Below are 138,137 nucleotides of genomic sequence, written 5' to 3'. Positions count from 1 at the left end.
AAGCTTGTCATGCTTTACTTAGCAACGAGGCCAAGCCTATGTCAAGGACAATCAGAAGCTTAAAGCACTCATTTCAGTCATGCACAGCCTTGCCCGGGTTCTCACAAGTGCAAAGTGAGCCATCCCGAAAGCTCGATCAGTGCGACAAGCAATCCCACCTGGATCTTTTCCATCCATTTCCAGAACAGTTCAAGCAATTTTATCAGATTTAGATCATTTCAAGTATGAATTACTGAACAAAAAGGCACACTAGCATGAATAAGATAGCAAAGCACATCAACACGCCCTAACATGCTAGTAGCCAAAACAGGGTGATCATGTTTTCAGATTTTCAAATCAAAATAGCTTAACTCAGATGATGTCATATACACAATGGAGCAAGCTATACATGATCAAGTTTATCAACTCACACTAGCAGGCACGAGAAGATCATAGCAATGTATACAAGAATGCTAGTGCAAGTGAGACAATGCAAAATGCAAACATGTACAATGCATATGCACAATGCAACTACCAAACCTAGAAAACAAAGAGAAGCAAAACAAAGACCTACCAAGCTAACCAAAACAAAAGACAGTGATCAAAAGGGGTAACAAACCCCAAGCTCCCCTCGCAAGCGAGCAAAAGTGTCTTGCTCTAGCGGTTTGGTAAGTATATCTGCGGTTTGCCTCTCTGAAGGGACATGGATCAGGTCTATGTGTCCTCTCTCATGATTGTCTCGCAGGAAATGGAATCGGATGTCTATGTGCTTGGTTCTGGAGTGTAGGACATGGTTCTTTGCAATGCTAATGGCTGACATGTTGTCTACAAAGATGGGAACCCTACCGAAACTCAAGCCATAATCCTGCAAGGTTTGTTTCATCCAAAGTATCTGGGAGCAGCAGCTAGTAGCGGCAACATACTCAGCTTCTGTGGAAGAAAGCGCTACAATAGCCTGCTTGCAAGAGGACCAAGACACCAAAGATGTACCGAGAAATTGACAAGTGCCGGTTGTCGACTTGCGATCCAAACGACACCCACCGAAATCGGCATCAGAAAAGCCCACCAAAACCATAGAAGAATCCGCAGAATACCAAAGACCAAATTCAGGGGTGAATTTCAAATACCTCAAGATGCGTTTCACCACCTGCCTGTGGGAGGTGTCCGGCGAAGCCTGATACCGCGCGCAGAGGCAGACGCCGAACTGAATGTCCGGTCGTGTCGCCGTCAGGTACAGGAGCGAGCCGATCATGCTCCTGTACTCCTTCTAGTCCACCTCCTCACCGTCCAAGTCCTCATCAAGCGTCGTAGATGTGCTGATCGGAGTCGGCTGAGGAGACAAGTCACTCATGTCGAACTTCCGCAGCAAGTCTCTAGTGTACTTGGCTTGATGGACAAAAGTGCCCTGAGGAGTTTGCTTGATCTGCAGCCCGAGGAAGAACTGCAACTCACCCATCATGCTCATCTCGAACTCCCTGGACATCTGCTCAGAAAACTTGGAGACAAGAGTGTGAGAAGAGCCACCAAAGATAATATCATCCACGTATATCTGAACCAAAAGGAATTCAGTGCCAGATCGCATGAGGAACAAAGTCTTATCAACACATCCCATTTTAAAGCCCTGAGCCAGCAAAAAGGTTTTCAATCTATCATACCAAGCTCTAGGTGCCTGTTTCAAACCGTAAAGAGCTTTCTGAAGTTTATAAACACGGTTTGGAAACTTGGGATTTTTGAAACCAGGGGGTTGCTTTACATAAACCTCTTCTTCGATAAAACCATTCAAGAAGGCAGATTTAACATCCATTTGGAAAACCTTAAAACCCTTGGAAGTAGCAAATGCAAGAAAGATTCGAATAGCCTCCAAACGAGCAACAGGAGCAAAGGGTTCTTCTTCTTCTTCAGTCTGAGTACCAACATCCCAATGGGTTTCCATGGGTTCTTCTTCCTCAGTGTGGATGCCTACATCCCATTGAGCCTCTTCGGGTTCTTCTTCTTCGTCTTCCTCTATCCATCCACCTATTCCCAAACGAGCCTCGTACCTCAGCATCTGAGCTTGGAGAGCGGCCAGGGAATTCTCGGCGCGTGTGGCTCTTGCCTGTTGCTCTTCCAGTTCTGTCTCTTTTTCTTCCATTTGGACTTGGAGGGCAGCCAAGGAATACTCGGCGTGTACGGTTCTCGTCCGTTGTTCTTCCAGCTCCTGGGTTGCCTTTTCTGCTCTGCGGACTTGTTGCTTTAGTTGTGCTACTTGCTCGCGGTAGAGAGCATCCAGGCCGGTGAGATAGATGGATAGGTGGGATACTGTGTCTTCCAGGTCTTCTTCTTCCCTTCCGAGTCCTCTCATCCGGGCGATCCAGGTGTGTCCTCTTCCTTTAGTTGGCGGAAAGAACCCCATAGGAGTCCGCTGAAGGTGATGCTTGTAGATCATTCGGAGCCGTCGCAGGGCTTTACGGGCGGCTTTCCGATAGGTATCCGGGAAACGGAATCCAGTGGTGGAGATGAACCAAGGGTCCACATCAGGGTAGCGGGTGCTTCTTGCTATGAAGATCATCAGGTCACACCGAAGAGTGCCCTTGGAGTCGTACTCCCGGTAAAGAAACTCTGGCGGATCCACAACTCCAATGCGTTCCAGGCTGAGTATCAACAACTTAGGAAGGCCGGGCTCTGCGAAACAGATTCCGCCGATCCATCCATTGTCAGCCATCTGGAACAGGGCAAGAACCAAAGGTAAGTGTTTGTGTGAGGAAAGGATTAAAGATATAAAAGTCCTAAGGTAAAGGGTCTGAAAACGGGTTTTGCTCCTAGGGTCACGTCATACGGCCAACCTGCGGCTCTGATACCACCTGAAGCGTCCCCTCATAAGAGGGAACTTAAATGTGATACAAAACACCAGTCCCAGGAGGCTGATGCCACATTTATTACATCAGATGGTTCAAAACCGTACAAACCTTGGAGGACACTCGATACAGATAATGATAATAATTAACCAAGCTACGACATAACACCAGACCGCAAACCACATGTGGTCTAGCACGGGCTCAGAGTATTGCGACAGCGGAGGCATCTCGACAGGGCCGGTACCACAGGCAAGGTTGGGTGTAGAACGAAAACCCTACTCGGCGTCGTCTGGTATGAAGTCTGGATCTTCTTCTGTAAAAAGTAAGAATGGGGTGAGTACAAACGTACTCAGCAAGTCCAACCACACCCACGGAGGGGTTATATCAGAATAACATGCATAGATAAATCAAGGATAAGGTTGCGGTTTAATTTGCAGAAAAACAATATTTTATGCAGGGGTCTTTTTAACAGAAAACCTTTTTGAAATCAGTTTTTGTAGTAACACCGAGTTCAAGTTTTAAACTGCTACCGGGCTCCCCGTCCGTCGTAGCACACGGCATAACTGCCGGACACAAATCCAAAACAACTCACACCAGCCCATCCCAAGAAACACTAGTTATGTGACCACACCGTAACTCGCCCAATACCGTGGGCACGGACTATTCGAATAGATTCTTAACTCTGCAGAGGTGTGCAACTTTACCCACAAGTAGGATACCACAACTCGAACACCGTCGTGTCGGTGTAGATTCCAACATAGCCATTACCCACCTTAGCTAAGCCTGACTAGCCATCACGGGAATTACCAAGGGGTCATCGACCTAACTCTGAGGTATAACCGGGGCATAAGTCACACTGAGCATATCTCTTCTCCTTGGTCACCCGTTGCTCTCAGCCCTCCTGATGGCTATCACACCAACTAGTGGGATTTATGCTACGCCGTTGCCCATTCAACGGTCGAGTGGTTTGCACGATAGTGGAGTTAGGTGAGATGACACACCAGCTCGGTCCTTAGACACGACAAGATGGATATCTCCCTTCTTTGCCCTGCCACAATGGCACGAGCACACCAAATGGCAAATCCGCAGAAATGCCATCCTTCCCGTCTAAACTCTCTTTACACAAAAACGGCAATTTTTATCCCATCCCATACGCACACATTTTCTTTATAAAACAAATGGTATTATGAGTAAAATCCTAAGCGTTCTAATATTGATTAATGTCCAAGCAAAATCAGACATTAATCTAGGTGGTCAAGGAATGGTTATCACAAATCAAGGGGTGGCTATCCAACTGTGTTTTCATGCAAGCAAAAACATATGCAGTTTTATAAAGCAGGCCATTGGGTTGTGTTTATAAAGGTTAGGACACAATATGCATCAAAGGATGGGATTGAACTTGTCGTCTTCGTAGCCTTCGGGGAAGTCCTGTCCTTCGGGCTCGGGGTCGTGGAACTGATCCTCGTTCCCTTGCTCGCAGTACTGCTCGTTAGTGGGCTCTCCTTCGCTCACACCGTGATCTACGACGCAAACAAACAAGCACACAATCAAGACATAGAAATAAAAGTTTTATCGTTGAGCTCGAATCGGAGACACATAAAATATGGAGATAGAAGTAACATCTTTGAGTGGTTTGCTAAAGGTACAGTCCAAAATTATATTAGAAATGGTATGGTAAAGTTTGGGGTTGATCGAAGTTGTTTTGGCGCATGAAATGATAGGTTAATGGGTGTTTAGGGCCCAAACGAGAGCCCAAGGACTCGTTGGTAAATAGGAAAAAGGGCATGTTTGGAATTATTAGAAGTATTTGGGTTATTTTATAAAAGGGCAGGGTTCTCTTTAAAAGTGTTTGTATACGGTGGAGGAGTTGTTTGGAAAAATAATAAAAGAGGGGGTTTTATTTGAAAGAAACACACAAATGTGGAGGGTTCTTTACAGAATAGAGGAAAAGGGGGGCCTAATGGCAAAACTGCCATCCCCTTCCTCCCCCTCGCGCTGGGAAACAGGGGAAGGAGGGGGCTCGTCGGCGGCGGCCTTGGGCCGGTGGCTCAGGGCGCTAGGGTGGCCGGGATCGTGGGGTGAAAGAGCGGTGCCGGGGTCGCTTTATAGCGGCGGAAAGGCGGTGGGGAGGTCGAGCACGGTGGTGGCGGATAGGTGCGTCCAGCGAGCGGTGCGGGGCGGAGTTATGGCACCCCGGCCGCTTGCTGGCGTCGGGACGCGGCGGCGCGGCCGGTGAGGTGGCACAGAGGCGATTTGACCGCTTGGGCAGGCGGCGAGCGGGGCTGGCAGCGCTGTGCTGCACAGGGAGGCGGTAGAAAGGTGGCGGGGCGGCGCACGTGGCTCGGCGAAACTCGCGTTGCTGTGGCTCGGCGTGCAGCGTGGCCACGCGGGGGTGGCAGCGGCGGGGATGCGGGCACGCGGTGCACGCGCAAGCGGAGGCAGGCGGTGGGCGGGTCCAGAGCGGGGTGAGCGGGACCGGGCGGCCGGCGAGCGGCGCGCATGCGCGTGCGCGCCCGCACGTCGAGGCGGCGAGCGGCACGGTGGCTCGGCGGGGCGTGCGGCGTGTCGTGGTGCGCACGGTGCAGGGCGAGGGCCGTGCTGACGCCGGGCGGGCGGCCACGGCGTGGCGCGTGCGCCCCTGCTCGGTGCGCCGCGCGCGTGCGCGTGCGCACGGACAGCCCGGGGCGGCGCGCGCGAGCGGGCTGGGAATGAGGGCGCCGTGGGTGACGCGCACGGTGGCGAGCTGCGCTGCAGCATGCGCGGGGAGGCGAGGCAGGGCACGGCGAGCGGGAAGCGGGAGGCGGCTCGGGGCAGGCGCGACGGGGAAGGAGGAGAGAGGAGAAGGAAGAAAGAAAAGAAGGGGGGTGAGGAAAAAAAGAAAATAGGAAAAAGGAATAAAGAAAAAAAGAAAATGGGGAAAAGGGGAAAAAGAGAAAGGAAAGAAGGGGGGCGGTGCGCGCCAGTGGCGACCGCGGCTGCGGTCGGCCACGCGTGGCATGCGGGCCGCAGGAGGTGGCTCACGCGGTCGGAGGGGAGAGAGGAAAAAGGAGAGATGGAAAAAGAGGGGGCGGGATTCGCGGCGGCCGGTCACGACGCGTCGCGTTGGATGGGAAAGAGATGGGACGTGAAATGAATTCGGGTGTCGGGTTGTTCAGGAGAAATTCTAGGGCTAGGGTTCAGGGTTTAGGGGGGGTCGAGCTCAACGGCAAAGAAAACAGTTTTAGCGCACGATTTGACTTAGTGGATTTTCGGGATGTTACAAACCTACCCCACTTAAAACGAATCTCGTCCTCGAGATTCGGCTGGTTCCTAAACAGGTGGGGAAACTCCTTCTTTAGAGCGTCTTCGCGTTCCCAGGTAGCTTCTTCCACTCCGTGTCTGCTCCACTGAACTCTGCATATCCGTACTTCGGAGTTTCTGGTCTTCCTGGTGACAGTATCGAGAATCTTGACCGGTACTTCTTGATATCGTAGGTCTGGCTGTAGATCAATCGTTTCCACTGGCACATGCTCTGCCTCGGGTACTCTCAAACATCTTCTTAGCTGCGAGACGTGGAATACTGGATGTATATCTGACATTTCTTCTGGTAGTTCCAAACGGTATGCTACTGCTCCAACTTTCTTCAGAACTCGGTATGGTCCAATGTACCGAGGGGCCAATTTTCCTTGTACCTGAAATCTTCGGGTTCCTCGAATGGGTGATACCTTGAGATACACAAAACCCCCTGGACTGAAACTTATTTCCCATCTTTTCTTGTCGGCGTAGCTCTTCTGTCGGGACTGGGCTGCTTTCAGCTTTTCTCTAATCTCGGCAACCCTTTCTTCTGCTTCCTTTATGAGGGCGGGCCCGACTAGAGCACGTTCTCCAACTTCTGACCACATCAGAGGGGTTCTGCATTTCCTTCCATAGAGAGCCTCGAACGGCGACATGCCCAAGCTTGCTTGATTCCCGTTGTTGTATGAGAACTCGGCATAGGGTAAACTCTGCTCCCAATCTTTGCCATAAGTGAGGACACATGCTCTCAACATATCTTCCATAATTTGGTTTACCCTTTCTGTCTGGCCATCCGTTTGCGGGTGATAAGCGGAGCTAAAGTCTAGCTTGGTGCCCATGGCTTTATGCAAACTTTTCCAAAATCTAGAGGTGAACTGGGTCCCTCTATCTGAAACAATACGACTGGGCACACCATGCAACTTCACTATATTCTCCACATAGAGCTTGGCTAGCTTCTCTCCGCCATAGTTGGTCCGTACGGGTATGAAATGAGCTGATTTAGTAAGTCGGTCCACTATTACCCATATGGAATCGTGTCCTTTCTGGGTCCTGGGCAAGCCTACTACAAAATCCATCCCTATTTCATCCCATTTTTAAAACCGGAATGGGAAGAGGCTGCAACAATCCTGCCGGCTTCTGGTGTTCAGCTTTGATTCTCTGGCAAGTATCGCAATGGGCGACGAATCATGCAATATCTGCCTTCATCCCATTCCACCAATATTTCTGTTTTAAGTCCATATACATTTTGGTGGATCCCGGGTGAATGGAGTAGGCCGAGTTGTGGGCTTCATCCATGATTATTTGCCTGAAATCTCCTTTCTGGGGCACACAAATTCTATCTTTATACCATAGCGTTCCTTTATTATCCACTCTAAAGTCTGGTGCCTTATTTTCTCCGGTCTGCCTCCGGATTTCCATCAGTCCCTTGTCCGACCTTTGGGCTCTCCTGATTCTTTCTTCTAGAGTGGATTGGACGTTCAGCACTTGACTGGAGCCTCGAGGGACAACGTGCACATTTAATCGTGCCATTTCCTCTCGTAAATGGTCATTCTTGGGTCCGTAGGATTTCCGACTAAGGGCGTCGGCCACTACGTTTGCCTTTCCCGGGTGGTAATGAATTTCCAAATTATAATCCTTGACTAATTCTAGCCATCTTCTCTGCCTCAGGTTTAGGTCTGGTTGGGTGAAGATATACTTCAGACTTTTATGATCGGTAAAGATTTCGCACTTATTTCCAATCAAATAATGCCTCCAAATCTTAAGTGCGTGCACTACGGCTGCAAGTTCCAAGTCATGGGTCGGGTAGTTTTGCTCATGAGTCCTGAGCTGACGGGAAGCATATGCAACGACTTTCCCATCTTGCATCAGTACACAACCCAATCCTTGTCGGGACGCATCACAATAGATGACAAAATCCCGATGAATATCCGGCAGGGTTAGCACTGGGGCTGTCGTCAATCTTCGCTTCAACTCCTGGAAGCTCCTTTCACACGACTACGTCCAGGTGAACTTCTTCTCTTTCTTGAGCAGCTCTGTCATGGGCCGGGCTATCTTAGAAAATCCCTCAATGAATCTCCGATAATACCCAGCTAATCCGAGAAAACTCCTGATCTCACTGACATTAGTTGGTTGCTGCCAGTTGGAGACTGCTTCGACCTTCTCGGGATCCACTGCTACTCCTTCCGCGGTCAAGATATGACCAAGGAAAGCTACTTTCTCCAGCCAGAACTCACACTTGCTGAATTTGGCGTATAGCCTATGCATTCTCAGCTTCTCCAGAACTACCCTCAGGTGTTGCTCGTGCTCCTGAATACTCTTCGAGTAAATAAGTATGTCGTCAATGAAGACTACGACAAACTTATCTAACTCGTCCATAAACACTTTGTTCATGAGGTTCATGAAATAGGCAGGTGCATTTGTCAGTCCAAAAGACATCACCGTAAACTCAAACTGACCATACCGGGTGACAAAAGCTGTTTTCGGGATGTCGCTCTCCCTGATCTTGAGCTGAAAATAACCGGACCTCAGGTCAATCTTGGAAAAGTACCTGGCTCCTTTTAACTGGTCAAAAAGATCATCGATCCTGGGGAGGGGTTACTTGTTTTTGATAGTGACTTCATTTAGTGCCCGGTAGTCTACACATAACCTCATACTTCCGTCCTTCTTCTTGACAAATAAAACCGGGGCTCCCCAAGGCGACGAACTTGGCCTGATGAAGCCAATCCGTTGCAACTCCTCTAGTTGTTTCTTTAACTCCGCCAACTCGGAGGCTGCCATCCTATAAGGTCTCTTGGCTATGGGAGCGGTCCCAGGAACAAGATCAATGACAAATTCTACGTCCCTATCTGGTGGCATACCGGGAAGCTCTTCGGGAAAGACATCGGGATTCTCATTCACTACTGGGACTTCTTCCAAGGTCTTGGTTTCCATACTGAATACCATCGGGTTTGCACCACTTTCCCGGGTATGACAGGTCACTCGGACTCCCTCTGGGTTTGTTAGATGTACTACCTTATCCGTACAACCTATGAGGCCATTGTGTTTGCTCAGCCAGTCCATTCCAAGGATCACATCTATCCCTTCTAACTTAAGTACTACTAGGTCTGCTAGAAACTCTACCCCACTTAAATTGATCCTCACCCGTAGACAACCCAGTTGACACCTGATGTCTCCTCCGGGCGTCCGGGTTAATAGGGGTGTTTTTAGTAGTACTGTAGGTATTTTATGTTTCTCCACAAAACTCGAGGATATGAATGAGTGTGATACTCCAGAATCAAACAGTACTATTGCAAGGGTTGAGCTGACTAGGTACTCACCGAGCACTACGCCCTGAGCTCCTTGGGCTTCCTGCGCGTCGATGTGGTTGACGTGGGCCCGTCCGAAGGACTGCTGGGGTTGCCTCTGCTGGTTGCTGTTGTTGTTGCTGTTGCCACGGAGGGGCACTCGGTTGGCACCGGTCAGCACTGGCTTGGGTCCGTTCACTGTGTTGGAGAAAGCTGAAGTAGCCGGCTTGTTCTTGGCATAAGGGCAATCGGCGATGAAATTCCATGTCTCTCGGCAGTTGAAACAGGCCCTTACATTGCTGTTGTTGGTGGTGACCTGGCTTGCATTACTCAGCGGGGCCCTCATGGTGTTCTGGCTTCTGAGCTGGGCGTTAGGGGCCCGTGGTCCCATCACTTGAGACTGAGTTCTGTACTGCATTGGGGCTTGGGTCCTTGGTGTGTTGTAGCTGAAGCTTCTGGGCTTCTGGAAACGATCCTGCTAGCGTGACTTGCTCTCCAGGAACTTGCGCTTGTTATCCTTCCTTTCATCAATCTTGGCCTTCTCTGTGAGGATTGCCTTGTTCATCAATGTGTTGAAATCAGGATAGATCTGAGGGGTGAGCAGGGTCCTGAGTTCTGGGTTTAGTCCCTTTTTGAACATATCCTGCTTTTTCTCATCGTTGTTCACTTCTTCTGGTGCATAGCGAGCCAGCTCCATAAACTGGTGGGTATACTCTTCCACCGACATACTCCCCTGCTGAAGTGCGGGGAATTCATCTGCCTTGCGCTTCATGGTGGCCGAGGGGATGTGATAACGGCGGAACTCCCTCACGAATTCATTCCAGGTGATGGTGGTGGCATCTCTGGCAGCAGCGCAGTAATTTTCCCACCAGGCTAAGGCAGTCATGGTGAGTTGATGTGCTGCCAGAAGGACTTTATCTCGATCCTGGCACCCAAACGGCTCGAGCTTCCTCTGGATCACGCGGAGCCAATCATCTGCATCCAAGGGGTTGCTGGATCCGGCAAAAGTAGGTGGCTTGGCCCTCAGAAAAGCTGTCAGCTTGTCATTGAAGGTTTGCTCTCGTGGCTGCCTGTTCACTAGAGCATTGGCCAGTGTCTCCAGTATGAGAGTCTGGTTATGGATTATTTGTGCCAGGTCCACGAAGGGTGGTGGTGGTGGTGGTGGCAGCTGTGCATCATGATTTTCTCCTCTGCCCTGACTCACTTCTTGTTCTTCCTGAGGATGGTTTTGTCCGTTAGGACGCACTCCTGCATCAGCAACTGCAGGGTCCCTGACACGGGAGGCCCTCGTGATGCTTCGAGAAACCATCTGCAGATTGGGTAGGGTTTTTGTGAGATTGGGATTAGGTGATGTTTAAGTTGTTTAATTCACATTTTGAAAAAGGCAGAATTAACCTTCTGCCGAAAGGCACACACACAACAAGCACACAACAAGGCAAACAAGCAACCTTCACTAAAGCGAGGCAGGGTACAACACGAGGACACGACTAGAACGCGTGCTACACGTCCGGGTACAGGTTCAAACTAGGGATACAACTTAAACCGAAAGGGCTAGAAGGGTACAACTGTAAGGATCGATGGACCAAGAGGGGGGGTGAATTGGGCCTTTTTCAAATTCTAAAGCAAGGTAAAGCAACCTTAACCTATGCAATACTAGTAGAGCACCAATTCACCAACCGGATAACTAAACTACCTACACAAGCTAAGAGAGAGAAAAACAAAGTAAAGCCTAGCAAGGTAGAGCTAAGTTATGATCTCTAAGTCAAGCTCATGAGTAAATTGCATGAAAGAAAATGCTTGAATAAAGAGAGTGGACAAGAGACGACCGGATTTTTTCCCGTGGTGTCGATGTGTTGGCACACACCCCTAGTCCACGTTGTGACACTCACTAAGAGTCTTGTCACCTCCCATGTCACCGAGACTTGGGCGCTCACTAAGAGTCTCCGTTCACCGTCCCGGCGTGGTGGAGCTCAAGCCACGTACAATCTTCTTCTCCGGGCTCCCACAATCCTTGGCAAGCTCCGCGAGAAACACCCCGATCACCAAGATCGCCTAGGTGATGCCAATCACCAAGAGTAACAAGCTAAGGCCTTCACTTGAGCAAGAACCGATCACCAAGAACGGATGCACACTAGCTTCTCTCTACTCAAGTCCTTAATCTTGCTTCTTGATTGATTGAATGCACAAGTATGTGAATGATGAAGCTCAAGGTGGCTCTTGACTATGGTATGAGTGTTTGGATGTTGCCTGGTGTCAAGAGTGGGCGAAATGACCCATTGGAGGGGTATATATAGGCAGCTCACACAAATAGAGCCGTTGGAGAAAAGCTGCCAGAAAACTGCGTAGCGCCGGTTAATCCGACGTACCCCCCATTGTCATCGTCGGTTTAACCGGTGAATGTAAACTGCCTCTTCTGAAAACTAGCCGTTACAACTGGGGCAGATTAACCGACGTAGCATCGGTTTAACCGGTGAGTGTAGTTGTCCACTGAACCACTGAAAAACCAAGTCTCTGGACAACTGCACCGACGTTAACTCAAACCTATCGTCGGTTTAACCGGTGAGTACAACTTTTGAATTCCTCTGAAAAAACCATCTCACTGGTCAATTGCACCGACGTCTTGATTCAAACAGCGTCGGTTAATCCGGTGAATAGAACTTGAATTGCCCTGGAAAAACCAACTCTGGACTAATGCACCGACGTTAAATTCAAACACGTCGGTTTAACCGGTGTATTGAATTTGTCCAGACTCTGCTGACTTCGTTTAACCGACGTATAGAAAATTGAGAGCGTCGGTTAAACCGGTGTATAGACTTTTTCTGATTTTGTCTTTTCTGATTTGAGTCTTGAATGAAATCCAAATATTCTTGAGATATAGTTTGAGAACCACTTATTTGAACTTCTAGAAACCTGAGTGACCATAGTGTGCATCCATTTTCAAATGATCATGTCCATGCTCAAGTTACTTAGCCTTAACCCCTCTTAATAGTGCGATCACTATAAAACTATAAAACCTATACTAACCTAAGTGTCCTTCTCAACCTTGTGACACTTAGGACTAGAAAGATCCTTAGCCTTGACATATATAAGTTGAAAAACCGAGATCGCCTTTTAGAATAACCGAAATTGAGGGGCCTCTTTTGACATATGACCAAATGAGCGATAAAGATCTTTTAAGCTGCACAAACTCATTAGTCACAATAATGGTTGTCATTAATCACCGAAACATACCTTGAGGGCCTAGATGCTTACAATCTCCCCCTTTTTGGTGATTGATGACAACACAAACATAAGTAACGAGAGAGCGAGAAAGATAAAGCAGGATAAACACAAGCAAACTCGAAAAGAAGGACCAAAGAGCTCAACGGCTCAAACGAAATCCATAGATATGTCTCAAAGAACGGCATACTCAAGCGACAAAAGTCCATATCCATGAATTAACACCAAATGTGATACAAAGAATCAAAGTCCTGATAACTACGAGCTCTCTCTAGCTCTATCCTCCCCCTAACTCTGGTGCTCCCCCTAACACCTCTCCCCCTTTGGCATCAAAGCACCAATAGGCGAGCTACGGGTCGTGCTGTCGTGGTACGGCGACGAAGCGGTCCGGGTCGTCGTCGTCGGACGGAGAACTCTCACCCTCGGTGACAGACGGAAGCTGCTGGTCTGGGTCTGAGCTCACTGGGGGAGTAACTGTCGTGGAGGCTCTCGTGCTGGCACTGCCTGGTAGAGGATCCGTAGAAGTCGTAACCGGGTCAGCAGAAGAAGTATCAATATCTGAAGAGGTGACTGCTGAGGCTGCCGGCTGCGTCGACTGTGGAAGCAGGGACTCCTCTACTGCTCCTCCCCCTGAAGGTGCTGCCTGAAGTGAGGAGGGGAGGGCGACCGACTGAACCGCTGACGGTGAGTCCTGAAAGAGTGTGGTCGCCGGTAGTGGTGAAAAGAGCGGACGACCGGCAGACCCAAAGAGTGCTGACATCGAGAATGTGGTCTCCGGTGTCGCTGAGGTAGCTGGAGCTGCAGTAGGAGCTGGAGGAGGAGGAGCTGGTGTGACGGCAAGCTGAGGTGCTCCAACACCCTGAAGGCCTGGCTGTCCTGGCTGCTGCGGGGCGAGTCCGGTGTGAGAGTAAAGCTGTGAGATCATCCCGAACATCGCCATCATCCCCTGCTGCATCTGCTGAAACTGAGCGTCTGTCCTCTGTGAAACTCTGTCGATAAGCCCGACAAAACGCTCCTCGGTCGCAGCCCGCTCTCGGGCGGCCTCTCTCTGTATAGCAGCAATCTGGGCCTCATGGGCTCTCCTGGCCTCCTCCTGAGCAAGCCTGTCCTCTCTCTGCTGGGTCACGAGCTGCTGTAGCAGTGAAGTGAGCTCGGACGGCTGAGTCACCTGAGACTCAGAGACTGTAGCAGCTGCTGAAGTCGGAGGTGCTGGCTGTCCTGAACCTCCTGCCTCGTGATCGTGACTGGCTGGGGCAGCTGAAGGAAAGTACTCAACGTCGTCGGAGGAGTCTGACTCAAGCTCAGACCAGTGAATCTCATCATCTCCCCCGGGAAGCTGTGCCTCTGCTGCTAGGAGTGCCTCATCCTCCTCTGCCACTCGTGCCTGAACCTCCGGTGACAGTCGAGCCATCGCTGCTCTATCTGCGTGTCTGCCCCTCCTCCTGTCCTGTGGAGCCGTGGGTCGGTAGACAGGGAACCTGGGAGCCTCGTCGTGACGGTAAGGGGCACTGATGGGTGACTCTGCTGGCACTATCATAGAGCATATGTAACTGATCCAGTGCGCATAGGGAAACTGTCGCACCACACCCATCCCGTCTGTGATCACATCCTCTATCTCAGCCAGAATAAAGTCAACTATGTCAAACGGCTCGTGAGTGAGGATGTGTAGAAGCAGGAGCTGCTGCAGTCCCGTAAACCCCTCTGGGTAGCCACTCCTCGGTAGCAAAGTCCTCCGGAGTGCCATGTGAACAGCGTAAGCCTCTGGGGTCAGCAAGCTCGGCACTCTGGCGTAAGAGGCTGGGAACGGCTGGCGGAAACACTGAGTGATCGCCTCGTGAGAAGGAGCAATCCCGCCAACCATCGCCCTGCGGGGTGAATCTGAGTCCCCGTAAACCCTCTCGTGCAGCGAGACGTCGACCAGGTCAACTCCAAAAATACCAGCAATGGTCGCCCTCGACAAACCAAAGTCCTGCCCTCCAAACATGAAGTGTACAGCTCTGCGCTCGGGGGCTATCCAAGCTGTAGCGTAGAACACTCTGACCCAGTCCTCGATATAACGGTTCTGCTCCATCTCTAGCAGTCTAGGCAGACCTCTGAAGTGAGCAAAGTGTGCTCTCACATCTGCTCCCCCTGCGGCTGTCCTCAGTGAGACCCAGTCAAGAACCCTGTGCTGAAAGATCCGGTGGCCCCGCCTCTGGTAGGTCTCGTAGAAACTGGCCTGTAGCAAAGTCCAGAACCTCCTGTCGACTCTGCTATCTCGGGTCACCGGGAACCAGACCTCCTCGTCAACACTCCACCTGAGCCTCTTGACCTTGGCCGCATTGGCTCGGGTCAAGTTCTGGAGCAGCACACCTGGCTCCAGACGCACAACAGTGTCCATACGAAACACTGCGCGCTCGGCTTCTAGGGCCTCGGCTCTACGAGCTGCTGCTGCTGCAGCTGTGGACCTGCGAGGCTCCTGTGGCTGGTGACCTCCTCGCGTCCTCGGTCCAGTGCGACGCTCGGTCGCTGGTGAAGTCTCTGCTGCTGGGGATGTCTGCCGAGTGCGGCCAGACCGTCGTAGAGTCGGTGACTCCTGTGTGCTCTGCCCCTGAGACTGCTCGGACTGCTCTGCCTCTGAATCTGAATCTGCAGCTGTATCTGACTGATCTGACTCTGCTGCTGCTGCTGTCGCGGCTCTGGTGGCCCTGGCACCTCTCACTCTGCCCATGCCCCTGCCTCTGCCTCTGCCTCTGGGGTCCTCCCTGATCTGGAACGGACGAGCGCGGCCTGATGCCTGCTCCTCGGCGGCCTTGGCCACCATCTCGGCCTTCTCGGCCTCCTTCTCTGCACGAGTCCGCTTGCGAGCGGGCTTCTCGACCACGACCTCCTTTCCCTTTCTCTTCTCGCGACCCATCTCGAACAAGCAAATTGTCGAGCACCTGGTGAGCGCTGATCGGGTGCTGCTGCGGCGTGCAACTGCGGCGGCGGCGTGGGGCTGCGGCTGCGGTGTGGTGCTCCGGCTGCAGCGTGGAAGGCGTGGAGCACGGCGACGCTTGGCGATGGAGGCACGAGCGGCGATGAGGGCGTGGTGCGGCGGCGGTGGCGGCTACGCGCACAGGCGGCGGCGCAGGGTGTTTGCGCGGGCGGCGCAGGCGCGCACGGGCGGCGCTGGGCGAGCGCGAGGGCGCGGCGGCGGTGACTCGACGTGCAGGCGAGCGGCGGCGCGAGGTTGAGGGCAAGCGGCGGCGCGGAGGGAAGGCGGCGGCGCGAGGGGAACGAGTCGGGCGGCGGCGGCGTGAAGGAGTCGGGCGAAACAGAGGCGGGTCAGCGCGGGCAAGAGACATATATGACAGGTGGGCCCGCGATTTTTCTTAACGCCGGTCGATCCGACGCCTAGGGTTTGAGCGCCGGTTGATTGCGTCGGTGTAGTTCACCCGAGACTCTAACAGATCTGTTTTTGAACGCCGGTTGAACCGATGCTGTCAAAAGTGACCTCGTCGGTTGATTGATCAAAACACCGGTTGATTGCTAGGTCTGATTTGCATTTATGATCACCGGTTGATCCGATGATGTGACTTTTGTATACGCCGGTTGAACGCCTGAAACTTGACTGAGCTGAGACAAACTTTAGTAACGCCGGTTGAACCGATGATGATGTTCCATTGAACGTCGGTTTAACCGGTGAAGCCAAAAACCCCACACTCAGCTCACTCTTCTATGCTAAGTCCAATAAACTTATAAAATTCAAATAAACTCAAGTTAATGGACTTGCATAGGCGACTTTACCCCTCAAAATAAATAGGATAGCACACTTGCTTAAATAAATTTCTTTTCAAACACAAGGAAAAGCCGCAAGAGAGACAAAACGCCAAATAAAATGTATGAGCCATGTCATAGGAATATTGAAGATAGAAAGCTTCAAACTCATCATGACATTGCTCACTAGGCAATAACGCACCTAACACTTTGCTCTTTTCACTTTTCATGAATTAAGATCTTGTATATGAAAACAAGTCTCATTTTCATCAAGTGATCTCCTTTGTGACCCTTACGCATGCAATGATGATGCAAACTACAACCACATGCGAAAGTATAGTAAACATGAAGTGCACACTTATATGACAAGAAATGCATAATAAGAAATTAAGATCTACTTGTCAAGTTTGAACCCACGGGAAGCTTCTTCATGATGAGCCTTTCTACAAGCCTAGAGGAAAACAAGTGGACCACCACCTCTAGCTAAACCCTTGCTCATCACTATCTTACCATGGTTAGACAAGTGTCCTATATGTATGCATTTTTCTATATGACATGGCAACTTACATGACGTTTGCCGCATCTAACACATTGAGCTCATTTCTTAGCCTAACAAAGGTACTCTCGTCTAAAGGTTTTGTGAATATATCCGCCAATTGCTCATCGGATCTCACACCTTGAAGGGAAATGTCCCCCTTGGCTTCGTGATCACGCAAGAAGTGATGGCGAATATCAATGTGCTTTGTGCGAGAGTGTTGAACTGGATTCTTGGCAATTTTTACGGCACTTTCATTGTCACAAAGGAGTGGGATCCTATCTAGTTTCACACCAAAGTCCAAAAGGGTTTGCTTCATATATAGGATTTGGGCACAACATGCACCGGCCGCTATATATTCCGCTTCCGCGGTGGACAAAGCCACGGAATTCTGCTTCTTACTCGACCAAGAAACTAGAGAATGCCCAAGCAAGTGGCAACCCCCGGAGGTACTCTTGCGATCCACACGGCTTCCGGCAAAATCCGAATCCGAGTATCCCAAGAGATCTAAACTAGCGCCTTTGGGGTACCACAAGCCTATGCTAGGAGTGTGCTTGAGATACCGAAGGATCCTATTCACAGCCGAAAGGTGTGACTCCTTTGGGTTAGCTTGAAAGCGGGCACACAAGCACACACTAAACATTATATCGGGCCTAGATGCGGTAAGGTAAAGCAAAGACCCTATCATAGAACGATAGAGGGATTGATCAATCGGTTTACCGTCCACATCCAAGTCGAGATGCCCATTGGTTGCCATGGGTGTCTTGATTGGCTTGCACTCATCCATCTTGAACTTCTTCAAGATATCTTTGGTATATTTTTCTTGATGGATGAATGTCCCTTCCTTCATTTGTTTGACTTGAAAACCAAGGAAGAAGGTCAATTCGCCAATCATGGACATCTCGAATTCCCTAGACATCATGGTAGCAAACTCATGGCTTAGATAATCATTAGTTGAGCCAAAGATAATATCGTCAACATAAATTTGACAAATGAAAAGATCCCCGTTGACGTCTTTTGTGAACAACGTGGTGTCCACCCTCCCGATCTTGAAGCCTTGCATGATTAGGAAGTCACGAAGCCTCTCATACCAAGCCCTTGGAGCTTGTTTTAGCCCATAGAGTGCCTTGTGCAACCTATAAACATGGTTAGGATTCCTCGGATCTTCAAACCCGGGAGGTTGCTCAACATAAACAAGTTCATTAATAACGCCATTTAAGAATGCAATTTTCACATCCATTTGATACAGCTTAATGTTATGATGTGAAGAGTAAGCAAGAAGGATACGGATAGCTTCAAGTCTTGCGACCGGAGCAAAGGTTTCACCAAAATCCAAACCTTCGACTTGAGAAAACCCTTTTGCCACAAGTCTTGCTTTGTTGCGTATCACCACCCCATGTTCATCTTGCTTGTTCCGAAAGACCCACTTGGTGCCGATGATGTTCTTGTCTTTTGGAGGAGCTTCGAGAACCCAAACTTCATTGCGGGTGAAGTTGTTCAATTCTTCTTGCATAGCCATCACCCAATCCGAGTCCTCAAGCGCTTCCTCTATGCTAGTGGGTTCAATACAAGAAACAAACGAGTGATATTCGCAAAATGAAGCATGTTTAGAGCGAGTTCTTACTCCCTTTGATGGACTACCAATGATTTGACCAATTGGATGATCCTTGGAGATGCGACCATGCTTCACTAGCGGTACTTGCGTGGATGCTTGTTGGAGTGGATCATGGGTGACTTGTGCTTGTGGTGGAACGTTTTGCTCTTCTTGTTCTTGAACTTGGGGTGTTGGCGTAGGCACATCTTCTTGAGGTTGTGTATCATCTTTTTCTTGATCTTTATCCACTTGAGGCGCCGTGGAGGTGCTTGGTGTAGATGAGGAAGGTCCTCCCCCTTGATCATTGTCTTCATGCACCTCTTCCGGCTTGATATCCCCAATGGACATATTCTTCAAAGCTTCATCAATCTCCTCATCACCTACATTCTCATAGCCAACAACCTCCTCTTGGGAGCCATTAGATTCATCAAACTCCACATCACATGTTTCTTCAACTAACCCGGAGGTTTGATTGAATACTCTATATGCTTTGGAGTTTGATGCATAACCAAGAAAGAAACCTTCATCACATCTACTTTCAAACTTACCGAGCCTTTTCTTCTTATAGATGAAGCATTTACAACCAAAGACTCGAAAGTATGATATATTTGGTTTCTTCCCGGTGATGAGCTCATATGGAGTTTTCTTGAGGAGTCGGTGAGGATATACTCGGTTGGATGCATGACACGCCGTGTTGATTGCTTCCGCCCAAAACTTCTCGGACGTGCCATAATCATCCAACATTGCTCTAGCTAGGGTGATGAGAGTCTTGTTCTTTCTTTCCACCACTCCATTTTGTTGAGGCGTGTAGGTGGCGGAAAACTCATGCTTGATGCCCTCTTCATCGCACCATTCTTCAATCTTCATGTTCTTGAATTCGGTGCCGTTGTCACTCCGGATCTTCACAATTGGGGAGTTGTACTCCCTTTGAGCTCTTCTTGCAAATGTCTTGAAGAGTTCCGGAGTTTCACCCTTATCGCCTAGAAACATAACCCAAGTGTAACGTGAAAAATCATCAACAATTACTAGGCAATAGAGGTTACCACCAATGCTCTTGTATGTAGTTGGACCAAAGAGGTCCATGTGTAGTAGCTCGAGCGGCTTGGAGGTAGACAACATCGTCTTGATGGGATGATGTGTTGCAACTTGCTTCCCGGCTTGACATGCTTTACATAGCTTGTTCTTGTCAAAGGTGACGTCCTTCAAGCCGGTGATCATCCCTTTCTTGTGGGCTTTCTTGAGGTTGCTCATGCCAATATGAGCAATTCTTCTATGCCAAAGCCACCCAAGAGAAGACTTGGTGAAGAGGCATGTCATGGTGCTTGTTTGCTTTGAAGAGAAATCCACCAAGTAAATATTGCCATGCCTAAACCCCGTGAATACCAATGACTTGTCTTTTTCATGAGTTACTACAACACCATTCTTGTCAAAGGCACACGTTAGTCCAAGATCACACAATTGAGCAATTGAAATAAGATTAAAACTAAGTGCTTCTACAAACAAAACATTAGAAATAGATAAATCTTTAGAGATTGCTATTCTACCCAAACCTAAAACTTTTCCCCTTGAGTTATCACCATAGGTGACATGTTCATGATCGCCGGGGTCTTCAAGGGAGGTGAACATGCTATCATTGCCGGTCATATGTTGAGAGCAACCGCTATCAAGTACCCAATGTTTTCCACCGGCTTTGTAGTTCACCTACACACATGAGAATTCACTTTTGAGTTTTAGGAACCCAAACAAGCTTTGGGCCTTGCACATGTGTGACAAGAGCTTTTGGGACCCAAAGTTGCTTGGGGAGCTTCTTCTTTGACTCCTTAGTGAGTTTGCCAATGAATTTGGCCTTCACCTTGCCCTTCACTTTACTCAAGAGAAAATGATTATTTTCAAACATTGATGAGTAATTCTTAGGTAAAGTGGGAAGAGGACGTGATGGTAGGGTGCACTCCCTAGTGTGGTGCCCGGTGACTTGGCAATGTTGGCAATATGAACCAACTTCCTTGATGAAGCTTATCTTGATCTCCGGAGAAGGAGTAGTGCCTTGATTTGGCTCCGGAAATGAACCAAGACCTCTCTTGCCATAGTCACGTGCATTGTTGAAGAGAATTTCCTTGTGGATGTATTCTCCTCTTGAGAGCTTCTCCACACTACTCTTGAGGCTTGCAACTTGATCCATCAATTCCTTTTCCCTAGAAGGTGCAAGCTCGGACAAAGCATTAGTAGCATTTGCATTAATGAGTAGGTCATCACATGAAGTAGAAGCATTGACCTTCTCAATAGTTTCATGAGCAAAGTTCTCAAGACTTGGGTCAATTGCTTCATAGGCAAATTCAAGTTCTTGATACTTGTGAGCCAACTCCCTATGCTCTTGTTTAAGCTTTTTGTGGCTCTCTTCAACTTGCTTAGCAAGTACAAGTGACTCATTGTGCTTTTTGAGCAAGTCATTGTACCTGCCAAGCAAATCGGAGTGGGCAAGCTCTAACTTGGCATGAGTGCTCTCAAGAACCTTGACTTTGCCCTTTTCCCTCTTGATGACGGATGTATACTCATTAATGAGATTAGCAAACTCATTAGGGTCAAGCTCATCATCACTATCATTTTCACTTTCACATACCTTAGAGTTACCTTTGGCCATGAGGCACATTGGAGGTGGAGGTAGTGATGGTTCTTCATTTGTGAGAGCGATGGTGACTATGTCTTCTTCATCACTTGATTCTTCGCTTGATGAGACATCGGTCACCCATTCTTGCTTTTCCACCAAGAAGCTTCTCTTGGTGTTGCCCCTTTTCTTTGGGAAGAGCTTGGTCTTTTTGTCATGGCTCTTCTTCTTCTCAAGCTTCTTGTTCTTGTTTTTCTTCTCATCTTCTTCATCATCGCTTGAATCATGGCGATGTTTGCCTTTGTTATCCTTCTTTCTCTTGTCCGGCTTGGGGCAATCGGGAGAGATGTGTCCTTTTTCCCCACAATTGTAGCATGTTTTGTACTTGACATCTTCCCTATACCGGAACATCCTTCTTTTGGGGTCAAAGTTGTAACCCTTCTTTTTTATCTTGTCGCTCAAGCGTGTGAACTTTCTCATCATGAGAGCAAGTTCCCCATCTTCTTCATTATCGGATGAGCTTTCATGATGATCTTCTTCTTCATTGCTTGAGCTTGATTCTTGCTTGATCATCTTGAGCTTGCGGTGCTTGTTGACCTTGGTTTTGAGAGCAATTGATTTGCTTGTTGTTGGCTCTTCTGTCATACCAAGGATACTCATTTCATGAGCGCGAATTTCGCCCACAAGCTCTCCCACTTCCATTGTATCAAGATTCTCCTTTTGAAGCATAGCATTGATAATGTTGTACTTGGGCTTCGGAAGGAGCATGAGAATCTTGCGGTTGATGGAGCCACTGTCAATTTTGGAAACTTCAAGAGCATTAATGTCCTTGACAATGACATTCAAGCGGGAATACATATCATTGCAATTTTCATGAGCAAGCATTTTAAAAGAATCATATTTAGCTCTAAACAAGTGATATTTTTGTTCACGGACTTTTGTGGAGCCTTCATGAATTTCAATTAGCTCTTTCCATATATCACTTGCTAAGTCCATGCCATTTACTCTAGCAAAGACTTCCTCACTAATGGCTTCGAAAATTGCATTTCTAGCCTTTGCATTCCATTTTAATTGCTCGGCGGTGGGAGTTCCGGTGAATCCGGTCTTAGTGGCCAACCACACTTCGGGGGCAATCGCATCAAGGTATGCGGCCATGCGAACTTTCCAATAGGCAAAGTTCTTGCCCTCGAAGTGAGGCGGCGAACCACCCATCTTGGCCATAGCTCTAGGCGGTGAAGCCTAATGATCCAAATGAGCAACGAGGCTCTGATACCAATTGTAAGGATCGATGGACCAAGAGGGGGGGTGAATTGGGCCTTTTTCAAATTCTAAAGCAAGGTAAAGCAACCTTAACCTATGCAATACTAGTAGAGCACCAATTCACCAACCGGATAACTAAACTACCTACACAAGCTAAGAGAGAGAAAAACAAAGTAAAGCCTAGCAAGGTAGAGCTAAGTTATGATCTCTAAGTCAAGCTCATGAGTAAATTGCATGAAAGAAAATGCTTGAATAAAGAGAGTGGACAAGAGACGACCGGATTTTTTCCCGTGGTGTCGATGTGTTGGCACACACCCCTAGTCCACGTTGTGACACTCACTAAGAGTCTTGTCACCTCCCATGTCACCGAGACTTGGGCGCTCACTAAGAGTCTCCGTTCACCGTCCCGGCGTGGTGGAGCTCAAGCCACGTACAATCTTCTTCTCCGGGCTCCCACAATCCTTGGCAAGCTCCGCGAGAAACACCCCGATCACCAAGATCGCCTAGGTGATGCCAATCACCAAGAGTAACAAGCTAAGGCCTTCACTTGAGCAAGAACCGATCACCAAGAACGGATGCACACTAGCTTCTCTCTACTCAAGTCCTTAATCTTGCTTCTTGATTGATTGAATGCACAAGTATGTGAATGATGAAGCTCAAGGTGGCTCTTGACTATGGTATGAGTGTTTGGATGTTGCCTGGTGTCAAGAGTGGGCGAAATGACCCATTGGAGGGGTATATATAGGCAGCTCACACAAATAGAGCCGTTGGAGAAAAGCTGCCAGAAAACTGCGTAGCGCCGGTTAATCCGACGTACCCCCCATTGTCATCGTCGGTTTAACCGGTGAATGTAAACTGCCTCTTCTGAAAACTAGCCGTTACAACTGGGGCAGATTAACCGACGTAGCATCGGTTTAACCGGTGAGTGTAGTTGTCCACTGAACCACTGAAAAACCAAGTCTCTGGACAACTGCACCGACGTTAACTCAAACCTATCGTCGGTTTAACCGGTGAGTACAACTTTTGAATTCCTCTGAAAAAACCATCTCACTGGTCAATTGCACCGACGTCTTGATTCAAACAGCGTCGGTTAATCCGGTGAATAGAACTTGAATTGCCCTGGAAAAACCAACTCTGGACTAATGCACCGACGTTAAATTCAAACACGTCAGTTTAACCGGTGTATTGAATTTGTCCAGACTCTGCTGACTTCGTTTAACCGACGTATAGAAAATTGAGAGCGTCGGTTAAACCGGTGTATAGACTTTTTCTGATTTTGTCTTTTCTGATTTGAGTCTTGAATGAAATCCAAATATTCTTGAGATATAGTTTGAGAACCACTTATTTGAACTTCTAGAAACCTGAGTGACCATAGTGTGCATCCATTTTCAAATGATCATGTCCATGCTCAAGTTACTTAGCCTTAACCCCTCTTAATAGTGCGATCACTATAAAACTATAAAACCTATACTAACCTAAGTGTCCTTCTCAACCTTGTGACACTTAGGACTAGAAAGATCCTTAGCCTTGACATATATAAGTTGAAAAACCGAGATCGCCTTTTAGAATAACCGAAATTGAGGGGCCTCTTTTGACATATGACCAAATGAGCGATAAAGATCTTTTAAGCTGCACAAACTCATTAGTCACAATAATGGTTGTCATTAATCACCGAAACATACCTTGAGGGCCTAGATGCTTACAACAACAACAGGGTAGGGTTGGCATTCTACTCGTGGGGCGAGTCCTCTTCTGGGGCGGTACGTGCTTTCGGGGAAACAAACGGCTCACCGTCCTCCGGGTTCCCGTTCTCTTGGGGTTGCGCAACGGCTTCTCCTTCTCTGACAGCAGTAGACCCTTCGGGGTTCTCGGGTGGGGCTTGAGGGCTTTCAAAGAGCGTTCCCCATCCTATGACGGGCGTCCCGAGTAAAACACGGTCTTCTCCGATGGCCGGAACTGGTGTCCCACTTCTGGTCCATTCTTGCATGCGCTGGTCTCGAGCTTGTCTGAGACTCTCCTGTGCAACTGCTTCACTACTGATCGCGGCTGCGGCTCTTGCCTCGGCTTGGGCTGTTCGGACGTGTTGGAGCCTCGCCGCGAGTTCAGCTTGCTCAGCACGATGGGTCTGCTCCCTCAGCAGGTGGGCCTGCTCATCGAAGAGCTGATCCAAAGCGGCTAGGTAGTTAGCCACTTGGTACAGAGGGTCCTCTTCATGGCGGCGTCGTTCCAGACTTCTCATGCGAGCTTCCCAAACAGGGGTTCTGATGGCCGGCGGAAAGAACCTCATTGGTGTGGGTGCTAGGTGTTCTTCAAAAATCCGGCACAGGTAACGGAGTGTCTTTCTGATGGCCAAGGGATAGGTGTCATGGTGCCTAAACCCTGTAGCGGTCACTCGCCAGGACTGGATGTCGGGGTAGCGATCACTTCTGGCGATGACTAGGATCACCCTGCAGCGGAGAGTGCCATGATGTTCGTACTCTCTGCTGTAGTACCTTGGGCGTTCCGTGATACCAAGGCTCTCCAGGGCGTTGATCAACAGGCTGGGGAAGCCAGGCGCAGCTTGGCAGTCGCCCTGGGTCCATCCTTTCTCAGCCATCTGAAAACAAAGATAAGGTGAAGTTCTTGCACGATTATTTGAGGTACACAAAAGGGGTAGATGATTTTTATTTATGGCAGCATGGTGGGGTACAAACTTCATGGGTACATGATTATTAGAGCAAAGGTTCTAGCTTAGAGACTACTCCTATCATGGGGATCCTCAATCCTAAGGGAGCGCTTCTTCAGTGGAAGATACTGATCCGTCATGTCATCCTCGGTCTGAGTTCCTTTATCCCAGTGAGTTTCTTCGGGTTCTTCTTCTTCAGTCTGAGTACCAACATCCCAATGGGTTTCCATGGGTTCTTCTTCCTCAGTCTGGATGCCTACATCCCATTGAGCCTCTTCGGGTTCTTCTTCTTCGTCTTCCTCTATCCATCCACCTATTCCCAAACGAGCCTCGTACCTCTGCATCCGAGCTTGGAGAGCGGCCAGGGAATTCTCGGCACGTGTGGCTCTTGCCTGTTGCTCTTCCAGTTCTGTCTCTTTTTCTTCCATTTGGACTTGGAGGGCAGCCAAGGAATACTCGGCGTGTACGGTTCTCGTCCGTTGTTCTTCCAGCTCCTGGGTTGCCTTTTCTGCTCTGCGGACTTGTTGCTTTAGTTGTGCTACTTGCTCGCGGTAGAGAGCATCCAGGCCGGTGAGATAGATGGATAGGTGGGATACTGTGTCTTCCAGGTCTTCTTCTTCCCTTCCGAGTCCTCTCATCCGGGCGATCCAGGTGTGTCCTCTTCCTTCAGTTGGCGGAAAGAACCCCATAGGAGTCCGCTGAAGGTGATGCTTGTAGATCATTCGGAGCCGTCGCAGGGCTTTACGGGCGGCTTTCCGATAGGTATCCGGGAAACGGAATCCAGTGGTGGAGATGAACCAAGGGTCCACATCAAGGTAGCGGGTGCTTCTTGCTATGAAGATCATCAGGTCACACCGAAGAGTGCCCTTGGAGTCGTACTCCCGGTAAAGAAACTCTGGCGGATCCACAACTCCAATGCGTTCCAGGCTGAGTATCAACAACTTAGGAAGGCCGGGCTCTGCGAAACAGATTCCGCCGATCCATCCATTGTCAGCCATCTGGAACAGGGCAAGAACCAAAGGTAAGTGTTTGTGTGAGGAAAGGATTAAAGATATAAAAGTCCTAAGGTAAAGGGTCTGAAAACGGGTTTTGCTCCTAGGGTCACGTCATACGGCCAACCTGCGGCTCTGATACCACCTGAAGCGTCCCCTCATAAGAGGGAACTTAAATGTGATACAAAACACCAGTCCCAGGAGGCTGATGCCACATTTATTACATCAGATGGTTCAAAACCGTACAAACCTTGGAGGACACTCGATACAGATAATGATAATAATTAACCAAGCTATGACATAACACCAGACCGCAAACCACATGTGGTCTAGCACGGGCTCAGAGTATTGCGACAGCGGAGGCATCTCGACAGGGCCGGTACCACAGGCAAGGTTGGGTGTAGAACGAAAACCATACTCGGCGTCGTCTGGTATGAAGTCTGGATCTTCTTCTGTAAAAAGTAAGAATGGGGTGAGTACAAACGTACTCAGCAAGTCCAACCACACCCACGGAGGGGTTATATCAGAATAACATGCATAGATAAATCAAGGATAAGGTTGCGGTTTAATTTGCAGAAAAGTCTTACTTTTCTGTTTTGTAAAAGTCTTAATATAATTTGCTATTTTTGTAAGATTATATCGTGCTGGTACCTTCTGCGCTCACCTTCCTGCGAGACTTCTGGTGTGTTTCGGTCGGCCTGTGGGTTGGAAACAGCCTGTCAAGTTACACTTAATTAAGCTAATGCGCCAGATGATGGCGGTTACGCTTAATTAAGCGTTTTAACTCGGCGGGTCTGTCACAGCTGGTATCAGAGCTGAAATGCACCAGGGGTACCAGCAATATTATTTTGGTGTTTTCAAGACTAAAAATAAATTTCAGCAATCTACATTTCTTTGCGATTAAGGGATTAGAAGAGATTAGATCATAAGCCCTATATAGTGTAGGTTATTTCAAGTGGCAATGTGTATAATATAAACTAACTTCTAACCATTTTTTAGTTGTGTATATATGTATTGTGATTCTTCTGCAGGTACACTAACCCCGCTTACGTAGGGAAAGTTCATAGTAGACTGCTAGTGTATATAGTGAGAGTACGTATTGTGCCACCGAATGGTCTTCGTATATTGCCCTGGATTGATTGGCAAAAATTTATTTTTGTGAGGACGTATAGGTCATGCGTGCATCATATCATACATGTTATTTTGTTTTGGATGTTTATTAGTATCTCCGCATGAGTTTCTGTGCGCTGTGCACGTTTCACTTTTGATGATGTCGGACCTAATGCGGTTAGAAAAATAGGAAGATTAGTGCGCTGTAATTGAGCAAAACCTATCTTCGCGTTTAAACAACTAAAATTCAAAGATATGAGTTTGGTGTTGGTTAGTGTTTCTTGTCTCTGAGGATGAAGTCTTCTGGTCGATGCTATTATCCTTGAGGGTCGAAATAAGGATGTGATCTTTCGGCGATATCCTTGGTTGACTATCTTAGTTTGACCTCCAATTCATAACCAGCTATCGATAACTCATTAGTGACTCAATGACCATTTCCTTTTCTCCGGACGATAATGTTTCCTACTCTTGGTCAACAGTAATTTGAAACCGTATATCCTCATCGTTGGGCCATACCTTCAAATGCTCCAAGATAATTCATCCCGATCATCCTTGATGACTAAGAACATCCGGTTGTTCTTCTAGCATTGATATTGTTTAATTTTTATTCACCTTGATTCCTATATCTTATGTGGACCGTTTGCATTCTTGATCAAATAAATATAAATAAATTAGAAACTTAATCGCATTCAGTATAGTCGTCCAGCACTAATAGGGTCCCATATTTGTTGCATGGCAACCACACTATTGCATCACATCATATTGTATGTGTTGGGTCATGCAAGGTTAGGGAAAGATTTGGTGGTAGTTTGGCTGACTATATGTGTTCGTACTTTTGAACATGTTTTCTGGCTGCTTTCCACTTACTTAATCTCTTCCGATCCATTTGTGTTATTCGGGGTGTTATTATGGGATCTTATGTGGTGGAGATTTGCCCCATGACTTATAGTGCCGCGACGGGACATAGGGCCTTGTGTGTGCGGCCGCCACGCAATTGTGCTCCTGGGAGCGCGCCGGTGCTTAAGTACGTGTGGATGAAACTACACCATTATTCTTTTTTGTGCAATATTTGGAATTTATTTCTTCTGCGTTTGTTCTTTAAGGGGGTAGGCTCTCGGAGAGTGTGCTAACGGGTTGTTTGATGTTTGAATTTCTGGGGATCATAGCCATTGACCTGCATAATAACATGTGCATCTTGCATCATATTACCTAATTAATAAACGATATTGAACAAGAATGTCCTTGAGCAGAAACTTGCCTTGATACCCTTTCTATATTGATTCCAGCAGCTCCTTGAAACTCACTTAGTATAATCATGGTTCTAGCTTCCAACCAAAGATGGAAAGACATCCTTGATGTAATCTTTTCTAATCAATATCCATTGAGAGTCTCTTCGTGTATTTCACTTGAACGACTTGATGTGTTCCGGTGTTCTGTTCCCTGTTTGGTCTGATGCAGGTGAGTTGAAGCGTTTTTCTTCTTCCAAATATTTCCTTAGTTTCTTTTAAAAATGTCCAACTTTCATGAGTCCGATACAATTCCTAGAGGTCAATATTTGACCCTTGCTTTCCTTTTAAATCTCGGGACGGGATTTCTTTGAGGGGGTAGGATTGAAACACCCCAGGTGTTAATCACCTATAATCAAGATTAATCACGAGCTTAACTAGTTAATTAGAGACCTAATCCTTCGGGTACAAATCGAGTCACCAAAATCGACTCAAGTTCAGTCCAATTTTATGGAGTCTGGGAAAACCCGGATACTTCGGGTTTGCACCCGGATATTCCGGAATTACCCGGATACTCCGGATTTGCTTCCGGATAGTCCGGACCTGGAGTTTCTATATCACGTGTCTTAGCTCTTGCACTGTTTCCAAACGTTAAAACATCAGCTCTTCTCTATTCCTCACTCCCTCACGCTCACCCTCACTCTCTCACGTCACTCTCTCCCTCTCTCATGTCCACTCCCTCCCTCACTCTCTCCCTCAAGTGCTCTCCCTCTCCCTAGAGCCCTAAACCCCAAATCCTCCACCCCAACTTGAGCTCAAGGCCAAGAAGGCTTCAAGATGGCGAGGAGCACCTTCTTCTCCACATGTTCCTCCCCGGGAAGCCTTGGGTTTCAAGTTCTTCGCACGGGGAAAAGCTCGTTCAAGGTACTCCAACTTGTGCCGGCCCGATCTATCTTTTTAGGAGGTTCTAAGTGATTTCCTTTGGTCAATCATCTCCTTATGCATCCTTGAACTAGGATTCAAGAGGGTTTCAATTTTGGTGGGCTAGTTTTTCCACCATGAGAATTTCTGTTCTTGGTAGAAAAAAAAATGCTATCGGGTCCGGAGACTCCGAGTATAAGCCCGGATACTCCGGACTTGGAACACTCCGGAGGAAACTCCGGGTATAGGCCCGGAAACTCCGGATTTGGGAGTCCGGATACTCTGAGAAGGTGCCCGGATACTCCGGAAATGTTGTCCCGGATACTCCGGGTATATGCCCGGATACCCCGGATTTTTGGTCTCGAATCTGAACGGTGGTGAATGTAAAACTAGGTTTATTAGCTTTATATTTTCATGCTCGGTAGGATAAAACTATAAAGTGTGTTGTTTGACAATTTTTACATGTAATTTTTAATGGTGCTAGATAAAATGTTTTTATAGTTTATAAATGCATAGTTGGAGTTAGGAGAATTCTAAAATTACAAAACCAGTTGGGTTAACTTTGTGTAGACTCATGTAAGGTTTAATTAATCTCCGCCGGTGTAGTTGTTTATAGTTAGACAATATCGACCTTGTGCTTGTATTGCTCCACTTTTTATTGCATTATCCATGCATTCATACATATGCATCGTTGCACCTCACTTAGGTACGCTAGATGTACGATGTGTGGACGTGAAGCACGCGGTGTGGAGTCGAACCACAAGACGGTGTTTGGCGGATATCTCCGGAAGAAGAAAGGACCCTATGAAGCAACCGAAGACTCGGCCGAAGGTCGGAAAGGCCCAAGGCCTTGATAGCTTTAACACTAACTTAGTGTTACCCTCAGGCAAGCATCAGTGCACATCCTACTATTTTAAATTATGTCACCTATATATGTCTCTATAATTGTGCATTAGGTTTAGGAATTGTTTGAAACTTTAGCTGCATGATCCCTAGGTTTTCCTGGGCCTTATACTAGTATGAATAGATCGTTAGCACTGCTATGCTTAATAGGGCTCGATAGAAGTCGAGTGATAATTCTGTCACTCGCGAGATATAGAGTGTTTTTATATTTTAGTATATGAATTATTATATTCAAGATGGAAGGTATGGGATGGGAGACCGGACGGGGGAAGGTGTAGCCCCATCTGTGTCGATTAAGGACCGTTCCGTTGTCGGCTGTGCTGATCGGGGATTGAATTGTACTAGCAGCATGCCGGGAGTAAGAGGTAGTCGAAACCAGCAAGCCGAGTACTGCTTTGCTTCGAAAGTACAGGAACCCGCACCCAACTCCTAGGGCGAGTCGAGTAGTCGCGGAGAATTGGGATGTATATGTTTACTTTTGGTGGTCTCACTTGAGCTCGGCTGACCATATGTCGTTTGGCTGGTTCCTGTAGTTCGAGGCGGGGAGAGGAAAGATTGGTGCGTGGGGTCCGACGGGGCTTTTGCGTGCCGTGTTGGTTAGGTCCACCTTGCAAGGTTAAATCAGATCGATTCGCCATGTCTCGCGGTTATGAGAGTCTTGATCTCTTGGTCACATCGTAGAAAGAAAAATGAGTAGAATGAGAAGACATGAAATGTGGGCTGATGATATCTAATTAATGACTTGATCACCTTGGTTGTTGTAGTTTTGCCAATCATAGATGATTAGTAATTCTATTGATAGAAATGGGAGCTAAAACTTGGAAAATAAGGACTCACCTCTAGTGCCTTTTCTGCAAAACCAACCACCAGCCAAAATGCCTTGCATGTTTAGATATGTGGGCTAAGTTATACCCACTGATCGGGTAAGTCTTGCTGAGTATTAGTTGCTCAGGGTTTGTTGTTTACCCTATTTCAGGTTTAGGAGCTAACTATGTGTCATATCGGTGGGCTCAATGTGGCGCCTTGTCTTCATGTCTCGGTAGTTCTCGATTTATTTAGTTTGTTTTATTTATTCTCTAGTAAAAATGCTCTTTTAGTTAGATTCTTTTCCGCTACTATCTTTTCATTTGTAAATTTTAAATTTAAAGCTGTTTTGTAAAAATCTTAATATAATTTGCTATTTTTGCAAGATTGTATCGTGCTGGTACCTTCTGTGCTCGCCTCCGTGCGAGACTTCTGGTGTGTTTCGGTCGGTCGTGCGAGACTTCTGGTGTGTTTCGGTCGGTCTGTGGGTTGGAAATAACCTCTTAAATTACACTTAATTAAGCTAATGCGTCAGATGATGACGGTTACGCTTAATTAAACTAATGCCCTTAATTAAACTAATGTGCCAGATAATAACGGTTACGCTTAATTAAACTTAATTAATCGTTTTAACTCGACGAAAACTTAATTAATCGTTTTAACTCGGCGAGTCCGTCACAAGGACCAGGTGTAGCAACTCAAGTAGGCGATCCGCGTGCTGCCCATCTGGTCGTCGTCCACCATCTTCCTCGCGCTGGCCATGAACCAGAGCTTCGCGGTGAAGCAGGCCGACACCATGGACCGGCGCGTGGGCAGGGGCCGGTACTTCGAGGTGCCCAGCGGCTCGCTGGCCCTGTTCAACATGGCCACCATGTCGCTGTGGTCGGCCAGCTACGACCGGTGGGTGGCGCCGGCGCTGCGGCGGCACACGGGCAACCCGCACGGGCTCACCATGAAGCAGCGCGTCGGCGGGGGCCTGCTCCTCGCCACCGCGTCGACGGCCGTCTCCGCCGCCGTGGAGGGCGCGCGGCGGCGGCGGGCGCTGCGCGGGGCCACCATCTCGGCCTTCTGGCTGGTGCCGCAGATCGAGTTCTTCTACACCGAGCTGCCCAAGAGCATGGCCAGCTTCAGCATGTCGCTGCTGTACATGGCCTTCGGCGTCGGCAACCTCGCCGGCGCCCTCATCGTGAAGGTGGTCCAGGCGGCGAGCGGGCGCGGGGGGAAGACGAGCTGGCTCGTCGACGACCTCAACGCCGGGCACTACGACTACTACTACTGGCTGCTCACGGGCTACGGCGTGGTGAACTTCGTCTACTTCGCCTGGTGCTCCTGGGTGTATGGCGAGGAGGGGAAGAACGTGGAGTGGGAGGAGGACGACGACAGGGAGCAGCCGCCTATGCTGTAGTCTTGTCATCTAATCATCTTTTGCAGAAGCTTGTCGAGCGGGCGCCTCTGTGTTATTACCGTGTAAGGGGGTGTTTTGGATCCCAACTTTTTTCCAGAAGTCCCTATCACATCAAAAAGAATCTTACTATTTTATAGTATTAAATAAAATTTGTTTATAAATGTTTTTTTGACAGCTGAGTGCTTTTTCGCGAAACGAATCTAATGAGCCTAATTAATGCATAATTTGCTACAGTACCATTCGCTAATTATGAATTAAGATACCTCATTAGATTCGTCTCGCAGTTTAGCCCCAGGATTCTGCAGTTAGTTTTATAATTAACATTTATTTAATACTTCTAAATACTAAAAAGTCCCAGAGACTTTTTTTAAGTCCCTAGAATCAAACAGACCCTAAGAAGCTTGTAGGGTTGAGCATTGAACTGGAACCTGACGCCTCTGTGGTCTTACCATGTAAGAGGCTTGTAGGGATGAGCATTGAACTTCTGGAACCTGAATGTGCGGTGATTCTCTTCCTAAGTCACTACTGCTCGCTGCACAATGGTTAGAAACTTTTCTGACAAAGAAAGAATTGAAGAAATGTGTGTGCAGTGCAGCTCAGGCCGTTGCGAATTTCCTATAGTTGGTGTTTTTTTTCCCCGACAGATTATCTTTGGCTATATAAATACTGAAGAAAAATACAATAAAATATGAATGGAGGAAAGTTTTGGAAAATTATTGTTACATGGTGAGGAAATAACTTATTTGCTAATCTCTATGACGAGTCCACCTTACTAAACTTTAATGAAACGAACAAATAAATGTATCTATAAACTCAGTAGCTAAGCTCCTAATAATTTCTTCAGCTCCTTCTTATTAACCTGAAACAAGCAACGGCTAATTCAGCTGCAAGCTTAATACGAGTATAATCCAAAAGAGATCATATCCACACCTTTCCCATGGCATTGCGAGGAAGAGAATCCCACAAGTACAATCTTGTTGGAATCTGGCATCCACAGAAAAAAGAATCAGCTCCGATGTCAAATGAGACTAGTATTTTGAACTTGGGAGTGATAATGCACTGTCTATGTAAATGTATGTCTAACAAGATTATAATTATCGTAGATGGTTTATGAACATCTTTCTGTTAATATCACATGCGCTACTGACACTTCCTGTTGACAAATTGAAATTTTATAACGTCAGGCAACAGAGAGCACTTTGGGAAAAGGCCCCAGGCAAAGGAAAATTTCTGTGAAAAGAGTGCGAGACTCTAAAAAGCAGCTAGGAAAAGGGGGAAATGGTGTAGATTGCAAACCTTGTATGGAGCAAGCTTATCTTTCGACCAATTTGTCAATGCTTCCAAGGTTAGTGCTGGCTTTGAGTCCTGCTCCACCATTTTCTTCGCATCCTCCTTAGGCACAATTATTGCACATATGACCTCCCCATAGGCTTCATCAGGCAAGCCAAGGACAGCGCATTCCAATACAGCATCATGCTGAAGCCAAAAATAGACCAGATTAGGTAGCATAAGTAAGATATGCAAGTTAATATCATCTAGTGACTATGCTTCAAAAGTAGTTTCCAGCGTATATATGTAAGTTACCTCTAGCAGCACGGCCTCAATTTCTAGTGCTGACAACTTATAACCGCCAACTTTCATAATGTCAGCATTTGTGCCTGCATTAGTAAAAAACTACAAATGAGGCTGGAAGCAATCCAAAACTTTTTTGAAAACAAAATCAAACCAAAACTCACCCCAGGCAGTAACACCATGAGGTGATGAAAATAGCAAGCAGAAAAAAATAAGTGTGCATCCGAGTAAAGCGGTACTTACGTCCTAAAATTATGAAGTATCCCTCCTCATCTACAGTTACTGTATCACCTGTCTTGAAGAATCCACCATCGATGAAGGATTCTGATGTAACCTGCAAACAAAAATTCACCATTTTCAACGATGAATTCATGTATATTAATTTCTCAGAATGCATCCTTCACTAGTGGTTAACATATTCTAGTAAAATCTTCACTTGTGTAGTACACTTGGCAAATCATAGGATTGCATTTATATAAAATACACATCACTGCATTTAAATGACAAGATTTATACTTTATAGCCATGGTTAGTAAGAAGCAGGAACTTCCTAACTGGTACGGAATGTTCCCTCCAAAACTGTACACCAAGATCATCAACTGAAACAGCACAATCATACCTCTGGTCTTTTCCAGTACTCCTTGAAAAGGGTTGGACTTCTAATGCAGAGCTCACCAACTCCAGTTGTAGTTTCAGTCCCATCATCCATAATAATCTTAGCCTGAGTCAGAATTCAGAAAGATGACTTATAAGCTACGAAGCAATGCAGAATACACAGAATAAATATTATATTAATGATGTTTCTAACTCCCGGGAATTGTTTGTTGTACCTCAACACGTGGAAGAGGTTTACCAACTGTACCTTCTTTCCGGATACCATGCAAGGGATTAGACAGTGCCATGACAAACTGTAACCAATAAGTCTGTCAAGAGCCATAACGTGTACAGACTAGATGAGGAAAAGTTGATGTTTTTCTTTTAAAAGATTTACCTCAGTCATGCCATAACGTTCCAAAAGACGGTGACCTGTCACTTCCTCCCACCGCTTCATAAGTGGTGAAGGAAGAGCTGATGACCCGCACATCTGCAGTGACTCAATGAGTATTAAAAAAAACCTTTTATAATTCATTGCATCAGTCCAGTGGTCTACAGGAAAACCCACCACTAAGCATCTATTACCCACAGATGTGAGGGTCGTAACAAACCAGGAATCATTTTGCTTTAATGCACGGCAAGAAGGCATTAAAAAAATGTAAAAAGGAAACACAAGCATGTCTGGGCTCACACACGCACGCAAAAACTATTAGGTTCCTGCAGTATTTAGAGTCCTTGAAACAGTGAGATAATTAAGCTATATATTTAAGATCTCTTGGTCCTTGAATTTATAGAGTGTAGTATATACCTCAAGGCTCAAGGTCCTTAATTAAGTGTTTCTACAAGTACAGTTGATTGAACAAGCATAGCTACAGAGACCATTCGACCTTGCAGATTCAATAACAGGATCCAAGGGTCCATGCCCATCAGACTTTCTTTAAATCATATAGCATACATTTGCGCTTTTAAGCAATTTTGTACATAGCAGGTAACTGTGAGGCTTTGAACAAAGTTAAGGGAGATACAGCCGAACTGAAGACTCAGCTTCAATGAGCATGAAGAACTTACCATTAACCTCAACTGCTTTGCAGCATAAGAACAGGCAGATTGTTGAGCAGGATCCATATTATCATACCCTTGCAGCAGACGTGTATACATGGTTGGAACCTGCCACATCAGAGGTATCGAAATACCTTTACTTATCAAACAATACAAAGACACATCGGTATATCTCAGTTTGGCATGAATCTAGAGATAGATTGCTATATTATCATAGAGAATCATACTCCAGTAAATACTGTAATGGCCTCATCGTTTTTACTGGCATCGTTGGGATATGATTCCCTCCATCTCTGCCATATCCCGCTCACGCTAAATTTCGGAATAAACTCAACCTGCATCACAAAGAATATATGTTACCATGAAAGGAACTTTGCAGATGTGCTGCTCAAAAAAGCTTCATTGTTTACATATCCTAAATCAAATGTAAATGTATCTACTATTTGCACACAAAAGAACTGTATCAAAGACTAGTTCACCTAAACTAAAATTTGATCAAATAGCATTATCTCCTAAATAGATCATTTAGAGATTAAATAAAAGTTAGGGAGGGCAATTACCACTGATCCAGAATAGAGGGGTGCAAATAGAGCATTGAAAAGGCCATGCACATGTAGACTTGAAGTTAAGGACTTCAGCAATAATGACAAAAGAAATGGATACCCCAAACGCAATCATAAGGGGCACTATCTATGTTCAAAATAAAAACTGCAACAGACCTAACTCTACTTCTAACTCCTATCCTGGTACATGAGTTCAATTTCGTTTTTGAATTGAGGGGAGTGGTACATGTATTTTTATATTTCAAACCTGAAGGATCATCTTATAACAAGTAAAAGTATGTACAAGAAGAGTACAGAACTAATGGTACCAAACATTTTCCTATGGAGAAAGAGAGAAGATGTCATGTACTACACTGCGCCTAAAACCACTCTATGCTGACCCTCGTGGAGCTGGCAAATGCATGCATTGCACCCAGCTAACACTTTCTTCCTCTGCTTCAAGTACAAGCATTAATATAGAGGTGCTATGTTAGAAACATTTGGATTCATATTTCGTGTACTGTTCTAACCCATCACAACTCTTCATGCAGGACCAATGCCAAAGCATTACTATGCCTAGACAGCTACTAACCAGTGTTGCTAAACAGTGAATTCTTCAAACAAATCAAAGGTGTGGGCTTGAAAAAAAAATGCAATTTAAAATATTAGTATATGATAGACTGCTAAATATTTAAAAAGCAATAGCATTAATTGTGGATATGATGCAGCGGGAGACAGTGCAGAAATTGATCCTCACTTCGATATCCCCATGCTTCTGAAAGAATTTGGACCTGCCAAATCAGTTAGGATAAATGTTATGTAGACCATATCATCAATTTATCATGCCAGCTAAAATGGTCATACAGCAAATAAAAATGTCACACAAACCATAAAAACTCTTAGATAAATCAACTGTAATAACAAAACCATGGAAATGTGGCAAATATACAGAAATAGAATCAGCAAGGTAAGCAAAAATATTAGCTTCTCTTCATTGTTCAACAGTTTCTAGAACCATGTATATATACATTTAAAGATGAGAAGTGCACCTGAGAAAGGATGCCCTTGTGGGTGTGAACAACTCCTTTTGGTTTCCCAGTTGTGCCACTTGTGTAAAGGATAAGAGCAGGATCATCTCCTGTGCAATCAAACTCCAGGAAAATTAGGTTAATAGGAGCTATCAGCAGAATATTTGGAATTATTAGTGAATAGTGAGTAAATGCTCATAGTGGAAACAGAAAAGGAGAGTATCAAATTGATACTGTAAACCCAAAAAGAGACTACAAAAACAGCAAGAAATATCATCCACTAAGTTCAAGTTTCAATAAGAAAAAGGAGATGAGCAATTCACCTTTGATTTTGTTTGAACTGTTGGCCTCAGTTATTAAACTAGAGACTGATGAAGTCACCTCATTGCTTGAAGGTTCTTGGGGATTTATTTCTGAAGGTATACTAGTGATAGATGGAAGGAGAGAACAATAAGCAGAACATTTGATAGAAAGGTTCTCCATCATTTCATGATGCTCCTTGGTGCTTAAAATCATTGAAATATCCTATAAATCACAGCGATTAGAAAACAAAGAATGAATTTATTTCACTGGTTCTCTACACTTCAAAAATCCATAGATTGCAGTACATGGTAGGACATGTGTAACACTTGCAAAAGAATGCAAAACATTATGATCATGTGTGACTGCAGACAAAAGTTTTACCAACATCTTTTGTAATTAAGTTCATTTCTTTTTCTTTTTTGCACAATGCAGTTGCCATCGTATTTTTGCACAAATTTGTGGAGCACGCATCTTCAGCATCTTTGTATGTTACTTTCTTTGTGAATCTTTTAAGAACAAGTGTACATACCAAATTAGGTGCAGAAATCCGCTTTAACCGCAAAATGATTGATTTGTAAACGATGTTAATGCATATGCGTAAGTGTTATGGATTGATATGGATTGAGTCTAAACCTGAGCACAAGAACAGATCGATAATCACCCACTCACCCTCCTGGGAGGCTCTGAGCTTGCGGGAACTATCTTCTGCCTAAAAACCCTAATGAGCCGCCGGCTCTTACATTTATAGAGTCTATGACAATTAACTAAAACACCCTTGACAAAACAGCCAAACTAATAAGAAGGAAAATAAACTCTTGCTAATCAGTTGTGGACGCCGCTTGCTTCTTCTTGCGTTGATATTTCTTCCCAAAGAATGTGTCCACAACACTTCCACCCCCCCCCCCCCCCCGACCAAAAAGCTCGTCCTCGAGCTTGAAAGTTGGATAACTCTCCTTGAAATCTGTCAGAGGCTCCCATGTCGCTTCAGCTGGACTACGACCTTCCCATTGCACCAAGAGGTTCCAAGAATTATGCGCCGGTGTTGCACGAAGCACCTTGGCTGGAACCGGAAGAGCACGACCATGAGCAATCGGAGGTAGGGCGACAGGAGCAGCTGGAAGGTCGCCAGTATGCTTCTTCAGAAAAACCACATGAAACACATCATGGATGCGAGACTTGGGAGGGAGACGAAGACGATAAGCTACTGATCCAATTTTTTCAATCACCTGAAACGGACCATAGAAACGTGGTGCAAGCTTTCCCTTAGAGCCATCGGTAATACCAACTGCGGTTCTGTGATGAAGGCGAAGCCAAACCCAGTCCCCCACCGCAAAGGCAACCTCACGATGCAACCTGTCATGGGAAGTCTTCATGTAATCTTGAGCTTGTAACAACCGCTCCTTAATCTCTGCAAGAAACACATCACGATGCTGGAGCTGTTTGTCCACGGCAACAACTCTTGCCAGCCCGGGCTGATATGATGCCAATGTTGGCGGTTCACGGCCATATACCACCTGGAAAGGAGTGGTGCGCAAGGCCGACTGGTAGGATGTGTTGAAACAATATTCAGCCCAAGGAAGCCACCTGAGCCAACTGCGTGGTCGATCCCCAGCCAAACACCGGAGGTAGACACCAAGTACCCTATTAGCAACCTCTGACTGCCCATCCGTTTGCGGCCGAAATGCAGAGCTAAGACGAAGCTTGACACCAGCCAAAGTAAAAAGTTCAGACCAAAGGGTACTTGTAAAGACAGGATCACGATCACTCACAATTGATGAAGGGAACCCATGCAACTTCACAATGTTGTCGAAGAACGCTTGAGCCACCGTTAACGCGGTATACGGATGTCCCAACGGCACAAAGTGCACCATCTTTGAGAGACGATCCACCACAGTCAGCACCACTGATTTGCCGCCCACTCGTGGAAAACCCTCCACAAAATCAATGGAGATGTCGGACCACACCATCGATGGAACGTCCAGCGGCTGCAACAAACCGGCTGGATGAAGATGCTCGGTCTTGTTCCTTTGACACACCAAGCAGCCACGAATGTACTCACGAACACGTGCTGCCGCGCGTGGACTGTAAAATGACACACGCAACCGAACCAAGGTCTTTTGCACACCTTCATGACCCGTTCCATGAGCATGGTCCAGAAGCTGGGGCCAGAACGCGGAGGAGTCAGGGAGAAAGATCTTCCCTTGATATAGGACGAAGCCATCCACCTCTGACCAACCCTCCCCAGCAGAACCCGCCGAGATCTCTTGCCGCTTCGCCAAAACTTCCGGCAACGATGCAGACTCGTGCCTGAATTCCTCAAACAACTCGAACTCCGGCCGCGAGATAGAATGTAGACGAACAGCTATCTCTTGCTCGTCACGGCGTGATAAAGCGTCAGCCGCTGCGTTCATCTTGCCCGGTTTATACTCCACCTGAAAACTGTAACCAAACAATTTGCTCACCCAAGTGTGTTGTGGTATGGTGGAGAGTCGTTGATCAAGTAGATGCTTAAGGCTGCAATGGTCAGTGCGCACCACGAACTCCCGCGTCCACAGATACGGTCGCCAGTGACGTACGGCCTTAACCAACCCGATGAGTTCACGCTCATATGCCGCTAACTTGGCGTGCTGCGGGGCCACGGGACGACTGAAGAATGCGATCGGCCCCTCACCCTGATGGAGGACCGCGCCAAAGCCCGAACCAGAGGCGTCGCAATCGACTACGAACGCCTTTTCGAAGTCCGGCAGTTGAAGTACCGGAGCCGTAGTCAGGGCATGCTTGAGGGCTTCAAATGCTGCTGTTGCCGCTGCTGTCCACTGAAAAGCCTCGCGCTTGAGAAGAGCCGTCAATGGAGATGCAATGACACCATAGTTGTGGATGAAACGACGGTAATAGCCAGTCAAGCCCAGAAACCCACGAAGTGCCTTGATGGATCTCGGCAGTGGCCATGCCTGCACCGCACTGATCTTGTCTGTATCCATGGCGACCACTCCATTAGCAATGACATGGCCGAGATACTGAACACGCTGCTCCCCAAAAGAACACTTGGAACGTTTCAACACGAGGCCGTGCTGCCGGAGCGCCAAGAAAACCGAGCGCACATGCTGCAGGTGTTCTGACCAAGATTTACTGAATATGAGAATGTCATCAAAAAACACGAGAACGCACCGGCGAAGAAAAGGTTGTAGCACCGCATTCATCAATGCCTGGAACGTAGATGGAGCATTCGTGAGACCGAACGGCATCACAAGGAATTCAAAGTGCCCATGATGTGTTCGGAACGCCGTCTTGGCAACGTCATCGGGGTGCATCCGGACTTGGTGATAGCCGCTCCGCAAGTCCAACTTAGTAAAAAACACCGCGCCCTTGAGTTCATCCAACAATTCCTCGACGATGGGGATGGGAAACATGTCCCGCACTGTTTTGCTGTTGAGGGCGCGATAGTCTACACAAAACCTCCAGGAACCGTCACCCTTGCGAACAAGAAGCACCGGCGAGGAGAATGCCGAGGTACTTGGACGGATGATGCCTTGCGCCAACATTGCCCGACATTGAGCTTCGATCTCATCCTTCAACAACTGGGCATACCGGTATGGACGTACAGCCACCGGCGGTGTTCCCGGAAGTAGATGAATACGATGGTCAAACGAACGCGCCGGCGGTAAGCCCTTGGGCTCGGCGAACAAGTCGGCGAACTCGTCGAGTAGAGCCAGCAAATAGTCGCGCTTGTCAGCTCCCGCGGTAACCATGGCAGCCGTTGGTCGCATGCCACTACAACGGACGCGACGGTCGTGCCACCAGAACACCATGGTGAGGTTGGTGAAATCCCAGAGGATGGGACCGAGAGTGCGGAGCCAGTCACACCCCAGGACCATGTCGATGCCCCCAAGTGGAATGACGAAGAAGTCGGCCACGAACTCCTCTGTACCAATTACGAACCGCACCGCCTTGCACACTCCCGACGCTGCGACGCGATCCCCATTTGCTACACCGACAGAGAGACCAGGCCGGGGCGATGGCACCAGACCCAGACGGCGGGCCGTGGCCTCGTCGATGAATGAGTGAGTTGAGCCAGAGTCGACCAACGCAGCGGCGGTCTTATCACAGACCACCGTGGGCAGCTACAACGTTGCGCTTGACTGAATACCCGTGATGGCGGCCACAGAGATCTGCAGTTCATCATCCGAGCCACCGTCCTCGGATGCGAGCGCCTCGGTGTCAAGCTCAAGGAAGTAGATGCCTTTTCCCGTGCACTGCTTCGCATGCTCCTTGGAAAACTTCTCCGGGCAGTTGAAACACAACCCCTCCAAACGCCGTTGCGCCATCTCCTCAGGTGAGAGGCGTTTGAACCGGCTGTCCACCAGGGGTGCAGGTTTAGCGGACGCGGCGGGCGTTGCTGATGTAGATCCCGTCGCGCCAGGTTGCTGGGACGTCCGCAAGGTCGAAGCCGGAGGACGTTGAGCCGAACGCGTGGGAGTGCGGTTGTTCCCGGTAGTCGCATCGGCTCCCAGAACTTGGCGGCGCTCGTACGCCCGGGCGAGCGCCATGGCGTCCTCCAGGGTTTCTGGCTTCTGGAGCTCCACATCAATGCTAAGAGGTTGCTGCAACCCAGCAGTGAAGATGGCAATCTGTTGGGCCTCCGTGACGTCCTCACAGCGTGCCAGGAGGAGAAGGAATTTCTCCTGGTATTCATCGACGGTGGAGGTGCGGCGCAGATGTGAGTTCGCCCAATGGATTACTGCGAAGCGGCGGCCCGAAACGCCTGTTGATGGCGTCGACGAACTGCGGCCATGTTGGAGCGCCTTGATTCTTCTCGAGTCTGTAATACCATTGGCTGGCGGCTGCCTCCAAATAGAACGATGCCGTTGGCACCTTGAGGTGGTCCGGCGTGCCGTAGGCACGGAAGAACTGCTCGGCCTTGTGCAACCATGTGATGGGATCGTCGGAGCCGTCGAACTTCGGAAATCGGAGCTTGTGCGACGGCGCGGCCGGGGTTTCGCCAGATGACGACGATCTATCGGCGTCGAATCGGCCCTTGCTGGCCAGGACTTGCGTCTGGACGTTCTTGATGGAAGTCGACAGAAGCCCGACTTCCTGGCGGAGCGACGTCACGTCGTCGTCCATCTTCTTGCCGTTGTCACCGATCATCTTGACGATGCGATCGACCACTTCGTCCAGGATCGCTTTCGTGACCGGAACGTCGGCATCGGCGCCGTCGACCATGGCGGTAGGGTTTGGCGGCGCGCAAGGGAAGCGGGATGTGGCGGAGGTGACGATGGAAACCAGGCCAAGGAAGATCCCTAGTCTGATACCAAGATGTTATGGATTGATATGGATTGAGTCTAAACCTGAGCACAAGAACAGATCGATAATCACCCAACTCGCCCTCCTGGGAGGCTCTGAGCTTGCGGGAACTATCTTCTGCCTAAAAACCCTAATGAGCCGCCGGCTCTTACATTTATAGAGTCTATGACAATTAACTAAAACACCCTTGACAAAACAGCCAAACTAATAAGAAGGAAAATAAACTCTTGCTAATCAGTTGTGGACGCCGCTTGCTTCTTCTTGCGTTGATATTTCTTCCCAAAGAATGTGTCCACAACAGTAAGCTAGAAGATGTCCAATTGTCCCATGTGACCAACTTAAGAGTTAATAAACACAGCTAGCTACATCTACATGGTGTTTTGGCAGTTCTTTTCTAAATAAAATTCTAATTACAACACAAAGATGAAAGGGAACCATAATATGGCAGCAAAAAATGGAGGCATTTCATTTCGATGCTGATATGTTGCAAAATGAAATGTTGCTATAAGCTTGGAACAAACCGAATCGTTCATGACGTGAAGAAGCTCAGCTTCTGGATAGCTAAGTGCAAGGGGAACTGCAACTCCACCAGAAAGCCAGGTTCCAAATACCCCAGCAACAAATTCAGGAGAGGGTTTAGCCACAATGCCAACACGAGCTCCATGAAGGAATCCTGTTCCATTCATTCCTTCCAAAGAAGAATTATGTGTTCCATTCCGTGTCATCTAAAAGAACAGAAGAAGTAAGGTTTTGCTTGTGTATTATCAACCACCATTAAAACAGATGAACAGAAAACAGTAAAATTTATGTTTAACAGAAATTTGTAAGGTAGACTTATGCATTAACCACTTGGTCGTAATAAAATTGACTACAGAAGCAAACTCCTACAGATATGTTTAACAAAGTTCCTTGCAGTTAACATATGCATTGAGCTACTAAGCCAAAACGAAATGTTTAGGGAAGCAAAGTACAAAGTAATGTGGAGGATCCAGTAGGTCAGTGTATTCTCAGAAGGTAACTTGGAGCACGAAGAGGATATGACTGCATATGCTCATCATTATGTAACTTGAGGGGAAAGCAATGAACTTTGTAAACAGATTAGGAGACAGGCTTACTGGTTTTGTGCAATTAAGGCGCTGATGAGGCCTTGTGGCAAACATGCAAGGACAATGACAGGACAGACTAACTGCTTGAATGCAAATATCTGATTCCCCTAATCAAGATGTTCCAAACAATTTGGAGAGCACCCTGGGAACCACACACACCAAAAGTACCCTCCCAGTTTCCTACTCGCATCCACCAGGACTACTTCAGAACCATGAACTTGCATGTCATTTGCATTAATACATTTGGACATGTGGTCAATTGGACTTTGGTCCCAACGTTATGAGTGGAAGTTATGTCATATTGCACCCACAGTCCCAGACAAAGGAAAATGAAAGCTAAGAGAAAAATCATATGAGAACGTGGAAGGAAGTCAGGATTCAACATTCTAACCACCAAGTGACTAAGTGAGCAATCTTAAATGAATATGCAGAGCATAAAAGGAGCTGTGGTACATTTTTGCTGCACAAAATTTTGTGGACATCCAGGGAAGCTGCAATAAGCTGGACAAGGCTGTAACTCTTTTTGTCAGCTCTGATAGCTGCACGGACGCCATTTGCTGAGCCATGCTTAAGGACTTCTTGAATCACCTCCATGAATGTATGGGTGTTCTGTCTGGCGATGTATGCTAAAGAACAAACAAGGAAAAGGAAACATTAGAGAACAAAAATGAAACAGATTGCACAGTAATCTAATCAGATTCTTCAAACCATAGCATGCGAAATTGACGACTAACAAAGTAACAAACTAAGAGTCATGTTCTGAGAAAACAGTCAGACGCATTCCTCTATGATATCAATCAGATGACCAGTAACCTAGCTAGACCTCTGCCTCTTGGATAAACCCATGAAGCTCATTCTCAGCCATGCAAGAGTTATGGTAATTTAGTTTTTTTTTTAAATAAGGTTATGATTGGAGATAGCGCAGCCACTCAACTATAACTACTTCACAAACCAATAACAGGTGCAGGTCAATCCTGCCCGAGCACCATGATCGTGTAACACTCTTGAGACACAAAAAGGGAGATCCAAACCGACTAGGAGCACAGGACAACTGCTCCTTTGTAAAATCGCTAGTGCTCCACGGGTCCACAATTAGGCCGATATCATGATCCGTTGAACCGTTTGTGCATGAAAAATCCGCTCATCGGCTTCGTTGACCCGCAACCACTATCACACCTAAAACCTTCTCTACACAGGGCATCTGCTGAGCGTCTGCGGCAAAACGGCGAACACCTTCTACTCTGCCAAGCCAAGACATCATAATTGAGTCCCGCGTGATCCAGCTTCGGCGAGGAGTCACCGAAACTTGCCAACTCAAGCGGGTGATGCCGTTGTGGCATAACGACGATCACCTAGCGCTGAACCGAAACCGAAGGTAACAAAAAAAAAACAGAGAGAGAGGGGAGGTGCTGACCTGGGGAGCAGGAGGAAGAGGCGTAGTGGCGTCGGAGGCGGGAGAGGACGGCGGAATAAGAGGAGCGGCAGCAGAGGCCGAGCAGGTGGGGGGAGGAGGCGTGGGCCGCGCGGCGATTGAATGGCGTCATCAAGCGCGCCACCGCCCCGCGCCCCCACCCCTGCTGCGTGCGCATTTACGGGCGGTTCCGGGCTGGTAGGTGGGCGTGCGGCTGCGGCGCGCCTCGCGGTCTCGCCAGTCACTGCTGCTGCCGTCTCGGTCTCGTAGTACGAGTACGTGTGTCCCCCGCCGCAAGGTTGGTTGGCCTGGCCGGCGACGGAACCGGGACGGGACTCACGGAAGCGGCGGGCGGGCGCCGGGGCGGACTTCCTGTTGTCTTTTGCTATTAGTCCGTGTTCACGGCCGTGTTCACTTGTTCCTCCGGCGGCGGGGCGATCAGGAATTCGGTCGGGGATGCAAGTCATCGTGCCGAGCCGTGCGCTGCTCAATCGACGCGTTACGGTATGCTGCGCAATGACGTGCCGGAATTCGAAAAGGGCTGCGTGGTTTTTTTTATCGCAATTAAAAGAATGATGTGATGTTTTTCCGGCCAACTGTAATGGTTTTGTTCGGAACACATGCTACAAATCCTAAGCTCGGCACATGTATGGTATTTCGTTAGTTGGAAATATTGACCCTGTTCGGCTGCGCTAGTTTGGCTGGGCTGGAGCCAGCCATGGCTGATTCCGTTGTTGCCTTGAAACGGGAGACATCGTCCGCCGGCATCACCTCCGTTTAAAATAATTGGAGACGGAGATGCGTACGATCTCAGGCGTCCTCACGTGGTTGCCCACGCTCCTTGGCAGGTGGGTCCATCCGCATGCGTGGCGAGCTGGCAGTGGATCCACGTTGCGCAGTCTCGGGTCGGTGTCCTGCTCGGGGTTTTTTTCGGAGCGCTCGCTTTGTCTAACCACCGCCCCGGTCGCTAGCGACGTCAGCTCGTGCCGTTTGGAGCCGTGGACGGAATCAGCGCTGGCTGGCTCCAGCCCAGCCAAACTAGCGCAGCCGAACAAGTCGATTACGCATACATGATCAGAAATTTTTTTAAATGATTAATATATTATTTGTAAAAAAAGTGTCTAGTGACCTATAGGGTGTGTTTGGTTCTCCGCCTTCATTCACCAAGTATAACTTACGCCTGCAGCAAAATAACTAATATATTTTGACAACTGGCATAGTTCTATATGCATGGTGTGTTTAGATTCTGCAAAAATTGGACGAAATTCACTGTAGCAATTTTTAACCAAAAAATTAGACGGACTAAATGTGATTTAATTATAAAACTAATTACACAGATGGACGGAAACCCACGAGATGAATCTATTAAGCCTATTATCCGTCATCAGATGTTGTTTACTGTAGCACAATATTGTCTAATCATAGTCTAATTAGACTTAAAAGATTCATCTCACAGTGGGATGGATTTAGACAGTTATCCATATTTAATACTTCTAATTAGTGATCAAAGTTACCATGGGGCTGAAAAAATTTTGAAATCTAAACACACCGGCGGTCCAAATTACCGCCACAAGTGTAGCTCTAAATTTGCGCGACACATATTCGGAAGCGGAGGCATCTTAGCCTCGCTGTGGGCAGTTACGGCATGTGACCGAACACACCCTCAAAATTATGGGTTCTAAATAACAAATTAGTGTAGCGATGGGGGTGGATGACACTTATATAAAATCAATCCTTTTATACACGATTTAACCTGTAGTTGTTTTAGCATAGCAAATATTTTTTCAAAAAATATTATTTTGTGTCGTCGATCTTCATCTCCGGCAGGTTTTAGAATTTAGTTTTTTTCTTCTTCATAAGTTCACTATAAACACAGGAGGGTTGAAATGCACCAACAAAATTAAGAGTAGCGGAGACAATATTCCAAGTGCAGTCTTTTCAACATTAGAAAAGATATTAAAATCACTTACAGGTACACATGCGTTACTAACTTGACCGTCCAATTGACTCAAGATTTCTGAAAAGATATTTTCCTATTGTATTTGAAATGGCAAAGCACATGCCACGTTCCTCTAAATTTCCAACTATTGGAACAACCAAATTGGAACATAATTTCACACGATTAGATATAATTTGAATACAATTCAAAGAACCTTGAAAGAAATCCACCAAAAACCGTTTCGACTTCAGAAGATTTTGTGCACTTGAAACCTAGACACATGGACATGGGGTTTCCGTTTATTTTGACCGTTTATTGGAACAACCTCGGTGCCATTGAATCTCGTCGGTGCCACTGAAAGAGTAAATTCTCAAATCTCAAAGAACCTTTCCTCGTTCTGCTCTTCCCAATTCTGAAAGAGTAAATTCCCTCAGTGCTATGAAAACTTTGATACTTTCCATGAGTGCCATAGAAATTTTAGAATTCTCCTTAGTGCTATTGAATCTAAGAATTATTCCCTCAGTGCCGCAATCATTAGGGTTCCATTTATTTTTAACGGAACATGGTTAGAAGAGCTATCGACATCACATGAATTGACATTTGTGCCCATGATTCGAGAAACCTTATCTCTTCCTCCTCTCTCTCTCTCTCTCTCATGAAACTCCCCTCCTGCATCGCAACGCCTAGGTCCTCTCCCTGGCGCAACACCCACTCACCATCGGCTTGTCCTACCTAGTTTCCTGGCTCGAACCAATTGTATGTTTGCAGATGATTTTTCATATTTATTAATGTGGCTCCCGTAATTTATAAAAAAATGCACTTATGTGGAACATATGTAAATGGTAGATGCAAAACTTAAAAATAATTAAATTTTCCTTTTAAATATGATTATTTATATTTGTATCAGTGAACAACACAGACTTTTATGATCGATTTGCATATAAACAGTGTCACAGGTCTTCATGGACATTACAAGCATTTTTTTACTGAAGATACAATTTCACAGTTTCTTAAACCCATCGTCTTTCAGTTTTCTCCCACCTCCCAACTCGCCTGAGCAAGTGAGCATCCTTAATTTCTTTCATCAGCAAAAAAAATTTACTTTACATGCTAAATTATGTTTGTTAAATGCATCCATCACTAACTTCGTATCATTCTATTTCAAGACCAAAAATATTATACCCATTTCTAACTTCATATCATTCTATTTCAGGATCAAAAAGATTATTGAATGCTCTCTTCTATAAACTTTTTATATTTTTTATTAGACTCATATGTACTATATTCATGATTAACCTATACGGAGACATACTAAGCATCTGATGATCAACCTAACATACATTGCTGAATTACAAAGAGCATAAGTCTACTAATTTCTTCTCCAAACTATCACTTGTAACAATATTTTCTATTCTGGAGTAGGCTTTTTTAAATTCATGAGGACAAGCTCATACTCTCATAAAACCATAGCCCAACTTATACTAGATTAGTCATACCATTTCCTCCATATGTTAAGATATTAAAATCTCTCATGGTTGGATATCCTTTATTGAGAAAAATCACCGAAAAATATCAGACATAAGATATTTTTTACGGTACATGTTGTTGATATGGTGTTGGATGCCCCATCACTAAAAGACTACTTAGAGCAAGTATTACAAGGTGACGTAGGCGTGCTAAATTGAATGTCATATCATATTTGTGTTGAGTTGGAGGGGAGAGAAAGAGATAGAGTAGAGAAGTGGGCTGCAAGTTTAGAACCTTCTCTTAGCCAGTTGCAATACGGGCTTCAATAAACTTGGTGAGAGAAGGAAAGAAGGAAGATGAAACAAGTATAAATGGTGAAGGCAACTATACAGCCAACTATTATATGGGTTGGCTGTTGGATTGGCTTACGATGATATGACAACAACATATAACAACAGCTGGATAAATTATTAGCCTTCTTCTAAACATTTTGCCGCCCCATTTTGCCACCTTTGTGACTTTGGGTGATTGTCAAGAGCACACACTCACACCCTCCTACCCTAAGACAATTTTCTCTAATACATATACTTGTTGGTTAGCTGGAAGCATAGTTTTTCTTTCCTTCCTAAATTGGCTCATGTCTTATTTTGGATATAAGTTCTTAGTTTGTTGGACTTCTGCTTTTATTTCCTGTTGGGTAGGTTTACAGAAGGATGAAGACTGTGAGCAGTTGGAGGCCGCAAGATACGTCGCATAGTGATCCACCTAGAACTTGCTTATCAGTTTCCGCATTCCAGTTTAGGAAAATCTGTTTTGCTCGCCCATGTGTGGTAACAAGGTTTCGGATGTGCCGAGAGGACTTTCTCGCATTTACTTGAAGGTGTGTGGAGTGTTTCTTTGCAGACTCCTTTAAGTTGCACAATTCTTTTAGCTTTTGTGGTGTTTCTACCGGTACTCGATCAAAAACTCTGTAATTTCATTGCCTTGGTAATGAAATTCGGGCAGTTGCCGTTGTTGGAAAAAAAGAGAAAATTTTCTATTTGGATCTTTTAAAGTTGCTTCTCCCTTGCTTGGTCTCTTTTCTTTTTTTTCAAAACTTTCCTATATGACCTCTTAACTTCATTTTCTTCCATTTCTGAACTTTTCGTTAGTTTGAGTACTAATGGTGTTAGCAGCGATGTTAAAAAGACTATTTTACCCCTTAGCTGTGCCTGACCTCTGCGGCAGACCTGCGGGTTCCCCTGAGGCCACACTCGCATGGAGCTCCACCATGGACAGAACTGGTGGTCCAGTCCCCACCATGGCCCCGGCCTCCGCGGCGCCCCCGGCCGGAGCAGGGCTGGTCGTCACGCCCCAAGCAGAGCCGACGCCGCTACCCTGGGCAGCCACTATTGCGCCCCTGTCCCCCGCAGCATGGGTGGCCATAGTCGCTCTCCCAACCGAAACAGCCTGCCGCCGCCGCCGTTGCGCCTTTGGCTGGAGGGCCCTTAGCCGGAACAGGCATCAGCTTGTGCTCCCCTCCCGATCGGTTCCAGGGGGCTTGTCTCACGGGAGGAAATCAATTCAGGCAGAGAGGTCTATTGTCCCTCAATGTCCTTGGAGCAGGGGTATTTTGGTGACTTCACATAAATCTAACAACGGGCCCTACATATTTGACAACAATCTCTAACGGAAGTGGCGGAAGGGGCAGAAAAAAGGAAGAAAAAAGTTAGGGTTAATTGGATCCATGCCATTAAAATTTTCCGAGTTCTCTGATCTGCCATTACAATTCACCTATTCCGAACAATGTCATTACAATTCTTCTCTTCTCTGAGGCATGCCATTTTATACGTATTTGATGCCCTCGGACCCACGTGCAGGTGTCCATATTGCCGTATAGACCAAAATGCCCCTGTTGATTCTCTCTCCACTCACATAAAGCCGGCCCCACCTGTCATCCCCTTCCTCTGACCTTTTTTCTCCCCTCCTCTCCTCTGCTCGTCATCATGCCACACCTCTGTGCCTCCCCTGCTCCGCGATCGCACCGCCGTGGACCGAACGCGCCGGCACCCTGCTCCGCACGTCTGACGATGTGACGCGTGCGCGCTACCCCAGCTCCGTCGTGCCGCGTCGCCGCCACTGCTCGGCGCGCGCGCCAGCTCCGTCGTGCCGCGTCGCCGCCACTGCTCCGCGCGCGCGCCACTTGGCCGCGTTCCGCGCCGCGCCTGCGAGGCCCGCGCTGGCGGCGCCGGCCTTCACCCCCGCGCGGACGCTGGCGCCGAGGATTTCCGCCACGTGCTTCGCATTCGCGGCCTGCTCCGCCATCACGGGCCACGCCAGCATCGGCCGCCCGGAGGCGACGTTCTCCAACACGGAGTTCCCCTGGCAATCTTCCCCTCGGGCCCCGCATTCACCGGCGGCGACCACGCCTCCGCACCTGGTCCGCGCGCACACAGCCCCTTCGAGGCCGCGCCGGCGCCACTGTGCCACGCCTCCGCACTTGCTCCGCGCGCGCAGCGCCTGCGAGGCCGGCGCCGGCGCCGCCGTGCCGCGCCTCCGCCCCTGTTCCCAGTCTCCCTCCTCCCTGTCGGGCCGGAGTGCGCGGGACCCCCAAGTCTGCAGCGGCAGCGACCACGGAGGTAGGGGCGGGGCCAGCGCCGCTGTGCTGCACCTCTGCGCCGCTCGCGTGGCTACGTAACGCCTCCGCAGATGGGAGGGAAGGGGAGGAGTCACCGGCGTTAGTGAAGGGGAGGGGCAGAGAGGAGTTGAGGGAGGAAGAAGATGACATGTGGGTCCCACACATTAGTTAGCTGGTAGCAGGGGCATTTCAGGCGATACGAAAATACGATAGTCAACAGGTGGGTCCGAGGGCATCAAATACGTATAAAATGGCATGCCTCAGAGAAGAGAAGAATTGTAATGGCATTGTTCGGAATAGGTGAATTGTAATGGTAGATCAGAGAACTCGGAAAATTATAATGTTATGGATCCAATTAACCCAAAAAGTTAAGGGGTCATATGGAGAAATTTTGAAAAAAAAAAGAAACGAAGAAAAAGGAAGAGGCAACTTTAAAAGGATCAAATAGAAATTTTTCTCAAAAAAGAGACCCTGACTGCTGATCGACGGCGGTGATGGATTTGTCAGTTAAAAGTCATTGCTACAGTATCCACCGCTGCCTTAAAGTTAATCTCGGTGACGCCATGAGGCCACTGTCTATCACGGCCTTCCCATCAGTTGTTTCGCCAACCTGGAAGGCCATTATGTTCGGTTTGGAGCTTCTCAAGAAAGGAGTCATTTGGCGTGTTGGCAATGGCAAACAAATTAAAATCTGGAGACATGCGTGGTTACCTAAACCACACTCCCTCAGGCCAGGAAAAAGCAAGCGTCCGTGCCGGCTGAAATGGGTTCATCAACTGATTGACGAGGAGACTCGTAGTTGGAAGGAGGACCTCCTTCGACGTTTCTTTCATCAGTTTGATGTCGAAGAAATTATGAAACTGAAGATTCCTGGGCAAGAAAGAGAGGACATGACTGCTTGGTACTATGAAAAAACGGGCATGTTCACGGTGCGGAGTGCATACCATCTTGGGGTCAAGATGAAGGAGCTTGAGGAGGGACAAACTTCCAGCAGTGCCAACCCGGATGGGGCCAGGCCAGCGTGGAAGAAGCTTTGGAAGCTCCCAGTTCCTCATAAAGTGCGCATTTTTGCCTGGAAGCTAATCCATGGAGGGCTGGCTACCAAATACAATAAGCATAAGAGGAAGATTGTACAGGATGGCGTTTGTGATCTATGTGGCAGTTTCCGGGAATCGGAGCATCACGCTATTGTCAGTTGTGATCATGCCGCCTCCCTGAGAGAGGCGATGCGGAAAATATGGGAGCTGCCGTCGGAAGCTAATCTAACCTTTTCTGGCCCAGAGTGGCTTTTGTTGCTCATTGACAGGGAGAAGCCGGAGGTCGCTGCTAGGTTGCTCCTGATCCTGTGGCGGGCGTGGTTCGTCAGAAACGAGCTGACTCACGGTGGGAGGTGGATCCCTATGGAAAGATCGATCTCTTTTCTCTCCAGCTATTGGGACACATTAGTGAACATCAAGCTCGGAGGACCGGATGATTTGAAAGGCAAAGCGCCGGTGCAAAGGTCACTGCCCCCTACTGTACGTCAGGCACCTGCGAAATGCTCTTGGAAGGCACCGGAGATCGGCTGGATAAAGATCATGTTGATGGAGCCTTCTCAGAGGCCTCGGGGGAGGCTGGCATTGGTGTGATAATCAGGAACCATTTGGGACAGGTTATACTGTCTGCATGGAAGTATATTGATGGTGGAGGTTCGGCGGAGCAGGTAGAGGCGTTGGCGTGCAGGGAGGGTCTGACTCTTGCTGCATATTGGTCCCCCAGTCCGGCTATTGTGGAATCGGACTGTGCTACGGTAATTAAGTACCTCACTAGCCCATAGTGCCAGCGATCACCCTCCACCTTCTTCATCCAAGAGGCGCTGGAGGAAGCAGGAAAATTGCCGGCGGTGAAGTTCCGCCATGAAAGTAGAGCGCAAAATGGTGTTGCCCATGAGTTAGCGCATATGGCCAAGCGTCTTCGTCATAGCGCTGTGTGGAGAGCGTGTTCCGGACTGTGTTGAACAGTTGTATGCTCAAGCTGTAAACTCCTCTATTATTTGATAATAAAGCTCTCTCCTTTCTTGCAAAAAAAATGAGGCCACTGTCTATGACCAAATAAATACGGTCTGGTTCAGGTTGGTGGCCGGACTCTGATTCCGGAGTTAATTCCCTGAATGCCATTGAAATTTTCGCCAATCCCTTGAATGCCACTAAATGGCATTGAAGAATTTTTTTGTGTCTATGACATGTGGGGTCAATGACAATCAAAGGATTGGCTAAAATTTTAATGACATTGAGGGAATTGGCCCCTGATTCCGGGAGGAAGACGATGGACTGCGGAGGCAGATGTTTTTGGATTGCTTGAGGAACGGACGACCAACCGCTTGGATGTACATTTATTGCTGGTTCTAACGGAGATTTGACGGAATTTGAACACTAATCCAGTCCAAGCACCCGTTATTCAAAATAGATCAAAGTAGAGAAAAAAATTTCAGTACTCTTCCCTCAGTGTTGTATAGAAATTTAACTAAAAGACTAGATAAAGGCCATATTAATTATGAAATATGAGCAATAAAATATGAGAGCATCTTCAAGAGCTCTTCTATCTATGAATAGCTAAAATTCTGATATAGCTATTATGTAAAATGAAATAGCTAGCGAAAAAGAGATAAAATCCAACAGTTTCTCCAAAATCCAAAAAGGAATGGTTAGCGCTCAGCACTAAGCAAAGATGTTTAGTGGCACCCGCTAGATAGAAAACGAGGATAGAAGACGAGTTAGATAGAGTTTCTATTGGATAGGAATTTTTTGTCTTCCTTAAATTCTGATATAGCTATTATGTAAAATGAAATAGCTAGCGAAAAAGAGATGAAATTCAACAGTATCTTAAAAATCCAAAAAGAAATGGTTAGCGCTCAGCACTAGGCAAAGATGTCTAGCGGCATCCGCTGGATAGAAAACGAGGATAGAAGACAAGATAGATAGAGTTTCTATTGGATAGGAATTTTTTGTCTTTTTTTTTAGAAAATTCACCTAAAATATAAAAGCTCTCGAAGATGCTCTCAGAATCATAGCATTCTCGTTACAAACGATGAGTTCATATTTTTCATCACGCCATACAGACCATGCGACCGGCAGTCAAGGAACTCCCGTCAGGGAGGACGAGTCCGGCGGGGTCTGGGTTGCGCCCGGGAGAGGGCCCGGACGTCGCAATGGAGGAGATAGGAGCAGTTTATGAGGGAGAGTGAGAGGAGAAAGTGATAAGTTTTCTCTTGAGGCACAAATGTTAATTTATAAAACTTATATAGTTAGTTCCCACTAGTGATTTTTTTTTAACATGCAAGCTATCCACCTCAAAAATGCACTATTACATACAATTAAAACCCACTAGTATTTTGTTATCCATGTCAACATGTCATGCAATCCACTAACATTTAATTATAATAGTTTATTCATTTATAAAAATAATTATAATATATATAATTACTTCATTCATCCACGTCAATGTGTGCATCACTATTAGAATACATAAGGATTTATTACTATTTCTGTGTTCTTTGAATCAACCACATCAACTTCATTATTGTAACCATCCAATCAATTTCGTGCATATCCTATATCCATGAAATGCATGTCATATTCGTTTCTTCTCTATTCGTTCTTCTTCTCTAACCAAAGAACATCTCAAAAATCTATTGTTTTTCATCCAAGAAATTTCTCATATAGCTTTCAACGTAATATCTACAAATGCACCATTTATATGAGCTTTTTTTATTAAAAAATATATCATCTTTTTGTTTTTAGCCAAACTCAATCGAAGTTCTTATTTTTCTTGCTATATATGATCTTCATGGTGTTTTATTTAAATAATTATTATATTTTTATCATAGTTTATTGAAAATCTATCTCAAATCTCACGGCAACGCGCGGGGAATCATCTAGTTCATTTGATGTCAATACCTTCTCTAACCACATGTTCAGCTAAAAATAAACGGAACTCTAACATTAACGGTTGCGGCATAATTCTTAGATTTCAAACGCTACTGCTTGAGCGAACTGTCAATTTCTTTCACCCGCACAATGGTCCAACAATCTAGACCTCCAATCCTGGTTCTGCCAACTCTTCACGGCACAAAATCAGCCGAATAAAGGAATGAGTTTGTTGGTTCTGTTGATTACTTGGTCCATGTGAAAGGAACACAATAATAGAATTTTCAGGAAAGAGGAACAGACAGTCTCAAGGCTCATCTCCAACCTACGGGAGGACATCAAACTATGGACCTTTGCGGGCGCAAAATCGCTTCGCTCTTTAATCGGACATATCTTTCACGAGTAGTCTTTCTTTCTTTTTGACCAACTCAGCACCCTGACTGAATCAGAAATTATTTCTTGACGCCTCAGGTGCCTATGTAAACTCTTCTTCTACTTATTAATGAACGCTGGACTGTAATGTCCAGGTCTTTCAAAAAAAATCTTAAATTTAATAGTACTATAAGAAGAATTCTAAAATTTCTATCGCAACACGAGGGAAGACATCAAAATGTTCGCGGTACAAAGGAAATTTAGGGGCGTTTAGTTATCAGAGGTGAAAATTTTTGGGTGTCACGTCAATGTTTGACCAGATGTTGGGAGGATTTTTCGAACACTAATTAAAAAACTAATTTCAGAACTTACTTGGAAACCGCGAGACGAATCTTTTGAAGCCTTTGACCACATCATTAGCACATGTGGATTACTGTAGCACTTATGGCTAATCATGCACTAATTAGGCTCAAAAGATTCGTCTCGTCGTGTACATCCAAACTGTGTAATTAGTTTTGTTATTTAATTACATTTAGTACTTCATACATGTGTTCAAAAGGGAGAGTGAAAATTTTTGGTAACTAAACGGCCTCCCATTCTCAAACCGCAGGAACAGATCCTCGAGCCCGCCAAAAGAAAATGGCGAATTCATCTATCCAATTCGAGCCCTCTAGTATGAACCTCCACCGCCGCTCGCCGGAGTACAATGCCCTCCTCCTTGCCGGTCCGCGCCTCGGCCCTTTAAAGCAAGCCCACGCGCGCCTCGTCGTCGCCGGCCACGGGAGCTCCCTGCCCCTCACCACCAAGCTAGCCGCCCTCTCGGTCGCGGCCGACGGCGCCTCCTACGCCCACCTCCTCGCCGCCTCCCACCCCGCACCGGACTCCTTCCTCTTCTGCACCCTCACGCGTGCCGCTGCGCACCGCGGTCTCCCCGCCGCCGCTCTCACCTTCTACCGCAGCCTCCTCACCGCTGCCCTCCCCTTCTCCAGCTTCGCCTTCACCGCCGTTGCCAAGGCTTGCGCCGATCTATCTGCGCTCCGCGTCGGCATGGCCGTCCACGCTCACGCTATCCTCCTCGGGTTTGGCTCCGATCGGTTCGTGCAGACGGCGCTTGTTGTGCTGTACTCCAAGTGCGGCCAACTGGCCGTTGCACGCAAGTTCTTCGATGGAATTCGTGACAGAAGCGTGGTCGCTTGGAACGCTATGATTTCTGGGTATGAGCAGAACGGTCTTGCTGAGCGGGCGATTGAGGTGTATAAGGAGATGCAGATGGCTTGGGAGGCACCTGATTCTGCGACATTTGTGGCCACGCTATCTGCTTGTGCACAGGCTGGTTCTCTGGACTTGGGACGTGAAGTGGAGAGACGCATTGTTTCTGAAAGGATGCACATGAATGTGTTTCTTGGTGCTGCCCTTGTGAACATGTATGTAAGGTGTGGGCTTGTGAACAAGGCTCGTGAGTGGTTTGACAAGCTCCAGGAACGAAATGTGGTTACATGGACTTCCATGATCGCAGGATATGGCATGCACGGGCATGGCCATGAGGCGATCAAACTATTCCATCTTATGAGGCGCGAAGGGCCACCACCCAACGATGTCACTTTTGTTGCAGTCCTATCTGCCTGTGCGCATGCTGGGTTGGTTAAAGAGGGCCGTGATGCTTTTGCTACAATAAAGAGTGCCTATGGATTGGTCCCTCGCGCTGAGCACTATTGTTCTATGGTTGATATGTATGGAAGGGCTGGACTTCTTAATGATGCCATGCAATTTATACACGACTCGATACCTGGAGAACCCGGGCCTGAAGTTTGGACAGCTATGCTTGGTGCATGTAAGATGCACAAGAATTTCAACCTTGGAGTGGAGGTGGCTGAGCGATTGATTGCCCTTGAGCCTGAGAATCCATCTCATCGTGTGCTGCTTTCTAACATTTATGCTTTATTTGGTAAAATGAACCATGTTGAGAAGGTAAGGAATACCATGATCAAGAATAGGTTACAGCTTGATTGTGATTGGGGGTGTTGCCCATTTATTTCGCATGGGTGAGAAGTCTCATCCGCAAACTCGAGATATTTACCAATATTTGGAGGAACTAATCCATAGGATTACTGATGCTGGTTGTGTGCCTGAAATTGACTCGGTGCTGCATGAACTGGAAGAAGAGGAAAGGGAGTTTGCACTAAGATATCATGGTGAAAAACTGGCTGTAGCCTTTGGACTTATGATGAGAGCTGGGAGCACAGCTCCAATCAGGATAATAAAAAACCTGCGGATATGCGGGGATTGCCATCTAGCTATCAAATATATGTCGGCTGTGGAGAATCGAGAGATAATTGTCAGAGATAAGCATCGGTTTCATCATTTCAAAGATGGAAAGTGTTCTTGTCAGGAATATTGGTGACAAGGCCTCCTATTGTAAGCTAAAATGTGCAAGATGTTAGTTCTCATTGTTGACCATGCATGATTCCAGGTAACTGCAATGTTGCAGCTTTGTAATTGAAGCATCAGGATATTATGAAGGACCGGACAGGCGACCAGAAGGGGGGGTTGAATGGGAGCCTCAAATTCGATCCGAAAATCGAAGAGAAAAAGTCCCGATACAAACACCACACCACTGCTCCTAAAATGTGCCAACACTACGCAGCATGGACAAGCTGCTAGTGCTAGGAACACAATCGGAGTGTCGCAAAACTCTTGCAGAAGCAAAACCCGAGAGCACACGCAAACACAAAGCGGAATCCGACGTAAAGTGATCTACTTGAGTAAAGCTACCAACAATTATCAAGCGAAAGCTAATCAACACAAGTCAATTAAGCATGCTGATTTTCACGAGACATTAGAGAGCTAAACAATTAGCTTAAATAGGTGAGCAGGAAATGAAAAGATGAAAGAGCAAAAACTCACCTGCTAATTACCTGCGTAGTGTTGCTGCTCGTCAAGACAAAATGAACGTGCTGTTGATTGTAGTGCAGCAAATCATCGAACACCTTGTGTGCGCAGTGAGGCTGCTGCAATCTAAGTTTGATTGGTGCTCACTGGTTACTGCCCTTCTCCCTGCAAAATCAAACAACCAGTACACAGAGCAAGGAAAAAGATTGATGCTTGAGTTTCCCACACACGCCTGGCTTGCTGGCCTAAAACTAATCTCCTTGCTGCGCCCCGCTGGCCTTCCCTGTGCTGCTGCCTGGCGCCAAATCAAAAGGCCAGTGCCCCTCCTGGATCCTTGCTGCTGCTGCTGCTCATGTGCTGAGGACAGGGAGCGTCTACTTCTTGTGCTGCACTTAATTCCCTGCACACGCATGCACAAGAACCAAGCCGCCCAAAGCTCCTGCACCAAAAACAGAGCCAACTCCAAACCACGGGAATAAAAGGAACACAGCAAAAAAGATGAATCAAACACCCCGGAGGGCACAGGAGGATAAGGCCTCCATTCCCTTCCAATCTCAGTACAAGAACTCAATGATCCATGGTAATTTCCTAACCCTAGAGAGGAGAGTTTAGGGAGGGGAGCAGAACCAAAAAAGAAACCAGTCACGGGCAGAGAGGGCGACGGGAGAGCAGCCAGAACAAGAAAGGGATGGCTGCCCACTCTCTAAATATCTCCCACTAACTCTAAACGCGAAAGGACTAGATTACCCCTAGAGTTAAAATTAAACTAGAAGGCCCGTAGGGGCAAAACCGGAAAAGATACAAGGACTCATCCGACGGCCGAGATTCTTTCTTCGAGTCGAAGTCTTCTCCGCGATGCCGCCGTGCCGATGAAGATCCGGTTCGCGGTTTTGGGGGGTCCGCGAAACCCGGGTAGGTGGCCGGTTTTGAGAAAACCGCAAAAACTCCACGCGCGGGAAGATTCCCGCCTCCACGCCGTGGCCCTAGACGCCGTTCCCGCCTCGGCCTTCTGACGGCCCTAGACGCCGCCCGACGCCCGTCACCTCCTCGCCCGCAGCGAGGCCCTAGACGCCGTCGACGCCCGTCGCCTCCGTCAGTCCCAAGACCGACGCCCGTGCCTCCACGACTTGGCGTCTTCAACCGCCGTCCGCCTCCTTGGTTTTGTGGCGCAAACCAAGAAACCCGCCTTCCGTCGCCGCTTGCGCCCTCGATCCAGGAGTGGACGCCACAGCTGCCGCCCGGCCCGAGCTCCTCCACGGCAACTCTCCGTCGACACTCGACGCCCGTGTACCTGCAATCTAAAGACCAAGCGCACGATCACACCGCACGGTTGACAATTCACTCATCACAGGCATGATAGAGTACTCTCATTCCTCATATTAGGTTGCAGAACGGGCTCTGATTTTCTTGGAACGAGCTACCCTGCACACATCCAAGAGCCTACCATTTCTCATGGGGCTTGGGCTTGTGGCAAAGTTGATTATGTCCTCAGTTCTCAATGATGCTCTGAACAAATAGTATAACCAGTCTCACTCAGTAATCTGAATTTCGTATGATCATCCATGCAGACCAAAGAAGCTGTTTGACCCTGAGCTATGCCAACTAATCTAGCATGCTACTTGCTGAAGATCAGTTTGTCGTGCTTGAGGTTAGTCCTTTCTCCTGCTCATAACCGAATACAAGTAGTCTTCTCATGCAAAAGCCACACTGCTCTTTGTGCTGTCAATTAATGAATAAGCAACCACGTTTCAATCCTTGTTCTGCAAATTGCCCTTGCATACATCACTTTCCTTCTCGTCGCCTTATCTAAGCATCTGTGATGACTGATGACCAGTAGGATATATTTATCCAAAGTTCCAAATATTATCTAGGGGTCTTTTTTCACAACCTTTAGACTGAAGGCTGGGTAGCATGCTTTATATCTTTTAGATTGCTTACCATCACTCTGCTTTGCTATGTCCTGACTATGCCTGTATACTACTCATACATATCACCCTACCTAGTTCCTACCATCATTCAGATGAGTCATGTGAATGGCAAACCAATGAGAAATAATCTCAACAATCAATACCTATTATCTAAGTGTGTTATATGTTACAGGACATCTATAAAGAAGGGAAAAGTCTGTTTTTCAACCCTTAACTATCACGCTAGTCCGATTTTGGCCTTTGAATTACAAAACCGGACATTCTACACCTCCAACTAACGAAACCGTTTGAAAAACAACCCTGGCTCAGCTAAAGGCGGTTTTGCTACAGTAAAATTTCTGAATTTCTGGAATTTCACACCTCTCTCAATTAAATAATAAAGAAAGCATAGTTAATATTGTCTAAAAATCATGATATTTTTTTGGGAGGTAGATCAAAAGACAAGGAATCTATTTTGGCTAGATGTGCTACAATAGACATAAAGGAATTTGAATTATAAAATTTTAAAAATAGATAGAATTCAAAATTCCTTGAATTTTTAGGTCAGCTAAACCTATGATAAAAATGCATTAAAAATATGATAATTCATAATTTTTTATTTAGTTTAGTTAGGTACTTTTTATTGGCCCAAGTTCTATAGAAAATTCATAAATTAAAATTTGAGGAATCAAATTTGATTCAAATTTGAGCATTGCGAAGGAATTCAAAAAATTTCATAAAAACTTGGGCCAATAAAAATACCTTATTAAACTAAATAAAAAATTATGAATTATCATATTTTTATTTCATTTTTATCAAAGGTTTAGCTAACCCAAAAATTCAAGAAATTTTGAATTCTACCCATATTTAAAATTTTATAATTCAAATTTCATTATGTTTAATGTATCACATCTAGCCAAAATAAATTCCTTGTATTTTTATCTACCTCCCAAAAAAATATCATAATTTTTAGACAATATTAAATATGCTTTCTTTCTTATTTAATTGAGAGAGATGTGAAATTCCATAAATCCGAAAATGTTACTGTAGCAAAACCGCCCCCAAAACAGTTTGCTACAGTGATCGAGGGGGTGATTCGGACGGTTTTGTCAGTTCGAGGGCCTAGGTTACCCGGTTTCGTAGTAGGAGGTTGAAAAAGGGACTTCTTGACTAGTTTGAGGTTGTAAAATAGACTTATCCCTATAAAGAAACACAAATATTAAATCCTTCTTCACAGTATACTGTGATGAAATGGGATTATGGGAACACATACTGTTTCGAAATGTGATCGTTATTTTGTCTTGTTTGCAGGCTGCCGTGGTGCTCGAGGTCTGTCTCTAGTTTGCCCTTTGGTTCCTGGCTTCCTGCACAGGAAGTTGCGAGCTTCACCGTTGATGCGAGAAAGCGTGGTTGCATAAGGGTCTGATGCGCTCGCTGTTCTTGTTTCTTCTGGTGGCTGGTGGAGTGAAGCTGACGCAGAACACAAGTTCGAGTGCTGCACCAGCCTCACGCAGCTTTTTAAGTTCCTGTTCGCCTTGGTGTCGGTCGCGAGCTCGCTTGGCTTGATTGGTAACTGTAACGCATTTTTTCCCCGAACGTGTATATTTCTTCAAAATCGCAAAATGTAATGCAACCTGATAGGGTTTTAAGGATCGATAGCTCTCGTTATCTTTCAAACTCTCTCGATTTTGTACAGATAAGCTTCATGGCCACAACTCACAATGTCCTGACTCGCGACGAGCTGTGTACTGCAATACTAAAGCTCCTATCGGTCAAGCGCCTAAGCACCTCCTCCGTGCTTAACGCACCAGCTGGGGAAACCTGGAGGCGCCACGTGTCCACCGTCCCCTAGTTTTGGGCTTGCGGTGGCCTTCTTTCGTCGCCTTCTTTCGTCGGCTCGCGGCCATCAATTACTTGGCCCGAGCTTCCTCCGCGACGGATCGGCCCGGCCTGCGTCACAGCGGCAGCCCGGCCTGCCTGCGGCGTCATCGTTCCCGTCCGTCGGTTTGTATCCCGCGACGATTCCGCCGTTCGTCGGCGTCCCTCCGTCGTCGGTTACTGCTGCGCCGGTTAATGCTGAAGCATTTCAAGGGACAGGCGCTAGTATTTGCCTATATACCATTCGGAGAGTGAAACATCATTACAACAATGCTGTATCCCTCCTTTTTTATAACACAGTTAGCTAAGTATAGTATATCACTCAAAAGTCAAAACACATAATCTAAAATATCAGCACAAAATAAGAGTTTGAAGCACGCGGCCCTTTTTGAAAGAAAACCACCGGAGCCCATAGAGGCAGCCCATGTAGCCCACGAACGAAATGGCGCTCATCTCCACGGGCTCAACAGTGGCCTACTCGGCCTCCACTGAAACCGAAGACCAGTCGCGCCTTTTAAAAACCCTCGCGCGAGATTGAGCTCGCTGCAAAGCGCACCTTCCCGCGAGCAGCGAGACGAAGAGAAAATATGCTGACAGGTGGGCCCCACCACAAATGGCCCCACAGGTCATGAGACGGGCTAGGCTGCAGCAGGGTCCGGGAGCTTCTCCCAGAAAAAGGAACTCCACAAGGGACAGGACGGATCACATCCCGCGATCGAGACCCCGCCGCGCCGCCCCCTCGCACTGACCGCGCAGCCCCCACAGAGTCCTCGTTCCCTGTGGTCCACGCGTCAGTGGCGGACGCCGCCTGCGCGTCGCCCCCGCGAGAGAAATTTGGGATTTCCTCGTCATCGGAAGTGGGTTTCGCTTTTTTGCTATCGTGGAAGTGGATTTCGCTGATTTACCATTATGAAACTGTGTCGCACCGCTGGAATGCCTCTGTCTGCTCCTTCGCCATCGCCTCCGTCTGCTCCGTCTGCTCCTCCGCCGTCATCTCCGGTCGCGCGCGCTGCCGTTGCTGTGCATCAGCTCGCTGCCCACCGAGACCGAGGAGGAGCGCTGACGCCGCCGCGAGATGCAGAGCCGACACCGTCTCGAGGCACAACAGACGCGCGTCGAGCGCCGAAACTCCATGGGCTCCTCCTTGCTGCCCTCGGCGTCGCCCAAGCCGACCGGCGAGGCACCCGCCGCCGCCAACGGGCATGGAGAGGCAGACGCGGGAGAGCAGTGCATAGCGGCAGTGGCCAGGTCCCACCCAGCGCACCGGAGGACCTCAGCGAGTACACGGGCAAATCGGTGGGTGACGCGGAGCGCGTCGCGGAGGACGGAGTCGAAGACGCTCGCGGAGAGCATGGCGCTGACGGCGTCGCCGCCCGGCTGCGGTGCGAGAGTACGGTCGAGGCGTGCCGAGAGCTGCGCATTGGCGTCGTCGAGCGCCTCGAGGTCCAGCCGCAACGCGGTGGCCGCGGCGTCCTTGGCGTCGAGCGCAGCTCGAAGGCGGTTGACCACGGCGTCGAAGGATCGCAGCAGCGCCTGGTTCTCGCGCATCTGCGCCTCGAGGTGCGCCGTGAGGGTCCCGCCCCCGTCCGCCCCCGGTGCGCGATCCGCTTGAGCTCCGACAGCCGCCTGAGGTGCGACACCACGGCGGCGTCCGCGGCCGCTGCCGCCTCCGGCAGGAACGGCGCGTGGGCTGCCTACAGGTGCAGGTACGCCGCCTGGAACGACGAGGCCGTCGCGAGCACCGCCTCCACGACGGCCTCCTGCCAGAGATGCAGAGCCGACACCGTCTCGAGGCGCGACGGACGCGCGTCGAGCGCCGAAACTCCATGGGCTCCTCTTTGCTGCCCTCGGCGTCGCCCAAGCCGACCGGCGAGGCGCCCGCCGCCGCCAACGGGCAAGGCCCCGTGCCCAGGCCGGCGCGGCCAACTGCGCGGGGGCAAGCGACGGCGGCCGGCGTAGGCACGGGGCCCCTCGCTCGGCGCGGCCAACGACGCGGGGGCAGGCGACGGGCGGCCGGCGAGGGTGCGGGGCCACTCAGCCGGCGCAGCCAATGGCGGGGGTGGCAGGGCTCGAGCAGGAGCAGGAGCAGGGGTGCCGAGGGCAGCAAGGAGGAGGAGCCCATGGAGTTCCGTCGAGGGAGGAGACGGAGACGATGGTGGTGGAGCAGACGGAGGCATTGCAGCGGTGCAACTCGGTTTTATAATGGCAAACTGGCGAAACCCACTTCTGCGATGGTAAAATAGCAAAGCCCACTTGCGATGACGGCGAAATCCCAAATTTCTCCCCCCGCGACGAGCTGAGCGGATTCCGAACCCGTCGAATCGAATGGCGAGAGGCCCAACAACCCCACGTCTATGAATTCAAGCCGCAGGATGCGCCCCGGCCGCGCCTTCGCCGTCGGATGGCGGGTGGCCTCGCGGATCCGGCCGTAGAATATGAATTTGATTTCGAAAGCGAGGAGTGGGAGAGAAAGAAAGGCGAGAGGGGGGACGCAGAGAGAGAGAAGGGGGCAGTCGACTCGAGAGCTGCAGCGAGAGGGAAAATCCACTAATCCCCCCTCCACCCCAGCTCTCTCGAAATCCGCCATTCCCCTCCGCCGCAAACACGCGCCGAAGCTCGCGGCGGGCGCCGCCGCCCCGCACTCGGCCGCGGGGCCTCCACCCCCGTCGATCTGGAGCCGGTTGCCGCGATCTCGCCGCGGGTCCCCGCGGCCGCCGTGAATTGGGTTGTGCGCTGGCGTTACTGGTGGGCGGGGGCGTTTTGATCCAGCGGCTTCCGGGTTGAGTGGATGGCGGGGAAAGAGCAGGGGGGCGGGGGCCCGCCGCCGCGGCCTCCCGTGCCCGCGGCGTCCACGCAGCCGCCGATTAAGAAGCTGGTGAGGCAGCTCGACTTCAACACGGCGGTGTTGGCGGGGAACCCCGCGATGGCGGCGGCCGCCGCCGCCGTGTCCAGGGCGCTGCAGCCGAGGACGTTGCCGGTGGGGTTGCAGCACCCCCCGCAGCAAGCGAGGGCTGCCGTGCCGATGGGGGTGCCGCAGCAGCTGCACCCGCGGCTGCTGCCGGTGATGCGCCCGCATCAGGTGGCGGGGCATGTGCCGCTGCCGCGGCACGCGGTGCCGGTTGCAGTCCCCGTACCGCAGCTTCGCCCGGAGCCAGTGCAGCGGGCCCCGGTCGCCGTTCCCTTGTGAGTGTTCCCGTTCTGAGATGTATATGTAGTGTTGCAGTTTCGAAATTTCCGCCTCTCTGTTTGGTATGGGGCTCATTTCTCTCGATGAGCTAGTCCGTTGTCGTCTCTATTCATATGCTGAACTTGGGATCGTTTCTGATTTTCTGAGCGTCGCCACGAGCAAGTTTCCAAATTTTGACTTGTCATTCCTTGGAAATGAAGACACGCATTTGCGTTAGATGATCTTATTTGTTTTAGCATTTTTAGCACTTCTTTTAGCATATTTATTCTCCCTGTTAAGGATCCAAATATGTCTAGCTTTTCAATTTGAAATTTGCATCATGCTCCTGCAATGTTCTAATTAGCTTTGGGCCCTTGTACTGTAGGAAGCCAGAGTCACCAAAACCACGGTCAAGACTCTATGAAGGGAAAGATAGCACTCCCACAAAGAAAAAGTGCTGTAACTGCAGGAACTCCAGATGTTTGAAGTTGTAAGTCGGATTCTGTCCTTAGCTTGAGAAGAACGCAATATCGCAAAGGGTGTTTTGTCAGGAGGATTGTGTTCTCCTTTTATCAATATGAATTCTTTGACATGCTGCAAATGAGGCATGTGGATTGTTTGGATATTCAAAATATTTATGTCATTTAGATGCAGAATCTGCTTGAACAATTGTCTTTACTGAACTCTCTTCGTGATTTCAAAAGAAGCTAAAGTTCTTACAAATGGTGCTTAGACTAGAGTTATAAGCTATGTAACATGCTAAAAGACGAACATCACAAACTGCTTGTGTCATCTGCTTGTTTATTATGAGTAACACCAGATTATAATTTATAATACAAATAATTTGGGAAATATTTCCAGCACCACTTCAATGCTTCATATCACCTCCAAATGCCTCATTTCCCACTGTCCACAGACAGGCAAACTATACCAGTGTGTCATTGTTTTGACCTTCATATTGAAAGACATCCCTTTGTGAAATGTGAAGAATGTACTGCTGTTTTGATACTCTTTTGAGCTTTGTGTGTACTGATGCTATTCATCTGAAATCTTTTAATGGTTTCTTACAGGTACTGTGAATGCTTTGCTTCTGGTGCTCACTGTGATGGGTGCAACTGCACCAACTGTTTTAACAATCCTGAGAATGAAGTTGCCAGGCGTGAAGCTATTGATGCTACATTGGAGCGTAATCCAGATGCATTCAGGCCTAAGATTGGGAGCAGCCCACATGCAAATAGGAATAATGTATGTTCTGTGGTCCAAGTATTGTTTACATAGTTACTCTTGTAGGGAACATAATTTCTATTTGTTATGCCTTTGAGTTTAATTTAGTCATAGCAGTGTCCATGCTCATTTTAGAGATCATAGTTTATTCTAATTAAGAGTAGTTGAATTGAAACACCATCCTAGCTGGAAAAGGGGGGGGGGGATAGAACATTACATGTCTAGATAAGTCTATACCACAAGTTACCTGTGAGAACTTGACAAGTGAGAATTTTCATTTGACAGATAAGACCTCTTAGGAAATGTGTAGCAGTGTACCTGCATTTGTTTGTTGCAATGCGGCATTTTTGAAAATCCAAACTATAGTAACTACGAATTTTAATCCTCAAAAGTCAAAATCAACAACCAATATTCCATATTTGGTAGTTCGGGATGGAAACTTTCCATTCTTTAACCTCAATCAAGCTCTTGTTTCTTTATTAAACTACTGCATTATCGATTGGCTTCCTGTCAAAACTATATCCCAACAAAGTAGGAAAAAGACAAAGCTGGTGAGGCAAAATGTTTGCCACCTCTGCCCCAAGTAAAGAAGTGTATGTTTTGTTTCCTTCCCATTTATGATATGAAGTACTACCTCTAGCTACAAAAATACACTGTTCTATAATACGTGCAGTCAATCTTTCATACGTTTGACCATTTCTACATAAATATTCTTATATTATATTGTTGAAAAAAAATAATATTAATAGAACAAGGAAATTAACCAGCGCAAGTACTTCAGTGCCATTATAATCTTTTTGATTTTCTATAGCATATCCTTAGAAAAAAATGATGTTAAAAGATGTGCATCTGAAGCTGTATTGGTACCTTAAAGAACAAGGAAATTGTACAACAGGTAGTATTTTTAGTTAAAAGGAATAATGTTTTCAGTAGGAGCCCCGTGTGCATATTTTTTTCTTGTTCGTCATATTTAACAATAATAAGTAAGAACTATAGTTAAGTTCATAACCAAATATGTTATTCCAGTATTCCACTAACCTTAGACTAATCATATTCATATGTTTACTTACACAATACAAATACAGACCTTTTCATTCTCACATTTTTCATTTAGGCCATGTTAATTGAGCTTTCATGCCATGCGTCATTAATTATAGTCCTTGGAATTGCCAGGAGGTGTCTAGCGATCTCCCTTTAGTAGGGAAGCATAATAAAGGGTGCCATTGCAAGAAGTCAGGATGCCTCAAGAAGTACTGCGAGTGCTTCCAAGCTAATATACTATGCTCTGAAAATTGCAAGTGTATGGATTGCAAGAATTTTGAAGGGAGTGAAGAAAGAAGATCTCTTTTCCAAGGGGATCACAAAAATTCCGTTAACATGCAGCAAGCAACAAACGTTGCTGTAAATGGTGCAATTGGAGCTACAGGATTTTCTTCTCCTTCCACATCAAGGAAGAGGAAACACATTGATCCGTCACTTGACCATTCAAATAAGGAACATGTAGCGCAAAGGAACCTACCTCAGGTAATGGTTGTATCTAAGACTTCAGCATGCATTGCTTTTGCCCCAATTGTTTACCTTGGCATAGCTTTGTCTTCTTGAGTTTTTGACTTCAGAAGCAAGCTGAAGTACTTGATTTTGCCACTAGGAGTGTGGATTTTATAATATGTCGTTCAGACCATGAACTTAAGTGATGAATTTTTTTTCCGATACTAATCATCAATATATATTTGCACATGACTTTTCTTTTTACATGATAAATCAGTGTGGCAGTGTTAGCTCCTTATTCTGAAACTACAAGTACTTTTATTATTTTTGGGAGAACTCAAAATTATTCTAGAACAGAATTACAAATTAAAATTGACTTTCAGCAAGAAGATAAGATGAAGCTACCCATAGCAGCAGTTATTATGAGACTCCAATAAACAAGCGCACATGCTTCATTTTTTAATGAGTCTATTTTATCAGAAGAATGCACTACCCAATGGTTCAATTCCAATAAGCCAGTCTGTGCATCCTCCCACTCTGGGGCCCTTTAAAGTTAGCTACAGGTAACTACTAACTGCCAACTATACAACATTTTCATAGAATGTCTACTCTATCTGTTTTTCATTGATGGGTTTATGCCATCGCTTTTTAGGCCCCTTTTAGCAGACATTGTCAAAGAAGCGGACATAAAGGATCTCTGTAAGCTTTTGGTGGGGGTGTCAGGAGAGGCTTCAAAGGCATATGCTGGTATTGCTCTTGCCATTATGCTAGTTTTACCTTCAGAATTTTATCACTTTCGTATGACAAAATACCCCGGTGAACCTGCAGTCCTGCTTGCATGCATGAGTTATCTTGGTGATATTCTGTGAAGCAATCCACATAGACCAGGACCCCTTTCATCCAGTACTAATTTTTTGAAGTTACATTGGTTCAAAGTAGGATCCTATCTAAATTTTTATCATCCTGTTTACGTCATTTCTTGAGCCTGCAATTTGGATACTGATGATGTGCTTTACCGAAGTTTGGATGAGAGGATATGAATGTTTATGCTTCATCTCTCCACACAGAAAAAAGTGTAAGATATCTATTGAGTTATTAGGGCTTTGCTTGGATGTGCAGGTATTACCTTACATGTAATGGTTAAAAACTCAAGATTACCATTTTTTCCTGTTGAAATTGAACGAGAGCTGGCAAGTAGTGGCAGCTGTAATGACACTTCGTGTTTCTCAGATCATCTACACGTGTTTACATTCTAGTCCTTCGATGTGCTATTTTTTATATTTATAACTGTATGTATGACCACATTACATGTTGCACTAGTTCATTCACCCTGAGAACCTGCAAGCATGCACTCCTTTATGTTTAAGAGAATGCAACCAAGAACAACATATAGAGTGATTTACATAGTCCACAAAAGGGGCATTATTTTGATGGTTATGTGCTGCTCATTATGTAATTTAAAAAAAAAAACAGGCAGGAAGACACAGGAAGAGAGGGATGCAGAGAAGGAAGGTGAAAGTGGTGGACAGAAGGAAGATGATAAGGCAGGTTCCCGAGGGTTGACAAACCATGATAGAGAAGGAAATAACCAAGATCTGGATCACAAAGCATCAATCAATGACAATTCAAGCGAAGGAACTCATACGGGCAAAGCTGTTCTAGAAGAATCCAGGCCTAACTGTGCTGATGATCAGAAGTCCAATAGGCCTATGTCTCCTGGAACGCTAGCACTGATGTGTGATGAACAAGATACAATGTTTACAACTTCTCAACATGCTGCTCCTCAGCAGACAGTAGCTGACAACCAGAACCAATCCGAACTGTATGTAGAACAAGAAAGAGTTGTGCTGACAGAATTCCGTGATTGTCTCCGTAAGCTTGTGACATGTGGAAGAATGAAAGGTACACCAAAAGTTCCCTTTCACCATGCTAATTATTAACACAAATCCTTACACATGTTAATGCTTCGTCATGATATCTGTTCCAAGTCATAGTGATATCTGTCTGCATTGATTAATTTGATCCATCTGGCTGATTGGGTTTATATGGGTCTTGTGTTGTCTCATTGTCTGACTTAAGAATTTTGGTGTCTTGCTATCTAATTTGTACACCCTGCCTTACAAGCGCTTCCTTCTGTGGTGTCTGAGATTGAGAATCAATTAGTAAACCTGGGAAGGCTAAAATGTATATTGTGTCAGATATATCTTTTGGCTTTTACTGTTTTCTCTATAAGACTAGGATGAGTTGAATCCTTACTTTTCTCCCTTGCAGAGGAAAGGTACTCCATGGCGATCAAATCTGAAACATCTGGCCTTCCCGGACAGGTAAATGGTGTTTCTCGAGTACCATATCCAAGAGTAGATGTACCTGCTGTTGTAAAAACATTTCCACAGGGTTCCAGCAGTCATCCTGTTGCTGGAAAACCTGTTACGGGGCATTTGGACAAAAACTGAAGCCTGAGAACACGTGTCCCAGGTTTGTATTTTAGGGGTGCAGCAATGATCAAGAGCATCATGTTTGCACCCTCTTAACAGGTTGATCAGATACATGTATCAGTCTTGATCGATAATTTAGAAGCTTAGAATATCTGATTTATTCCCATTGGTTAGAATAAGTGTAATGCTGGCATCTGGTTAGTTTAGTCATAAATGCAGTTAACTGTTTGGTGTCTACATTTTAGTTCATCCTTTTCTATTTATTTACCTCCTGAAATTTCATCAATCGGCATAAGATAGCTCCATAAATTTTAGTGTTTTAAACCCAATCCAAATTTCACTGTTTTAAGCCCAATCCGCTTCCCGCCTCTCTCTCTCCGTGTATGTATGTCCCTCTGATCTTGAAGTTGCAGTTCTTTTGTTTTAATTTATTGGCTCTTTTCTGTGGGGAACTCCCGCCTTCAAAATGTTATTGGCGCCAAACAATTCTTTTTTTTTGTGGGGGGGGGGGGGGGGGGGGGTCCGTTGACCGCACTGGAAAGGATCTGGGGTGGGATGCGTTCTCGAGTGGTAAAGGCGGTGCCGAGGTGGCATAGATGATAGAACAATAGGAAGTCCTATCTACCTGGACTGGATTCGAGCCAAGCTGTTGCAGGTTGGGTTCTTATAGTTATATATAAAGTTAGCACTTCAAACTTTTGTCTCTGAGCCAGTGGTGAATTCCATAGCACCAGGATGCGTAATGGAGGAACACTTGCGGGAGACAATTCATTTCGTTAGCAGGTGAAACAACTGCGCCGGTCTCCATGAATGTAATACTGAATCTATACTTCCCTCCATGTTCTCGCACTCTTCTGCAGGTTTTGGATGTAAATTTCCCATTCATCCTTGAATATGAAATTACCCGGTCGGTACAGGTTGAATGAAGAAATTGGGTGTGCTTATTTGGCTCGTAAACCAAGAGGTCTACTAGGAGAATGGTTTCACACTAACCTGTACAGAAAACCGTTATTTTGCCTCTAGAGTGAAAAATGGTAACATTCGTTTCTCGCATTATATGCACTCAGTTAAACATTACATCGCGCCAGGCCTGCATAGAGCTAAGGCCATAACCCAGTGCTGCTGTCCACTGTAACGTTCGAAAGTTACTGGCCCAAGATTCGAGATAATGTGCTTTTGATGTTCCCCAGTAACTCTTGCCTGCAGGTAGCATGAACTGATCAATCCAAAACGTTCAAGTTTAGCTGACGACAATGTGTAAATTTGTCGCCTCAAATACTCAAAACAAAACGCAAACCCCTGGGAAGCAAGTTAGTACCTCTTTGGCTTGAAGAGGAGATTGTTGTAGATGAACAGCTGTAATATAAAAGGGAATTGACAGTGAGGGCTCACAAAAATGTACTAATACTAAGAAAATCATTTAAAAGCTGGGGAAAAAATGTAGCCTAAGCCCTCAAGGGCTTGGACTATAACTTACCCAGGCAACTACAATCCCGATTAATTCAAAGAACAGAGGAAGAACCGGGAGCTTATCAATGACCTGAAAGGTGAATGAAACATGAAGAAGATTAGTCTTATCTGCCTTGTAGTTGTAGCAAAATACTTTCTTTGGTTCGGAATTGAAAGCTGCAGATCTGGAGACATGTCAGCGGTAACTTACCTCAACGAGATTTATTGAAGCCCATAATGCAGCTACGGCTGCAAAACCTATTCCAGCTAGAGCAAAGATGTCTTCAGTAGTGCTGAACTGTTTCGTTAAAAAAAATCAAAGACAGGTTTAATTAGGTTCCTTAATTCATACAAAACGCCTCATCCTCATGGAAGCACTAATGTCACTAAACAAAAGCATCAAAACCAAGGCACTGCAGAAACAAAGTAGCAGGACTGATCACAGATGCATTGGGCATCGGAAGTGAGTTTTTTTTTCTTTTTTTGAAAGATCATCGGAAGTGAGTTATATATTGTAATCTGCAAACATTATTGGTTTTTCTTTTCCTGTATTGTCACTTTGTCAGTGTGGTGTTCCCGAGCAACATTTAGTTTAATACTACTCCCTCCGTTTCAAATTATAAGTCATTCCAAGAATATTGGAGAGTTAAACCATCTCAAAGTTTGACCAAAATTATAGAGAGAAATATAAAGATTTATGACATCAAATAGATGCACTATGAAAATATAGCTAACAAAGAATCTAATAATACTTAATTGGTATCATAAATTCTATTATCTTGCCATATAAATTTGGTCAAACTTAAAAAACTTTGACTCTCCAAGATTTTTGAAATGACTTATAATTTGGAACAGAGGGAGTCACGGCCTGGAAAGGCCGAATTTGCTTAGCCAAGAAGCATCACAGTTTACAGTACACTGAAGACCGTGAGGCAAGTGGAATCACATTCAACTTAAAATATTGAAAGTACTAGTAGCAACAAACCAGATAAACTATCACCCGGATTAAACAATATCTTGGCATTTCGAAGCTCGAGTTCTAACGTTGATGTGGCTGAGCAGCTACAGTGAATCGTGAACCAAAGACAAGACACTCACAGAACTCTGGACGTATCTCACGACGCTCCCGGGCGATTCCGAGCTGTCCTTCGCGACCTTCGCAACGACGCTGCGGCTGATCCTGATCCTGCCTGCAACACCGCATTGCACACAGATTACATCATGCCTGAGCCTGACTGCCTGTGAATAGAGAAACCAAAAGGCAGAGCACGCTGCACGGCTAAAAAGATACTAATTTATTACCTGAAAGTCGGGGACCGGGAGACGGCAGCCGTGCGATATGGCCGGAGAGGCTCCTCCCTCGGCATGGCGCTCGAGCCGCTGCAGGCTGGACGGCGGCGAGGGCACAGGCCACCATGGCTGCCCACCCCTGAGTCTCGTCGCAGAATGAGCTGGAACTGTGAGGTTCCAGGCGATGGATGATGTGTGTGGGTGTGTCGTTGAACCGAAGAACCGTCTTCTGCACCGGAGCTCTCTAGACCACTAACGCGACATCGGATGTCTGGTTTGCAGATTGCCCCCTGGCTTTCCCAGATATTTCGACTACCTTCCCTGCCAGATGGAAGGTGGTGAACTGTGAAGACAAAAGGCATTACAGACTCCGGTCGGTGATGGGGATCGAACCGATAAACAACCACCAGATTCCTTAATCAGGATGGGCACGTCCTGCCTGACACCAAAACAAAACGCTACGCGCAAGAATCCAACCGGGCACCACTGCTGCACCGACCTCGCGCGTACCGGCGCGCCCGTGACGAGCCCTGCGCACGCCGCCGCGCCGCCCAGGCGTCCCAGCCAGCCAGCCTCTCGGTCCGGGGGGTAGCGCAGTCGTCGGGGTCGGAGGGAGCGGCGCGCTCCCCCGCGGGGAAAGCCCGTCGTGACGTCGCGACGGGTTCGCGCGTGCCTGTGCCTGTGCCTCCCTTCACCACGTTCCCATCCGGTCCCTGCGCGGGGGCCGCCCCGCGCCAAGGGGGGATCACGCGACCGCCTGGCCGCCTTGTCTCCTTGCTCCCGCTCGCTTGTCCCCGGCCGCTCGCTTCGCGCTCGTCTGCGCGTGCCCGTTTCCGCGCCAGCACTCGCCCGCTGTAGAGCCGAAGCACAGCCGCACAGGGAGCGACGCATCGCCCCCTGCAGCCCTGCTACTACAGTGCTCCCGTCCTGGTCTCCCCGCCTCAGGAGTTTCTTGGCGCCGCGGCGCGGAGGGTAGCGCGGGAAAGGTGGGGGAGGGAGATGGACTCGGCGGAGGCCGGCAAGGCGGGGACGCAGCAGCAGCCGGGGGCGGCGTCGACGAGCGGCGCCGGCGCGGCGGCGGTGCCGTTCGGGAGGTCGGCGTCGCGGCTCGGCGCGCCCTGCGCGGAGAGCTTCGACGGCGCGCTCAGAGTACGTCGAGCGCGGCTCGCCTCCGTTCTGCTCGGTCCTGCCGCGTGCTCGTAGTCGTAGTGAACTGACGGGTTCGGCAAGTCTTGGTCGTGCAGGAGCTCAAGGATCTGCGGGCGCAGCTGCACGAGGCCGCGGACTGCTGCGAGAAGGCGTTCCTCAAGACCGACAAGAAGAAGCTGTAAGCCCACCGCGGAGCTTATCTCCTTGGCCCTTGAGACGTCTCCCTCTGTGTTTTCGTCTTCCTTTGAATTTATTAAGTGTGTGCTTACTTTTTTTCCCGGTGAATTGAAGGATTCTGGAGGGTACAAAGAGTTACATCTGCGATGCAGTTGTTGCTGTGATTGATCACTTGGGGACTGTTTCGTCCAAGCTTGAGCACAAGCTGCAGGAGAAGGCTGACGTCACACAGGCAGAACGAAAGATCAACTTCTTGAAACAGGTCGGAATTCTGTTCGCTTGCAAACTTCACAACAGTTTAGGAAGTCCCTGTCGCAGCTGATAGGAGAATGATAGCTTTTTCCGGCCTTTCGCTCTTAGTTTGTTACAAGTTTCCTGTTCTATGTAACAAACCCTTCTCTGTACAATGCCGCGAGCACAATCTCGTGCCGATTCATTCAAAATAAAAGTTTATGAAGTCAACACCAGCATCTGCATGCTGCATCGTGTTCCTCTCGTAGTTCATGAAAGTTCTCTCATAGTTTACTATGACTTCCAATGAACAACGACCAATGAAATCTCAATGATTCACTGAATTTTTCTGTGCTCTGTCCATGAACCAGAGACTTTTGACATGCGAACAGTATGCCATTTCGCTGAAGCTTTTAACTGTACGAGGAGACCCTGATGGCATTCAATATCATCGTCGCTACATCTCACAATGTAAAGCTTCTTTATTTTAATTGCAAGCTATTTATATCACAGTTGTTTATTAGAGAATCATTGGTAAACATAATTGCAACTACAACATGAATTACTTACGGCAAACAGAAATTGAGTTGAGCTTTGCCATGTGCAATTTATCCACGTATATATCTATGTAGTCCTTTGGTCAAATGTCATTCATTCCTGTCTGAAATATTGCTAGGAACCACGGAAATAGTAAAGAAGGATTGCATAATTTTACATTTGAACGGTGTTACCTTTTATTTGGTGTCATTTGGCTAAATTCTTTCGAAATTAACTGATTTCAATAGTTATGGTTGTGTCATTATTGATTTAATTGATGCTATTTTTTCAACAGCTATTCAAACGACAAAACAAGAGAATGGTGCTAGTTCGAGGTCTGTTCTCACTACTTGTTATTTTTTTATTATTTCGTTCTCTATTTTCTATGTAAACCATGCATAACTTACTAGTTTTTGCGATATTCATTTGCAGTAAAAGTGATCCGGAAGTCCTAAAAGTTACTGGCCCAACACTATCTGGAGCTGGCCTCGCTCTCAAGCCTTATGATGTTCAACCATCCATCGGTAAATAATAAAATATAGTATTGGTGGTGATGTTTACATGGAAAAAATATGATTCTTAGTGTGTGTGTGTGTGTGTGTGTGTGTGTGTGTGTGTGTGTGTGTGTGTGTGTGTGTGTGTGTGTGTGTGTGTGTGTGTGTGTGTGTGTGTGTGTGTGTGTGTGTGTGTGTGTATAGTGTTGTTCCTCGTCTCTAATCCCATATGTCCTTATCGTTTTCTTCATCCTTTTAAAGCATTAACTTAGCAAAAGTCTGATAGTTCGTATCTGAATAGTTATTCTGTAGCGACAGCTTGAACATAAATGCATCAACAGAGGGGGCAATACTGGCTTTTTTAAAACAAAAAAAAATTGTGCTAGCGTTTATCATGCGTTCAAATTTCTGTCATATAAGGGTGCATAAGTTAAGTTATGTTTGTTATCATTTCAGTAATCCATAATCATGATAGGTCTGCTATATGTATGTCTATTGATCTGGTGCTCTAGTACTCAGTTGACCTATCAAAATTGTTATTAGGGAAAGAAGATACCGTGGCATCTACAAGTTTTGATGACAGCCCAAGGAACCTACTAAGAAGGTCATATTCTTTTAGAGCAGAGGTATATTTTACTTCTATGTACAAAAACTATTCACAATTTAAACAGAACCATAAGTACGTAAAGATATTTCTGTCTAATATGTGTTGTGGGCATAACATTGTATATAGACATCACCAAATCGATTAAATACTTTCGCGTGTAAAGATTTAATTTTGTTACAGCTTATATTGATCAGAAGAATAATTTTCTTTTAACTTTTTTCAGGATATTCACATTGTTCTAGGTGATGATAACAAGAAGAAGGCCAATACTGGGAGTAACATCTTGTCATTTCTCAAGAAAACTAGGCGGCATGCATAACCTGACAAGCCCCAAATGCGGCAACGGGATAGTGTAACAGTACCCTCCCTCTTTTTTTCGGATTATGTAACAGTAGTGTAGTACTGAAAGCATTTGCTCCAGGGACCGACTTACTTTTCCTTAGATAATGGAAAAGATTATTCGGCTTCACTCTCCTCATTGAGAGAGGATCAGGCCAATCTTATTACACGCATTAGCAAACACACCATGTTATCACAGTGTGTTTAAAGTATAAAGCATGCTTATTGAAAGCCAAAATTTCTTTCTTTTTGTCATTTAATAATAATAACTAGGAAAAAGGGATGACTAGCAACGGGAAGATGGCCACTGACCGTTAAGTCCTTTCAAGCTCGATCTGTACAAGAGCAGCCAACAAAGGGCACGAGCACGTCCACATTGTCAACTAGTTAAGTCATGCAGCTACCTTTGCGTCACCGCGGCGGGGAGCAGGTGGGATTCTTCGTCTTATTAGGTAGCTGGGAAACGCCCAGTGCCACGACGGCACGACACCGAGCAGCAGTTTGCTTGCTCTAAGCTCAAGGCATGAGCAGCCGAGCAGAGGCGCACTCAAACGAGCATGAGCTCACGGCATCGTCATCTCCTTCGAGATCAGCGCCGTCGCCGGGTGCCCTGCACGCCCCGCGCGCGCAACTACCGTTCAACCCCTAACTGCCTGTCCGCCGGCGTCTATATACCCGGCACGCAGACACCGTGCGCCTGATTATCGGCCATGCTTTAGAGCTTTATTAGTTAGTAAAGCACCCTGCAGATCTCTCGCACGTAATTCTTCCTTGTTCCCTTCCCCTTCATGCCATTATTGCCAACCCTCAAGCCTGCAAAAACAAGCTAAGGGGCGCTCTAGCCACTTAGCCAGGCCATAGGCTTCCCCTGCTGGCTCCAGGTTCAGGGCCGGGCAAATGGGATCCAGCAGCCGACCACCACCGCGCACCCAGGACTTCTTCCCGGCTCCGGCGCTCTCCCTCTCGCTTGTCCGTCGCCGCCGATCGAAATCGACTCTCTTTAATTATCTTCCCTGAGCTAAGGAAATTAACACGCGTGATCCTGTGTAGCTTTTTGACACGCCGTTTTGCTCGATCGTTCGCTGTGCCTGTGACCTGTGTGCAGGCGGGTGGGTTTGGCCGGAATGAGCCGGCGGCGTCTGGTGGGGAGGAAGTGGATGCTGGCGATGAGGGCGGCGGCGGGATCAGACTGAGACCAGGCGAGGCGGCGGAGATCAGCAGCGAGAACACGGCGGCGGGAAGCCAGCAGTCCGGCGGGGAGGAAGCAGCGGGGCATGGAGACGGGGGCGACAACAAGAGGAGGAAGAGCTACCACAGGCACACCGCCGAGCAGATCAAGGCCATGGAAGCGTGAGTTCTCGCCGTCCCCTCCTCCGTCCACGTTGCGCGTGTTGAAATTTTCCCCACCGCCCCACGGGTGGTCTGTGCGTGCATACAAAACACGAGAATTTCCGATGCGCGTAGTTGTTTCTTGGGCCGGCCCGACAAGACCGTGATGGGCTAGAGGTGTCCAGGAGACACCCCCAGCCCATAAGTAGTACTAGGATAATCTCATAAAAAAAAAAGTAGTACTAGGATGATTCACTCATCTTTGGTAGCATATTGTTCTTTGGCACTCGGGGCCATGTTTGGTTCTCCTAACGCAACTAGCGCAACGAGAAAATTTTACATATATGAAGTACTAAACGAAATTTATTTGCAAAATCTCTTCACGGATGAGTGTAACTTTTCGCGACGAATCTAATGACGGTAATTAATTATTGATTGGCTACAGTAATACTACAATAATCGACCTCTAATTATGCTGTCAAATGACTCACTAGATTCGTCTCGCGAAATAGAGCAGGATTGTGGAGTTAGTTTTATAAACTAACTTATTTAGTATCTCTAATTATTGGTCAAAATTTGTGCTAGGTGTGCTAGTGAGATAGCCAAACAGAGCCTCGAACAAAGCAAAATTGAGGTCCTCAAATTAGTGCTAAGCTGAGGTGTTCTTTTGAATGATCGAGTGAGCAGGGTATTCAAAGAGTCCCCGCATCCAGACGAGAAGCAGCGGCAGCAGCTGAGCCAGGAGCTCGGCCTCTCCGCACGCCAAGTCAAGTTCTGGTTCCAGAACCGGCGAACTCAGATCAAGGTAATGCTGTTCTACAAGCAGACTGATCCCACGGATCCCGAAATGCACTTGGCTAACTTGCGGCTCAAATAATCATCTGCTCAGGCAACCCAGGAGCGGCACGAGAACGCGCTGCTCAAGTCCGAGCTGGAGAAGCTCCAGGGGGAGAACCGCGCCATGCGGGAGCTCGCCAAGAAATCGCCACGCTGTCCGGGCTGCGGCGCCGCCGCCGCCGCGAGCACGGAAGAGCAGCAGCTCCGGCTGGAGAACGCCATGCTCAAAGCCGAGGTTCGCTCGCGTGCGCCACGCCACCATGTCGCCACCTCTTTTCTAGCCCTCTGCGCGTGGTTGCAAATTAACACCGACACACACACGGTCACGGTGGACGGGGAATACACCGTGCCGTGCCATTCAGGTGGAGAGGCTGCGCGGGACCCTGGGAACCCCTGCCGCCGACGAGCTCGCCGTCGCCGCCCCGGCCTCGCCGTCGCCGCCCCGGCCTCGCCGTCGCGCTCGGCTCGCGCCATCCGGATCGGCTGCGGCGGCGGCGGCGGCCTTTCGGGACACGACAGAACGAGGATCCTGGAGCTGACGGCGATGTGCTCCGCCGGGGAGCCGCTCTGGGTGCGCAGCCTCGAGACCGGCCGCGACGTCCTCAACTACGACGAGTACGCGCGGCGGTTCCAGCGCGGCGGCGATGATCCCGCTGGCGGCGGAGAGCAGCGGGCCGGGTGGTCGGTTGAGGCGTCGAGGGAGACCGGGGTTGTTTTCCTCGACACGACGCAGCTCGTGAATGCTTTCATGGATGCGGTATGCACAAGTCTTCACATAGCCTTTTCGGTACTTCAGAGTGCGTTGAAACTTGAGGCCGTGACATAAGACGTACACTGAATCGCTGAAATTTCGTCTCTGAATCCTTGTGCAGAACCAATGGATGGAGCTATTTCCTACCATGATCTCGAAGGCCGCGACGCTGGCTGTGATCCGTGCCGGCCAGAATGATGACAAAGACGGTGTCGTGCAACTGGTAACCCAAGACGTGTTCTTACCTCCTGATCGAGAAATGGTCAGCCTAAATTCTGACCGATTGGCGATTGCTGGCTTCAGATGTTCGCAGAGGTCCAGACGCTGACACCATTGGTACCGACGAGGGAGTTGAGCTTCCTTCGCCACTGCAAGAAGCTTACCGCCGACAAATGGGCCGTCGTCGATGTCTCCGTCGACAACGTTGAGCCGGATGCACGGACGTCGTCGACGGCTTCCAAGTGCTTGAAGAAGCCCTCAGGGTGCGTCATTGAAGAGCAGACCAACGGCCGCTGCAAGGTAACGCGATCCCACGAACACGACATGAATCGAATCATTGGCCGTTCCAGTTCCAACCGAACGGCACCGTGGAAGTGCCAACTGCTAAGGATTCACTCATCTGCTCGTGTGCGAACCCAGGTGACCTGGGTGGAGCACGCCACATGCCGCAACGCCGCGGTCCCGTCGATGTGCCGGCCGGCGGCCGCGAGCGGCCTGACGTTCGGCGCCAGGCGCTGGGTGGCGGCGCTCAGGCTCCAGTGCGAGCGGATGGTCTTCTCGGTGGCGACCAACATTCCGGCAAGGGACTCAGCCGGTAACCAACAGCTACTTGTTGCTGGACATGGAACGTGCAGCGGCACGGTCGATGGGCAATGGCTAACTTGAAACTACGGATCGCTCGTTCGCTCGTGCGTGCAGGTGTCGCCACACTGGCGGGCAGGCGGAGCGTCCTGAAGCTCGCGCACCGGATGGCATCGAGCCTGTGCCGCGTCATCGGCGGATCGCGGGGCCTGGCGTGGAGCGGGCAGGCGTCGAACAGCGGCGGCGTCCGCGTGACGTCCCGGAGGAACGCCGGCGACGACCCTGGCGAGCCGTGCGGGCTGGTCGCCTGCGCCGTGCTGTCGGCGTGGCTGCCAGTGAACCCGGCGGCTCTCCTCGACTTCCTCAGGGACGCGTCGCGGCGGCACGAGTGGGACGTGATGCTGCCGCCCGGGCGGCCCGTCCGGAGCCGCGTCAGCGTGGCCAAGGGGAAGGACCGCGGCAACTGCGTCACGGCATACGTAGATCTCATCTCGTCTCTGACGGAACGGAGCCGGCCAATCATGTCGCATCATCAGTCTCACTGCCGCTCCTTGTCCGATGTCAGGCCCCGGGAGAGCAGGACGGCGAGTGGATCCTCCAGGACAGCAGCACCGGCCCCTGCGAGTCGACCGTGGCGTACGCGCCGGTCGACGCCGCGGCCCTGCGGGCGGTGATCGACGGGCACGACTCGAGCGGCGTGGCCGTCCTGCCGTGCGGCTTCGCGGTGATGCCGGACGGGCTGGAGTGCAGGCCCGCGGTGATCACGTCGTGCCGGAAGGAGGAGGAGGAGAACAGGGCGGCGGCGTGCGGAGCGCTGGTCACCGTGGCGTTCCAGGCGCTGGCCAGCATGTCGCCGGCGAACGACGGCGCGCTCCCGCAGGACGCCGCGGAGCAGTGGCGAAGCCAGCCCAAAAAATGACATAGGGCGGAGTTCAACATCAAAATTTTCGCACGGCCAAAGTGATGCGCCGAAGATTGCTGCCCGGTTGCAAGCGCCCGCGGCAGCGGTGCACGGGATCCGCTGACACGGCTGGCGGGTGTCGAGTTGGGGTTGGGATGGATGCGGAGCGCCATCATGCAACGACAGCAATGCGTCGGCGTGAGTGCCTGAGCGGGACTGCAGGCAGGGGGGTGGATGGTGAACTGCCAAAGTTGCCAGCAGCGTCTGGTGGCAAGAAGACGCAGCGTTGGGCTGGGGCTAGGCTGAACCTCTTAAGAGGCTACAGCCCACTCGACCGGACGGTCCACGAGATCACGAAGTCCTCTCGTGCAGTGCTCCATTGGCCCAATCTGAGTCTCGCAACTCTTGGCAGTAGATGACCATCGTCCTCACGTTCGGAGGAGGGGGGCGTCATCGCACCGTCACGAGCCCCGATCGGAGTTGAGAACGGGGGATATTGTCAGCACCCACGAACCGGAGGAAGCATCTACCACTATGGACAGCCCCACTAGAAAGCCTAGTGTTAGTTTTGGTGGTAGCGAATGGGTTCGCTAGATGTGCCTGCGCGCACGTATCAAGCCCAACCCATATAAATGCAAGAGAGTCGCTAGTTAAAATATTGAGTGCATACGAGGAGGAGTATCGAACAAATTATATGAACTCTTACTCTTTACTCAAGTAATTTGTCCTTTGAAAGTTAATTCCTTGTTCTCCTTTATTCTTCTTATGTTCCTCAGATCCATCCTACTTCTTGTTCTCCCGCGGAGACCGTGGCCGGCCTGGCGTCGTGCGCGCTGGGCAATATCAAGAGGGCCCTTCGGTGCGAGGGTCGTTGATCTACCGGAGGCGTGGCGCGGGAAAACGATGTCACAATCCGAACGGACTGGAAATCTACCTGAACGTATATGTATATATAACAGTTGCTTGCAAAATGCCAAAGTATGTTCTTACAATTTATACTTGTTTCTCTTTTTTTATAGTAATTTATACTTGTTTCACAAGAGGAAGAAGGACCCGCACTTGAACATTTTAACCATAGATCTCGACAAAAGAAGCCGGTGATGGTTGTGGCGCAGAGCGCAGGCTACCCACAGATTCGACAAACAAGCTGGTGATGGTTTTGGTGCAGAGCGAGGCGTCGCTGCAGGGCAAGCTAGAAGAGAACAAGATAAGGGAGCGAGCGATTACGTGGAGAAATTTTTAACGCCATTCATCCCTACATACCTGGAGCGCATGCTGATTGCTGAATACCGTGGCGACTCATTATCTGAGGATGACGCACCGCCATCACCCGTTTCTTCCCCAGATCCGGCCGCCGGCATCGCCGTTGACGTCGAGCCCCCCCCCAACCGTGCGAGCCACCACTTGCGTGGCGACGATAGGATCGCGGAAGATATGCGGCGGCACACACCACGATTGCGAGCCGCATATCATGGGTCCTCGCCCTAGCCGGCACGTTATCCTTTCCAGAAAAGAAGCGCAAAAATGTCATCCTGCCAGGCTGCCACGCCTACCCCACGCCAGCAGCGGCGCCGAGCAAGGACCAGCCCGCACGCACACGGCGCGTCCACGAGTCCGCCCAAACCAACCGTCCACGTCACTGCCCGGCCGCGCCCGCCGTTTTATAGCGACCCGGCGGCCGCACCCGGATTTTGTCCCGGATCGCGCAGACGCAGACGCAGACGCAGACGCGCACGCCGTTCCCCGCTGCCAGCTCTCGGTTCCCCCGCCCCGCGCCAAGCACGCGCACGATAGCCGCGCACCCGGATCGGATGGCCCCCGCTAGCGTGCGCGCGGCGCAGGCGCAGGCGCAGGAGCCCAGCCCCAGCCCCAGCGCCGACCGCAGGTTAAGTACGCTGGCGCGGCACCTGCTGCCTTCCTCCCCACGAAGAGCAGCGGCAGCAGCAGACACCTCCGCCACCCTCGAATCGTCCCCAACCATGGCGTCGCAGGTCGCCTCCATCTTCGCTGGCATCGCGCAGGCCCCGGAGGACCCCATCCTGGGGGTAAGGCCGCCCCGCCGCCGCCTCCTCCCTCTCTCTCTCCCCGGGCGATCTCGCGCCCCGCTCGCTGTCGCTCCTCGTGGATTTGCTCCGGCTGATCGGTGGTGCTTGTTTGGTGCCTGGCGCAGGTGACGGTTGCGTTCAACAAGGATCCCAGCCCCCTGAAGGTCAACCTCGGCGTCGGCGCCTACCGGACCGAGGTGGGAGGAGTTGAACCTTCTATGGCCCCTTGTGTTGTTTTGGATTGGACATGGATTTGACGCCCCCTCGTCGTGTTCTGATCCGTGCAGGAAGGGAAGCCCCTCGTGCTGAATGTGGTCCGGCGCGCCGAGCAGATGCTGATCAATGACCCGTAAGTCTTCTGTGAAATCAGATGATCCGCATGATTCCGTGGTCGTGCCTCTGGGCATATTGAAATTTCAGGCTTCAAGTTCCTATCTGCTCCCGATTTGAAACAAAAGTGTATTTAATTACTCACTGGATCTAACATCTGGATAGTGGATACGCACCTTAGTTCGACTCATACTTCCGTTAAAACCACAATAATTTTTGACTCGTTTCTAGTGCTCTGTAATTGAACCCTTGTTTTTTGTAGGTGACCTTTTTTTTAAGGAATTGTAGGTCACCTTTCTGTTCCTTATACCGTTTTTGTTTCAACTGTTTGAGCTACTATTTTTTTTTCATTTTTCTATCTTATTAACACTGGGTCCGCTCTCTTGTACTTACGTGTAAGATTATTATTCCTCAGTCGACCTTGCAATTGCGTGTATGGCTTTCCCTCTACTCTTTTTTCTTTTTTGTTACTTGACCCACTATATCTAGGTGATCTTGGTAACTGGAAAATTGACTTCAACTTTGTATATTTTCTGGGTGTGCTTTGTCAACACTGCAATGTGTCCTGTCTGTGTCTACACTTCTGCGTGTGGAAAACTGTCAGCGTGGAAATTTATGATATATTGGTGCTGTATCTTAAATATGATTTTCCTCCCTATGTCTAGGTCTCGATTTAAGGAGTACCTACCAATCACTGGTTTGGCTGAATACAATAAGTTGAGCGCTAAGCTTATCTTTGGTGCTGACAGGTATTGTTCTGTGGGACTTATCTATCCATTTCCTCCCGTTGATGATTTTTTATGGGTCAACTGCTCCCATTTGTGATATTTATGTGTCGTACTAGCAACTGTCAATTCTTAGTGTTGAAGTCTAACTACATAAAATATCTACCTACTTGGCTACCTGTTGTGTTTATCTCTGTTTTAGGACACTTCAGAAAACTGATGTTTTTTCCCCCCGCAAAAATGGGACAGCCCTGCTATTCAGGAGAATAGGGTTGTTACAGTGCAGTGCCTATCAGGAACTGGTTCTTTAAGAGTGGGAGGTGAATTTCTTGCAAGGCACTACCATGAGGTAAAGAAACTCTCCTGTGTCCTTTCAGTTTCGCTCCTTCACTTGATTAAAGTGCATGATCGCTAAATCATACAAATTTCTTCCAGCGCACTATCTACATTCCAGTACCAACCTGGGGAAACCACCCAAAAGTCTTCACCCTAGCTGGATTGACTGCCATGAGCTACCGCTACTATGATCCTGCAACCCGTGGTCTTGATTTCAACGGTATAACTTTAATTTTTCATGCTGCTACAATCCTGCAACCTGCTACCATGCTTTAATAAAGCGAGTATGCTACAAGATCAGGGCACTTTCACATGTATTGTATATTTCATATTTGCAAATTGTGTCATGGCTCTGTCATTGATCCAGGATCTGTTTTTTTAACAGGACTCATGGAAGACCTCAGTTCTGCTCCTTTAGGATCAATTGTACTGCTGCATGCTTGTGCCCATAACCCTACTGGGGTAGATCCTACCATTGATCAGTGGGAACAGATTAGGCAGCTGATGAGATCAAAATCATTGCTTCCATTCTTTGACAGTGCGTATCAAGTATGTAGACGTACCCAATCTGAAATTGGTTTGACATAGCAAAAACACATCTGGTTGTCTGATGTCACTCATCACTAACATAATTTGTTGGTTTTTGTTCACTTTACAGGGCTTTGCGAGTGGAAGTCTTGACAAAGATGCCCAGCCAGTGCGCATGTTTGTTGCTGATGGTGGTGAATTGCTCATGGCTCAGAGCTACGCTAAGAACATGGGATTGTATGGAGAGCGTGTTGGTGCTTTGAGCATTGTAAGAGATCTTCACTCTAGCTTTTGTTGACTTTACTCAGGTCTAGCCTTCTAGGTCATAAACTCAAGTTGTTGGCATCGTTCTCTGGTATTCAAAGATTATTAAACAACTTGTAACCCAGAGCTATCTTTGTCTCGTTTTTGGAGATGACTGTTATAACGTCCACTCAACTGATCTGAGCAATGCTATAGGATTGATTGGTGCATGGAAAATTTTGTCGCAAATGTTCAAATTTGCCTCTATCTTTTATTTGTCACGTTAGATATGTCAGTTCATATAGTTCTTATCTTTTTTTTGTTATGGAAGATAAACATTAATATATTTTTGTGGGCAGTTTTAGATTGTCAGTCACTTGTTGCCATTGATTATTACAATTTTGGCCTTTAGTTAGGGTTAAATTCTTTCACATCTTTAGAGTACTACATGGATGTGTAAATTTAGTAGTCATCAATGTTACATACGACAGTTATATCTTTCCATTGTTCTAAAAATTATCTGACTACTTACTAAGTTTGTCTGTTTGTCTTGTACACCTTAATTTATCGGAAGTGGATAGTTTTTCTACATTGCGCCCATCTTAACATTTTTTATGCCTCAGAAGGTCATAATACTCATATTCATTGCAATTCATGCTTCAGGTATGTGGAAGTGCTGATGTAGCTGTTAGGGTTGAAAGTCAACTCAAGCTTGTGATTAGGCCTATGTATTCAAGCCCTCCTCTTCATGGTTCCTCTGTCGTGGCAACCATACTCAGGGACAGGTAACATTTTAGCTATTGCAATGCCTTTTTTATGGGTGGATCCAGTGAATACTATGAACCACTTAGTTCCTTATATTGATTTCATTTATTTACATTTTAGTGAGATGTTCAATGAATGGACTGTGGAACTGAAGGCCATGGCTGATAGGATAATTAGCATGAGGGAACAGCTATTTGATGCGCTAAAATCCAGAGGTAATAGTTACTTGCCTGCAATATGGTTAAATGTTCTATGTGAAGTAACTTGGTAGTCTCTTTCCCCTAGTATTTCTTTCATGATCTTATGTTGAAATTATGCAACTTGGTGCCATGCGTTTCTTTGTCCTGGATTGGTGCTATTGATTATTTGGCAACTATGTAGTTGATTCTGCAGCAAATATCCTCTTGGGTTGTCAGCAACTATTGTGCGAAATAACAGAGTTTCCTCTTTCTCACCTCAGTTGATTCAAGTAATTGAATCTGACACTAAAACGTTGAATCAATCTATGTGTGAAGTATTTGGGGCGCACTGTTAATCTGTGCCGAGAATATTATATTAGATTATGAATTGAAAGGTTAAATGTTACATTTGCTCCGCACTAGTCCAGAAATTATTATTATTCAATGTACTGTTCCTTTCTGTTGTCTTTTCTTTGAATAAAAAAGTTTTCTGGACCTATCAGTTACCATAAAGTTGCTGAGTCTTGTTGACAACGTGCAGGAACTCCTGGAGATTGGAGCCACATCATTAAGCAAATTGGGATGTTTACTTTCACTGGGCTCAATAGCGAGCAAGTGGCCTTCATGAGGCAAGAATACCACATTTACATGACATCAGACGGGTAAATGTCTAATTCAATTTTTTTACACTAGTTTATATATGTACATGTACCCTTGTATTTGTGTAATTACTACTTAATACTACTAATTGTGGATAAGATTGGCGTTTCCCTAATTTAATAGTTTATAGAAGTATAGCTATAAATCACTTGAACACTTTGGTATTAATGTTTAAGGACTTTTAAGGACATAGTATAAGTCAGCAATCTTGATCTACAGTCTTGAACATTGATCTAGTAACTAAGATTAGTTTTCTTGCCACCTTATTAGGGAAGTCCCAACTGACACTGCCATATTGACGAGTAAATTCTTCTTGCAGGAGGATCAGTATGGCTGGTTTGAACACGAAGAATCTGCCCCATCTTGCAGATGCCATACACGCTGCAGTTACTAAACTGAAGTGAATGACAGCATCTCGCCGTCTTCCTCCATGGATAAAATCCAAATCACCAACAGCAGTGTCCTGAGGACTCAGCTAGTGGTATTTACTGGCAGAACTCCTGTAATTTGCCTTTTAATAGACATGTTTGACTCTGTTATCGGAGCAGTTTTCCACTGACGGATTCAAACATCATGGTGCTTTCAGACACCAAATATAAAAGACGCATATGCATATGTTTTTTTGCACCATCAGTGCCAAGTATTTATCCTACTGCATCAGCGGCCTGTAACAGTTTTGTGAAGCTGCTATTTGCCTGTTGGAAGCTTCCTCTGCTCAGAGGTTCTCAAGTTAGTATGTATTGCTGCTGCTTACTCAAGTGATAACTAGGGGGGGGGGGGGGGGGGGGATATGATGCTAGTATCTGCTTCGTGCTTGCAGTGCTCCGTAGTTGTCACTCTGTTCTGCTGGCAATCGACAATAATATTTTTCTCTCATACCAAATCAGCACCAGCCATTAGCCAGCAGTATTTTTCTCTCACAGCAAATCAGCATCAACCAGTACATCAGCTAAGGCTCTGTTTATGGCATGAGAATGTTTATAGCTCTAAATTTCTCTATTTATTGATGGCTCTGATACAGTGGTCAGTCCCTTAAAAGTTAAAACCATACATGGGAGAGGGAGTCGCGCGCGTGTTTGCAAAATCAGGAATACAACACGACGGGCTACTCAAGCGAGAGCCCAGTGTTTTAATCCAGAATATATACTATGTACACTACTACCACACACACACACGATACATGCAAAATCTCGTCGCGTGCCGTGCCGTCTCTAATGGCGAGCTGAGGGGCTTCTGTTCCCGCTGAGGAAGTCGAGCTTGTCCATGTACGTCTGCTTGAGGTTGGTCATGATGTTGGGCAGCTTCATGAGCCTCCCGTCGTCCTGCGCCGGCAGCTCCGGCGGCGGCGGCGGCGAGCAGTCGTCGTTCCTCCCCTCCGAGTCCCCCCCTGTCCAGCCCATGAAGTCCAGCAGGGTCGTCCCGCTCCGGTCGTCGTCCTCTCCCCCGTTGCTCTGGGGATCGCGGCGCCCGGCGCCCTCCGCCGGCGCGTCCCTCTTGGCCTTCTCCCTCGCGACGTTGTCGGCCTGGATGACGTCCTCTATCCGGGACATGACGTTGAAGGCCAGGCTCTCCAGCACCCTGGAGTAGCTCTCCAGCAGCGCGAACCCGACGTCCTATATATACAGTAGTGTGGCCATGGCGATCGATCGACGTGTGTGCTTGTTAGTTAGTAGTACACAAGACCCATTTCTTTTTTTTAATTTTGTTGAAATAAAAAAGTAGTCACCCTGTTCTCTTGGATCTTAGCGATGTCGAGCGTGGACTGGGGGATGCCGGGGAACCGGTGCTTGATGATGAGCAGCAGCGTCTGCGCCCGCTCCTCGAACTGCTCCCTCTTCTCCTGGCTGACGGCGGAGCCCCAGGCGGACTTGCCGTCCTTGTTATGCACCTTCCGGTTCCAGATGATGACGGACGCCTCGATCCGGTCCTTGAGGTCCAGGATCTTGTGCTCCGACGTCAGGTCCACCGTCGACAGGAAGTCGTCCGGGTCGAACTCCACGTCCGTGATGATCCGGTACAGCGCGTCCCCGAGGCTGGCTCGCCCGTTCTGCAGGCCACCCAAGCCATGAGAAGAGAAGAAGAAGAATAAAAAAGAAGAAATCGTCGATCATGTCGATCTGTCGGAGACCTTGGGGAGCGTGTCAATGTACGTGTCCGGGATGTTCATCTCCATGAGGCAGTTGGCGTTGATGGCCATGGCCGCCTTGAGCACCTGGTTCACCAGCTCCTTCTGGTGCAGCAGCCAGCCCCTGGAGGCCTTGGACAGCCCGGCGTGGGGCACCTTCACGATGGGGATCCACCACTTCTCGTCCGACCTCTGCGACCCCTCGTTCTCGCTCTCCGAGCACGCGTCGCGCTTCACGTACCAGAACTCGGTCCGCTCCTTGAAGTTGTCCAGGTAATCCTGCCCGCCGTGAGCACCATGTCGCATCAGACTTTTCATCTACGCGTCTAGCGATCGAGACACGCGTGGCGGGGCTTACGAGAAGCATCGTGTCGAGTTTGCGCAGCGCTGGAATGTTCGCCTGGAGGTCCCGTCTCTGCTGCGTCCCCATCACCTGCGACGACGAGCAAGAACAGAGTGTTAATTAGGATCGATCTGGGAATGGCAATGGCAAATGCAGGTGTGGTCGCCGGCCGGACCTCCATTTCGGTGCCGTTGTCCAGGACTTGTTTCTTGGCGACGAACTCGACGATGTGGTCGGCGACGGAGAGCAGCCACCCGACCTCCCTCTTCCACCTCGCCTTCCTGTCCGCTGCCATGGGCTCCAGCTTCCGCTGCTCGCCGAACACAGAGGCTGCGGGTGCATGGAAGGAACACCGTGCGTGGCCTTTGCAGTGAGCAGGTTTCCCGGTCTCGGCAGCAGGATACGAGTACTACATATTCTAGCAAGTCATCACCTGCGAGGTTGGTGACGGCGTTGGAGAGCGCGAGCGCGGAGGGCACCCCTTTCCCGGACCCGGACATGTCCTCCCCGAGCAGCAGCTTGGCGAACTTCTCCTTCATCAGGTCCATCTCTGCACGCAACGCCACCGCCTGACGCCTGTCAGAACCCGGCGCCGCGGCCGCTGGCCGGCTCGGCGGCGCACCCATCCCCATCCAAGACATCTCACTCGGACTTACCGGAAGGCCCCGCGCTCTGCTCCCGCGGCTTGGGCGCGGCGCCGTCCTTGTCGAGCGCGGCGCCGATCTTGGCCGACCCGCCCGCCGGCTCGGTGCTGCCCGCCTGGCTCCGCAGCATGAGCTCCTCGTCGGCCGTCGTCTGGCCCCGCTCCTCCTCCTGCGCCATGCCCTGCGTCCGCCGCACCGAGCTCCGCCGCTCCAGCTGCGCCCCGGCGCTCGCGGCCATGCACCGTCGACCTGCCGCGTTCACGTCACAGCCGGCACCCCATCATCATACACCCGGCCGAGCCGCACCCCCATGACAGCGGCAACGGAAAAGGACTCGATAGATGGCGGGGCCCAAGAAAGGGAGGGAGGGAGAGGAAGATCGCCATGATGCCGGGGGGCATACCTGCAAGGGGTGCGGCTTTCGCGACCTCGAGCGGAGTGCTAGTGTCGCCGGGAAGGATGAGCTAGCTCGCCCAAGATTGTGCGCTGGAATGATGATTAGCTCCGAATAATGGATGATTCCTGTGGGTCTCGGGCATCCATGGATCGGCTTCGATGGATCGTCATCTGTCTTGTCCGGAAAGGGGAGGCCCCGGGCCGGTGGCGAAGGGGGAGAGGGGAGTATAATTAGGGAGTGGCACTCGCTTTATTATTAGAAAGCGCCTGCCATTCTTAGCCTGCCGCTGTCCCCTCCCTCCCTGCTAGTGCTTCTCTTATTGAACGGCCCGGGAGCTGGTGGGAATGTGGGATGGATGGAGCTAGACGAAGAAGCCCTCTCACTCGCTCCTCCTGCCGGATCGATGCGCCTGGCCGCTGCTTGCACACCATGCAGACAGAATTGCAAATGGATGAAACTGCACTGGCTGAATGCCTGAGCCACATGTTTGTTTGTACGTGTTCCACTGGATGAAGCTGCTATTTGTGACGACAAACTCATAGGTCAACCTCGCGCGCCTTCCTGGAAAATGTGCGGCCTCTTTACGTAACGTGTCCCTCGCTTAAAGTGTCTGCAACAGAAGCCACAGTTTAGGAAGATCGTACGCCTCCTCTCCATTCAATAGCCTCAGTTGCAGGTACCGACATGAGCTCCTGGTTTGGATCGCGTTTATCGTCGGCAGCGGCGGCTTGAGCTCGCGCGGAGGCTGGGGCTGGGAATGTCCATCGCGGGCCGCAGATGCACACTGCAAATCTCCTCCTGAGACGGCGGCAACCCTCGCGGCGGCCGGAACCTGTTGGGCAACCACGATGAATGCAGTCGTTGCCCATGAACTCCGAAGGATCAGCTATGTCTGAATTTTTTAAAAGAAGCTATGTCTGAATGAGGATGGCCATTCAGTTTCGTCAGAGCTGGCACAAAGAGGAAGGCAGTTCAGGTCGTTCAATCGTAAATTCAGTTTTAGCACCTGATCACCTGTAGGATTAACATGTACTGCCGGAAGGATTTGAGAACTATAGAGTACCATCACATTTAGGACAATGGTTCAGGAAATAAATTTTCTGTATGGATAACTGATCATTTCCTTTTTTTCAGGGCAGAGATATGATGTTTGTAACCACCCTCGTAAAATAGAAGACTAAAGCTAAAAAGTTGAATTTGACTATACTATCCTAAAACCCTATGTCCTATCCTTCCTGAAACACCAGCTGACCAGCATATGAACACCCCCCATTTCGACTATTCCTGCCTGTATCAGTCACTCAGAAACTTCCAACTTTTGCAATCTGTACAATTGCTCATAAAAAACCGCACCAATGATGAAGACCCATTATTTCTGAACTCTTCACAGGCTGCAGGGAAAGCTCCGTGCGCCTCCCCAATTACTTTTACACAGACTCACAGTGCCATCTACCCTAAGTCCTTGCCGCCTTATGCCTCTCCGGAAGCATAATAAACTACACATGCCAGTAGGCCACAGCCTCCAGCATTGGCGCACACTGCAGGTCAACACCGAGAATACGGTTCGGTCAAAGTTGTCATCTGAATGGTCATTTGAACCTCGACTGAACCTTGTTGGTCTTCAGTCTGACGGCTTGCGCAGAATTCCATAAATGGATATCATGGACAAGCACAGTAATTAGATATGCCTCCTGACATCTTGCTTCCAAAAAGCTACACCTGACCATGTTGAAGTTGTGCTTATAACCCTTTGGATGGCAATGTTTGTACTCGGTTTGCCAACAGAGATCCCATACCGATCTAGCCACTCTTGACAGCAACAAGATCATCTCCACTTTCAATATAGCAGTGTTCAGTACAAACTTCTGACCTCGAATCTGTCAGTGTTCATCAACAGAGATTTGGCAAGGTTATCTATACTGCAAATGCTGAATGATCACTTGATGCTACCGCAAAGCAAAAGTGGATCGAGCGACCGCGATGACATTGTGAAATCCCGTAACAGATACAATGGCACATGCTGGAGTTGTTGACATATGAGTAGCATACTATTAATATTCTAAGCCTGAATGGAACGCATCCGACCTTAGCTCAGTTGGTAGAGCGGAGGACTGTAGTGCTTGCAGATAAATCCTTAGGTCGCTGGTTCGAATCCGGCAGGTCGGATACTTTTTTTTCTTTCATTTTCCTTTATTTATTTTTGCGTTTCCTGAAGACAAGCTGCAAAGGACTGCAACTCTAATCCTGCCGGGCGTGCTTCGCTGCTAAGATTGGATTTGAATTATCCCCAATATTTTCAAATTTCCATTTATACACCACCAAATTCATACACCTGGATTTCATCGTACACAAAGAAGCAATTCGACCAGCGATGAAATCCACCGTTCTGCAATCTTGCCGATGTTACATCCTACCCTCATAGTATACAGCGAGCCAATTTCATACAGACACGCACACACCGCCCGCCGCGGCGCCTCCCTAGGTAGGCTTTGCTCAACAAAAGCCGGAGGAAAAGAGAACGTGCTGCACCTGGGCTAGGCTGCCGCCCCTTTGAAGATGAGGAACCTGAGCGACTCGAGCCGGAAGTAGATGAAGCTCCCCTTGCTGTGCGTGAAGTAGCAGCCGAAGCTGGAGCCCACCACGCATTGCCACCCGGGGCCGTGGATCGTGTCAAACTCCTGCAGCAATCCGACGATCCAAGCTATTACAATTGAGCACGGTTTCCCTCCCACCCTCTGGGAGAGCACACAGATCTCACTCTTGCTTGCAGAGTTGATGCAGCAACCCGACCCAAGCTGTTGAGCACGGGGACCGGAACCGGACGGGATGGTTACCTTCTTGATGTGCGCCGCGATGCTCCGGCAGTCGAGGACGTCGAAGCGGTCGAGGGCCCTGGACGCCGCCGCCATCGCCTGCGCCTGCATCTTCGCCGGCATGTCCGTGTCCTCCACCATCGCCTTCCCTTCCAGCATGGTGTCTCGCGTCCTGCTCTCCGGTAGCACGCGCCGCCGCTTCGGGACCTGAAGAAGAAGAAGAACACTCGGGAGGGAGAGGCGTGCGCGGATCCACTGCTGCCTGTGCCTCCATCCCTCCCCGTCCTTTTTTATACAGCCGGAGAGGGAGGGGAGACGCGGGGTGCCGTCCGCCGCCCACATGCACCCGCCGATCCGCGTCAAGCTGACGTGCTGGCGACTCCGGTTCGTTCAGCGGCGACGGCGAGCGAGCTTGAATGCTTGATGGCTTCATCTCAGTTAGCATCACATTGCTGTGGAAAAGCACGCGTCTAGCGATTTTGAACAGGCTGCTGTGATCGTTACTACTCTCTCCGTTCCAAATTATTATTTGATTTTTCCAACTCTAAGTTTGACCACTCGTATTATTCAAAAACTTATGCAAAACATCACTTTTTTTGTTGTGGATTGCTTTATTAATACAAGTTCTTCAAGAGTTATTTAAATTTGACTATGTTTACACAAATTTTTTGAATAAGACAACCTATAATTTGGAACGGAGGTAATACTAGTCTACTACTAGCCTGCGCGCGTGGTAACCATGGGTGGTTTGCCGTGTCGGGTATGGCCAACGCCAAACCTAAATGCCTAATTTTTTCTTTTTTTCCGGGGTGATTGAATTGGGCGCGTGGATTTTGTGGCGTGCCGGTTGGTTTCGGGCTTTCGGAGAACCCGGGCTTCCGATTCAAACTTGACAGAGTAGCTAGCTTAGCAGAAACGTGTTAGTTGGACAAGTTGTTAGTACTAATCTTTCGTTGTTACTTTAATTGCGATGTTGTTGGTCCCCTATCCATGGGCCATGGCGAGCTCCCCACGTCAGCGCGAGGCTGGAAAAGTCCCCGGGGGGATCTGATCGCCACGTATAGAATACTCAGCTGGGCCTGCAGAGTGCGTGCCGGATGGGGGCTCGGTCCTGATCCACGGGAGCGCAAAGCCCTATGCATACTTGATTCCTTGTCTTTTTTGCTCTAGTACCATACCAGTAGCGATTTTATATGCTACGCCAGTTTTTTTTTTTTTGTTCTTCGAAGGATAGCCACTTCAATTATGTGCCATGGGAGCAAGTTGCAGCCAACCATTTCATTCCCCTTCGACTCTAGAAGTTTCCTCAATACAGGCCACAAGCATGTGCTTCTTCCCTTTTTTTTGAACTCCGTTAACGTGCAACCCGTCGCGCGAAAATTGCTCCACTCTTCCACTATGCTCCTATCCGTACAGAATCGTGTTTTCCAACCTTACTAGCTCTCTCTCTCTCCCACCCATATGCAGGCTGCTGGAATTTTCTTAACATGCAATTTCTTCATAAAAATATTTTATCTAGTACATATAATCTCTGTTTTGAATACCGATTGCACCATTGTGTTCTACGTGATGAGACGAACAAAACTAAATCTCACTTGCATATATTTTAAAGATATTTTTGCACTAGTAGCAACTTATGTGCGAATCTGAGTTTGATATTATTGAAGGAGTTGCTACAATATACATATATAAGTTGCTACACATATAAGATAAAGGTTCTCACAAAAAAATATATATAAGTTGCTATAAAAACAAAGTTGACACATGAGTTATCACAAATATAAAATGTCATATACATAAGTAGTAAAAAGGAGTAAGTTGTCATACACATAAATTTATATACAAATTTGCCATAAAAATAAAAGGTTTCACACATTTAAACAAAAGTTGCCAAAAATAAAATCTATTATCAACATGAGTTGCCACGTATAAAAGATATAAATTACTACAAACAAAATATATTATACACTCGTACTGTCGGTGTCCCGACCTGGGGGCCTGGATCCCAACTAGTAAATGCTGCGTGTTTCCTCGTCCCAGATGATGATGCAAGAGGCAATCACAGTAACGCACGGTTTATCCTGGTTCCGACCGCGGGGCCGTACGTCCAGCAAAAGGGGTGTGCGAGGGCACTGTATTATCTTGCACCCGGAGTGCTTGTAGTAGGGGATACAAGCGAGGCGAGAGAGGGAGGGAAGCTCCCAAGTCTCTGCTAGGAGTGGAGTCGGTTGAGATGAATGCTCAGTAGTGCTGAGAGTTCTCTTGGGAGATAGAAACCAGAGAGAGAGACTAACTAGCCAGCAGCCTAGAGTCCAGTTAGAGCCCAGAGAGGCTTAAAGGGGGTCCGCCTCCTCCTTTTATAGTCACAAGGAGGGGGCGGCGTACACGAGTGTAGGGGCGCGGAAGTCGTCGTTTTCCCCTGAATCGCGGGTACAGTGGTCGAACACTGTAGGAAGTACACTGTGGGAAGGCGGCGCGCGTCGCAGTCATCCTGGACATTGTCCTTGGTCCTGTGAAGATCGCGCCGGTCGTCCTGCAGTGTCCCGCAGGCGGCGTGGTGGTCCCGGACCCCCTGGTGGGAGTGCGGGCGTGCACACTAGAAGGTCCGGGGGACACGTGGAAGTCCCGGACCCCTTCCCCAGTGGGAGGCGAGTCCGGATGGTCGGCGTCGGCAGAACAGTAATGGGAGCAGTGCCGAGCCCATCTTGTTCCGCGTGCAGGTCCCAAGGCACTGCTACAGCATCCGGTATGGCGGAATGGTGACCGGAGTCAGCAGATGGGGACCCCGGTCACATCCACTGTGGGAGTGGCAGTCTGACGCCGCCCGTCCTTTGAGCCGTGGCGGAGTGGCTGGCCTTTAATGCCTTCGTACGGCGGTCGGTTGGGCGGCGGGGCCGTTTGTCCCTTGTGCCGAGAGACGGCCTCGAGCGAGGCGAAGATAAGTCACCTACTCGAGGGCAGATCCGCTACCCTCGAGCGAGGCGGAGGTGAGTCACCTGCTCGAGGCCAGATCCGCTACCCTCGAGCGAGGCGGAGGTTGTCCGGCTGGCCCGAGAGGGACCCTCGAGCGAGGCGGAGATCGTTCCGCGGGTTCGAGGGGGAAGTGAATGGGCCGCACGCTGGGCTTCTTTGAGTCCATTCCTTTCTTCCGAATGGGAGGCAGGTCGTGGGCCTTTGTGGGCCCAGTTATTTTAATAGGTGTTTTGTGTTTTTAGAGCGATCTTAGTACCCCAATTAGGGTATCCCTAATTGTGATACCCGACAGTAGCCCCCGAGGCTTTGGTTGAATCAGTGGGTTCGGCCAAAGGGTAATTCGGGGATTTCCATTTTGACGTGATCATTCAATGTCGTGCACCCGCCAGACGCGCCTGAGCGCCAGCCCGGCGGATGTGACAACTCACCGGTCGGGGTGGTACGCCCGTGGGAGGAGTGCTTCGAGGCGCGCGCCTCTTTGTTTGTTTGTTTGTTTGAAGGACAAGACGTGTCCGCGCGCTGAGGGGGGCCAGGGTGATGGTAGCGCCCGCTGCTTGGCAGCTGGTGCTCCCATCGCGTTGTCCCGTACGTAGGGCCTTGGCCCCGGCGTTCCTGGTCGCTTTACGGTGCGCCGTTCGAGGGCATCCGGCCAGAGCCAATGCTGCACCGCTTAGCGTCCAGGGGATCAGCTCCGATTTATTTTGCTTGGTCATGTCTCGGCGTGGGGACCGAGGACATCCTTTGCTCGTGGAGCGTCACTTCGTCACGGGCGATACAAGCCTCCGCTCTTTGACAAGCTTGAAGCTTTGTGCCTGACGCAGCTATAAATAGGGGTCACGGGGTTCCCCTTCTTCTCCAGCCTCCCAACTCTTTCTTCCAGCATTGCCTAAATCTTGTAATGTTTCCTTTGCCTTTTTGTGACCGGCCCCCAGATGGGGTGGCCTGGATTTTTTAGGCTTTTGGCGCTAGAAGAATGCTTGCGAGCGGTAGGGGAAGACCGGAGTGGGCGTGCGCTCCATCCCCCAGGCTCAGTGGGATCAGCAGAAGAGCATTGGGCCCATGGGGTCATGCTTCTGCGATGTCCCCTAGCCTGAAGGGGGATGGAGACGCCTGGCCGGGGCGCTGGCGCCAGGTCCGACGGCTGTTTTTCGTATCGTCCCCCCCGGCGACAAGGTTGCTCTCGGGGAGATGGTGCGGAGGGCGCTGTCCGCCAGCTCGACCCTCCGCGTGGTCTTCGGTGGAGGAGACGCTAGAAGAAGGCTTGCGAGGAGAGCGTCCCGCTGGACCCGTGAGGTCTGGGGGCCGCTTCTCGCATCCCTAGCAGCCTCGCTGTTGCGTCAGCTAGGGGCTCAGTGCCTTTCTTCGTCGCTCGCTCCTCCCCAAGACAGGGAAAATTGCCACGTAGGTGACAACGTGTTTGTATCTTTCGATGGCTTCGCGCCGGTGACCCTTTGTAATCTTTATTTGCATTGAGCAATAAAGTTCCCTTCCTCCTTTGCGGGGAGGATCACTGAGGTTATAGGGGTGTACATAGAGTCACGACCCTCGAATATGTGTGAAGTCACCTTCGCGGGGGCGCGTCAGCGCACCCGCGGGTGTAGCCCCCGAGGCCTTGGAGGATAGTTTGTGCTCGTCCAAGGGATATAAACGTTGTCCCGCTGGGTAGCTTTACTGGGATGGCCGTCCAGCGTCTTTTTCAGCCGGCATCGGCACTTTTTCAGCCGTCCTCGGCACTCTCAGTGCTGGTACAGCGACCCGGCGTTCAGCTTAGCCGTTAGGGGAACGTACGCTAATAGCGGGGGGTTCGGTTTACACGTGGAGCTTCATAAGTGACGGTTGTTGATTTATTCGAGGGTGTGGTTTTGAACCATGGTGTGCGAGGAGCCCCCGAGCCTAGGCCCGTGTGAAGGCATTCAGGGAAAACCCTCGACTTCGACTACGACCCTCGTCGCCCTTCCGCAGGGAGGAGGGGTGAAGCGCACCATGCTACCCATGCCCGGGCCGCGAGCTATGGCTGCTTCAGTGAGCTATTAGCGGGTTGTTCAAGCGGACGTCCGTACCCGTTCGATAGGGGTCGGCTCGTGGTCCATAGACACGTCCTATAAAGCGCTCGCGAGGGTTCGCTAGGCGGGGCTCGGACCCATTCGATAGGGTCCGAGGGCTCGATGCTCTCTCTCGATGGGATCCCCCTTCTAGGCACCCTCGACTGGCCTTGAACACTGCGTAGGATGTCTCGAACTCCGTGTTCGAGGGTAGCTTGTACGACACATCCCTGCAGTCCCTGACTCTGGTGATCTGGGGCGCCTGTCGAACCCCCTGAAGGGCCAGGCTTCGACCCCCTGATCAGTAGGGCCTCGAGATGCGATTCCTTCGAGGGTAAAGAGACCCTATGAAGGAATATTCCGCTGTGATCTGAAAACGTCGCAGAGCCGTGAGCCACACGCGTGCGGGTCTTCCGCCGGTAGCGGGCGACGTGGGCGCGCCTTTTCAGGCGTCCGCCTCGGGCAGACGAAGCGGCGTGGGCGGCGGCTGACGGATGGGATAGCGCAACAGTCGCGCCGCGCCCGCCGGTTACCGTGCCACATTTATTGTTGCGTGCGCGCGTGGGAGACTCCGCGGTCGTGGGGCCCATCCGTCAGCGATAGCAAAATCTACCGCATTCAATGCGGTAGATTTGGGCCATGGCTGCGGATGCGCCCGTCATGGTGAAATAAATATGAAGAGAAAGGGGAGGTTCCGGGTTCACCTGGCCATTTGTCTTCATTCTGCTTCGCCTTCTCCGCCTCCCCTGCATCCTGAGCCCGCAGCCAAGAGCGGAAGGAAGAAGAGAAAGGAGAAAGAGAGAGAGAGAGAGAGAGAGAGAGAGAGAGAGAGAGAGAGAGAGAGAGAGAGAGAGAGAGAGGAGAAAAAAGCACCTTAGCCATCCAGAGCTCTTGCTCCCACATTCCCCTTCGAATTGAAGACATGTCGGACATCCAGGAGCCCTTGCCGTGGGGGAAGTCCTCCACCACCGTGGCGGTCCTGGAGCAGCTGGTCGCCGACCGGCTGCTGCCACGGAACCCAGACTTGGGGGCGCCGGCATGGATTTCCCCGCACCCGAACGAGACCGAGCCGAAGCCCCCGCAAGGCTACGTCGTGAGCTTCGTGCGCCTCCATGAGCGAGGCTTCGGCGTTCCCGTCAGTAGGTTCCTGCGGGCCTTATGCGACTACTACGAAGTGGAGCTGCACAATTTCAGCCCCAACTCCATCTCGCAGGCGGCGGTCTTCGTCGCCGTCTGCGAGGGGTACCTCGGCATCGAGGCCCACTGGGACCTCTGGGTCCATCTGTTCCGCGGCGAACTCTTCCTCGAGAACGCGCGGAACCAGCCGAGGCGGTACGCGCGCGCCGGTGGCCGGACGCTCCACGTCCGCCCGACCCGGAGGAACCTTTACATCTCGAGCAAGATGACGACGAACAACGCCGGGTGGAGTCGAGGGTGGTTCTACCTTCGGAACCACAAGGACGCGCTTCCGGCGTTCACTAACAAAGTTCTTCGAGAGCGACCGCCGAAGTGGGACTGGGGGGTGTCGCCCCCAGCGCAACAGGCCAAGCTCGAAGGCCTCACCGACGCGCTGGTGCGTCTGGCGAAGAAAGGGCTGACGACAGCAGCCGTCATCGCGAACTTTCACAGGCAGAGGGTTATCCCTCTCGTGGAAAGGGCCCTGCCGATTTTCGAGCTCACCCCCGGGAGCAAGGTTGAAGGCTCGAGGACGTCGAGCAAGCTTCTCTCCCACACCAACGCCGCCCGGAGGGCGAAGTACGCGGTGGCAAAGTTCCCCCAAAATCCTGTAGATCTTTGGAGGATCAAGATGCGCCCCGAGCCGGGGTATATTTCCCTGGTAAGTTTTGGTTTCGAACTCGTCATGCGTCGTGTAGTTCCCCTTTTCTGACCCTATCTCTGGTGTGTTTTACTGGGGTTGAGGTGCGGCACCTCGAGGCCCCCGGTCCCAGAACAGCGCCTGATCAATCGCCTCCACGCGGAGAAGATGAAGAGGCGGAAGGACGCGGTGGAGACAAAGGTCGAGAGGAAAAGGAAGAGGAAGGCGAGGCACGACAAGGCGTGCAAGCTCGCTCGCGCGGAGGGGAAGCCGCAACCCGCCACACCCGAGTCCTCGGAGGAGGACGAGGAGGAGGCCTCGGACGCCGAGGACCACGCTCCGAGGAGGGACGGGGAGGGCGCGAGCCCCCCACCGTTCTACCTGTGGGACGAAGAAGAGGGAGCGACCGTGGCGCCAGAGGAGCCGGGGGCCGTAACGGGGTCATCGGCGAATCCCTCCCTCGAGGGTGCGGCGCGGGAGTCATCCCCACCGGCGGCCGTCGAGGAGACGCCTGCGCCCCAGGTGCCTATCCGTGGCGACGAGGCTGCGGCGGGAGAGGAGTCGTCCATGCTGGCAGCCTCGAGCCACCAGGCCGATACGAGGGGGGCGCCTTCGGGGCAGTCTTCGAGGGACAGCTCGATGCCCCGGGCTCGAAGGAGCGCCACGAGGAAGCGGAGCATGAGTGCTCAATCTGGGTAAGTATTTTGGATTTCGTTTTTTGTTACGTATTTGGTGGATTTCTCGATCCTGCTCAACCCGCGTCCCTTGATTTCCAGCCCCGGGGCCGTTCCCAAGGATGCAGTGCGGCTTGCCCCGGCCAAGGCTCTCAAGACCGGGGCACGCAGCACTCCGCACATGGCACCGCAGCCCCAGCCCGCCGTGGATCTCGAGGCGGCGGCAGCTAGGCTACGGGAGGCCGTGGCGCGAGGGGCCCAGGCGGCGCAGCAAGGTCGGGCACAGGAGGAGGAGGGTGACGCCGGTCAGAGCGTCGCCGGCCAGCGTGGTGCCGAAGCGGCTGCTCAGGCGGCCGATGCCGGTGAAGAGGCCGGCTAGGGCCGTGTCGGTGGCGCTGCCCAGGCGGCCATCGAAGTTGAGGCCGGTCAGGGCGACGCGGCCAGCGCCGCCCGACCGGATACGGAAGGAGAGACCGGTGGGGGCGCGCAGGAGCACCCTGCCGACCGTGTGGAGGAGACCCTCGTCTTCGAGCCCTCGAGGGCCGAGGGCGGTGGCGTCGCGGAGGAGGGTACGGCGCAAGAGGCGCCAGCGGTGGAAGGAGCCCGTGCGCCGGGGCCCGCGGAGGCCCTGGACGAGGGTACCGTTGCGGTAGTGCCTCAGCCAACGGCGCAAGGGGGTGTGACAGCGGTGGTGGAGCTGCCGGACAGCAGCGAGGAGTACGGGGATTCGATGGACATCGACCCCGCTGCTGCGGCGAGCGCTGCCGCACACATCGCCGAGTTTGCGTCGGCCAGCGCGGGCGTGCTCGAAGCGGGGGCGTCCGAGGGGAGCCACCTCGGGGCGATCGTCCCGTCCGGGGTCCCCTCGGAGTTCCTCCGCAAGGTGCAGGAGGAGGAGGAGGCCTGGAACAAGCAGATGGGCGTCGGTCGCGAGATCTTGCAGTCCCTCGACCGCGCCTATCAGCTCGATCAGAATGCGGATTACCAGGTCAGCCAGGTAAATATTTCCCCCCGGAAATTGCTCGGATTCGGTTCTAGCTTTCACGCGTCTTCACCCACGCCCTCCCCCTTTGCAGCAGCTGAGGGAAATCTCGCGCGAAAAGAGCGTCGAGATGAACCGGCTGTACTCCCAGCTGAGCCAACTCGGGCGGCACAACGCCGAGCTCGTACTCAAGAACATTGACGCCGACGCGAAGATGGCGGATCTGGGAGCGCGTCAGCAGGCGCTGGAGGAGGACCTGGCTCGGGTTGCTGGTGAGCGGGACGTCCAGAGGGCAGCAGCGGAGGAGAAGGCCCAGGAGGCCGAGGCACAAGCTGCCGAGCTGCAGCGCCTTCGGACGGCGCTCGAGGAGAGGGCTCGCAAGGCGGAGGTGCAGAGCGCTGAGCTGCAGCGCCTCAGCACGACGCTCGAGCAGCAGAAGGCCGAGCTCCTCCATAAAGAGGTGGCCGTGGTCGCGCTCGCCGGGACCCTCCGGGAAAAGGGCGAGGCCCTCGAGGGGAAGGAGGTGGCCCTCCAGAACATGGGGGCTGCCCTTAGAGAGAAGGAAGCCTCCTTGTCCTCGCTCGAATAGGCCGCCCGTACCCAGAGGGAGGAAGCGCAGAAGAACATGACGGGTGAGTACCTTCGATTTTTCGTCGATTTGTTTTCTTTCGTGGCTAATGTCGATTTCCTTTGCTCAGAGCTGAGGCAAAAGGTGGCGGACGAGACCGCGGCGAAGGAAACAGTCCACACCGCGCTCACGGCGGCACAGATGGAGTTTGCCGAGCTGGAGCAGACCGCCGTGAGCGTGTGTCAAGAACTCGAGGGGGAGGGTGCCGTCTCGGGCAGTTCGGTGATCAGCCGCCTGCGCGCGCTAGGTGGTCGGATTGCCGAACATGCCAAGAGCACCTTCCGCCTTGGTGTCCTGCGGGCTCTCGCCGTGGCCTCGACGCACTACCTCATGGATCTCCAGAGGGTGTCGTCGGGGTACGTCGTTCCTGATGATGCGGATGTGGACGCCGCGTCGGTCATTATGGATGAAGCTGACGCAGCCGCGGAGGAGTTTGCCACCGTTCTTGCCGAGAAGCTTGAGGCAGACATCCCTCCCATCGCCGAATTCGACGCCCCTGAAGATCCGCAAGGGGGGGATGGTAGCCTGTAGGAAAGTTGGGCCTCGAAGCCCATTGTAAATAGATTAGTGTTTATATTATAGTCGCGCTTTGTAATCGCATCATATGAATATAAAAGATTTTGTTTCGTAATTTGAATGTGTGGCCCGTCGAGGCCTTGCGTGTTCGAGCCTGTGTTCCTTTACTTTATTCCCGTGTTCTTGTATGCAACTTGGATGAACGTCTACGAGGGGGTTCGCGTTCATAAGCAACGTAGGCATAGGGTGGTGAGGGGGGTGCCGTATCCCGGAGGCGTAGGCGGCCCCACGACTCGGCCGGCCCCGTACCGTAGTTGCTTACGCCTCACGTCCATTTTTTCCAAGGATACGAGAAACTTAGGGTCGAGACGGAAATATTTCGAAAAACATTGGCGACTTTTTGGGGACGTTCGGGGGTTCCCACCGTAGTAGCCCCCGAGGGAGGCTCGGCTTTGCCGAGGGTAAAGCCGAGCGTACCTCAGAGTTAGCGCGCATCCTAGCCTTCGAGGGCCCGGATGGTTCCCAAAAATAAACCAGTAAAGCATACTTTATTACTTCGGGAAATTGAAAATGTGAGTACGAGCAAATGTACAAAAAACTTGAAGTTCTAGGGATAGAAGCGACGTAGCTGTTGTATATTCCAAGCGTTGGTGAGGACTTCGCCTTTTTCGTTTGCCAGCTTGTAGGTGCCGGGCTTGAGCACCTCGGCGATTATGTACGGTCCTTCCCATGGAGGTGAGAGCTTGTGGCGGCCTCTATTGTCCTGTCGAAGCCTCAGCACCAAGTCCCCTTCGTTGAGGTCTCGGCGCCGGACCCTCTGTGCTTGGTACCTTCGCAAGGACTGCTGGTAGCACGCAGAGTGGAGGAGCGCCATGTCTCGAGCCTCGTCCACTTGGTCCAGCGAGTCTTCGCGAGCTCGCTGGTTTCGTTGCTCTTGGTATGTCTTGAGCCTCAGCGATCCGTACTCCAAGTCAGTGGGGAGTATAGCCTCGGCGCCGTAGACGAGGAAGAACGGAGAAAAACCCGTGGCTCTGCTCGGGGTCGTCCTTAGGCTCCAAATGACCGAGGGTAGCTCTGTGAGCCACCTCCGGCCGAACTTGTTCAGCTTGTTGAAGATCCTTGGCTTTAGTCCTTGGAGGATCATGCCATTGGCACGCTCCACTTGCCCGTTCGTCTGTGGGTGTGCCACAGCCGACCAGTCCACACGTATGTGGAAGCTATCGCAGAACGCCAAGAATTTCTTGCCTGTGAACTGGGTGCTATTGTCAGTGATGATCGAGTTTGGGACCCCGAACCTGAAGACGATGTCGGTGAAGAACAGAACTGCTTGCTCGGATTTGATCTTGCCGATGGGTCGAGCCTCGATCCACTTGGAAAACTTGTTGACCGCCACCAGCAAGTGGATGAAGCCCCCGGGCGCCTTCTTCAGTGGACCGACGAGGTCTAGTCCCCACACGGCAAACGACCACGTGATGGGGATGGTCTGCAGAGCATGGGCCGGGAGGTGTGTTTTTCGAGCATAGAACTGGCAACCCTCGCAGATCCGCACGATGTCGGTGGCGTCGGCGACCGCGGTGGGCCAGTAAAATTCTTGCCGAAACGCGTTACCCATGAGGGTACGTGGCGCGGCGTGATGGCCGCAGATGCCAGCATGGATGTCGCGGATCAGTTCCTTGCCCTCGGGGATGGGGATGCATCGCTGCAAGACACCCGAGGGGCTGCGCTTGTGTAGCTCGTTGTCGATCAGAACGAAGGACTTGGCCCGTCTGGCGAGGCACCGCGCCTGAGCGCGGTTCGAGGGTAGGTCCCCTCGAATCATCCAGTCTAGATACTGGACGCGCCAGTCTCGCGAAGCGGGGGCCCCATCGACTTCCATTGCTTTGGCCTCGTCCGCGGAGGTGGTCTCGAAGTCAATGTCCATGGGCTCGACCTCGTCCGCCGGGGAGTTCCCGCTGGAGGGCCCAGCGGACGAGGGGCCTGACTCCGTCGGGTCCTTGAACTCGACGGAGGGCTTGATGACGTCTCGAGCGAAGATGTTCGGGGGGACGGTAGTCCGTCCCGACACGATCTTCGCTAGTTCGTCGGCATCCTCGTTGGACTTACGTGGGACATAATTGAGCTCTAGGCCGTCGAATTTGTCTTCGAGGCGGCGCACTGCATTGCAGTACGCCTCCATCTTCGGGTCGCGACAGCTAGACTCCTTCATTACTTGGTCGACGACAAGCTGAGAGTCACCGCGTACGTCGAGGCATTTGACGCCGAGCTTGATGGCGATGCGAAGGCCACTGAGAAGGGCCTCATACTCCGCCATGTTGTTAGAGGCGGGGAAATGCAAACGTATTACGTACTGCATGTGTTCTCCGAGGGGTGAGATGAAGAGTAGGCCGGTTCCAGCGCCGGTTTTCATCACCGACCCGTCGAAGTACACTGTCCAGCATTCGCCCTGGATTTGCGGTGGAGGTAGCTGAGTGTCCGTCCACTCAGCCACGAAGTCGCCCAAGATTTGGACTTGATTGCCTTGCGGGGGGGGGGCGTAGGTGAGTGTTTCTCCCATCGGCTCCACATACCATTTGACAATTCTTCCCTCGGCTTTCTGGTTGCGGGCTATCTCTCCCAAGGGGAAAGACGAGACCACGGTGACGGGGTGAGCCTCGAAGTAGTGGCGCAGCTTGCGCCGAGCCAAAACCACTGCGTAGAGCAGCTTCTGAATCTGCGGATAGCGTGTCTTAGTTTCAGACAACACCTCGCTAATGTAGTACACCGGCCGTTGGACGGGCAATGCATGGCCCTCCTCTTGTCTTTCGACCACGATCACCGCGCTGACCACTTGGGTCGTCGCGGCTACGTACAGATAGAGGGGCTCGCTGTCCGTAGGTGGTGTGAGAATGGGGGCGCGAGTGAGCGATGCCTTCAGCCTTTCGAGGGCTTCTTGAGCTTCGGGGTCCACGCGAAGTGCTCGGTTTTCCTCAAGAGTCGATACAGGGGTAAGCCTTTCTCGCCGAGACGCGAGATGAACCGACTAAGGGACGCCAGGCATCCCATAACCCTCTGTACCCCCTTTAGGTCTCGGATCAGTCCCATCCGAGTGATGGCCGAGACTTTGTCAGGGTTGGGTTCGATGCCCGCTGGGAGACGATGAAGCCCAAGAGCATGCCTCGAGGCACCCCGAACACGCACTTCTCGGGGTTAAGTTTTACCCCTTTGGCTCGTAGGCAATCGAATGTGATCCTGAGATTAGCAACCAGGTCGTCCGCCTTCCTGGATTTCACAACGATGTCATCGACGTATGCCTCTACGCTGCGCCCTAGATGGTCTACGAAAACGTGGAGCATACACCTCTGGTATGTGGCTCCGGTGTTTCTGAGGCCAAAGGGCATCGTGACGTAGCAGTACATGCCGAAGGGTGTGATAAAAGAAGTCGCGAGCTGGTCGGACTCTTTCATCTTGATTTGGTGGTAACCGGAATAAGCATCAAGAAAGGATAAGAGTTCGCATCCCGCGGTAGTGTCTACAATCTGATCGATTCGTGGCAAAGGAAAGGGAACCTTCGGACATGTCTTATTTAAACTAGTGTAGTCTACACACATCCTCCAGTTTCCACTCTTTTTCTTCACAAATACTGGATTAGCTAGCCACTTGGGATGGAATACCTCTTTGATGAATCCGGCCGCCAGAAGTTTCTGCAACTCCTCGCCGATCGCCCGGCGCTTGAACTCGTCGAAGCGTCTTAGGCGCTGCTTCACCGGCTTGGAGTTGGGTCGGACATCAAGAGAGTGCTCGGCGACCTCCCTCGGTATGCCAGGCATCTCCGAGGGGCTCCACGCAAAGATATCTACGTTGGCGTGGAGGAAATCGACGAGCACCACTTCCTATTTGTCGTCGAGGGTGGCGCTGATCTGCAACGCCTTGTCGTCGGAGTGGCTCGGGTCGAGGGGCACCTTCTTGATACCCTCAGCGGGTTCGAAGCTCCCGGCGTGTCGGTGCGTGGAGTCCAAGGCCTCGCTCGCCATTTTGTCGAGGGTGGCTACGAGGGCCTCGTCCTCCGCTTGAGCTTCCGCGCGCTCAACGCACTCGACGTCGCACTCGTAGGCGTGCTCGAACGAAGAGCCGATGGTGATGACGCCCTTCGGACCCGGCATTTTGAGCTTGAGGTAGGTGTAGTTGGGGACGGCCATAAACTTGGCGTAGCAAGGACGACCAAGGATGGCATGATAGGACCCTCGAAATCCCACCACCTCGAAAGTGAGTACCTCCTTGCGGAAGTTGGCTGCTGTGCCGAAACACACAGGCAGATCGATCTGGCCGAGGGGTTGGACCCGCTTCCCTGGCGCGACGCCGTGGAATGGTGACTTGCTGGGGCGGAGCTTGTCCAGCCCGATCCCCATGAGCTCCAAGGTAGGGGCGTACATGATGTTGAGGCTGCTGCCTCCGTCCATGAGCACCTTGGAGAAGCGAGTGTTGCCGATGATGGGGTCGACAACGAGTGGATACCGTCCCGGATGCGGGACGTAGTTGGGGTGGTCCTTGCGGCCAAAGGCGATGGTATCCTTCGGCCAGTCGAGGTAGGATGGCGTGGCTTTGGTGACGGAAAAGACTTCGCGGCGCTCACGCTTGCGCTGCCGAGAAGTCATATTCGTCATTGCTCCTCCAAAGATGAAGAAGGCGTTCTCCACTGGGGGGAACTCGTCATCTCCACCTTTGTCGCCCGCATCCTTCTTCTTGTCTTCGTCGCGATGCGCGACGCGGTTGTAATACTTCTTGAGCATTTCGCACTGCTCGAGGGTATGGTTGACCGGGCCCTTGTGGTAAGGGCACGGCTTCTTGAGCATGTCGTCGAATTGGCCACCACCACCTCGAGGGGGGCCTCGAGGCCCTTTGCGGTCTGGGGCGGCAGCGAAGGCCTCCTCGGAGTCCTCTGCCCGCCCCGGCTCACGCTGGTTTGGTGGGACCGGCTTCTTTCCCTTCCTCCCCCGCTTCTGTTTCTTGGCGGGGGCATTGGGCTTGGCATTGCTGCCCTCCGCGGGCGCATCGTCCTTGCGCTTGCTCGATTTGTCGTCGAAGATGGCACCAACGGCCTCCTCACCGGCGGCGTAGTTGGTGGCAGCGTCGAACAGCTCATTAGTGTTGACGGGTCGGCTTCTCGCGAGCTCATGCACCAGGTTCCTGCAGGTCGTACCCTCGAGGAAAGCGTTGATGACCTCGACGTGGGTGACACTAGGGAGCTCGGTGCACTGCTTGGAGAAGCGTCGCACGTAGTCACCCAGGGACTCGCGAGGCTTCTGGCGACACCCTTTGAGATCCCAGGAGTTCCCAGGGCGCACGTACGTGCCATGGAAATTGCCCATAAAGATATGGACCAAGTCGGCCCAGTTGTGGATCTGATCCGCAGGTAGGTGCTCGAGCCACGTTCGTGTGGCGTCGGCAAGATGAAGAGGGAGGTTTCGGATGATGACCGCGTCCTCCGTCGCGCCGCCTAGCTGGCACGCTAGGCGGTAGTCATTGAGCCAGATTGCAGGATCAGTCTCGCCCGAGTATTTGACGAGGGTGTTGGCTTGTCGAATGCGTGGGGGAAAAGATGCAGTTCGAATCTCCCGGCTGAACACCCGGGTGCCCGGAGGCTCCGGTGACTCACCCCTGTCGTGCTCAGGGTCGAAGCGTCCACGCCGTCGAGGGGTGTACCTCCTGCCATTGATGACGTTGCGGGCGTCGCCGTCGCCAGCGTGCCCGCGAGTATCACGGATTCGCTCCCTTACGGGAACTCTTCCGATGCACTCGTGCACCGAGGGTGCCCTCGCGCCGGGCGCTATGGCTGCCTTGCCCTTCCCCGCTGGGGGTGTGTGCACAGAAACCTTGCGGTCCTGATGCGCAGTCCCATCATGCTGCTCCGGAGCCTTCGAGCGCATACGAGACGCAGAACTCTCGGCCTGCTGCACGGCAGCTCGCTCGATGAGCTCCTGTGCCTCGCGGCGCAGGTTGCGGCCCGAAGGCGTCGATGGCTCGGGCATGGCTTGAAGTAGATAGGCCGTAGCGACGAGTTTTTCGCCGGCCGTCTTCAGTTCCGGGGATTTGTCGACGTTGTCGTCAGCCAGGATGCGCTCCCGGGCAACACGTCCCGCCGCCTGGGCGTGTGCACCACGCACGGTACGCTGCTGCTCGAGTGCGGCGCGTATCTCCTAGGTTTGTTGACGCTGCTCGTCGAGCTTGGCTTGAAGCTCGTTGAGCTGCGCCAGTTGAGCTTGTCGCGCCGCTGAACTTGACGAGGAAGGGGCTGCAGGCGGGACCATCGGTTGCTTTGCCCGCACGTCCGCCCCGCCGTCCCCGTCGTTGGCTGGAGCATTGTCGTCTTGCTCGTCCGCGAGGTCCGCCATGAAGCATTCCCTGGAAGGATCGAAATCCCCCTCGCTGGAGTCTTCGGAGCAGGTGAGGCAGTAAGCCGTCGCCAGCTGGAACGTGCGGAGAGCGTCGGGGTCGCGGACCCCGGAGTAGTCCTCGGCCTCCTCGGCCGTGAAGTTGTTCATGAAGAAGTCGATGTCGTCGGCGATCGAGCTCGCCGTCTCGGGGTAGGATTCGTCAGGGGACGACGCGATGAGGCTGCGAATCGACCGAAGATGATGACCTAGCAGATCCTCATGCTTGATGAAGTTAGCACTGGTTGACGAGGCGTGGGCGGCAGCATTGCGTATCCCGAAGGGGAAGGGCGACGCCGAAGTCGAGTCCCCCCGGGAGGCGCTAGTGCTGCCGCGGTAAGGATGGCAGCGGATCGGTTTCGGGGCGGGTATCCGCGGTTTTCGGGTTTTCGGGTTTCGGGTTCGGTTTCTAGTTTTTACCCGCGGATTTGCGGTTTCGGGTACCCGAAATATTTCGGGTTTGGGGCGGATCTGTAAATAAATCCGCGGAGCTCCATCGGGCCCCCGAAAATTTGAGTCCACAGCCCACTAACAGCCCATTTAGAACCCTAGCTATATAAACTGAGTCAGTGAGTCGTCATCCCGACCCGAACCCCCACCCCCACCCCGCCTCGGCGCCTCCGCCTGGAGTCGTCATCCGGTCATCCCTCCCCCCCATCCCCAACGGCCCAACCCCTCCCGACCCGACCCCCCCCCCGCCTCGGCGCCTCCGCCTGGGCGCCTGGCCGCCTCGGCCTCCCCCCGACGGCCCGACCGCCCGATCCGGCGATCCCGAAGCCCCGAACCGGCGAACTCCAGCCCCCCACGCCGCCGAGATCCGGCCCTCCATGCCGCCCAGCTTCGGCCTCCCACGCCGCCGAGCTCCGGCCCTCCAACACCGCCAAGATCCGGCCCTCCACGCCGCCCAGCTTCGGCCTCCCACGCCGCCGAGCTCCGGCCCTCCAACGTCGCCGAGCTCCGGCCCCCCACGCCGCCGAGCTTCTCAAGCTCTCCATGCACCGGAAGGCGAGCTCCAGCAGCATCTCGAGCGCGCGCTCCGCGGCGGGCGTGCGCGCGAGGTGCGGGTCGAGCACGTCGGCGGCGGCGCCGCCGATGAACCTGGCCATGGCCCAGCGCGCGGTGAGGCGCTCCTTCATCTCGCGCTTGGTCTCGATGGGGCGGCGCGCGGAGGCGAGCTCGACGAGGAGGACGCCGAAGGAGTAGACGTCGCTGCGGTCGGTGAGCTGGCGCCGCACCGCAGCCCTGCACTCATCCGGATCCGGTGGACCGGCGCCGCACCGCAGCCCTGTCGGAGTCGGACTCGCCCATCCCCTAGACCCCTACCCCGCGCCGCACGCCCTGTCGCCCATCCCCTACCCCGCGCCGCGGCATGGACCTCCTGGAGAGCTCTCGGAGGAGGCAGCCGCGACCGGATTCCAGGAAGGACATGGCGCCACGAGCGGTGCCGCTTCGGGCCGCTCGCTCGCTCGCCGCAGGCTGCCGGGGGCCTGGCCACGCCGCCGGCCGCCGCCTCGCCTAGGATTCGGCGGCTGGAGCTGGGCCCTGGGGAATTGGGAGCGGGAGGGCAGAGAGCGCTCGGCTCGGCCGGTCGGATTATCCGTTCGGTTTTGGGTATCCGCGGTTTTCGGTTTTGGGTTTGAATTTGTACCCGAATAGGAGTTCGGGTCGGGTTCGGTTTTCAAGTTCGGGTTTCGGTTTTGGGTGCCCAGATACTCCACCCGAACCGAACCCGACCCGTTGCCATCCTTATGCCGTGGGCACAGGTGCCGGCGCAGATGACGCCGAGGCACGCGATGACGAAACGGTGGCCCCATTGGGCGTGATGCTGAGTTGCGACATGCCAGCCTCGACCCACATGGGGGAGCTGTGACATGCCGCACGACGACGCTCCGCGCGTGCTTGTCGCAAACGCCGACCCGAGCGCCTGTTGCGCCGGGCTGGCGAAGTCGGAGCGATGGGGTTGCGTCCGGGGGAGAGGAGCTGCATGAGGTAACCGTTGCCGGTTGCCCTGAACTCGAGACTCCCGAACGAGATCACGCGTCCCGCTGGGAGCGGATCCGAAACACCCATAGGGTATGGGTTGGATCTGCTCGCCATCCCTGGAGATCAAATGGGAAAAAGAGAGAAAATGTCACGCAGCGAGCCCCTACCTGGCGCGCCAACTGTCGGTGTCCCGACCTGGGGGCCTGGATCCCAACTAGTAAATGCTGCGTGTTTCCTCGTCCCAGATGATGATGCAAGAGGCAATCACAGTAACGCACGGTTTATCCTAGTTCCGGCCGCGGGGCCGTACGTCCAGCAAAGGGGGTGTGCGAGGGCACTGTATTATCTTGCACCCGGAGTGCTTGTAGTAGGGGATACAAGCGAGGCGAGAGAGGGAGGGAAGCTCCCAAGTCACTGCTAGGAGTGGAGTCGGTTGAGATGAATGCTCAGTAGTGCTGAGAGTTCTCTTGTGAGATAGAAACCAGAGAGAGAGACTAACTAGCCAGCAGCCTAGAGTCCAGTTAGAGCCCAGAGAGGCTTAAAGGGGGTCCGCCTCCTCCTTTTATAGTCACAAGGAGGGGGCGGCGTACACGAGTGTAGGGGCGCGGAAGTCGTCGTTTTCCCCTGAATCGCGGGTACAGTGGTCGAACACTGTAGGAAGTACACTGTGGGAAGGCGACGCGCGTCGCAGTCGTCATGGACATTGTCCTTGGTCCTGTGAAGATCGCGCCGGTCGTCCTGCAGTGTCCCGCAGGCGGCGTGGTGGTCCCGGACCCCCTGGTGGGAGTGCGGGCGTGCACACTAGAAGGTCCGGGGGACACGTGGAAGTCCCGGACCCCTTCCCCAGTGGGAGGCGAGTCCGGATGGTCGGCGTCGGCAGAACAGTAATGGGAGCAGTGCCGAGCCCATCTTGTTCCGCGTGCAGGTCCCAAGGCACTGCTACAGCATCCGGGATGGCGGAATGGTGACCGGAGTCAGCGGATGGGGACCCCGGTCACATCCACTGTGGGAGTGGCAGTCTGACGCCGCCCGTCCTTTGAGCCGTGGCGGAGTGGCTGGCCTTTAATGCCTTCGTACGGCGGTCGGTTGGGCGGCGGGGCCGTTTGTCCCTTGTGCCGAGAGACGGCCTCGAGCGAGGCGGAGATAAGTCACCCGCTTGAGGGCGGATCCGCTACCCTCGAGCGAGGCGGAGATAAGTCACCCGCTCGATGGCGGATCCGCTACCCTCGAGCGAGGCGGAGATAAGTCACCAGCTCGAGGGAAGATCCGCTACCCTTGAGCGAGGCGGAGGTGAGTCACCTGCTCGAGGGCAGATCCGCTACCCTCGAGCGAGGCGGAGGTTGTCCGTCTGGCCCGAGAGGGACCCTCGAGCGAGGCGGAGATCGTTCCGCGGGTTCGAGGGGGGATGTGAATGGGCCGCACGCTGGGCTTCTTTGAGTCCCTTCCTTTCTTTCGAATGGGAGGCAGGTCGTGGGCCTTTGTGGGCCCAGTTATTTTAATAGGTGTTTTGTGTTTTTGGAGCGATCTTAGTACCCCAATTAGGGTATCCCTAATTGTGATACCCGACACGTACATATATAAGCTTTCACAGAACAAAAGTTATTTTGCATATAAGTTGTTACTACAGTAAACTGATATACACATAAGTTGCTAAAGGAATATCACATAAGTTACTACCAGTTCACAAACATTGTCAAAATATATGCAAGTGAGGTCTAGTTTTGTTCGTCTCGTCGCATAGAACACAACAATGTAATTGTTCTTGAAATGAAGTTAATATAAAGAAGATAAAATATTTTTTATATAAATATTATTTAATAAAATAGCATGCAAGACTAACTAGGGATGGAGGGGGAGGACGCGAGGGAAGTGTGGGCTGCTGCACAGCAGGCTCATGATACGCACGATAATATGGGGATAGAGGGGAAAGATCGGTGGCCTGTTGGGCTAGAGAGTCTCCAGTGCGACCGATCGTCCATCAGCTTTTTTTCTTTTTTTTATTAGTATAGTATCCGTGTGTTTCTACGGGTAAATATAATAAACTCATGTAATACCAATAATTTTGTGTTCATTCAGTTTATATACAGACCGTGCTGACATTGATTGTTCGTGTTCCGATTGTGATTCCAATTGATTTGTCCGCGTTTCGATTATGATTCAGATTGATTTGTCCGGATTCCGATTAGGATTCCGATTGACAGGAAAAAAAACATTGCTTGCTTTAGAAATAGTAGAGATAGAGATCTGAAATTCTTATTGAACACCCCTTAATTCTATCTTAATAGCAAATATGCCCGTGCATTCCTACAGCCAAAAATCTTGGATCATGGCTGATTTTTTACGATAGGTTTTATTTCACATAAATTTTATTGTGTTTTCACCTTCTCATTGTATCTATATTTGAGTCTGTTTTGGTTACAAATAGCACGGTTGTTTGATTCTTATTATATACATTTTTGGTCCACTCATCGATGATACATGTTGGACCAAATCAAAATTTATGGTAGAAATATTGCATGATTTAGTAATATAGCCAAATATGCCGGTGCATTGTTATAGTACTATAGTGTTATAGTGGTGGATGTGATTAAGTAAAAATATGATTCAAACACTCCTCAATTACACCCAACCATCCCAGAGCCCACTAATCTAACCAATCTATCTACCGTCATCCTGTATCTCAAAAAAAAAAAGTAAAATGTACTGGGGGTCCTTAAATTAGTGAGGGTGTGTCAAGTAGGTCCACGAACTCCGAAAATACAGATTCGGCCCCCTAATCTAATTAAGTGTGTCACTGGAGGTCCAAAACCCCTTTGACCGGGTCTGACCGCCAACGTGGCCCGCCACGTCGGTCCTCCGCCGCTCGCGACGCTGGCACACCGCTCCTCGCCACGCCGACAGGCCGGAGCTGCTGCCGGCCTCCCGCGCGCCGCCGTCGTGGAGCGCCGTCGCCCGCCTCCGCCATGGCCGCCGCCGTGTGCGTGCCGGCGTTGTCGCTCCCCGGCGCGGTCTCCAGCCCGCCGTGAGAGCAGCGAGGGGGCGCGCCCGCCGCAGGCCGCCGAGCCGCGAGGAGGGGCGCCGGCCAAGGCGCCCGCCGAGGAGGTAGGAGCATCGGATCCCGCGGGATCCAGTCTGCACCGCCCTCCCCGCTGCCCTCTGCGAACGCCATCCGCGCAAGCCGTCCTCCGCGAACGCCGCCCTCCTCCAGATCCCGGAGCTCGGTTGCCGGAGCCGCCGCCGCCCGCTCGAGGAGCCAAGCCGCCGGGGGGCAGGAGCGGGTACCGCGAGCTCCACCGCCAGGGGGCAGGGGCTAGCGCCGGCCCGCGCGCGCGCGGAGCTCCGCCGCGCACCCGCGCGCCATGGCCGCCGCGGCCCGCGCGCCATGACCGCCGTCCCGCCGCCGCGCATGGTCTCGCGCAGGCCGGGGGCGGAAGAAGAAGGGAGGAGAGAGGGAGGAGGCCGACATATGAGCCCCACATGTAAGCATCCACATCACGAGCGGCGGAGGACCGACGTGGTGGGCCACGTAGGCGGGCAGATCCGGTCAAAGGGGTTTTGGACCTCCAGTGACACACTTAATTAGATTAGGGGGCCGAATCTGCATTTTCGGAGTTCGTGAACCTACTTGACACACCCTCGGTAGTTCACCCAGTGCATTTTACTAAAAAAAATCTTCCGTCATCCTGATCCCCTTCGTTCCCCTCTCGTGAACAGGAAAAAAAACCCGTCGTCTGGCCTTCTCTCTTCGCCGCCCACCGAGTGCTTGTTCCTGCTGCACCCCTACCTGCGCATTGCAGGTTCCAAGCGCCGCCGGCACCCCGTCCCTTCGCATCCGGCCTTCTCTGCAGCCGCGCGGAGTCGTGCCAAGAAGATCCCCATCTCGGACACCGGCGAGCCCACCGCCGGAGTCCGCGTCACCGACCATGGCCTTGCCTACCGCCTCGATGGCGCGCCATTCGAGTTCCAGTATAGCTACACCGAGGCCCCACGCGCGCGCCTCGTCGCCCTCCGCAAGGCCCTCTTCCTGCCATTGGGGCCCGAGGCCACGCCGCGCTCCTGGACGGGGAGGAAGCCGATGCCCAAGAGCCACAAGGAGCTCCCGGAGTTCGACTCGTTCGTGCTGCCGCCGGCGGGCAAGAAGGGGTTGAAGCCCGTCCAATCGCCGGGGACGTTCCTCGGCGGGATGGAGCCGAGGTACCAGGCGTCCTCCAGGGAGGAGGTGCTCGGGGAGCCCCTCGATGAACGGATCGATCGATGACGAACGGGACGAGGAGCCCCGCGGATCGGGACAGGGGAACGCGTTTAGGCCCACCTGTCATTGACAGGTGACGTACCAAGTCAAAGGTACCGTAAAAACGGTCCACTTTTTTAAATAACAGTGCCCGTGCATTGCTACGGGTAGTATAGTAGACCTACTCATCCTAAAATGTGAGTTATCCTAGAAATTTTAGAACAAATTAACAAAAAAAAGTAAAATGACTATATTTGTTCTTATTTATTATCTATGTTTGGTACTAATTGATTCTTGCATGCACATGCATTTTTTTAAATAGAGTAAGATTATTTTTAGGGATAAATTTTGAATCCTATAATGCCTTGTTTTTTGGGTGGAGGGAGTACGTAATATCATCAACTCTATTTTCATTCACTTGATGTACAGGTTGTGTCGAGACTATTGAAGATATTGATTGTCCATTTTTCAATTGGAATTTCGATCGGCGTCCTGATTAGGATTCGAATTAATTTGTTCGGACTCAAATTAGAATTCCGATGGATAGAACAAGTAAACATTGTTTACTTTAAAAATAGTGGGACAGTGAGATAGAAATATAGATAGGCAATTATACCCGTATGCATGGTTCGCCGTAGATATAAACTACTTCAGATGATGTCAGCATTCAATGGTGCTAGGTCAGGGGGCACGGACTTGCTTGACAGCCATAGCCCATAGGCGAAGCTCGTTGCGTCGCCAGCGCTAGGATGAAGCGCATATCGATCAGACAGGCCCGACCTCGGACCTCGCGTAGATGGGGTCAGGCGGTCAGCCCTTCCGAAGCAGGAGGAACCGCCTTTGCTCCACTAAACAAACAAACTGGGCTGTACAGGCCCAGCGGCCCATTCGACCTCGCGCTACCGGGCGACACGGCGACGACACAATCCCGCCGCGGCCGCCGCCGCCGCCACCGCAGCAGGCAGCACTCTCACGCGCGGTGAAGCGGCAACCAAGCAACGCCGTCCCCGTCCGTCCACTACGTCAGGTTACCCGTGCGCCGTGCTCATGACACGGCGCGTTTGCTGTCGCGCCCAGGCGCACGCCCCCGGCTCCTGGGCTCGGCGGCCAGCCGTCCGCAGCACCGGGCCCGGCTGCGCGTGCGCCCCCTCCTCCTGTGTCTGCAGTGCGGGGCGTGCGCGTGCGCATCGTCCAGTCCAGCATGGTCTGTTTCTCTCCTCTCCTCTCCTCTCCTTGAGACATCACCGTCTGCAGCATAGGATTCCCGTTCCCGTGCGCCATATCTTTCTCACCACCGGGCGTCCGGCATCCACCTGGGTTGGGGGCAAGAAAAATGTATGGATGCATCGAAGCAAAGCGGCAGGAGACCATTTTTACTGGGTTGGGTTGGGTATAAGGAAGAAAAAGATTAGAGTTGAGAAGATCCAACGGATGAGATAGTTTGGACGAATCTTAAACACTGGAAAGTGGGGAAGAAAAAATCTTCCAAAAAATATATAGAATTTCTGGGTCGAAGCCCAGGACCCGCCTTTGGTCTACTAAACAAATAAACTGGCCTGCCCAGGCCCATCGGCCCATTCAACCTCGCGCTACCGGGCCGACACGGCTGCCACCGCACCACTCGCGCGCGAGTTTTTTTATATATTTTTTCGATTTATCAAAAATATATGTCGTGATTTTTTTTTTCAAAAATGTCACCCAGCCGCCGGTTCATCCGGCGGAAGGTTATTACCGCCGAATGAACCGGCGGTAGAATCGTACCGCCGTGGGCCGTGGTGGGCCGGACATTACCACCGGTTGAAACGGCGGTAGGTAGAACCTACCGCCGTTTCAACCGGCGGTAAGTTCCGCGTATTAAAACCGCGCGCGGCCGCTCCCCCAGCGCCACCGCCCGCCCGCCCGCTCCGCCCACGCCGCCGCCCGCCCGCCCCGCCGGCCGCGCGCACGCCCCCCCCCCCCCCCCCCGCGCCTCCCGCACGCGCCTCCCGCACGCGCGCCGGGCTTTGCCGGCGGCGCGGCTCGCCAGCGCTCTCCCGGCCGCCGCACCGAGGCGGCGCTCGCCACTCGGATCGCAGGTACATTTTAAAATTTAATTTTAGTAATAATAGTTGGTAGATTAGAATTAGAAATATTAGTGATTTTGAATATAGTTTTATGTGTAGAAATAGTTTTACTAAATATTAGTGATTTGAAAATAAATTATTTTGATACAAAATCGTAGAACATGTAATTGAAAATATTAGTTTACATACGAATATAATTGAAAATATTAATGAGTTCAAACAGACATATTTGTCTCATAAAAATATTATTAATTAACATTATATTACAGAAAAATAGAAATTGTTGTCAGTAATAAAAATTGTAGAGAAATAATTAAGATATATGTAAAAATAGCAGAATTATTTTTTAGTGTTGATTAAATTCTAAGGAAGAGTAATTATTGTCGTAAATATTAGCAGGCATGTCAGATGATTTGTATTTTCAAGTGTTCTATGGGTCAGGAGAAGTTAGATATGGTCCTGAAGGGGTAGATTTGTCAGAGTTTAGCTCGATCACAAAAAAATACCCCGAGCTAGAGAGAGGACTTGGATTTCAATATCCAATTGGCTATTTAAAGCTTTTGGCCTTAGTCGAGATGAACATGAGATCTCTGTCATGGCAGTGGTCAGTCGAAGGGAACCAGTATTTTGGGAGCTATTGCCGCTTGAAGGGACGCAAAACTGGAGGAACTATGTCAATATAAGTAGTAGCCGAGGCTTACCGCTTGTGTTGTTTGTTCAAGCATTCGAGAAGATTAGTTTTAGAACTAAAGCGGGCGGGGATCATGAAGGCCAGGGAGATATAGTATCGGAAGAAACTGAGACGATGCATGAATCTCATGAAGAAGGTGGTGAACTCGAGATTTTAGAAGATGATAGACATGCTGCACACGAACCTCGTCAAGCAAATGGTCAGGCTGATGAAGGGGAAAACATTCCAGAGATAGTTGAAGAGTTTCATAGGGAGGGTGAAAAACAGCACAATGCAATGAATGATGACTCCTCGGATGATGATGATGATGATGATGATGATGATGATGATGATGATGATGATGACGGAGATTATCATGTCCCACACAACTGGTCCGGTTATGATTTTTCAAAATTAAGTGTAAATGAAGGTGAAGCGGTGCCTTGGGAGTACAGGCAAAATGAGGTATGCATCTGTTCGGTGTATGCCAACAGTGACAACATGAAGGAAGCTATAAAACGTTGGTCGACTCTCTCTTTGCAAAGACAGTTCAAAGTTGTCAAGAGCAGTCCGAGAACATATGACATGCGTTGTGTGAGAAGCGAATGTCCTTTCAGGGTGTATGCTTCTATGGGCAAGTGGCAGAATTTCTGGGAGGTCAAAAAAATTGTGGAGCACATATGCCTGCTTGAAAAATTAGAACCACAGCACCGCAACCTCAGTGCAGGTTTCATAGCTAACTACATGTACCCTTTGATCGTGGACAATCCTAGTTATGAACCTAAGTCAATTATTTGTGCTGTTGAGGAGGAGTTTAAATATAAAATTAGCTACAACAAAGCTTACAGAGCGAAACAGAAAGCGCTGCAGATGAGGTGGGGGACGTATGAAGCTTCGTATCACAATATGCCGGCATTGCTGCACACTATATGTGTTAGAAATCCTGGTAGCTACTATGATTTGAAAACGTATCCATGTGCCCAAAAGCCTGGAAAGCAGGTACTCCAACGGTCGTTCTTGGCCTTGGGCGCTTGCATTGAGGCGTTTCCGCACTGTCGGCCAGTCATTTGTATAGATGGGACATTTTTGACAGGAAGGTATAAAGCCACAATCCTCACAGCTGTTGCAGCTGATGGTAACAGACAATTGTTGCCTTTGGCAATTGCCTTTGTGGAGAAAGAATCAGGAGATACTTGGTATTGGTTTTTGCAGAGGGTGAAGCAGATGATTGTCAAAGATGTAGAGAACGTGTGTTTGATTCATGATCGGCACAAGGGTATATTACAAGCAATCGATGAAATACAGAATGGTTCTACTGAGCGTAGTAGGACTGCACTTTGGCCGGACCTAAAGAGTAGGTGGTGCATGAGGCATATGGGGGCAAACTTTCATACCCAGTTCAAGAACAAAATCCTTATGAAGCTATTCAAGCGGTTATGCAGCCAGAATCAGGAAAGGAAATTCAACTTCCTATGGAAAAAATTGGATGAGCTAACAAAAAAGCAAACGGCGGAGCTAGCGAAGAGATCTGTCAATACAGAGGAGGACGACCAGGTCTCGCTTGAAGACGTGGGCTTGGACGGTCCGAATGTCAGGCGCAAAAGGAGAAGGGCAATTAAGACATTCTCTGAGTGGATTGAGCACGAACAAAAAGAGAAATGGGCTTTATTGTTTGATGAAGGAGGTGCTAGGTACGGTTTAATGACTACGAACCTAGCCGAGGTATATAATTGGGTGCTGCGTGGTGTAAGATCATTGCCACTTGTTGGGATCGTGGAGTTCTTCTTGTATCGCACTTGCGAGTACTTCAGGGACCGTTACGCTGTGGCACAGAAAGATATGGTCGATAATCGCAAAGTTTACGGATACAGGGTTACGGAGTATATGGAGGAAGCTTTCAAAAAGACCCGTTTACATCGGGTGACTCCAGTTGGCTCTATGGAACGTCGGTACGAGGTGATGTGTAGGGACAAAGGCCGAATGGCGGGCCGGCGTGAGAAGCATGTGCAGGAGTGTGTTCTCCGTCCTGATGCTTGTATTTGCTCATGTCATAAGCCAAAGCTGCTGCACCTGCCGTGCACACATGTTATTGCTGCCTGTTTTGAAGCTGGTGGACTACAGACTCGTATGTATGTCTCAAATTACTTCATGAAGGAAGCTATTTGGATGACTTGGATGCACGAGATTTATGGGTTTCGCATCCTAGGAGACTTCATAACTGATCCTGGACACAATGCAACTTACATTCCAGATCCAGATCCAGAAATATTTCAAGGGGTGGGCCGACGCAAGAAGAAACACATTAGAAATAACATGGATCGATCAGAGGCTGGTCGACATGTCCGCCTCTGCTCGAAGTGCCATGAGACGGGTCATACGTACAAGTATTGTACGACATTGAGTTATGGTGGCGCACAGATGGAGTGGGCCCATCAGAAGCTGCTCCAAATCCGGCACCGCAGGCAACGGGTCGTCGTGGCCGCCGTCTTAACAACGATGGCCTTATGTGATCGATAACGATTGTCATTTGTGTCATTCGCTATTGAATCATGTTCGATGTTAAATTATGTAATATTAAGAACTAATATGTCGTAAACTGATTTCGTCTTGGCGTACGAATATTTGTTGTAATATGTGACGCAAATGTATGTTCAATTTTGTTGCTGTAATTGGAAATTGAAGTTATATGATATGTAATTTATTGTGCATCATTTATAAGTTTATTACGTTATGTTTTATTTAGTATTTTGTTAAAAATTTGTTGTATTAGTTAATTTATGTTCTGAAATTTTATTTAGTATTTTATTACGTTAATGTTATTATGCTTAATATTACTATTTATGTTCTGAAATTATTTGTAATAAATCTTATTATACAGGTATGGCGCACGAGGAAGGAGCCACCCCTGAGTTGCTAGATGCTCTCGTCGACAAGCGCCACCGGTCGTAGATGTCTGCGGTCCGTGGCATCAGTTTAGGGACGTTTCGGGCTCGTATGCCCATGTCGACGATGCCGATACACCGTCGCTGGGTTCCTAGGTACGGGTTACATTTGTCACATATTTTAATTGTTTCCTTAACCGTTTGTTCTAACTTGATTTTCATTTTCGCAATGCAGGTTACGCGCTTCAGGTCTTCTCCCGATTGCGCGACTTGTGGAGGGAGATATGGCCGACCCTGCACGTCGACCTAGGGATAGGGCTCCACGGTTCCAGTTCGACATGTCCCTCCTCGCGGCACTTCTCGACCGTTGGCGTCCGGAGATGCACACGTTTCACCTCCCGGTCGGTGAGATGACCCCTACTCTTCAGGACGTGGTGATGCTTCTAGGCTTGCCGTGTGCTGGACGAGCTGTGGGTGTAGAGGACGTGAGACTCTCGTGGCACGACGACCTTTTGGCTCAGTTTGCCGGGGTTCAGCGCAACGAGCTAGCATTGTCGTACCGGCCCTTGCCTGCGAACCACGCACACGGACCGACAAAGAGGTGGCTCCTATAGTTCAGTGTGAGTACATAAATGTTGATTCTTTTCGTACTTATATTGATACGTATTTGCATTGACGACTCGTACCATTTTGAAGGCGGACTACATGAGGGCAAACGCAGACGACTTTACAGTTGCCAGGCACTTCGAGGCCTACTTACTGTGGTTGTTCGGATGGGTCATGTTCTGCAGCTCGCAGGGTGACTCGTGCCCCAAACAGCTCATTCCTTTGGCGAGGTTGATAGCTGATGCTCCACTTCACGAGATGCCACAGTTTAGCTGGGGTTCTGCCGTTTTGGCTGCGAGTTACAGGGGTCTTTGCACGGGCGTGACGAAGGTCTCAGCAGAGGAGCCCATTCTTGTTGGGTGTCCTCTACTGTTACAGCTCTGGTCTTACGAGCGCTTTCCCGTCGGTAGGCCAGAGATAGACTTCTAGCCGTACGTCCAGCTGTCCGCAGACCACGACGACGTCGACAGACCTACGATGGGTTCGTTGTGGTGCCTCAGGAGGGTACGTTACATCGTTTGTTTTACTTATTGTTACATGCATGCACAAATGTACGATTTAGCGGTTAACTTATTTTTTCGTTATGCAGCCTTCTTGGGTCGGCGTGCCGACGAGGAAGTCGTACCACGACTTCGTTGGACAGTTTGACGCTCTTGTGGACACGGACGTGAGGTGGACTCCGTACACTGCAGCCGACATTTACGCCCGGGCACCGAGCGGTCTTTCGTCCTTATGCCTGCGAGATCATGAGTACTGGATGACGAGGAAGCCGATCCTTTACGACATCCACGTCGAGGAGTACCACGTTCACCGGGTTATGAGGCAGTTCGGTCTCTACCAGCAGACCCCGGTCCCGATTGTGCACTCAGTGGAGGCCCACGTCCACAGGTACCGAATAAATAGTTCTGTTAATAATTCATCATTTTTTATAACCTACCATTTAGCATTGAATCGCTCAAGCTTTCTATTATAGGTGGACACGTCAGGGTCAGCCACCAGGCTCACGGTGGGCCGACAAGGTCCGTCCTTACGTCAACTCTTGGGCCGCGGCCCTCGACGACGTCGTTTTCGAGGATCGGCCGCACAGCGAAGAGGCGTTCGCAGACTACCTACGGTGGTACCTGCCGAGGACGCGCACACGTGTCGTGCACGTTCCACCAGAGGCTCCGATCGAGGCCGCAAGGGTGTCGGAGACGTACCCCGTAGTTCGAGACCAGAACTTCGCCATAGCGGTACGTTTCTCTGATTGATTTTGCAGTATAAAAAACTGGTTGCATATGATGTTACTACTTTCTCGGTACAGTACGATGTCATACGAGCGATTGAGTCCGAGGCTTCGTCGAGTATGGGCCAGTACCATGACATGACGCCCACCCAGCACCAGAGCACGCTGCAGAAGATCGTCGATATGTGCAAGCGATTCTGACGAGCCGTGACCTGTCGTGAGGATGACACCTTCCTCCTACCTCGCAGTTCGGGGCCAGTTCCTGTGACCGGTCCATCGTCACGACGGTCTGCACCCGCGGCACAGTCAGGTCCACCGCCACCTGACACGATGGTGACACCTTCAGGTTCTGCAGTTCGGCCCACGTACGTGCCGCGACCGGCACATTTGTACTCGGCAGGTAAATCGTACTATAACCTCGTGTCACTTACAATACCGTATCATGTAAAACTTTATTCATTAACTTGTACTTCTTATTCGTGTAGCGCCCGGCTCGTCGCTGTTTCCGTCGATGGATCCCTACGGCGCCGGATCTTCGTCTCTTCGTCGTCCAATACACGATTTAGGTACGTCTAAGACCAGTTGTTAATTTGCGGTAACAAGTACATTTTTAATTGAATATTGATGGATTGAAGTTTGTGAATCAGAGTACCGGCAGGTGGGAGGGACAGACGACGATGAGGAGATTCAGGAGGTGGACAACCTCGCACAGATGGAGTGGGTGAACACGTTCTTCTCTTCTGCACCGACGCAGGAGGTCGTCGGCACTTCACAGTTGGGGGGTGCCCCACTCGCGACGCAGGACTACAGTCAGGTGGAGCAGACGCCTGTTCCTGAGCAGGGTCGTCGGTCCACTCGCCAGACCATCCCGCCGGAGCCACTGACATACTCGCAGCACCACACTAGGGCGGGCCAAGCTGCAGAGCGACGTGGCAGGAGGAGAGGGGGCAAGCGCGGACGCATCTAGTTTACAGGTTGTATCTTGTTAATTACTTTGTTCCGTCATACTATGTTATGTATGCATGTGCAAACTATGATTCGATGTGTCCATTACGTACCATTATGATGAGTAGGCCGGTGCAATGTTTCGGGCGATGGTATATGTCCGTGCAGTGAAATTATGACGATTAGGCCGGTGCCGTGCAGTGTTCCGGGCGATGGGATATGTCGGGGCAGTGCAATAATCACGAGTGAGCGCTGTGGAGCGTGCAAGTGCTGAAGTCATGAGCAGTGAGACGTCGTGTCGTTGTTTAAAGTGGGAGGAGTGAGCGGTGTTGAGCGTGCGAGGGTACAAATCAAGAGCAACGAGAGGTCGTGTCCGTGTTTAAAGTGATAGGAGTGAGCGCTGTGGAGCGTGCGAATACTGTAGGATTTTTATGTGCATCTACACTCCACACTCCGGGTATCAGACCTTTGTGCGCCTATAAATACTCACAAACTTGTGAACTCCCAGCACCACTCAAACACCAAAGCTCATTGTATACCCAATGTCTGGAGGTGGGTCTAGCAGGAAGAATTACTACGGTTTTGGGAAAGGAAAATGGGGAAGAAAGGGAGACTCCATAATATGGGAGGGGCCTCTTGAACCTGATTCCTTTCCGGAACCAGTGTTTGAGTTTCCGCCACAGCACAAGAGTGAATTTACCAATGAAACTCCTCCTCGACAATACGATAACCGTAGAGAAACGTGGCCAAAATGCAAACATGGTGAGAACTGCTTAGTGCAGATGTGCACCGACGGGATGGATGGCGGTCGGCGTTTCTTCAAATGCCCACACGCATGGGTAATGCTCGGTTGTTTTATTTCTTTATCTTCATTGAGACACCTTACATGAAATTTGTTTTGCAGTCTTCAGATGCTCCCGAAAATTGTGGGTTTACCAGGTGGGTCGATCCTGCACCAATTGATTCAGTTCAGGAGTTTATCGAGTACCTCAAGATAAAGATCTTTGATCTGGAGTGCAAGGTGAACCATTACGAGGAAGTGAGCGAGGGTAACAAAGACGACGAAGATGATGATACCAGCAATGCTGCCGCTTCACAAGATGAACCATGCACTATTCCTTACTACAACTGCCCTTGTCACAAGAACAAGGGCCCTGCCCCTCCGGCACCACCGCCTATGCAACCTGCAATGGGTGGATACTGCGGAGAAGGCTCAACGCAGTTTGCTACGTGGGGGTACGACTATTAGGACTACCTAGTCCTAGTGACATGCTGCATCGTTGTATTTGTTGGGGTTTTTTAAATTACCTAAGGCATGTTAGCTTAGATCAGAATCTATTTACCGTAGTTGCAACGGGTTCTGCCATGCCACTGCATTTCTGCTGTGTGTTTCATTAACGTTGTATTATGATGTAATTCCTATGGTTTACATTTTGACGATCACGCCGGTACCGTGTAGTGTTCCGGGCGATGGGATGTGTCAGGGCAGTGCAATAATCACGAGTATGTCGATGCAGTGACAGTACGACGAGTTTAAAGTGGGCGATGCGATGAGTAGGTCGATGCAATAATCCGTATTTAAAGTGGAAGCAGTGAGCGCTGTGGAGCATGCGAGTACTGATGGTACAAGCAGTGAGAGGTCCTGTTGTTGTTTTTAGTGGAATGAGTGCGCACTGTGGAGCGTGCGAGTGCAGAACCGTGGACGACTGTGTAGCAGTGAGAGGTAATATCTGTGTTCAAAGTGCTTGGACATGCAAGCAGCCCTGCGTCTATAAAAGAGCACCTTGTGGTTCATGAGAGCACAGACTTACAATTCAGTTTCCACTTTTTTTAATTAGCCCAAACAAACAGCTATGAGCTTCTCATTCTCCCGGGCAGCTTTCCGTCAGGAAATGGAGGCTAATTTAGGACCCTCTCCTAACGATCCCAATAGATGTATTACAGATTGCAAGGTATGGCCGAAAGGTGTAGAGCCACCCGATTGCTATTGCCAAATGCGTTGTGTTCCGAACATATCTCGTGATTACGAGACTTTTGGCCATAGGTATTGGTGTTGCAAGAATATCGAGGAAGTCCAAAAAAGAGGTGCAACATCACAGGTATAGATTAATTTGTAAATATGTTTTTATTATTTTTATTAATTTTGAATCGTTTCTTGTTTGCAAAAGTACGCTGGTGATGACACGCATACTCATTGGTGTCATTTCCATGAGTGGATTGACACGTGGATCACTCATCGTGATCAGCAATATATGCAGTGGTTGAAAAAGGTGAATGAAGATTTACGCAAAGGCGAGCGTGCAAAACCAGACATCGCGGGACGTGATAAGGGTACTACCCGTGAATGATTGATGTTGTACTGCTCCGTCTGAATAAATAATGTAATGTTTGTTCGAATTACCTAAGGCATGTTAGGTTTAGTATTGGACCTTGTTACCGTAGTTTGCAACAGGTCCTGACATGCCATGTCATGTGTTCTGTGCGTTGAATTGTGTGGACCACTATTTAATTTGTGTTCAATGTTTGAACGGTGATTGTTTTCATTATTTTTATTGTGTGTACTGGCCGATATATGCCAATGGAGTTGTCATCGCGTCGGTCTGAAAAGTTTATTTGTAGGGCAATGCTTCTGAAAAATCTAGTTGCAGCTAGTACAAATTACACAATGCAGATTAATTTGACATTGAAATTACAATAACAATTGCACTGGCATGTACATGGAACACGCTAACGTCGTGTTCCATCTAGACCTAACATGCCTTAGGGAATATGAAATTCGAACATTACATGATAGTCATCTACTGAGTGCACCGAGGATACTTCCCCTTCCTAATAGCCTCGGGTCCCGCCTCCTTCGCACGGCGGGCCCTCTCTCGCTTCCTCTCCCTATCAGCTTCACGCTCCTCCGCCTGCCGACGTTCCACTTCTGCGAACCTCTTCTCGATCTCTTCTTTATCTTTCTTGCGCTTCTCCTCCATTTTTTCCTCTTGCAGCATTCGCTGCCACCTTTCCGCAGCCCACCTTCCTTCGCGCTCAACGTGTTCCTTAGCTTCGGTCGATTGCTCCGTGTCCAGCCACTATATGAAATCACAAAGAGGTGGTGGACTCTATTTCCAAGCCGAGTTAGAATTAACATACTGAACTCCGAAGGCGCAAACTAGATAGTGCGAGGTGATACCTTCGCTTTGTCCTTGCCGTAGCGCTTTGGCGGATCGTACTCGTAGTTCTCACACATGAAGAACCTCCTGCCGAAGTCATCGCCCAAAAGTTTGGACTCCATCAGCTTGCACAACGAACCGCAGAAGCACATTGGAACCTGCACTCCTTGAGGCACAGGTTCTCTAATCTTGTTCCACGGAATGTATGTAGAACCAGAGGAAGACATGGTGGTCGTGCGTGGATGGCTAAAGACTTTGTATGAGATGGCTACTGACTTCATATGAGATGGGGCGATGTTTTATTTATAGATGGAGCTATTTGGTCTATAGGCATGGTTCACGCATGTCTATCGCCGTTTGAAACGGCGGTAGGTACTCTCACATTTTTAATTATAGTGGGGGTGCAGAAGAATCTGATGCAAGGTGACAGGACATCGAAATCGTAATTGAAACTCATGAATATCTCATGAAAATATATTTTCACAAACTATTAGAGTTAAATCTAATTTGTATAAATTTAAAAAAATATTTCGCTAACCTCCGCTATCTCTATTATTTTCTGAAATATCTCTAAACGTAAAGAAAATAATTACAGTTCAGACCGTCTTTAAAATAATTATACAATTAATTACAGCAGTGAAAACATATAAAATAATTAAAAATAAATTGTGGGAACACCTACCGCCGTTTCAAACGGTGGTAGGGCGCTGGCCGTCTACAGTACAGCTACAGCCGGCTATAGCCGCGCTGTAGCCCGGCGGTAGCACTTACCGCCGGTTCGTTTGGCGGTAAGGATCTACCGCCGGATCAAACGGCGGTAGGTTTCGTGGGCCGTGGGCCAAGGATCTTATCACCGGTTCATCCGGCGGTAACTCATTACCGCCAAACGAACCGGCGGCAGGGTGATATTTTTGCAAAAAAAATATAGCGACATATATTTTTGATAAATCGAATAAAAAAATAAAAATAAAAAATTCCTCGCGCGCGGTCGAAGGCTCGAAGCGGCAAGGCCGTCCGTCTGTCCACCCATCCCCTCCCGCCGCGCGCCGCTTGTCAGGTTACCCGTGCCCCGTGCTCATGCGGCAGCCATATGCGCCCCCCTGCGACAAGAGCCAGCGATGCGTGAGCTTGCTCATGACACGGCGCGTTTGTCGCGGCCAGGCGCACGCCCCTCCGCTCCTGCGCTCGGCGGCCAAGCCGTCCGCAGCACCGCGCGCCGGCCCGCGCGTGCGTCCCTTCCTCCTGTGTCCGCAGTGCGGGGCGTGCGCATCGTCCACCATAGTTTGTTCCTCTCCTTTCCGCAGCATAGGATTCCTGTTCCCCTGTGTGAGAACAGCTCAATTTGTACTTGGTTTAAGTAAAAAATATTGATTAATTTATTAAGATGAAAGTTAATACGTGTCTGTCTCTCGATACGCCACGTGTTAATCCACACCTTAGAGCCACTTAATCAACATAATCCACCTAAAACGACCGTAAATCCGGTAGTCCCGGTATGTGCTCTAATATATGTCCAGAATTCAGCATATGCACATACCATTTATAATCAGATATGTCGCCATAGAACCATAAAGAGCAGTTTTACACACTTAATATTACAAGTTCGATATAGGTGGATTTCAAGCTTCACTTTACAAGCCTTGGACTCACGAAAGCCATATTAAACATAAACTTAAAGTTTATTGTATTTACATGTTCTCACGGAGCTCCACTACGATATCAACATATTAAAATAATGATGTCTTGCTCAAGGACATCATCACAGACACAACGAGTTACTCCTCCCCCGCATTTGGATCAGAGGGGTAAAAGTGGCCGTACACCACTTCCGGTTCACCTGCAACTAGATTTAGAAAGCAACCTAAATACAAAAGGTACTCGCAAGACTTACGCGATTAAATAAATAAGGATCATGCAACGGCTAAAGTAAAAGCTTTAAGGTTAAGTAATTATTGCATAAGCATTAGCTCTCTACACCATCACCTAACAGAATTAATTAATATTGGCCAAACCCCCCATTAAATTTTAGTTAGTTACGAGTATAACATATAAAGTGTCACAGAGGTGCCATGAACCATTTCCATCATAACCGAATTTCTACGAGGAGTTCATGGTATAATGAGCGTGCTCATAACCGAGAGCGCGGCAATTCGAATTGATTAAAATCTTGCAAGAGTGCACTACTTTACCCACACGACGCGAGGACCATGCGACTCACCCAACCAATCACGCCGGGCAAGGGGTACTCACATCAACCGGTCCTAATAACACTCGATCATTGAACTTTACACCTAACTTACGCGTGGAGTAACTTAGGTCCACCGGGGACACTTCTAAACTTTCCTACACATAGGTCCACCGGGGACACCCCTAAGCCTCCCTGCATAGCCCGTGGGCACGTATCTAGGACTGTAGATCAATGATCAAGTCAAAAAAAGATAACTGGCTCATCCGTACCATTATTTGGATATGTGGTAGCACGGGAAGTTGCTCAAAACCAATGTCATCCACGGACGGTTCTTAATCAGTCCAAGCGGACTATGCTCATGTGACTTCATTCCCTAGGCCCTACCATTCCGCTCGAACCTCGATACTACCAGACCTGACGACCAGGCCGAACCAGTGCGATCAAGGGTAACCGGTAAATGTGATCCTCCAAATTATTCCTGTCTAGCGAGCAATATAAATATTCTAAGCAGGGCTAAGCATCTAGTCAGGTTAAGTAATTAGGCCGTGTTTAGTTCGAACGCAAATTTTTTTTGCGATGGAATCTTACAAATTTGAAGTACTAAATGAAGTCTATTTATAAATTTTTTTGCACAGATGGGTTGTAAATTGCGAGACGAATATAATGATGCTAATTAATCTATGATTAATTAATAATTAGCGGATGGTTACTGTAGCCTCACTGTTGCAAATCATGGATTAAATAGGCTCATTAGATTCATCTCCCGATTTACAGCCCATCCATGCAAAAAATTTTATAAATAGACTTCATTTAGTACTCCATGCATGTGTCGAAATATTCGATTTGACGTTTTTTTTGTGTTTACGGGGTTTATGGGATGGGAACTAAACAGGGCCTTAACTGACTAACTAGTGCTAAGAACAAGGATAACGAATCAAGAAAGGATAATGCACGCAGATAGATATAAGAATGCAATACATATATACTATATATAACCCAACATTACCCGGTGAGATAATTAATTAAATCAGGTGAAATATGAGCAAGGATTCATGCTTACCTGCTTGCCTTGGTTAACTTCCAGCTCGACCACGAACGGGACACTAGGTTCAGGCTCAACGGACTCGGCGGGCTCCACGGGTTCGACCTCCGACGGATCGGTCACTATAATGCATGAATGTGATGCAAGAATTAAGAAATGAACATACACCGCAAGCACAAATCACAAATTAAAATGAGCATGCAAAGAACATTACAAGGAACTCATGAAAATTAGTTTTGCAGCAAAAGCATTTTCCTATAATTAATTATAAATATATTAATTTTCAGCTACTCTAAACAAGATAAATCGGGAAAGGCATGCAAACTCAACTAAAAAATCTAAGAATATTTTTATAGATACTAGGCATGAATACAAAGCTAACAAAACTAGTTTCACTATTTTATCACTTTCCAACAAAAAGTTCTACATTAAACTATTTTCAAACAAAGCATAAGAAAACACGCTAAAACTTTAACAAAACAGCAAGAAAATATATGAGCAAGTTTCACCACTAGAAACTATACTTTATCAGGAGTCTAACAAAATTTAGTTTGAAATTTTTAGAGCAATATGCAAATAAATAAGCATTAAACTCACTTTTGCAAGATAAAACTTATAGATAAATCTACAGCAAAGTAACATACAAAATAATATTTTTTTCCTGAGTAGATCTAAGCTAGATAAATCTAACAAAATAAGTTTCACATTTTTCGGAGCTATACACGAATTTCTACGCATTTTGCAAGATTGCACATATAATAAACATCACAAAACCCTAGCTAATTGCTAGATCCACCCGGATCTGGCCAGCCCATAGGCCGACAGGTGGGCCCCATGGGCGTTGGCCCTCCCAGGCCGGGTCAAGACGAGGCCAGGGGCCTTGACCCGCGCGGGAGCGCGGCCACGGCGCGCGTGCGCGCACGTCGCGCACGGCGACGGCGCAAGGCGGCGCCGGCGAGACGGGGCCGGAGGCGCGAGCACGGCGTGTTCTAGGGCGAGGCGATGCTCACCCCGCAAGCGGACGGCGAGGAGAAGCAACAGGGAGGCGGCGTGACGGCGGCGGGCGGCGCCGGCGACAGGGCTTCGCCGAGGGCTTTGCACGGCGAAGGGGCCGGGTGAGGAGGGGAATGGGTCGAGGAGAGGTAGGAGATACTTCCCCCGCGAGGAATCGAGTCACGGCTCACCGGAGAAGGTGAATCGTGGCGGCCGGCGGAGCTCCAGGCGGCGGCGGCAATGGAGGTTTGGGCTAGGGTTTGAGGGGGAGAAGGGGGGTCTAGATGGAGGAGGAGAGGGCGAGCGGCCGGATAAGGACGCGCGAGGGAGGTCGCACGGCACGGCACCCGAGGATGGCCGGTGCGTGGCGTTAACTGCCTGTGCGCGGTCGCGGGATGGGCGCGGCGTGCGGTGAACGAGGATGGCCGACACACGGCTCAAGGATGGCCGACGGCGAGGCCGACGCGCGGCACGCCGCGATGCGTGCACCGGCGCTCGGCGTCGGGGTCGTGACACCGTGTGGCGTGCGCCATCTTCCTCACCGCCGGACGGGACCGCAGCTCGTCCAGCATCCACCTGGGTTGGGTTGGGGACGAGAAAAGTGTATGGATGCATTGAAGCAAAACGGTAGGAGACCATTTTTACTGGGTTGGCTTGGGGACAGTAATACTAATCTAGGTGCCTCCCCCCACAACAAACGATCTACAGACATGAACAGCTACAAGATCAACGAATCAAACAATGGCCTAGCTACTGCACACAGCTAGTAACTTCTACTATGCCTCTGCCGCGCTCAGCAGTCTGAGTTCGTCCAGTGAGAGGCGGCCGCTTCCACCTCTTTTAGTTTATCTCTCGGCAATGGTAGGCAGGAAGATCGGCCGGGGGTTCAGGCCGGAGGGAAGAAGCGGTTGAGGTTGAACGGCAGGCTGTAGAACTCCTCGTTCCTGCTGTCCCCCTTGAACGACCGGAACCGCGCCCACCACGGCAGGCCCCGGTCGTTGGCCGCGCCCTTGGTCTCCAGCGTGTTGTCCAGGAACACGGCCACGATCAGCCCCACCGTCGGCGGCGACGAGAAGATGGTGTTGATGTAGTCGTTGAACTGCACCCAGGCCATACAAAAAAGAGAAGAAGTTAGTGACAATCTTCAGTGTCCAATCTGAATTCTCAATAATGCTGGGAGTAACTGCTAAGCCGATCCTCGGTACTGTTTGACTTCGAGCCACGACAAGCAAGGAAAGGTAAAAGAGAGACGACGAACCCATCCAGCTTTGGTGTGCGCAGGACCACGCTGAGCAGCCATGGTGTACCGGAAAAAGTACTCCGGCACTGAAAGGCCGAGGAAGATGGAGACGCCGACGATAAAGAGGTTGCGCATGGAGTTCATGTTAGTGAACTGCAAGAAGGACAGCCCCACCGCAGCTGAAAGACAGATAATAAAAGGTGAAGCGTCAGTCTCGGCGTAACCAAAGCCGCAGACTGGGCACATTACTCGCGTCCAGAGGATGGTGAGCGAGAATCACGATGACTGACTAACCGACGAGCCCAAACAAGACGCAGTACACGGCTGCGAAGATGGTGAACGGGATGGAAGCAAACAGCGCCCCGAATTTTCCTGCAGCAAGGATATGTGAACAGTCAAGGACACTGTTTCTCGCATTCAGACTTTCAGAGACATGATCTGCAAACAATTCAATTGCTAGATGGTAGAACAGTGGCTCACCCAGCATGGAGAAAAAGATCATGAAACCGGCAGAGATCTGGATAACCCGTCGGCTCCCGATCCTCGTTGATCCAAGCAAACCAACGTTCTCCCTGCATTGGTGGTGTTCCAAGTAAGTAGTATCAAGGCTTGAGGAAATATCTGTCAAGGCACAGTGGTGAAAGTTTTGGTATTGGCACTCACACTGAGACAGTGGAGCCAGTCCCCGTTCCAAAAAGGCCATCAAGGAGGATGCCGATTCCCTGGTGTTTCCACAGAGCATCTTTTCAGTTTTTGTGCAGCTGACAGAACATGAAAAGAAGAACAATCATGGGCGTGAGAAAGCATTTACCTGCCATCCAATGCCTCTACTCAGGATATGAGCTGGAGGTGGAGTTGCACTTGCGAGACGAGCAGCTGCTTTGTAAGAGGCTGTGGACTGTCCAAGGGAGACATCGTTGTGGTCAATTTGTCGTTACTGAGTTGCAAAGAAAGGATCCAAGGCTGCACTGTGTAACTAGGGGTCTCACCTCTATTAGTGAGACCAAAACAGCAGACACCATACCAAATGATTGGCCAGCGTTGAAGGTTGGTGCCCCCCATTGTAGTGGGTAAGGAATCTTAATCCTGGGTAGTCAAGTCAATGTATCAATGGGCTGAACAAAAAAACACCAACAATTTTCATGTCTTATAATAGGGAAGCAACTTAAGATCTATCTTGGGACAAATGTCCGTAAGTTGTTGGTTGTGGGACCAAATTTGTCACTCTTTGTTACACCTCAATTGCAAAATCAGGGTCCAACATGAGACCACTGTTATTTTAAACAATACTCTATATTGATAGGAGCAATAAGGATCATGAGTAGGATCAAGATAATCAGGAGTACGCTCAAACAAATCTAAGGCGTCATGCTCATATCACTGAAATTGGTTCAGATTTGCAAAATCCGACTATCCAACATAAATTTTTACCGTACACATATAGCGCCTAATGCTAGATTGAACATAGAGCATCTTTACATTTACACGGCACACTGACAACAGATTGGCAAGAAGGGGACTAACCATGGGGCAGAGGAGATCAGATTGGCACGGTCAGTGCGGCAGTTGATCTGAGTGACCTCAGTGCTGTTCTTATAGGCACCACCAGAAGTGAGGATTTGAGCATATGCCCATACCAAAGCAATACAGATGAAAAGGGAGAACCTTTCCAGTATGGGAATATCTTTTATTTGCACATTCTTCAGATACTGAGATAGAATAAAAGGCACACATTAAATATGCTTAACTTCCCAAGCTGAATTTGGTGGATAAAAGACTGAACTAATTGGAGTAGTTTGGCATACCTGAGAGAGTACAACAAAGAGAATCAACATTGGCAAGCCGACCTCAACGCATCTCCCAACCTGATGCAATACCAGAAGTCAATTGGGTGAAGATGAACGAAAGATTCTTATCAGCATATACACGTTTGCGTGGTCATGCGGACAGACTGAGCATGAAATGAAGATGGGGACAAAGCAAGCGGTACCACAGGGAATCCTCTTTCGAAAAGGCCAAATCCGAGCAGCGCAACCACTGGCGCCATCCCCACTGGGCTGAAGAATCTGAAAGAGGATACGCATTTCCGCACCAATCAGTAAAGGCAAGCTAGGCGCTGTCAAAACTGAACTGAAATGCATATGCATTTTGTGCATCGATCGATCTGTTCTAATGCAAGAGCACTAGAATGCTTGAACTGTGAAGTGTGAAGAGAAGCACCTGGAGAAAATACCCCAGAGTTGGCTGTAGCCCAGAATGATCTGAATGCTGGAGGACACAATCAGTGCCCCCTGTATCGCCCTCATGGTCTCGAGGAACCTCTGCGCAATCAGCAGGTGAACAGACAGCCGATTAGACCACCGCCCCATCAGAAACAGCAGAACAGGGAAGGCGCACCCAATTGCTCACCTCGTGGCCATCGGGTATCGGCGCGAGCGACGAGTCCTGGATGATGGCCACAATCGGGATCACGAACGCGTAGGAGCCGCCGATCACCGTCGGCAGCCGCGTCCCGAAGAGGGACTGCAGCAGCGTGTTTATCCCCGTCACGAACAGCAGCGTCTGCACCACCCGCACCCTGTCCCCCTGCGAGCAGCAACACCATTCCCCAAGCGGAAGGACGCACCAAAAAAACACCACATCACAAAGCAAGAACCGACACGAAGGCACAGTGCGGTCAAGAAGCGCAAGGCAGGGGGAGAACTCACATCGTCGCCACCCATCATGGGAACCAACACCGCCGGGATCATCACCGCCGTGCCGAGCGCCAGTATGTAGTGCTGGAAGGCCAGTATGATCGCCTCGCCTGGACATCCCAAAAAAAAAAAAAAAAGGAACAAGATTCAGATGGCGGAATCCCAACCGGAATGTGAAGCATTTTTCAGCTCCTAACTTGGATACGCACCCCAGGGAGGGTTGGAGTCTATGCAGTACTCGAACCCCTGGAGCTGCTCCATGGGCGGATGGCTGATCTCCTCCGGCTTCGCCTCCGCCATTTCCCTTCGCCTCTTCGACCCGACGAAGCCGGAAATAGGACAGGAAGAGCTCTGTCTCTCGGTCTCCCGAGAACACGGTCTCCTCGCCGCACGCCTATCCGGTTGGTGATCCCTGCGCGCTGGCTTTCCTCTGCCGGGCCTGAGAGTCTCGGCAAAGCGAGAAGAAGCAGCCAAGCAGGGAGATAGAGATGAAACGTCTCCACGGGAAACCGCCGCCCGTTGCTGGCGAGCACCAGGACGAAATCTGTTAAATGGCCGGAGGAAAAAGTTTAGCAACGGCGGCCGGGAGCGATTCCGCACGCTGGGCAGCGGCGGCGTCTAGCAGCGGCGAGGACAGGTGGAGTACTGGTCGCCGGCCGGCCGGCCTCTTTTTATCTCGTGCTGGTGGCTGCCACCCTTTTTTCTTTGCTGGATGGCATTTTTATCGCTGGGCTGACTGGGTTTGGGCTGTTGAGGGGGGTTAATGCTTGCCTGCTCGCCTTTGAAGCCTTTCTTCCCTCCTCTCGGGGAACTGGCCGTTGGTTTTTTTGACTGTGACCGAATTGCCCCTCCTGTCCTGTACGGTTTCCCCTGATTCCTTTTTTTCCACCTCGTGCTCGACTAGACAGCCGCTGCTAGACTACTGTTCTCCACGTACTGTTTGACTGCGGCTGTAGGGTTTTCCGTTCCTTCTTCAACGTTTGGGAATCTTCTGATTAAAGCTATTAAAATAATTGTTTTCAGATTTTATTTGTCCCAAATCTCAGACTTTTAGAAGAGTATCTATCATATTAACTTATATAAGTATATCATTTCAAGATACAGCAAGTTTATTCTGATAAAAAACAAGTTTATTCTCGCAAACCCTAGCTAGGCTTTCAAATCCACCTATTCAAGATGGGACGAATGCATGGCAGATAGAAGCACTAGCTTGCTTGGAAGGGGTGATAAAATAATTATCAGAATTATTGAATAAAATAATTAGCTGCAGAATGGACGCATGATAAAATAATTATTGAATCAGATTGCTCCACGGTTATTGCTGCAGCTTCTAAATCAGGTTTTGATAAATTACATGTGGCGTCTATTATAAATGATCTGAAACTTAAAGCAAAGTACCTACCGGAGGTGAGATTCCGAGATGTGAGGAGAGAGCAGAGTATGATCGCCCATGAACTCGCGCAATTAGCGAAACGTGAGACATATTCAGCAGTGGCTCTGTTTAGTTCCCACCTCATAAACCCTGTAAACACAAAAAAACGTCACTTCGAATGTTTCGACACATGTATGGAGTACTAAATGAAGTCTATTTACAAAACTTTTTACATGGATGGGCTGTAAATCGCGAGACGAATCTAATGAACCTACTTAATCCATGATTTGCAACAGTGATGCTACAGTACTATCCGTTAATTATTAATTAATCATGAATTAATTAGTATCATTAGATTCATCTCGCGATTTACAACCCATCTATGTAAAAAGTTTTGTAAATAGACTTTATTTAGTACTTCAAATTAGTTCTGGAGAATATGCTTAGAGCCTGTGTGCTCTCTTATAGCAAGAAATGGGATGAATGCCTACCTCTAACGGAATTCTCTTATAATAACAGTTAAAAGCATCAAAATGGCTCCTTTTGAGGCGTTGTATGGGCGGAGGTGTAGAATTCCAGTGAATTGGTCAGAAGCCGGAGAAAGAAGTGTGTTCGGCCCTGAGACGGTCAGTGAGGCAGAAGAACAAGTTCGATTCATACAGGAGAATTTGAAAATAGCCCAGTCTCGATAGAAAAGTTATGCGAATAAGAAACGTCAATCCGTCACATTCCAAGTGGGAGACCATGTCTATTTGCAGGTATTTCCAATGAAAGGAGTCCAGCGATTCGGCGTGAAAGGAAAGCTCACCCCTCGCTATGTTGGGTCTTTTCCTATCATTGAGCGGTGTGGGCCGGTAGCATATCGCCTGGAACTTCCTGCCCAAATATCCGCGGTTCATAATATTTTCCATGTCTCTCAGCTCCGAAAATGCCTCCGTGTTCCAGAAAAGGTGATTGATATAGAAAAATTGCAACTAGAGCCCGACCTTGTCTATCCGGAGTACCCAATGAAAATTGTTGATCACAAGACCAGGGTCACTCGGAATCAAACTAGTGATTTCTATAAGGTGCAATGGAGTAATCACTCTGAGCGGGAAGCTACTTGGGAGATGGAAGAATTTGTTCGGACTAAATGTCTGGAATTGCTACAAGTCTATCTAGGTACGCACCAATTTCTAACTCTCCCTTTAGCCAATCATTAAATCTCGGGGCGAGATTTCTTTTAGGGGG

At 49.7% G+C, this 138,137-nt stretch overlaps 13 protein-coding genes, 1 non-coding gene and 1 pseudogene across 15 annotated transcripts; 9 read left to right on the top strand and 6 right to left on the bottom strand.

The window, feature by feature from the left end:
• Positions 1–31,699: 31,699 nt before the first annotated feature.
• LOC120710182 (protein NRT1/ PTR FAMILY 1.2-like) lies at positions 31,700–32,344 on the top strand. The gene is made up of 2 exons (XM_039995837.1): positions 31,700–31,942; positions 32,024–32,344. Exons 1-2 carry the CDS (start codon positions 31,700–31,702, stop codon positions 32,342–32,344), a joined length of 564 nt encoding a protein of 187 aa, XP_039851771.1.
• A 583-nt stretch (positions 32,345–32,927) lies between these two features.
• LOC120708126 (malonate--CoA ligase-like) lies at positions 32,928–59,129 on the bottom strand. 2 transcript variants are annotated; one of them, XM_039993242.1, is made up of 17 exons: positions 58,468–59,129; positions 44,306–44,478; positions 43,268–43,471; positions 37,463–37,664; positions 37,161–37,249; positions 36,833–36,902; positions 36,130–36,182; positions 35,797–35,904; positions 35,579–35,677; positions 34,908–35,000; positions 34,747–34,824; positions 34,536–34,637; positions 34,160–34,250; positions 33,929–34,002; positions 33,641–33,820; positions 33,275–33,328; positions 32,928–33,203 (listed from the first exon to the last, which is right to left on the bottom strand). In XM_039993242.1, exons 2-17 carry the CDS (start codon positions 44,444–44,446, stop codon positions 33,165–33,167), a joined length of 1,677 nt encoding a protein of 558 aa, XP_039849176.1. In that variant the 5' UTR covers positions 44,447–44,478; positions 58,468–59,129; the 3' UTR covers positions 32,928–33,164. The 2 variants fall into 2 exon arrangements, with proteins under 2 accessions (XP_039849176.1, XP_039849175.1); XM_039993241.1 differs by lacking the exon at positions 58,468–59,129 and adding an exon at positions 45,267–45,781.
• LOC120708127 lies at positions 56,087–58,020 on the top strand (annotated as a pseudogene).
• Positions 59,130–64,738: 5,609 nt separating the features above from the next.
• On the top strand, positions 64,739–70,787 carry LOC120708125 (protein tesmin/TSO1-like CXC 6). The gene is made up of 8 exons (XM_039993240.1): positions 64,739–65,420; positions 65,789–65,893; positions 66,474–66,648; positions 67,801–68,151; positions 68,596–68,678; positions 68,768–68,862; positions 69,589–70,017; positions 70,387–70,787. Exons 1-8 carry the CDS (start codon positions 65,026–65,028, stop codon positions 70,566–70,568), a joined length of 1,815 nt encoding a protein of 604 aa, XP_039849174.1. The 5' UTR covers positions 64,739–65,025; the 3' UTR covers positions 70,569–70,787.
• Positions 70,788–71,468: 681 nt separating this feature from the next.
• On the bottom strand, positions 71,469–73,553 carry LOC120708123 (protein CURVATURE THYLAKOID 1C, chloroplastic-like). Its single transcript, XM_039993237.1, has 6 exons — positions 73,302–73,553; positions 73,098–73,189; positions 72,211–72,297; positions 72,028–72,090; positions 71,869–71,906; positions 71,469–71,750 (listed from the first exon to the last, which is right to left on the bottom strand). Exons 1-6 carry the CDS (start codon positions 73,414–73,416, stop codon positions 71,696–71,698), a joined length of 450 nt encoding a protein of 149 aa, XP_039849171.1. The 5' UTR covers positions 73,417–73,553; the 3' UTR covers positions 71,469–71,695.
• A 500-nt stretch (positions 73,554–74,053) lies between these two features.
• LOC120708121 (probable protein ABIL5) lies at positions 74,054–77,061 on the top strand. The gene is made up of 8 exons (XM_039993235.1): positions 74,054–74,438; positions 74,534–74,616; positions 74,730–74,877; positions 75,218–75,317; positions 75,679–75,718; positions 75,816–75,907; positions 76,421–76,503; positions 76,708–77,061. The coding sequence occupies exons 1-8, from the start codon at positions 74,289–74,291 to the stop codon at positions 76,801–76,803; spliced, it is 792 nt and encodes a 263-aa protein (XP_039849169.1). The 5' UTR covers positions 74,054–74,288; the 3' UTR covers positions 76,804–77,061.
• Positions 77,062–77,201: 140 nt separating this feature from the next.
• LOC120708124 (homeobox-leucine zipper protein ROC9-like) lies at positions 77,202–82,182 on the top strand. Its single transcript, XM_039993238.1, is given in 11 exon segments — positions 77,202–77,792; positions 77,929–78,173; positions 78,840–78,957; positions 79,042–79,224; positions 79,352–79,477; positions 79,480–79,746; positions 79,862–79,963; positions 80,044–80,259; positions 80,380–80,554; positions 80,659–81,020; positions 81,107–82,182. Coding segments are annotated over 11 exon segments (2,220 nt in total). The 5' UTR covers positions 77,202–77,720; the 3' UTR covers positions 81,461–82,182.
• Positions 82,183–83,140: 958 nt separating this feature from the next.
• LOC120708120 (aspartate aminotransferase, cytoplasmic) lies at positions 83,141–87,893 on the top strand. The gene is made up of 12 exons (XM_039993234.1): positions 83,141–83,487; positions 83,613–83,684; positions 83,775–83,836; positions 84,483–84,566; positions 84,792–84,891; positions 84,978–85,098; positions 85,264–85,427; positions 85,537–85,674; positions 86,313–86,434; positions 86,535–86,629; positions 87,135–87,255; positions 87,573–87,893. Exons 1-12 carry the CDS (start codon positions 83,254–83,256, stop codon positions 87,655–87,657), a joined length of 1,398 nt encoding a protein of 465 aa, XP_039849168.1. The 5' UTR covers positions 83,141–83,253; the 3' UTR covers positions 87,658–87,893.
• Positions 87,894–88,236: 343 nt separating this feature from the next.
• Positions 88,237–91,526, bottom strand: LOC120708119 (rop guanine nucleotide exchange factor 9-like). The gene is made up of 8 exons (XM_039993233.1): positions 90,769–91,526; positions 90,378–90,614; positions 90,155–90,271; positions 89,897–90,051; positions 89,737–89,811; positions 89,382–89,657; positions 88,980–89,300; positions 88,237–88,866 (listed from the first exon to the last, which is right to left on the bottom strand). Exons 2-8 carry the CDS (start codon positions 90,601–90,603, stop codon positions 88,465–88,467), a joined length of 1,572 nt encoding a protein of 523 aa, XP_039849167.1. The 5' UTR covers positions 90,604–90,614; positions 90,769–91,526; the 3' UTR covers positions 88,237–88,464.
• Positions 91,527–92,842: 1,316 nt separating this feature from the next.
• Positions 92,843–92,928, top strand: TRNAY-GUA. The gene is given in 2 exon segments: positions 92,843–92,879; positions 92,893–92,928. It is a non-coding gene; the product is annotated as a tRNA-Tyr (tRNA).
• Positions 92,929–93,032: 104 nt separating this feature from the next.
• On the bottom strand, positions 93,033–94,021 carry LOC120708122 (dynein light chain LC6, flagellar outer arm-like). Its single transcript, XM_039993236.1, has 2 exons — positions 93,597–94,021; positions 93,033–93,440 (listed from the first exon to the last, which is right to left on the bottom strand). Exons 1-2 carry the CDS (start codon positions 93,915–93,917, stop codon positions 93,297–93,299), a joined length of 465 nt encoding a protein of 154 aa, XP_039849170.1. The 5' UTR covers positions 93,918–94,021; the 3' UTR covers positions 93,033–93,296.
• A 16,233-nt stretch (positions 94,022–110,254) lies between these two features.
• On the bottom strand, positions 110,255–110,962 carry LOC120710180 (putative proline-rich receptor-like protein kinase PERK6). The gene is made up of 2 exons (XM_039995836.1): positions 110,937–110,962; positions 110,255–110,855 (listed from the first exon to the last, which is right to left on the bottom strand). The coding sequence occupies exons 1-2, from the start codon at positions 110,960–110,962 to the stop codon at positions 110,255–110,257; spliced, it is 627 nt and encodes a 208-aa protein (XP_039851770.1).
• Positions 110,963–122,484: 11,522 nt separating this feature from the next.
• LOC120710179 lies at positions 122,485–123,490 on the top strand. Its single transcript, XM_039995835.1, has 4 exons — positions 122,485–122,552; positions 122,638–122,936; positions 123,022–123,280; positions 123,352–123,490. Exons 1-4 carry the CDS (start codon positions 122,526–122,528, stop codon positions 123,472–123,474), a joined length of 708 nt encoding a protein of 235 aa, XP_039851769.1. The 5' UTR covers positions 122,485–122,525; the 3' UTR covers positions 123,475–123,490.
• A 55-nt stretch (positions 123,491–123,545) lies between these two features.
• Positions 123,546–124,550, top strand: LOC120710750. Its single transcript, XM_039996339.1, has 3 exons — positions 123,546–123,673; positions 123,759–123,839; positions 123,921–124,550. The coding sequence occupies exons 1-3, from the start codon at positions 123,604–123,606 to the stop codon at positions 124,238–124,240; spliced, it is 471 nt and encodes a 156-aa protein (XP_039852273.1). The 5' UTR covers positions 123,546–123,603; the 3' UTR covers positions 124,241–124,550.
• A 7,653-nt stretch (positions 124,551–132,203) lies between these two features.
• Positions 132,204–136,287, bottom strand: LOC120708118 (nucleobase-ascorbate transporter 2-like). The gene is made up of 14 exons (XM_039993232.1): positions 135,745–136,287; positions 135,548–135,645; positions 135,249–135,425; positions 135,060–135,160; positions 134,830–134,905; positions 134,645–134,704; positions 134,364–134,548; positions 133,829–133,925; positions 133,651–133,737; positions 133,503–133,561; positions 133,320–133,411; positions 133,134–133,211; positions 132,858–133,018; positions 132,204–132,698 (listed from the first exon to the last, which is right to left on the bottom strand). The coding sequence occupies exons 1-14, from the start codon at positions 135,833–135,835 to the stop codon at positions 132,486–132,488; spliced, it is 1,575 nt and encodes a 524-aa protein (XP_039849166.1). The 5' UTR covers positions 135,836–136,287; the 3' UTR covers positions 132,204–132,485.
• Between the last annotated feature and the right edge of the window lie 1,850 nt (positions 136,288–138,137).

The sequence above is a fragment of the Panicum virgatum genome, chromosome 5K (genome assembly GCF_016808335.1).
Source record: "Panicum virgatum strain AP13 chromosome 5K, P.virgatum_v5, whole genome shotgun sequence".
In the NCBI taxonomy this organism is placed as follows: domain Eukaryota; kingdom Viridiplantae; phylum Streptophyta; class Magnoliopsida; order Poales; family Poaceae; genus Panicum; species Panicum virgatum.
Note: the sequence above shows the minus strand (reverse complement) of the source record. Positions and strands in the feature narration are given on the sequence as shown.

Coding starts and splice junctions, on each gene's coding strand:
- LOC120708119 (XM_039993233.1), bottom strand. CDS start 90,603: ATGGCCGCGAGCGCCGGGGCGCAGCTGGAGCGGCGGAGCTCGGTGCGG. Junction 90,272..90,377: donor GCAGAGCGCGGGGCCTTCCG/GTAAGTCCGAGT, acceptor CGTTGCGTGCAG/AGATGGACCTGATGAAGGAG. Junction 89,658..89,736: donor AACTCGACACGATGCTTCTC/GTAAGCCCCGCC, acceptor CACGGCGGGCAG/GATTACCTGGACAACTTCAA.
- LOC120710182 (XM_039995837.1), top strand. CDS start 31,700: ATGAACCAGAGCTTCGCGGTGAAGCAGGCCGACACCATGGACCGGCGC. Junction 31,943..32,023: donor TCGCCACCGCGTCGACGGCC/GTCTCCGCCGCC, acceptor CTGGTGCCGCAG/ATCGAGTTCTTCTACACCGA.
- LOC120708120 (XM_039993234.1), top strand. CDS start 83,254: ATGGCCCCCGCTAGCGTGCGCGCGGCGCAGGCGCAGGCGCAGGAGCCC. Junction 83,837..84,482: donor CAGATGCTGATCAATGACCC/GTAAGTCTTCTG, acceptor CCCTATGTCTAG/GTCTCGATTTAAGGAGTACC. Junction 87,256..87,572: donor ATTTACATGACATCAGACGG/GTAAATGTCTAA, acceptor TTCTTCTTGCAG/GAGGATCAGTATGGCTGGTT.
- LOC120710179 (XM_039995835.1), top strand. CDS start 122,526: ATGGGTTCGTTGTGGTGCCTCAGGAGG. Junction 122,553..122,637: donor CGTTGTGGTGCCTCAGGAGG/GTACGTTACATC, acceptor TTCGTTATGCAG/CCTTCTTGGGTCGGCGTGCC. Junction 122,937..123,021: donor GTGGAGGCCCACGTCCACAG/GTACCGAATAAA, acceptor TTTCTATTATAG/GTGGACACGTCAGGGTCAGC.
- LOC120708125 (XM_039993240.1), top strand. CDS start 65,026: ATGGCGGGGAAAGAGCAGGGGGGCGGGGGCCCGCCGCCGCGGCCTCCC. Junction 66,649..67,800: donor CACATGCAAATAGGAATAAT/GTATGTTCTGTG, acceptor TGGAATTGCCAG/GAGGTGTCTAGCGATCTCCC. Junction 68,863..69,588: donor GGCTTCAAAGGCATATGCTG/GTATTGCTCTTG, acceptor AAAAAAAAACAG/GCAGGAAGACACAGGAAGAG.
- LOC120710750 (XM_039996339.1), top strand. CDS start 123,604: ATGGTGACACCTTCAGGTTCTGCAGTTCGGCCCACGTACGTGCCGCGA. Junction 123,674..123,758: donor GGCACATTTGTACTCGGCAG/GTAAATCGTACT, acceptor TTATTCGTGTAG/CGCCCGGCTCGTCGCTGTTT. Junction 123,840..123,920: donor TCGTCCAATACACGATTTAG/GTACGTCTAAGA, acceptor TTTGTGAATCAG/AGTACCGGCAGGTGGGAGGG.
- LOC120710180 (XM_039995836.1), bottom strand. CDS start 110,962: ATGGGCGACAGGGCGTGCGGCGCGGG. Junction 110,856..110,936: donor GACAGGGCGTGCGGCGCGGG/GTAGGGGTCTAG, acceptor GGATGAGTGCAG/GGCTGCGGTGCGGCGCCAGC.
- LOC120708123 (XM_039993237.1), bottom strand. CDS start 73,416: ATGGTGGCCTGTGCCCTCGCCGCCGTCCAGCCTGCAGCGGCTCGAGCG. Junction 72,091..72,210: donor CTTCAATAAATCTCGTTGAG/GTAAGTTACCGC, acceptor TTCACCTTTCAG/GTCATTGATAAGCTCCCGGT. Junction 71,751..71,868: donor CTCCTCTTCAAGCCAAAGAG/GTACTAACTTGC, acceptor TGCTACCTGCAG/GCAAGAGTTACTGGGGAACA.
- LOC120708122 (XM_039993236.1), bottom strand. CDS start 93,917: ATGTGGGCGGCGGACGGCACCCCGCGTCTCCCCTCCCTCTCCGGCTGT. Junction 93,441..93,596: donor TCGCGGCGCACATCAAGAAG/GTAACCATCCCG, acceptor GGATTGCTGCAG/GAGTTTGACACGATCCACGG.
- LOC120708118 (XM_039993232.1), bottom strand. CDS start 135,835: ATGGCGGAGGCGAAGCCGGAGGAGATCAGCCATCCGCCCATGGAGCAG. Junction 133,019..133,133: donor CGTCTTGTTTGGGCTCGTCG/GTTAGTCAGTCA, acceptor TCTGTCTTTCAG/CTGCGGTGGGGCTGTCCTTC. Junction 132,699..132,857: donor CGCACACCAAAGCTGGATGG/GTTCGTCGTCTC, acceptor GCCTGGGTGCAG/TTCAACGACTACATCAACAC.
- LOC120708126 (XM_039993241.1), bottom strand. CDS start 45,441: ATGCGCACGCAGCAGGGGTGGGGGCGCGGGGCGGTGGCGCGCTTGATG. Junction 37,665..43,267: donor TTCACGTCATGAACGATTCG/GTTTGTTCCAAG, acceptor TGTGATTTATAG/GATATTTCAATGATTTTAAG. Junction 33,204..33,274: donor CTCGCAATGCCATGGGAAAG/GTGTGGATATGA, acceptor TGCTTGTTTCAG/GTTAATAAGAAGGAGCTGAA.
- LOC120708121 (XM_039993235.1), top strand. CDS start 74,289: ATGGACTCGGCGGAGGCCGGCAAGGCGGGGACGCAGCAGCAGCCGGGG. Junction 75,318..75,678: donor TCGTCGCTACATCTCACAAT/GTAAAGCTTCTT, acceptor TTTTTTCAACAG/CTATTCAAACGACAAAACAA. Junction 76,504..76,707: donor CATATTCTTTTAGAGCAGAG/GTATATTTTACT, acceptor AACTTTTTTCAG/GATATTCACATTGTTCTAGG.